The sequence below is a fragment of the Poecilia mexicana genome, unplaced genomic scaffold (assembly GCF_051168715.1).
Source record: "Poecilia mexicana isolate PSO_F unplaced genomic scaffold, ASM5116871v1 scaffold_20, whole genome shotgun sequence".
Taxonomy (NCBI): Eukaryota; Metazoa; Chordata; class Actinopteri; order Cyprinodontiformes; family Poeciliidae; genus Poecilia; species Poecilia mexicana.
The window spans coordinates 10,183,771-10,327,949 of record NW_028263389.1 but is presented as its reverse complement, the minus strand read 5'-3'; the positions used below and the strand labels follow the sequence as shown (position 1 = coordinate 10,327,949).

At 38.2% G+C, this 144,179-nt stretch overlaps 2 protein-coding genes, 1 long non-coding RNA gene and 1 other non-coding gene across 4 annotated transcripts; 2 read left to right on the top strand and 2 right to left on the bottom strand.

Moving 5' to 3' along the window:
- Positions 1–83,142: 83,142 nt before the first annotated feature.
- Positions 83,143–85,187, bottom strand: cbln2b (cerebellin 2b precursor). The gene is made up of 3 exons (XM_014989643.2): positions 84,765–85,187; positions 84,186–84,305; positions 83,143–84,066 (listed from the first exon to the last, which is right to left on the bottom strand). Exons 1-3 carry the CDS (start codon positions 85,050–85,052, stop codon positions 83,869–83,871), a joined length of 606 nt encoding a protein of 201 aa, XP_014845129.1. The 5' UTR covers positions 85,053–85,187; the 3' UTR covers positions 83,143–83,868.
- A 3,392-nt stretch (positions 85,188–88,579) lies between these two features.
- LOC148153377 (uncharacterized) lies at positions 88,580–89,969 on the bottom strand. Its single transcript, XR_015761712.1, has 2 exons — positions 89,518–89,969; positions 88,580–88,878 (listed from the first exon to the last, which is right to left on the bottom strand). It is a non-coding gene; the product is annotated as an uncharacterized LOC148153377 (long non-coding RNA).
- A 4,063-nt stretch (positions 89,970–94,032) lies between these two features.
- On the top strand, positions 94,033–101,149 carry fbxo15 (F-box protein 15). Its single transcript, XM_014989644.2, has 9 exons — positions 94,033–94,103; positions 94,258–94,362; positions 95,044–95,274; positions 97,060–97,263; positions 97,359–97,488; positions 97,638–97,720; positions 98,395–98,540; positions 99,118–99,242; positions 100,511–101,149. The coding sequence occupies exons 1-9, from the start codon at positions 94,033–94,035 to the stop codon at positions 100,772–100,774; spliced, it is 1,359 nt and encodes a 452-aa protein (XP_014845130.2). The 3' UTR covers positions 100,775–101,149.
- Positions 101,150–101,483: 334 nt separating this feature from the next.
- trnar-ccg (transfer RNA arginine (anticodon CCG)) lies at positions 101,484–101,556 on the top strand. Its single transcript has one exon. It is a non-coding gene; the product is annotated as a tRNA-Arg (tRNA).
- The last annotated feature ends 42,623 nt before the right edge of the window (positions 101,557–144,179 follow it).

Here is a 144,179-nt window from a genome sequence, read left to right as displayed (position 1 = left end):
ATGACTGTGTGAAATAGCGTTAATGCCGCTAAACTGAAAGCGAGCGTAAAAGATTAGACCTGCATTTTTGCATCCGTCTCAGGAGGCTCTCCGCAGTTGAGTCTGGAGACGGAGAAAGAGCCACGGCATGCCTGGTGGAAAGCTGGGAATTATGAAGTGGTAAGGCCAGGAAGCGAGGGCTCTATTTATGGGTGCATCCGGATTAAGCAGTAGGAAATGCAGCAGCAATACCTGGGGACAATACTAAATAGTGAGATCATTCCCAGGACAGGGACAGCGCAGAAAAAAGTCAGGGGAAGAGTTGGATGTGCCTAATGAGAGCAGCAGTGGATTCAGCACACAGGGAGCGCAAAGGCAGCAAAACAAGAGAATGAAACAAATGAAAAGTTAATGGTTCCCGCCGGCACTGTCACGTCTTGATACACTTTTAAAAATTGTGTTTATATTTTGGTAAGTATAAAACAACATCTTTGCTCACGCAATGTAGCATGTTCATAAGGTAAAGCAGTAGACAACACTGTTAAGACACTACAGTTTCTGCACAAGCAAAAATAACAAATTTTGTATTGGATACAGTAGCCCTATGATTTACAGCTATATTTAGCGTTCTAAAATTTTTGAAATAGAAACTAGCTGTCCACATCCTTTGAGGGCTCCGTCAAGCTTCTTGTGGCAGATTAATTGCTATTTTATATTCTTCAGACAGGTTAAATGATATTTTTTTTTTGTTTAGTAATGAAGGATTTGTGCTCATAATTGTCCAAGTTTAGATCTAACAATAGGGCAGTTGGATCTGTGATGTTCAAGTCTAGGTGTTTTGGAACTTTTTTTATTATTATTATTTCCCGTCATATGCTGTTCATCTATTTTTGTTGTCATAATTTGAGGGAAACACAGTACAATATCAACTAGAGCTCACCACAAGAAACAACTATACTGCTTTTTCTCTCTATTCAGACAGCAGAGCATAAGTTAGGCATCGAAACCTATGTTCGTATGCCTACCTCAGTTAGAAATCAAAGTAAGACTGGAAAAAGGTAAGACAAGGCCAGTGCAACTCTGCCTAAAGTTCTATCAAATAGCCTTTATTTATGTAGCACCTTTCATATGATTGGATGCTGATTTTTGAGTTCTGTTGAAGCTAAAATATGCCCATTCAAAAAAAAAAAAAAAGGGGAAAGAAGCCAGTGCAATTAATCAAACATCCCAAAAATTCAAACGTCACATAATGTACCAACAATTAAGGCAATATACGTAAAGGAAAACTTTTCAGGGACCCCCAAAACCATTGGAATTTACAGAGGACAGGTTTTCAAATGAACTTATTGTATACATAGTTCTAATAGTTATCTTCAGAAGCGTAAGTAAGTATTTCATCCCCATTTATTCAGTGTTATGCATGCTACAAATTGTTTGTAAGTAGATTAAAGAGTAAAAGCCCTTTGTCCGGTGGTTGTTGTTCAGTAAAATGCTACAAATTCTCAGCGGTTCTGCTTGTATAACAGCATGGAATGGCATGAAATGGGTCCCAGAATAATGCTTGTGATTTCATACTACCCTTGGCCTGTCATGAATGGTAACCGTGGAAACCGAACGGAGAACCGTGGACGGGCATTGCTGAGCAATTCTGCTCCTTGGGCGTCAAGTAATGTGACAGGTGCTGCTCCCCTGCTGCTGGGACTGTCTGATCTCTTTTATCTGAAGAAAGATTTTTATTTTATTTTATTTTTTTATTGAAATCCTCACCACATGAGAAATGCAATTTTGCTTCATTGTGTTGTATTGATGTACAGTCGTGAAGCCGAATCTTAATCAGTGGTTTTCAAAGTGTGGGAGAGTTGTCCTGCTGTGCCCCCGACGGTCACCTAATTACATAATCACTATTTTTTTATGTAAACTTTTGTCTGTTGCTATACCTGATGCTCCATTCATACATGTTTCACTGATGTTGAGAGATTTAAATAAGTACATAAAAACTTCCAGAGCTTTGCAGACAACAGTGCAGCATTTTCAGATCCCATAAAAATCCACATTTTAAATAATCATCATCATATTTCCCTCTATTTTTTTTTTTTTTACTTTGCTTGGCCTAGACTCTTTCTCCTCAGTCAGTTATTCAGTATTAGAGTCTTTATAGAACCACTAAACCACTCAAAGCTTTTATAAAATAGAGCCAGATTCACCCAGCTACATTGTCAAACCCGAACAGATTCATATACCAACACACAATGGTAGACAATGAGGGGATAAGTTCCTTGCCCAAGGGCACATCCATATTGTATTTCTTTAAAATAAAAGCTTTTATTTTCTGTCTCTTTTTTGGCTGTGCATTTCAGTGTCGCCCACTGATGCGCGACACCAAATCTAGGCGACGCAGGGTTGGCTGTTGGCCGTAGGGTCAACCAGCAAACGCCAGTCAGCAGATCAGATGGCAAAATTTACATCATAACAGGTTTGCAGGCAGTATTAATAACCATGTGTCTCAAGCACAGTTGTGCATTGTGACCGTTTCTGGAAGGTGAAAGTAATGCACGCATGCATGCATGGTGGGAAGGCTCTGGTTTAACACCACAAAACAGAGGAAGCGATAAGAGCTGACTGAGAGAGAAAGGCTCGGGTGACAGGATGGCAACGGCAGGGAAAGGTAATTGCGAGACAAAAAAGAGGTAGCCCTTCCCCATTTGGAGACCCGCTCCTGTCTCTCTAGTGTTTCTTTTGCCTTTTGATGTGGCCTTCAACCCAGTGTGTCATCCCCGAAGGCCCTGCAGCGTGCAGGGAGGAGGTGAGCTTGTTCTTCCCCACCCCGCCTCAGCTTCTCCTGAGAGCACATGACAGAGAGTAGAGAGCAAAGCAGCAAGGCTTTCCCACTCCAATTCCCCAGGCTTTCAGGGCCCACCGGAGATGCTCGCGACTTCTCCAAAATGTGTACAAGAAGCAGGGAGACAGACACAATATTTACTAATCTTCACAGCTGAATTGTTAAGGTGGGTGGGGGGGGGTGGGAGTCAAGTGGGGTATCAGCCTTGACAGCAAATTAGTGCCCTGTCGTGACACATGCAGCGGTGTAGCTCGACAGGTCCCCTGTTTTTCCATTTTTATTATCATCCACGCTTGAATTATTCAGTGGCATCCATTAGCATAACAGCAGCCATTTTATATTTAGCTCCCCTTATGTTGACTGCGTCAACATTTCACTCTAAATATTCCGCTAACATCCTTGACACATGGGGGGAGGAAAGGGGGCACTGGCTCAGAACAAGATGCAATTAGTGACCAAAAAGAAGAGGAAGAGTTGATTTTCTTTTCTTGGACTTTTGATCTCGAAATCATCAGCTTTGCACCTTTTCACCCCCGAAAGGGGAAAAACAGTCCATAATCGTGATAATCATGGTCAATCGGATGGATTCGAATGGCATTTGCCAAAATGAAACTGCCACACATTTATGGATGTGCTGCAGCTCTCACCCCGGCCCATTTGTCACTATTAGCCACAATATGAAAGATCCCTCATCACATCTTGGAGGTCTAATTTGTTACCTTGCAGTGGGAGTGGGCCGGAGCAGAATACAATGATGAAAACGCTCTGTGCCATTCTTCCTTACTGAGTTTCAAATTAAAACCTTTGCGCAACGGTTAAGGTCGGTCTGAATACGTCTGCACTGACGTTCTGAAAGTAGCTCTGATTGAAAAGAATTTAATTTCTCTCTCCCTCTCTCTGACATGTTGAGGCGGAGGTCCTGCAGGGTCAGAAGACTCTCAGTTGTAAGCGTGCATATCTGAATGCAACTGTCTGTATATGCTCACAATATCCCTCTGACCACCATGTGATTCCATATATATGCTGCTTGCCTTGCACTCCTCTGCCACACCAGCTGTAAACTCTGACCCCCCTCCATTCATCTTTGATCCACTGTCAAAGAGTTTACTTGCTGCTGTCGCTCAGCTTCACGCTGCAGACCCTCCCTTCTTACTCCAGATTTGGGTCCGGAGCCTTTCAGTGTGAGTTTCTGACAGTATGTTTGAGGCAGAGCCCTGCTTCAACACCTAGAAGGAAGAAATTGATTGGTACATCTGTCAGTTTATTCCTTTGTTGCTGTACATTAGTAATAGTGATAGTAAGTGAGCAATCTAGGCTTAACAATAAGAAGAAACAGCTTAAACTTCATCATTAAATGAAAATAAAAGTCACTAAAATCTACTATGTTTTGTAACAAACCTGCACAAATGTAAATCTGAAAAATGTGCCTTTGCTATGCTGATCTTTCCTTACAGTTAAAGCTTGAAATAAACCAGATAATATTAGTTAAGATTGGAAAGAATCTGTGACTTTGATTTGACCATTATTAGTCATAAATATGCTCTGATCTCAACCAATTGCACCTCTAGCCATTTGTTTGGGGTTAGGATCACTGACGGTCAATTTTCACCTCAGACTCACAGCCTCTAGCAGGTGCTCTTCCAGTGTTGACCTGTATTTAACTCCATCCATCTTCCCCATCAACTCTGTGCAGCTTCCCTGTTGATGTTGAAGAAAAACAAGGAGGATTCTTCTATTTATCTTCAATGGTGTGTTCAGGTTGATGCACAGCGTACAGGGAGAACATGCAGGAAGATCCCAGACCAGAATATAACATCTAACCTTATTGCTGCAAGGGAATTTTGCAAGTAGTTGTTCCTCTATTCAGCCCTATTTTGAATGCAATTAGTACTGGGTTTTGTTCAGGGTCATCGAAGTAAAGGCTGACAAAAATGCAAAGGCAACCCACTTTCTACAAGTTTGCAATGATGTATAATTGTTTTGATATATCACACAAAATACTAATTGAATGTATTGATATCTTAGTTTGTAATGTAACAAAATAGGAACAAGCTCAAGGGGTATGAAAACCTTTGAAATGTGCAAAACAGGAGCAAAATGAAGCTAATAGAATAAATATTAAATTAGACGTTTTGGAGACGTTCCAGAAGCCCTTTTTGGCATACAGACATGATCACCAGCTTTCTTAATCCATCATCAAAAGCCTTCCAATTTCATTGGGGAAACAACCCACCACAATGTAAATGTTCTTAAAAATGATTGTGTTTTAAACGGCTGTGTTATCATCAAAGTGCAGAGGCTGTGAGGGTTCGCTGACGCTTTGCATGATTTAAGAAAAAAGGGTGGCAGAGTTGTTCTGGTCCATTATGGACACTGCTTGATGTGGCCGAATGTTTTTTTTTTTTTTTTCTAGTAGAGCAGCATAAGCACTGATTTGTGGTATATCAAACTTCAAGACATGGCTTATATGAGATCTACCATTTGGATGCAAGCACCTAAACATTTTTCTCTCATGAAACTATTAAAAAAGAAAATCAACTCCTTTTGAGCGGGAATCTAACATTAGCCTCGGCACATTTAGACAGAGCTTACACCCACAAATCTCATGTTCATCTCAAAAAAAAAAAAAAAAAAAATTAAAAAAAAAGCATGTTAGTAAGCACTTTCTCCCCAGAACAAAGCTATCTTTTTCCTTGTGTTTTTCTACATGTTCAGGATCTGATTTACTGCGAACTCGGTGCACGGGTCGGATATGCTTCTTCCCCGCTTTTCTTTTCTACCTGCATTAGCATAAAAAAAGAAGCCTATTTTTTTTTTCCCCTTTTCCTGCACTCACACATAGAAAGTTTCTCCCAAAAAGAAAGGGGGAAAAAAAAAAAAAAAAAAAAAAGCTGCCCTAAAGTTTTTGCAGCACCTGTGTATCACACCATTACAGGATCATTTTCTTTCTGTCTGACACTGCCTTGTTTGGATGCGGCACACATATTTGTGCACTGTAAAACACAAAGAGCACGCGGCTTAAATGCCTGCAGTCACGTCTCGAGCGGAGCCCGATGATACGGAGATTGAGGAGATGCGTGTCACTGTTCCTCACACTGTGACACATGTCTTGTTGGGCCGCCGATCCTACTCCCTGTCTCGCCCTCTCGCTGTATTTCACTGTGCGGGGAGAAAGAACATGCTCTCTTTTCTATGCGCTCCACAGCCTTCCTTGTTCTCTCCCCTCGCTGTAACTCTGCAGTATTTCAGCATAGCAATAACAGGGGACTGTGGGGGATCCTCTCCTTCTCACCACGCCGCCAGCCAGGTGTGACTGCATGTCAGGGAACAGTTTCACTATGACCACAATTACACTCTTCTTCCGACTTTACCGCGCCCGGCCCTCTTATTAACATGGGACCCGGAGAAACCGCAGCGCTTGCGTGCGTGTAATTGTTGCACAGTAGTTAGTATCACAGCTCCTGTTAAGTCCTTTCTGTAAAGATAACAGAAATAGTGTCTGGGTGTGAAGGTGAGGACAGGTTTAATGGACGGGAAACCCCCCCCCCCAAAAAAAACCAGGTTTTAATTAGCATACCAGTGTCATTTACGCTTGTGGCACATTTACAGCCTGCACCTGGTTTATGAAATAAAGTATGTGATTTGATGATTCGCCATCCCATATCTTGTATATTAAGTTTGCTCTGTTAAGTTCAGCTTTCAATTACCTGCTGGCATCCAAAATAAGACAATGTTGAAAATGTTTTTTTAAGGGATTATCTGCAGGCAGAGACTGAACCTCTTCCCAGTGGGTGTCATGTGGCTGACAGCAAGCAGAATGCAAGAAAATCTGTGCACCAAAGTGATTTTACTCCTCTTATATGGACGTGCACAATGTAGCAACAGGAAATAAAATTTAAAAAATAAAACATCTAGTTCATACAAAGTGTTACTCTTCGTCTTACATCGGAATGTTGCAACGTATGTATCGGTTTTTGTTTTACTGTGAACAAAAATGATTGAAGGTAAATGGCAGCTTCTATATTTAGGGCAAGTCAGCCCTGACACCTCCAAGGAAGAGGCGGATTGGTAACCTAAGACGACCGAGGGGTAGATTCCAAGAACACACACACACACACACGCGCGCGCAGGCACAAGTCTAAAAATCTTAAAGCCTTCAACAATCTTGTACAATAGGGGGTCCTGACGTGCCAACCCAAAAATAAAATTACATTTCTTGTGAAAGTAAAAAGGAAAAAAGTAACTGACAGAAAGTAACAACAAAAAAATACATTTCCCTGAGTTTTCACTACCACTAAGATTTAAAATAAAACACAGCTGAGGCTGGTTTGTTCGGCTTAAAGTAAGAAATTTATGTAGAAACCAAAATGGTAAGCATAACCAAAAAGGATATGGGCTGCCTCGATGCAGAGTACTTGTCTTATTAGATTCAATTTATGGAATTAGATGTGCTATTTTGGGAAAGATGGACATTTGTTTTCGAGGACTACATGTTAGAAATGTATTTGTAACCATTTCGAACCCGACAGATTGACTTTCTTGACTTTTGCATCTGCTCTTGAACTTTAGCTGGCAGCGATATGTTGGTTTTAAGTGATTCAAATTCTCTGAAACTCTAATTGAAACTGTAAACTCATCAGATGTTTTCCATCCAGCTTTAAAAACTGAAGTTATCAAACCACTGATAAAAAGAACAATCTGAATAAGTCGCTGTTGGGAAATTACAGGCCAATCACCAGACTCCAATTCATCAGCAAAGTGATTGAAAAGCTGCGGTTCAGCAGTTACACAGCTTCTTAACAATGAATAACCGCTTTCATGTCTTTCAGTTTTCGTGCTCACCACTGTACTGAGGTTATCTGTGTCAAAGTGTTTAATGACATCCACATAAATACCTTAATTATTTATCCAAATTGAATGAGGGAAGAGCAGACACAATGATAAGACGTCAAACAATATTGTAAAATCAAACCATAGGAAAAAAAAAAAAAAGAAACAAAGGACACTACAGATCTGACGACAGCATTGTGATAACACTCATGGGAAAACACAATTGTTTCACTTAAGAATAACTTCCTTCAGCTGAACAGAAACAATGCCGAAGTAATTATTTTTGGATCTCAAGAGTCAAGAGTCATTGCAAATCTTCAGCTATTACAGCTAGAATCTATTGATCAGAATCTGGGTGAACTCAGCTGGACCTTCAGAGTCACATAAAGACAATTACAAAGTTAGTCCCCTATCAGCTGGAGAACATTTTGAATTATTTACAGAACATTTCCACCAAATAGAGATGCTCTAATCTGGAACAAACTTCCAGAAAACAGCAATCTGCTGAAACACTGATTTCCCTACAAAGTAATTTGTTTAGAATTTTATAGCAATAATAACTGGAACATTGACTAATTTTAGTCTGGATTACAACGTTTCACTACTTCGCTTTATTTTGACACTGTAATGTAATGGTTTGAATTGCTCTTCTAAGGGTTAAGTGAACTGCCTTCTTGCCAAAATACTCCAGGCAAATAAACCGGACTTGGGCAATATTTTTGATTATTTAATTGAAGCAGGAATTAGGCCTGGACATGGGTAGTGAAATTGCTTTTCAAGGACTGTCAACCTTGTGACTAAGCTGAGCGTCACTCTGATATTGATTACATGCCCTTTCACATGACTTCTGTCAGCCTTGCAGGGATGATTGTCACATTTATTTCCCTTCCCAGCTAACCTGTGTTTTTGATTATTTCATTATTATCATTTGAGCCTTCTTTTTCTGTACTTGGATCACAACAATACTTGCCTATTATTTATTGTTGCACCACATGACAGTCATTTAAAGTTAAGAGTTTGCACTTTTTCCTGAGTGACAGTTTGTCTACTGTGTAGGAGATCTACATTCACCTTTTCTTTTTGCCTTCATAGGGCATAGTTTAGCCAGAAAACATCATCAAAGAGTGGGGTTTTAACTGACTACTTTTATAAATAATATTTCATTATCACTGGACTAAATGTTTTGCAATTTCAAACATGTGAGATGTCCATCAAAAGAAAACCTATCAGTACCTTTAATTTCTCTGCACAGAGCATTCAGCAAATGACCTCCACAAAGTTTAGATAACTTATTCAAAGTCCTGCCTGGAATTCGTTTGTGGCCTGGAAACGGTTTCATTGCGTTAAAGCTGAACTGTGATTGACCTATAGATGTTGAACGCCTGCCTCTTTAACCTCGGTTAATTTCTGCCAGACTGGACCTGCTGTCATTCTCAAGCTGCGAGGGTCACGGCCCAGCCGAGCGCTGCAGGTCACGGCAACTCAATAGGTTGAAAGTGTTGGAAATTTAGCATCCGCAAACGGTTTGCTTCCACTCTTTCAGAGGTGGCCTTGTTTTTACGAATCCCTTTCGGAAACGTTTGACTGCAAGTGTTGTAGAGAAACATGAAGTATGTTTGTCACAAAAATTGCTTTCATTGTTCCTGTGACAAGCAAATTAAACTGATAAAACATACATGAATTTCCATAATGGAACTGTACACAAAAGTAGCAAAGTAGTAAAGGGTGCAAAACTGAAACCATATTCAATGTGAATCTTCACACCTGGTGATTTTTGTGCACAGCATTAGGGCTGCATCATCTACCACTGAGTCTCGGTTATTGATGAACTCCACCTCTTTTTGAATCGGTGTGGTGCAACTGAAATATTTAAATCAACGGAGTAGTCGGGAGTGTTTGTGCACAACATTTTGGTAATCTCTCTGAGGAGGATGTAGAAGGGTGAAGATTCAATAACGGATTTTCTGAGTAGTTCTAAAAATAAATATCAAGCGGCCTGTCCTTGCGTAGCGGTTTATCTGGTCCAGAGGACTGTAAAGCTCTTTGCATTAAGTTAAACTGTTCACACACTGATGGTGGTAAGCTGTATTGTTGTTACGACCATCAGACATGGTGGATGAAGTGTCTCAGATAGACAGATAACTAACTAAACTCAAATATTTGGTTTCAATGTGTATGGGAAGAATTTCTAGCCTGATTGTTAAAATACTAAATTAAGATCACTATGAAAAACTAAACATGTTCATTCTCTTCAGGTGAGCCTCGCACATCTTCAGTTATATTTGCTGAAGCTGCCTTGCATATTACCAGAGCCCAACATCTTACTGATGCCCATCGATAATTTTCTTCTTTCATTATTTATTGCACATTGTTTGACTGCGCATAATAATTACAGAAAAGGAGATTCGCTAAAGCCTTTATAAAAGAAGTAAATGAGCTGGCATTTTGTAGAAGAGGGAAAAATCCGAAACCTCAAAGCAGGTATCAGTAATCAGAATGATAAACACATAACAAGTACGTTGATAAATTAACTAACAAAGGTTTTGTAAGCTGACAACAGTGACTGCATGACATTTTGAATTTGATCAAGGTACAACTTCAAAGTTGCACACACTGCTTTCAAAGTGGCTCCAGTTAAATCAGAGAAAGATCAGATTTGTCACTCTTCGAAATTACAAAAAAAAAAAAAAAGTCGCAAGTGGGGCCTGAAAAGTTGCCAAATTGCAGTGATTTCAAAAGTAAAATAACCTGCCTCGTACTTCTGGTAGGAAACCACTTGGTTTAGATTTTCTTTTAAAAGACGTCAGCTTGCCATCTCCTTTTGAACTGGAATGCAGCACCTGTATGTTCACAATTCAAACACTGAGCTCCGGCTCTCCCACAAACAGAATGGATACTAGTGATCAAGATCCTCTTGAGCTTTACCCATCAAGACAAAGATACCTTGTCAACTATACCTTTTGCGGAGGCTAAAGATGAGAGTGATGGCATCGCCATCACTCTCATCATTCTCAAGTTAAAGACGCTTTATTGTTTCTTGTTTTTCCCCCTTATCTGCAATTTATTTCGACAGGAGAGTTTGCTGCAAAATATCAGTAAGGGGAGGTTAAAATGCAAATGAGACGAGAAGGGAGGGTCTCCTGCGGAGGAGTTAGAGGGTGAGGGTGTGGTGGAGGAGTAGGGTGTCTGACATCACCCCCACGGTCATAACAGCAAGGTCTCCATAAGGGAGCAGCTGCCGTGCCCTCAGCTTCCTCCCAACAAAATACGGCTGGAATATTAATCAGGCGGCTTATTCTGCTCATCACAGCTTCTCGCGACACTCAGAAGGTCCAATGAGGCCCGTTTTGTTTACCTGCTCGCAATCATGACCGTCTCTCCTAACGCATGGCTTGGACTGCCTGCTTTTCTCTTTGGAATAAGAATCATTTGGCGGATTAGAAAACGAGCAGCAAATAGATTAGCTTGTTATCTGGGGGAGTATTTAGTACTTTTTTTCTTTTTTTTTTTCACAGCATGCTCCTCTCTGCAGAATTTCTTTAAAAAGAACAGACTGAAACGCTCCTCCCTGCTTGACTTTGATGCCGTCTGTTTTAGCTTCTACCTTTGGCGTCGTCGCGCGTTGTCATCTCATTGTCTGGCACAACACCGGTTTGATTGGTGCGACGCACTCAGACAAGAGTTGGGGCTAATTTGAAGTAAACTCCGCACAAGTGGCTGAGTCGTTGTTTTGCGACCCTGTTTGTGTTGGATGAGCACACCGTGTCTCTCTCGGGAGCAGCCTACAGGCATCCCACAGATCTGACACGCAGCTCTGCATGCTCACAGAGAAAAAGGAGAGGAAGGAAAGAAAAAAAAAAATAAAGTTCCCAGAGAATCTTGGCTGAATATATTACAGAAAAATAAAAACTTTCTTTATGAAGTTTTTATTTTAGTTTTTTTTTTTTTTTTAATCTTCAAAAGGAGGCGTCCAGGTATGCAGCTGTTGAAACACAAAATTATAAACACAGTGGAAAGAGGGGAAATTAAATGTTTTTCCACAATGTTGTTTTGAGCTAAATCTTTAACAAACTATTCATCATTTGTCAAAAAATGTAATTCCCCGTTGCCACATTAAAAAAAAAATAAAAATACATATATTCAGAACCTTTGTGGATATAGGCATAAAGGCCTGCGGGGATTTTCGGGCTACCTCCCCCCCATGTCCCATTGAACCACCTCAACACTCAGCGGGACTTCTCAGATGACAGAAGGAGCCGAAATGTCAGAAGAGGGATAGAGGGAGAGGTGTTGGCAAAAATATTGGGGAGTGTGTATTTTTATATGCGTGCTTTGCGCGCGTGTGTGTGTGTGCACGTGCGTACGTGTGTGTGAGAACCCCGGGGAACCTGATGTGGGGTAGTATGTGTGTATTTGGGGTTTTGGGGGGGAGCGAGGAGGTCAGAATCAGTGAGTGCCTTTTTAATCTGATATGAGCTCATCCATGTAGAGGAGCTGGAGAGCCGTGCAGAGAAGCAATAGTGATCTGCACAAATTATACACCGGTGAGAGGAGGAGACAGACGGAGGTGAATACATGGACGTGTGTTTGGAATTCAGATGATTTACAACAGGAGACGGAGAACAGACAAAAAAAAAAAAAGCATCATGGCATGACACGAAATGTGTTATACTTCTGTTGTTTCAAGTTTTTGTGTGGATTTTTTTTAAAAGCAAGGTGCTTTGTTTTTACTTTGCACCCAAAACAGATAAAAACTAGAATAAACAAAAGTGAAATGGAAAGTTTCCCAGTACCTGTTTGCCTCCTGTTTACATTTTTTCAGCCTAACATAGTTCTGACTTCCTAACACGGGATTCCTTTGTTTTTCATGTCAAAATTTTACATGAAAATTTCACGTCTTGAAAATCCTGGATTTTCAAGACATCATGACATAATATAACTGCTTTTTTTTTTTTTTTTTTTACTATTTATATGTTCTTTAAATCTTGTAGCAATTAAGACACCATGGTTGTGTTAAAATCCAGCAGGATGATGGTTTATTATTTTTATGTATGTGTCAAATTAAGTTCTATGTTATGTAATATTTAGATTAACATTCTTCATTCTACATCACCACTTCATAGATTTATATATGACAATAATAGCAGTAGTAGTAGTAGAAGTACTAATAATGCAAATAATAATAAAATTATGCGTGTCGATTTGAGCATTAAATATCTAGTATCTGCTAGTATGTATTATAAAAATCAATATTTATTTACTTTTAGTTTATTTTTAATAGATTTTCAATCAACTCATTGACATTTGCTTGCTACAAGTAGAGAACAATACTCTTAATAACTTCACACCTCAGCTCAAACAAATCAAAACAAGCTCTTTAACAAAAACTCAAATTCACCGTAGCGCTACGAGTTGATCTATCTGCAAAAGGTGGGGAAAGAATTGCTTGGTAAGTAAAAGAAAACAGCAGAGGCTTTATCTGTACATCACTGAACATACACTATCTCCTCAAACTCCCCCCTTGTGCCAAACAGCAAGGGTCACCCCTGCTTTCTTCTCTCCTTCCGCTCCACCACATCCTCTTGTCATGCACTGTAATTAAAACCACAGGTGGGGACCCGTAACACTGCCTGGCTGCTCCCAGCGTGCAACAGGCACTGTCTGGTTCAGAGGAGGGGTTTATTTCTTTATTTTTTTTTCCTCTGGAAACAGCCGGGAGTTAAAACATCAAAGGCTGGGATCTTTGATTGGACCACAGCGGGGTTTGAGAAGAGGGAATAATATCCAGTGTCTTGTGTATCTCTCTGCAACGCAAAGCGTGAAATGGGAATGAGAGCCTTGGGGTTGTAAGCCACTGGGTCAGTTTCCCCCGCAATCCCCAAAAGGGACTTATTTTTGCCATAACCTATGACTCTTCTCTGTGTTGCATTCTCCAAACAAATGTCTTCCTACGAACCTTCATGAAGAAATTCTCTGTAGACTCCAGCTGTGCTGATTACTCTTGCTTCGGTGCGTGCTCCGCTAAAACGAACATGCTCACAACACCCTGAAACATGGCTGAAGTCATGAGAAATCGCACTCTGTCTAGGTCAAAGCACATCAGAGAGCTTTAAAGGTGATACACTCGCATGTGTACTGACAGTGTTGGTCACATTTATTAGCACCTCTAATAAAGGTGTGTAAAAACCCTTCAAATAAATTAGTGACGCCTTTGACTTTGAACACATTTATTCAGCGCAAAAACATTAGATGCTAAGATGTTTTTTTTGTTTGGTGGGTTTCTGTTTGGTTCTAGTAAGTGACAAAATTTTTTTTTTTGGTTATAGAAACTCAAAACATTATTGTTGCACTATTCGTTAAAAAAACTTATTTTGAAAAGAAAAGCTTGGGAAAGTAAATCTTGAAAAGACAATTCAGTGGTTGGCTAAATATTCATCTGTGTCAAGTTTCTATAATTAAAGTCAAGAAACTTGTGTGCAAAATGCAATTTAGTCACAAAGAAACACCCAAAACAACTAACAGAGATAAGTTGACAAAACTACATCAGACTTTTAGTGAAAGTAATGTTATAATTATGTCACGAAAGTCATTAAGTTTGCAACTATTTTGTCATTATTTGTGCATGTTCTCATTTTAAATCACGGTAATGGTATTCAAAAAGTCTTGGAGAATTGCTATATTTAATTGGCATATATTATATATTTTTCCAGACATGTATTGGTCATTTTATAGCACAATTAAGTCACTATGTTACCTTCATTTGTTATAAAAATACAAATATATCTTTAAAAAATTTTACTTTGCAAACTGACGCCTTGATATTGGCCTCTATCTCTTTAAGAGACTCCTGCTCTTTCCAACACTACACCATCTCAATATTTCTCCATAATGCCGTTTCATCATCACAACATGATATAAAGCTAAAATAACTTATAATGCTGAAAAAAAATGCTGATTTAGTTAGTTAACCCTTCAGCCCCCGTGAAGTTATTGGGATGTTTAAACTTTAACAAAATAACCAGTTTGTAAAGTCATTGATAACAATTAAACCACCAGTACAGAGCTTAGAGTTCTCCTATAACATCTGAAAAGATTTCCTTGTGTTTCAACAGGTTATTGATGCAATGGGCTCCAGGCAGGTCTGCAGAATTTTTAGAAGAGAAATCAGGCTGAAAACTGATGTGACAATGTGCCATGCTGCATTTTTCATGACAGGAATATAAAAAAAATAAATAAAAAATTTACCAATTAGATGCTTAGAAACTCGGATAAACTGCTTCAGCTACTTACTCAGTGTGTGAAGGATATCAACCGTTGTAATTTAGGGTGAAATATAAAAGATGTTTTATTTTTTTCCAGTAAACCCCATCTTTACCAGTAAATGTTAAAGGCACTTTTTGTATTTGAAAATTGCACTCTTTTTTTGTTCCGTCCATTTTTTTAAAATACAAACCTGAAAGTTAAACTGATCGAAATGAATTGACGAGGAATCAGTTTTATCACCCTCATCTCTGTCTAGACCGTTTATATAAAAAAACCCGTCCGTTTCTGTTCAAACTCAAGAGGACAAACAAGTCTGAAATTATTTTTTTGCCGTCTGAAAAGTCTCTACAAAGGACCGACAGCTCATCTGATTTCTGCACAAACAGCTCCAGAGGTGTGCTCTGGTTGTTGGCAGACTGCAAGTATCTACTTCTTCTCACTCTAGTATTTACTGTTCCAACACTGCTTGCTCATGCAATAGCTCCCCTGGTAGAGTAATTGACTTTAAGTTTAGTCTCCAAGGAACAATAAAGACCCCCAAACAGCATGACTAAATTTAAGCTAGCATGAAAATCTCCACCCACTGCTTCTGGGTAGCTGATTTACCTCCTCTTTCTTCTATCAGTGAAGCCGTTTGTATTTCCATGTCAGTTTTATCGACACGGAGGGCGAGACTAACATCACTGCCATCTTTATTGATCTGAAATGTGTATGTGCATGCGTTTGTCTGTCCTGATCAGTTAAAGACAGCAAGCTTAATTGCACGTGGTATGGAGGTGAAGGGAAACAAGGAAGCGTTATATTCACGCTGACTTAAAAGTGTCAGGATGGAAATTGCTTGTGTTAAGTCCAAGGACAGTAAATGCAACGGATGAAGGAAGAAGCAGCATAAAAAACACTTTCATCTAATTGCAATTCATATAAAGACTATTTCTGTCAGTCAACCACTCAATAACATAGTCTTCTAAATACTGCGTATAAAAGTTGACACTGCACTTTATGGATGCAGTTAAACCGTCGACCCCATTTGATGTTAATTTGTTTTCTGTGTCAGTCTATGACATTCTATAGGCTTTGGCTCATTCTTGTGAATACCAAAACATTCCCAGAGCAGAAGGAAAATACTATCACCAGCATGTTATGTTTCTGCCTGCCGTCATTTCCAAATAGGAATAAAAACGATAAAGGGAGGTTGTGGGTTGTAGGGACCGTTACCTCATACAATTAAAATAACCCCACAGATTAGTTAAAAAAAGATCAAAATAACGTCTTCACAGTGTTAAAGCATCACAATATTTCTCATCAAAATAAAGTGCTTTCTCCAAAGCAACTTTGTGTGGCGAAGTATGATTTAGCAATTAATATGAGCGCCACATGTAAAGATGAGTGCTTTTATTTTGGTAGTAGCCTATATGCAACGGGTACCAGGGTTCTGGACCGTTAGCAGCAGATGATGAAGCTGAAAAACAGTATGTAAATGAGCACATGGGAGACGCAGTCTGTGTTACTCCAATTTCTCTCGGCTTATTTATTAAACAAACCAGCTCATTTTACTGTCAATACATCCCAATTTATAGTTGAGTAATTTACTGTATTTATACTCTATGTAGACATATTCCATCATAAACATTAGCTTTCTTAAACCAGAAATAATCCCATCAACATCATATTTTGTCACAATTCCATCAGGTAACATGTACCTTCAATTGACTGCACTTTATATGCATATTTAATCACACACAGTGACATTTTATGGGCATGTATGTTAAGCTATGGCATAAGTATCTTTGAATACAATCTACTTTAAGTGAATGCATTAAATCACAGTTTAACCTTCCAAAACTGTGTTTAGAACACAAACCATGGAGCCTGAAACAGTACAATACTCTCATGCCATGGAATATATATACATATCCCCACTTCCTTTACAAGCGATTACTGTTAGTAATTCAGTGGTTGCACCCATAGACATAGGTCTGCCCGTTGCTGCGATACGTAACGGCGTCCGCCATATTGAATGTGGAATATGTGCCAGTAAGCTAATACAAGTAAAAGGACCTAACTTCACAAAGTGCCGTTCTACAAAGTTTTTTAAATTAATACCTGTCATTGACACATTTTCTCACACGTACATTAATATATTTGACAATCTAAGAAATGACTAAAGACAGAGTTTCTAACTTTTGATGTGATTATTTAATTGTTTTGGGGCATTTCTGAATAAAGAGCACAATGTTTTTATTTGATAGAAATGATTCTGATCATTTTTATTTTAATTTTCTTGTATTTATTTTTTATACATTATTGAGAAATGACTTCTGATTTATAAATCAGTCATTGCCAAACATTAAACTACATATTTTTTTTACTTTTTTCCAGAGAAAAAATATTTATTACACTACGTCAACTCTGCTATTGACAGCAAAGAGTGAAAGTAATTCTAACAGAGTAAATTATTCTTATTACATAAGCTGTATTAATACACTAATACTTCAGATTGAGATATTTAAAAATACACAAAAAGTAAAATAATAAAATATTTATTTATTATACTGGGAACACTGGCCACAGGCAGGGCTTCAGTCTGTTGGTTAGCTACAGTGTGCTAACCAACTAGCATCATGGCCTGTTGGCTACTACCTCTAGCCGCTGCTGGCTCCGAAACACAACAAAACTCGTCTTATATCTCTTAACACATTAACACATTTCCTTACACATTCCCCGAACAGTACCAAATAATAAAAGTACTTCGTTAACATGAACTTGAGGGTTATTCTCACCTGAAAACAGCATGTAAATGAGCACACGGGAGACGCAGTTTGTGTTACTCCAATTTCTCTCAGCTTACGAGAAACGGCAGAGCAACAGGCACCTCAGAGTCCCCATGCGCCACCTACCGGTGAAACACCGTTACTGCACCCATCGTCATTAACCCCTGATATCAAAAAAATATATCTTCTTATCATAACCCCATAGGCATTTAAAGAAATGCATGCTCTTTTATTTTCACTTTTGTGGGCACACACCAGTGGGCATCACATATATCTACGTTTAAGGCTATTGTTTTGCAAGAAACAAAGGAAGTAGTTCTCTTTTTTCTAGACGGAATCAACCGGTGAATAGTGAAATCTGTTGAATCCAGTATCACGTACTACGAATCCTTGTGACTTATTTTGTTTTCTTAATAGTTCCTAGGATTCTCCACACATGACCAACAGAATGCAGATTTCTTTAGGAAAATTACCTTTTTCACATGAATGGCAAATAATTTCTGAGAATAAGCAGGCTCAGACCATAAAGAAGAGTACTTTTAAAACTATTCAGAAATCAGGAGCTTTTCTAATCACTGGGCACTTATATAAAGTACACGTACGGAAAGTGAGGCCACTATTGCCTTTGTGATTCAGATCTCTTTGTGGTGTGAGACCCATTCTCTCCCTTATTCCAGAAGGTAGAGTAAAAGTGACGCATTCAGCAGCACACCATCCATTAAGACCAGGAGCAGCAGGGGTATTTTTTAACAAAATGCAGCGTTTATTGACGGATTGGGATTCATGTCTCGCAGTTCAGATATGATAACCCACTCTACTTGGCCTTCAATTCACATCTCTTTTTGCCTCACAATTCATCCCACTCCACACTCTCTCCTCACTTGTTCTCCCTCCACACTTTCATCTTCACTCCATCTTTACACAGTGTGTCATATCTCTTACCCCCAGCCCACTGCCTTCACCACCTTGATCTCTTGCTATTCTTCTCCTCCTCTGTCTTCGCCATTTTTTCACCTCTTCCTCCGCAGCAAGAAGCTGTTGAAACCGCCAGCTCTAGAATCCTGATCAGCCACTTTGTGGCCTAAGAAGGCTCGCCAGACTGCCTTCCCGATTAATCAATACCTCCATTGGGTGCGGTTAACTCCTGTAACCTCGGCATTACATGACGGGAAATGTTCCTTCCCGGAGCAGAATTGCAAGCGTCTGACTTATCCTGGTCACAGACCAAATCTGACTTATTGGAAAACATCTTAGCCAACGAGCAGATATGTTTTTTTCACGATTGGAAACATGGAGGTGGCCCATCTTGCCTATTTCGCATTTGTGCAGGGTGTAATAGTGAACAAGTGGGCAACGGGAGGAGTAAAAGCGAGTAAATGCTGATCCAAAAGCAAGCCTACCTGTGGGCTATTTTTGCGTCCGTTGCAGCCCCGCGAACGCCATATTTATACGTAAAGAAAGAGAGGTACATTTAGATGCTGTGATAGCGGTAAATGGAATTCATTTTCAAGTATCTAGGTCATTTGTAGAGCCCAAAGCAACATTATCTTCTCTGCCTGCCTTTCCCGTGCGTTGCTTCAGTCTGTGGAACATCAAGGAGATGAAAACATTCTACATCCTGTATGTGAAACAGCTTACACGAGAAAAGTGTGCTACATGCATGCCAGCATGGCCCTTGGAGTTTCCTTTCACTGAGAGTGGATAGAATATGCTATTATCGTACCTCTTCATGCACCAGTGTATGTTTATTGGAAAGATGCACACTATGAAGTCAGGGAGTTGACAGCAAAGAAGTTGAAGAACTTTTTTTTTTTTTTTTTTTAAAGAAATAGCCCATCAATTGTGCTGAAATATATTTTACAAAAAAGAAAGTGGCAAAAGATGCAAATGACTGTTGTTTTTATATCTGTTCTTTAAGGCCTTAATATGGCAGGTTAAACTGAACTTGTTTTTTTTTTTTTTTTTTTTTTTCGAAAGTGTGGTTATCACAGTTAATGATTTAACAAGATCGGGGACTGTTGTTTTTCATAGGGCCCGGCTCATTTGGATTGTCGTTTTTGACATGATGAAAATATTTTAAATCTGAATTTGATATCTTCTCAGGTTGCCTTAACTATTCTATGCAATGCAATTAAAATGCACTTTATTATTTTAATGCTTTTTGCAAGTTTCATCATTAAACAATACTATATGTATGGAGCCTCACATGGGACACTTTTTAACTATCTAAATAATTAATTAATTAAAGGCAGTTTTTTGACATCTTTATTACTTACCTGACACTTACCTTAGAGTGCAATCCAGAAAGTGGAAGTTTGCTACGGCCTTTAGGTCTGCAAATGCATAACTGCCTTCGTCTGTGGCGTGCACATCTCATTTTGATTCGGGTTTCTTAAATAAATGGCTGGGATTAAAACTTACAGGATTGTTGTTGCAAGTGCATACAAAAGGCAAGTAAATTACGGTGCTTTATCATAATGATGTACTGTGTATCTCAAACTGATGTATAGAGCCGGTGAATCTGAGGGTGGAATTCTCCTTTAATGTCGGCGGCATAAAAACATTGTTGCTCTCATCCATTTAACTGCATCTGGGATGTGTTCCACTGCTCATATATCACTGTTTTCCGTGTGTATAGATCCTCAGATCCTCTGCCTGGATGAATTCCTATCAGATTAAAGGTGTCATTGAAACACCTCCCATTCCCCCCCCCACACACACACACACCCCAACTCACACACATCTGAAACATTCCTTCCACCAGCATCAGCACCAACACTCTGCGCCTCTTTCCTTGCATCTACATTTATACTCCCACTCTTAAGCAGCGCACCTCTTTACAGACAAGTATCTGCTGTATGACGGTTGAAGATATCTAATTTTCTCAGTAATGCAGCATAAAAAAAAAGTTGTTTTTGTTTTTAAAAGTAGCATGAAATATTCACTTTCACTTACTGAAAAAAAAACACAGCATCTAGTTGAAGAATCATCTTTGTGGTGAGTACTAAGAAGCTGCTGCTAACATGACCAGGTTAACTGTTAATCTTCTGTGAAGACCATTATATTATTAATCAAGTGCATTTTTTACAATAATCATGCACAAATGAAGCCTAGGCGTAAATTCAACCTGGGAGACTCTCTTCAGCCTTCTGGCATCATCGATTAGCACGCCTCAGCCAACCAGGACCAGATCATCGCTCTGCTCCAGCCAATCACCTTGCAAGAGCTCCTTCAAAAGGCCAATCAACCTCGGATTCACCAGCTGCAGCCGTGTTTCGACCCACCTCCTCCTCCCCGTCTCCACCCTCATCCTGCCAGACATCTTCCAGGCTCCCTGCAGGCTCCTTCCTCTCAAGGCTCCTTCCTCTCTAAGCTGTGCTCCACCACCAGTATCTGGGCCCGGAGGAAGACTAACCTGAGCTTCGCCCTGAGCAGATCATCCAAGCTCACGGCGATTCTCAGCTTGCACATCTTCTGCCGGTGTCCGAGCGCCAAATTCTCGGTCCAATAAACCGTCTAACTGCTGTTATCTCTCTCCGTGTGAGACTCTACAGATTGAAGTGGGGCGTCACCTGAGAGCTGCCGTCTAGTTTACATACTTGCTCGTGTTCACGACTGGTTATAAAACGTAAAGATTGATGGAAGTCATGTCTTGGACCATGATTCTAAGTTTTGAGTCTTTGGAGAAGAAGTCTAAGTCAAGCCCGAAGGTATTTATGTGACTTAAGTTGGACTCAAGTCAGAGGTTCAAACTCACATCACCATCTCTGCACCTGAGTCCAGGTCATTAATATCAGTTTCTGCTCATAAAGAATGAATGATTTACCACAAGGTAAATTGGTTACACACATCAGCTGCAAATCAGCAGTAATCACATTTTGCAATATTGATCAAAAATGCCTAATCAATACTGAGCTTACAGCTTTAGATTGAATTTGTTGTTCTGTATCCAAATGATATGCCCTGTAATTATGTTAAGCAACACAAGACCTCATGCTGAAGCCCTGTTTATATCATGCTCTCTCTAGTGACTCCGCTCCTACAGGAATCCTTCTCTGCAAGTCAATGTTATTTTTATTATGGCACTCAGGGAATAAATCATGAAAATCAGAGGAAAAAGTTACTTCACTGGCTTTTTTTCATTTTTTTTTCATATCCCGTGCCTACTTGACAATGGCTCGTATGCAGGAAAGTGAGACTTTTTCGGCAGACTTCCAACTCCGACAGACATGGTTCCTGGAAATGAAAACAGATTGTGGCAGTTGACAGGTGGAATAAAAAGGATTGTACTTTCCTTGATGTTGAAAGGACTTAAAAGAACTGAGATCAAAGTTAGAGGTGACTTTTAATATTAATCCAGGAAAACTATTGCAGAGACCATCAGTAGTTATTTTTCTCCATTTACTGTAGTTCTTCATTCTATTACAAGCCTCTGAAATATGTTATTTTAACCCATGCTGGAAAAGATTGGGGTTTTGTCTGAACCAGTAAGGTAGAAGGAGAACAGTTTCACTTTGGCTGTAACGTCATAGAAACGTATAGTGTTGAAAATCTTTAATAATTGTTTCTTTGTTAACAGACCTACCAATTATTCCACCACAAAATATTCACTGAACTAAGATGAAACCAAAATGGAAGTTGGTTAAAATCTACTGCACTCCAAAAGTCTTTAAACTGGGGGAAAAAAACAAACAAACAAACAAACAAACAAAAAGAACAAACTGGTAAAATTAGGGGTGGACATGTCAAGGAGTGTGATGGACAAAAGAATTATTGGCCAATGCTGTAGTTCACTTCAGATGGTGTTTAGTGTGCTCATCTACAGGTGAAAAAAGTTAGAGAAGAAGTGCAGGACATGTAGGCTGGTAAAAAACAAACTACAACAAGAAACAGCAGTGCCTTCATTGCAGCTCAAAAGTCCATCACTTTTGATATGACCTGTTGGGAGTCAACCTCAGACCATCTTTTATTGTTACAGGCTCCGCCCACAAGATGACAAAAACATAAAAAAGACTTCTAACTCAAGTAACCTCATATCAAAGAATACAAAATAAACAAAATTGCATAATGCTAAAAACAAAGTACTTGTGACAAAAAATTAAGTATTCAATTTAATAGAAAACACTCAATTAATACAACGTCCCGCTGATGTCACTATGTCGTCACGTAACTCACTCTCGGTGCGCTTTAGCTCAAACTATAGACTTTATAAACATTTGGAAAAATAAATTGCTAGATCATGATATGGTACCACAGGATATCAAAACACCAAAAGGGGTTCTTTTTTTTTCTAGATTTCTCAGAGCTGGAAAGAGCAGTAAAACCTAGTACCTGAATAATCCACCCATCCCAAATAATCACAATCTAGCTATACCTTAAGTTGTGCCAAAGAGGAGTTCTGTATGAAACATGCTTAATTAAGGGGCAGTTATTTAATAAAATGGTCTTTTTTAAGCTTTATATCATCTTATAAGTTTAATATTGCATCAAAATCATACCTGGAGTGTTGCTATAATTCTTACATTCTTGAGCAATCCTGGAATCTCTTGTGGCAGTCATAACAACATAAGATGTTTTATCATGAAAGCTAAGAAAATCCAACTAAAATCTATTTCTATTTTAAAATTTTAGAACAACATGAGTCACGTATTACATAATAAGAAAAAAAACTATTCTGTTGAATAATATGAGCTATTTCCATAAATATGGACAATTAAGAAAGTCCAAAAGGTGACATCATTTGAAGCTAATTAATTTTAAAAAGCATCTAGAAGATACTTTTTGCAGATGTTGCATATGAACTCCTAAAAAGATCTGACATAGCCAGGTTGTTTAATTACGTGTCTAATTTCTTTATAAATCTTTGGTTTGTGGATTATGTGGTTTGCTACAAAAATCTGATCTGAATTCCAATGTAATAGGCCCATTAGAAATATATTTGCTGAGAAAAATATCAGTGGGTTTAAAATGTATTTTCACAGCTCTATATGCAAAGATGCCACCCAGAAATTGTGCTGGCATTCGAAGGCTTGAAGGTACTTGAGTGGAGAAACTTTTTTACATGAACTGAGACTTCACAAGATTTACATTTTCCCCTCATTTGTTACTTAATTTGTCCAAACCTTGAACATGAATTATGCTGTCGACTAACGTTTATTGATTTTCTCCCTTTCCTTTGAAATTATAAAATTGCATCACTCAAGCATAATGAAGCAAATCCACTTTAAATGTGGATTCACAATGCATATTTCAGAGCAGCGGATGCAAAAAGACAAGGCGAAGGTGTGAGCGTTTGAGAAAAATCAATACTTTTTCCTGTTCTAAAGAGGCAGTGCATCAGCCTCCTCACCACTTAAAAAAAATCTAAGAAATCCTTTAGGACAAACACTTGTTGCAAAATTTATAATTACAGTGTTTAAATAAGGTGCAGTTACTTATTGATTATCTACCTATTATACACACAAAAAAAATAAAACAGTAAAATCAGTTTTTTTTGTTGTATAGTGTGCCGATGGTGTAAAATTTTTGTGAACCAAAATACAGAGAAATCTTCCTGAGAGTGCAATTCTCCCGTTTTCACTTCTTTATTCCGCCTCCCACCTTAAGTTGAAGGTAATATTCCCTTGCTCCCAGCTGGATTGTCATCAACTGTCATCAATTTCAGTGAACCTTAAACCAGATACAAGATAAGGGATTTTTCTTCCCTGCTTAAGTGTGTATGGGGCAGTCAGACTGAGAATGAGTCAGGACTGGAGAAGGGAAGCACAGAGAAATGTGTCTGAGGCCTACCAGGAGATCTCTGATAGGCAGTGCAGCATGTCTTAAATCTCTAAGACACACTGCCCTCATCTCCCCTAGTGTTGCCACATGCAGCCAGACCCAGTCAACAACATATTCAGGCACTGGAGTTGAAAAGCAGCTGGTCAGTTGAAACACATTAAAAGATGCTACATGTTGGCTCTAGTTTCATTTATTATTTGTTCATTTATTTAACTATATATATATATATATATAAAAAAACACTTCTAGAAAAGTTAAAATGGGACACGTTCTAAAAAGATAGTGTGAGGTTGAAGACGTGACTTTTTAAATATGTTATTTAGACAAAAAAATAATAATTACAAAACTGTTACGTGATAACATTTATTTTGATTCTAGCAGAAACCCAACAGATATGTTTACTATTGATAAAATAGTGCAACCAAATGTTAAAGCTGTGCTGACAACGTTATCCGTTATATATAAATGTCACAATGGATCAGATCTGGCCAATCTGGACAGAAAACAGGACAAAACACTGGAAACATCAACAGAAGAGCTTTGCAATGCCGTTCATTAAGTTTGGAGAACAGCTCCAGAATACTACGTGAAAAATCACCTAAAAGTGTTCAGGAGGGTGTTGAGGATTGAAGGTGATATCTCTGTGCAACCTCTGTGTGTGTATACATGATGCTTCTGTTTATGTTTGAACTTTTTTTTTAATAAATGACCTATTTCTGTCTCCCTGTCAAGAAACAAGGAGTTGCTTTTGGACTGTGTAAAGCTGCACAATAGCCTCCCAGGCAAAATGCATGAGGTGGCACTCTGTCCTGAAGGCAATGACAGGCTTCTTGGATGTATTCATCAGTGTCTATGCCTCCACCTTAGAAATTCCCTGCACCTTGCAGCCCCTCTCTGCACTCAGCCTGCTCTTTGAGAGCTGCACAGCTGTGGGTGTGGATAGTGACAGGTCAGCTAATTAGAGCAGCACTGTGGCTGTCTTAGGCTGCTGCAAAAATCTGCTGGGCACATGACTCTGTATGCACTCACCCAGGCCTTGTGCCCAAATGTAAGCACCCATGCATGTAAACAAACATGTTCAAACGAGCGTATTCTGTTTCCATAGAATCACCTTTTTCATCTTCAGTCATGTCTCTGAATGTGAAAAGGTGAAACATTAGAGGTTTTTCATGTTACTTTATGCATTTTTGTGCAATCCATCTAATTTCTTTAGACTTAGTTTAACTGAAACTAAGGACAATATCTGGTGTAAATCGCTTTGATGCCAAATTGATGGATAAATTGATTTTATTTTTTTTAAAATAGCAATTAAAATATTGAGCTGTTTCTTGTTGTTGTTTTGCATTTTACATTTTTTTTCCATTCCTTCTTTTATTGACATTAGTGATTGAATAGTTCATGAACATAAAGTTGCTACGTGTAAAAAATGTATACATATTTCCAAATATTTCTTTCTCATAGTTTGGAAAAACAAAATCTAAAAACACAAACTGATCACAAATTGGCTAAAATTGTTGAGTGTTTCAAAAAAAAGATGGATCAATGATTTAGCATTATAATTTATATGAAAAAAAAAACAAACTAACAAAAAAAAAAACAACTGAATTTGAACTTCACAGTCAACAAACTTCTCTTCTGATCCAGACAAAATGTAAGTAAACAGCACGCCTGCAACAAGAAATTCTCAATAGCTGAGGGTCCGGACCCTCTATGCGAAGCAAAGTGTAGAAGAAGGAGCTAAATTCACACAGAGTCTTTCCTGTCTGTGTTTGTGCCCACAGTCACAGACAGGGAAGTGGAAACAAAGATGCAACTTTAGGCAATTCAGTGGATTCCCTGCAGGGTACGCTAATTGGTTAAAACATGGATTATTAATAGGTCAGGATTAATAGTTGAAATCAGAAGTTTCCATATATAAAAAAAAAACAAAAAAAAACTTTTTTTATTTATTCTGACATTAAGTCAGACAAAACTTTTCCTTTTAATTAAGATTCCCCAAAAGCTTTATATTTTCTAAATGAAATTAGGATGGGAATTTTATTTTATTTTATTTTTTCCAAAATTGTTTCCAAACTTTTCTTTAGTCCCTTTTAAAGTTTATCACTTACATAAAAAAATAACATTTAGGTTAATCTTTTGCAAGGTTTTACAGGATTTTGCTGTAATTCTGGTCTACAACTGTTAGTTATGTAGACCACTTTGACAGTTTGAATACATAAAAAACCCCCACATTTTTAAAGGTTACATAGTACACCTTTAAAGCCTTGAAACTGGGCCTCGGTCTCTTTAAGAAGCTCCTGCTCTTTCTGACACACCACCTTCAGCACATTTCTCCAGTGTTCTTAGGACCATTGTTTACTACGCTTCTGTTTAAAATTAAAAAATGTTTAATAATCATATAACCGACCTTGACAGAAGCAACCCTCTGACTAACAAAGTTGTATGTACCCAGCGCAACCAGTTTCTGAGCATGACCTTCAGGCATGAAGCATTACCCACCATCACAACCACCATGACCACTTTCATTTCTCTGAGCTCCTCTGACCTCTCCGAGCTATCACGCTTCGTCATAACCTGACACCTCCCCCTGTCACACAGACTGACCCTTCGCCCCAAGCAGTGACCAGACTGGAGAAACAGATGGAAGCGAGCACCCTCTGACACGTACAGACGCAGCATTTTAAGTAGTTACACACTTCATCTTGATATAAATAGACATCTAAATAAATAAATACATGTTATGCACCGACAGAATCATTGTCCTTTAGAGTCTCTCTGTGAAATAGATCATTAAGATCATTGTCAGATTTTTTTTTTTTGGAGTGATAAGCATTTAGCATAATATAGGTGATCCCAACTGAAATGCCAGAGCACTGTTTCTGACAGCACACTATCTACGTTGCTGAAGTGCAGTGTTTCTGGAATTGCTGCAAAGAGAGGTCTTTAAGGTGAGCTTCTTTTCTCTCTGCTAAATTGCTTATTTTTCCTCCTCCTTCCCTCTTGAACTGGGCCATTTGAACCCTGCCTGGCCCTCCGGCTCGAGCAGAGTCATCTACTTTCATTGCATTTAATTGTCCAAGGTTCAAAACAAGCAGCGATGCACATTGAATTTTTGACCTCAGTGAGTGACAATCAATTTTTAATCACACATAAATCAATAGTTGAAAGTTATCTGTAAATAAAATTAAAGAAAAAGACATTAAAAATTAAAATTAAATATTAGACACGATGGTTTGTCAATAATTGAATCTGGCCAGCAAAGCACAGAAATTTAATCTCCAGTCTACAGGTGGGATTCGACATAAAATGGGCTTTAAAAGCAGACATTGTTGGATATATTCGATGGCCACATTATGTGAATATTTGCATATTTATTTGTGTAATATAATTTGGCATAAAGCAAGCCACAAGACCCATTTCAAACCTTGGCTCTCATTTGTAATTGTCCAGAGAACTTTAAGAGGCGTGTGTTTTGCAGTGATTTGTAATGATGATGATGATTAGTGATACAACAAGAAATCACAAGAAATTGGCTGATTTTGTTCATTTTCTTAGTTTATGTACTCTGTGTGTGTGTTAGCAACTAACAGGGTGGTTTTCGACCTCTGCCTGTCCCACGCCATGTTGGTTAAAGGTTGGTTGTTAATTCATGGTAATCTAAACCCTATACTAAAATTTTAACATTTTTTATAACATATGGTTAACCCTTTTAATCCCGTTTCCCCGTCTGTCTTACTTTTAAAACCGCGTGCGCGTTGCTCATAAACAACATAATCAATTTGTTTTGCATGCAAATATGTAAATGGCTGAGTAACATCTAAGTGGCGGTGAACACACACACACACACACGCACACACACAGCAATAAATGAGTGGCATATGGCTCCAATCGTCTCTTTGTTGGCAATTCCTATACACAAGGCAATATATACAGGTGGAACTGCAGAGACAGCAGAAACTTTAACTGGAGCCTTCTGCTGCCTTCCTGTAATGACTAAAGGAAGTTTGGGATTTCGGTGCTTTGTTCTGAAATCTGTTTCTTGACACAAACAACAAAAGCGGTTGCTCTAAAAACAGTAATAATCCATGTTCATCGTGCTGTGTCATGCACCTTGGCCTTGAATTTTACATTGCTGGGACCTTTTCATTATTTTTTAATGTACTTCAAGTGTATTATATATTGCTGCATGCCATTGCATCTCAGCGTTAACCCGAGTTTGCAGCCCAGGATGTAAAAACTGTGCGATAATTCTCAAAGATATGCAAAGCTCCACCTTTAATAATTCATGTCTGAGTTTACAAATGGCACTGTTGCGCAGCGACGAATCAGTCGAGTCGCTGAGATGCTATTTTGGGGAGATGAAAGTTTAATTCCTGTCCTAGATTACTCCAACCACACATCTAAGCAGGGCCCATTATTTTGCCTTCGCCAATGTTTCCCCCCCTGCTGTAATGGGAAATGAAAGGACACGCAAGCTGCGGCGGTGGGACACGGCCGCTTATGTACTCACAGAGGATCTTCCCTGATAGGTGACAGCTGGGGCTGCTATTCGCATCACTGTTTCAGGGAGCACCCTGTTAGGCCACAAGCTGCTGTGGACACAAAAGGGCTAGTACTGTAAAATGAATGCACAAAGCATGTGTATGTTAAACATGGTATGTAGTACAAGCTGACGTCATGCCCACATTACTGCCAACAAAAGCCTAGTCCATTTGTCCATCACCTGCTTCGTTCTATCGTCACTTATAATTAAGATAACAGGATCGTCTTAATTATTTGCTTAAACCAAAAGGCTCAGACAGATGGAGGAGTCCATCTTTTCTGATTGAAAACATTCCCTCAACTTTGGAAGTGCTGACTCAACATTAAAGAGGCTTGGCAACCACAATCATAGTGGCAAACAAACAACTTTGGCCTTTCAAGAATATATAGTGGATTTGGTCTGACTGAAAAAAAAAAAAAGATGGTAAATCCTCTTTAATCATGAACTAAACAGTATAGGCACATTCGAGTGAACATTGCTACAAAAGAGATATCTAATTCTATAAAATCAAGGTTGTCAGTCAGTTGTTTTTGCTGCAGACTAACTCATCGTTAATTGATGGAAACTCCAAAAATATGTCTTTGTCCCTCTGCTTGGGCTCCTGAAAATCAGTATTTTACCTTAGCAAATGAGGAAGTGTTGTCAAAGACAATGGAAAAGCTGACTGTCACCACCTTAAACCTCTACGTCTTTTGGTTCCTCTCTCCTTGTGCAAGTGTGATTTAGTGTAATCAGAGTTTCATTTGAAATGAAAAGTTCTTTGGTCAAAACATTCAGACAAGCGAACATACCGTCTGTGTTTCAGTACTGCAGAGTCTAACTATTTTTGCCTTATTTTAAACATATCTGTCCAGCAGTGCTCTGTCTCTGTGAAGGTCTACCATACAGAATAGATCAATCAAATTAAGTCTGTTGAGATGGAAGTACAGAGAAGAACAATACTTGTTTGAAAAATGTATCCAAACTTGTAATGTCTGTTTACATTAGCTGAGGAGATGGATAATGTTCTGCAGCTGAGGAGGCTCGGGCATGACTGTCGTAAAAATCAGTGTGAGCAATTCGTTTTGCAGTGACTTCACTCTATAATAACTGTAACTTTGTAGCTGACACTGAACTTCATAAATATACGTAATTAACTAAACGAAGCTGCCAGACTTCTGCCTTCATTGACATTCATGTCAAAGGAGAAAGAAGGTAAATCTGCTGTATAATTTTTACATCCCTAACCAATTACTTCCAGAGTTTTTAGACAAAATCTGCTTTTGTAACTGGCTTTAAATTGATGTCGTACTTGCCAATTATTCCTGTTGCAGATTTCGAATCCTACAAACAAACATTGAAATGTAGAAGAGATGAAACTGTTTGGGGCATTACAGTGAATGAAAATATTAAACCAATTAGAAAGCTCAGCTAAAGCTTCAGAGTATTCAAAGGGGGCCACCTGCCCGTGACAACTTCTGGAGACAATTTTAATCCAAACAGCCTGTTTGGTTTTGACTGGTTACTTTAGCCAATACCAAAGAGGTTCTCCTGACAATTCTTGCTACGATTGAAATATACCTAGATTTACAGGGTTAAAATAAAGCCTTTGAACACATCTAAAGAATTACACATAGGCATATCCTCTACAACTATGCACAATAACGTATCCCTCGAGCAACAGTTTCATCTGGTATTATGTGTGAAATCTTATGCTAAAAACAGACTAATCCCTCGGTATATTACATCTGCTAAATTAATAACACATAGCATATTTTTAGCCAGGTTTCTCAGACCATTTTATCAAACTTGTTGCCAACTGAGAGCAACTAAATCATAAAAAAAATATACAATGACACATTCCTTTTTAAGCAAATTTGTGCAGACAAGTTAACTGAAATATATTAGTGTATTTAACATTATATTTATGTGCCATAAACTTTACAGGTATATTCATGCAAAGACTATTTTTTTTTAAAAACTCTGAGTGTGTTTCAACACCCTCTTAAACCAAAAGGAAAATGTTCACACCACAGCTGCTGAGTAACTGCAGTGAAACCTTATGTACAATAAAGTGCTAACAGTTTGTGATGTGTGGCTGAGCAAACAAAGTCATCACACCCCTTATTGTTTTCTAAGATGATTCCTCCTGTTCGTCTTGTCTTTCCTCACTGCTCATTATTTGTGTTGCCTTTAGTCTTAATAAGCGAGTTATTGTGAAAAATTACGGCTTAGTATTAGACACGCTGACGTTATAGTAACACTGTGTTACAACTATATTCGCTGTGTTTTATAGCATTTCACAGTTCTGGAGGCTGGGCATTATTTCTTTTCTCAGCATTTAGAATGCACACCGGTTTTAGATGAGTTTGTTTAGAACTGCAGCGAGGGTGTAATGAAGTGGTTAGCCTCTACCCAAAACACCAGGAGATTCGACTCCTCGCGGTAAACAAAATAGCAAGAAGGTCCAAGTGCAGCACTTCACTTATTTCCCTCTCGCAGACTTCTCTCTTCAGGCCACATCTGTGCAAAACCTTTTTTTCGCAAAACACTGAAGTTGCTTAGTAACTTGAATAAAACCTGAATAGAAACTGCATTCTTAGATAGGAAGTAAATAAAACAATAGGTCAGTTTTACTGACCTGCTGGAAGTTGAAAACTCCCAACTAGAAGTTGAACACGAGCGAACACAAAAGCAAAAAAATCAAGTATCACATGATGATGGAAACCTCCAGTACTTTCTCCAGCATCTTTGGCTCAGAATGGAGGCTGCATTGGAGTGCATTGAAAACCTTTTGGGTTCTGGGCCAGAAAAACCCTACTGACCCGTAATGTATGGCATCAAAAAGAATATGCTTCAGTTATTGAGAATGTGCCACATAAAAAAGCATAAGCTGGGGAGTCATTTATTTATTATGTGGGGTCCTTGGATAATGCGATAAGGGCTATGGTGACAGTTTTTTAAAAAATTATGTAAGAAAAAAACTTACATAAGTTTTAATTTTTTTTTTACATAAACTGCAGCTTTAAAGTAAAAACTTTCTTCAAACACAGATCATTGCCAAATTCTGTTAATCGAAGTTTAAAGGAGAGTCATCATTTATGCAAATAACAAACTCATGCATAATCAGATAAAAATTACTGAAAGTAGCTATGTTGCTTAATCTTACAAAAGATCAAACATTATGCTGATAATTCAGAAGAACTTTATGACAAAAATGTTGTCAAAGCTACAAAATCAATGACGGCTGGAAGCAATAGCAAAATATCAATGGATTTGTCATGCCCTCCTAAACCCCGTAGGAAGACCTAGTGTCCATCTCCAGCAGCCATCAGATGAAAGGCCAGGTACATCTTGGACAGGCTACCAGTCCATCATAATGTTGCACTTGATTCTCTGGGCAGTACACATGCATGCACACACACACACACACACACGCACACACACCCCCACACACACACACACACACACACATAGAATCTCCACATATCATCATGTGGTGCATTTATGAAAAGTTTTTTTTTATTTTCTTTTGAGCTAAAACAATGTAGCAATACAGGCTGGTAACCATGCTTGTATTTCTTTTCAGAATTTATAATTAGATCTTTGTTTCTTTTCGAGTTTTTCTTCAAACTTAAGTTGAAGCCAAATATGTTGACTAAAAGATAATTCAGTATTATCTTGCTTATTGTGCACAGTAGAACCCCCATTCAGGTCGAGCTGGCACGTTTTATCAGAAAGCTACCATCGTTTCATAATGATTAAAGGCCTCGCTCACATGGACTTTAACAACAGATGCTGTACAGAGGGGAAAGTGTTTTTTTGTTCACCTTCTTCATCTCACATGCTCCCAGACAGCCTGGTGAGTCAAACTGGCATTGAGTTCACCAGAACATCCCACGAGCCTTCACGCCACAGCTGTCTTCCTTGTTGATTAGTAATTTCTTCCTGCTGAAAACCGGATGTGTCAAAACATAAAGAGCTCTCCAGATGTTTTCAAGTGTCATAACAGAACAATGCAGGTGGTAGACTGACAGTGAGGTAGATTCTGCCCTGCGTCCCAGCTAGGAAGGATCTTTGGCCCGAGTTCTCATACCTCCAAAAAAAAAAAAAAAATTATAAATTCTATATTAATGTGATTTGTCTGTTCAAATATCCACACAATTTCTCCTACATTAATGTCAGGTTAATATTGAGTCTATCCAGCTATATAATTATTGTAGCTGATGTGCAAAATGCCAAGATCTGCTACAAACTGACACAACACATGTGCATTAATTCCAGTTGCTAGTTATGTCAGCCCCTGCATTGACTCTCATCAAGTTCATAAAAAAACTCAGCTGGGAATGTCTCAATCCCATTCTTTGGATTGGTCCTGTTGAAGCTGTTGTCTTGTTTTTAAGGGTCCCTGGCTAAACTTTCTTGGTCTAGAGTCTGTCAGTTGTGCAACCAGCCAGCAATACGAGGAAAAAAAAAAAACAGATGGCTTGTAAAACTGTGCTATACCCCATCTGCATTATGTTGCTGATCTAGCAAATAAGTGTTTGCTTTAATAATTTGTTTTTCTCTAACCACAGTGATTGTTTTTTTACTTCCCGTCTGTGGCATGTGATCTGCTCTTCATTCTGTGTCCAGACGCCAGTCCGTGCGGGGCATGCTGCCCAGAAAGCAACTGAAACATTAGGCATCAAATTTTATTATGTTCAAAGCAAAGCATTTAGTTTGTAAAAAAGTAGAAAAACCTTTTTTTTAAGTGGAACCACATAGAAACATGTTGTGAGCTTAATAATTAACAATTCACATACAAAAAGAGAAAATGTGTTAGCGTTAGCCGAGTACTTTAGCAAGACAGAGAGAGAGAGAGGAGAAACATTGTCCCTCCAGGGTGTCCTGGGTCTTCCTTTGGGTCTCTTCCTGGAGGGACACCTCACCAGAGAGGCATCCAGAAGTCATCCTAACCAGATGCCCAAGCCACCTTAACAAGCATCTCTTGAACATCATCTGCAAAAAACAGAGACGAAACCCTAAGGCCACCAAAATGGTTCCCCTCAATGCCTTGGCTGCACTAGAAGCCAGACTATATGTTCTGGCTTCTGTCTAATGCCTATTCTTAATTAACACAGATCATACCAAGGACAAAATAAATCCTAGTTTTAACATGTATAATCCCAATCTTCCCTTTCAAGATGTATATTTATCCTTTCATAGTACTTTGCTATGCTATAGAGTCATTCACTCTTCTAAGCAACTAATGAAGGGATGCCTGCCATGGATTGACCCAGAATCTTGTGGAAACATTGCTGGGTTCGCAAATGCCTTAGTTGAGCTGAAGAAGGAATCTGAGATGTGTTTCCTGACAGCCAAACTATGAGGTTCTCTGAAATCCTCACTGGAATCGTTGCTTCGGAAGTGTAAACAGTGCAAATATCTCCTTCACTTTTAAGCGACCACTCAAGTTTTAACTGCTTAAACCCGGCTACAGTGGCTCTTCTAAAGACATGACTCTCCTCTCACCTCACTCTTTAATATCATGTGCTAGGTCTCAGTCAATATTTGCTGTTTGTAGTGTGAGCATTGCTCACTTACTTTAAAGCAAATCAATACAGTCAAGTACCAAATCAACACATTCAGTGCTGTGCCATGCCGTGTGTGGCTGCTGCTGGTTTAAGAAGTTTCACCACTGGGAATTTCTTTGCCAAATCTTCCCAGCTGTCCAGGAGCTCAGACTATCTACCTGCCTCCTCACACTCATCTGTCTGCAAAGCATCAACCCTAGGCCACCGTCAGTCACTACCAATTTAATCCTATTAAACTAGAAATCGTGTCCGTCTGTCAGAGCTGTTAATGAAATAAGCCAACTCACTAACTGATTAAAATTTGTAGTTTTGGGCATGGTTAAAAAAAAAATTATTCAACCTTTTCTCTTTATTACACATAATAAAGTGCTCCTTGATCTACTAAATACAATCTTCCTTCTTTTAAAAGGCGAGATAGCTACTGACGGATGACAAATTACTTATAATGTACCTGACACAATGATCAAAAACAAGCAATCGCGCTAGGTGCAGGTGTTAAACCGTAACTGGACCACTCGTACACAGAACTCCCCTTCATCTCAGGGGGGATCAATAATCCTTTGGAGGGAAGTTAAGAAATTATCCTGAAGGCTCACAGCCGATGAGGTGAGGAGCAGCATCAGCCTCGACTCTAATGAAAAGATTTTTACACAAGACCTCAAGTTTGGCACATTTTAGCATAACAAGTCCTTGAAAATATATATATACGCTCTTGGTATACAGCTCTTTGTGCAGTCATGTTAAAATTTAATCCTTTTTAGATAAAACTCAAACTCTGTTCTGGGAATTAATATTCTTATGTGTCGTTTGAGAAGCAGAAGGGACATGACAGGGGGAAGAAAAATACATTGTTTAGGAGCAGGTCAGAAATAATTCGTAAGCTGTAGAATTTTTTATGATTTGTTTTTTATGAATTTCCAAAGGGAAACATCAAATTTAGGGTCTGGCAATAAAATGAAAACTCTCGGGACTCCGTTAAATGGCAGACAATCAATATTCCTGTTAGGATTTTATTGTCGGCCATATGTCTTGATGTTGTGTTGGGTCGAGTTTGTTTTTTTTTTGTTTTTTTAAACTGTGTTTGCTTGTATCTTTTGCCAAACATATTGGCCGGTGTCACTGATAAAAAGTCTGAAAGTGGGAAAAGTTTCAGTGTTAATTAAAAGGAATAGTTTGAATGTTTATTATCAGTTTAAGCTCCCTTACATAAAGGATTTCTGAGTTCAGTTAATGGAAATGAAACTGATTTATTCCATGTTCATAGTTCAACAACTAAAACCTAAATTAATTAGATCTCAATCATTTATCGATCTTTTCAGGAAATTGAACATTTTTACTCATGTTAACTGTAGTTTGATATGGTTGAATTTTACAAAAAGGTTGTTCTCACTCACATATCTTAGTCAAAAACAGAAAAAAAAAGTAAAACTTTAACAGAAAATATGCCAGTTCACTTTTTTCCCAGCAACTCTTAAAGCTCAGTGAAGTCAAATTCCTTATTAATTAAAATCTAAACTATGTGGTTTCAGGCAACAAAATATTCATTAACATAATTTGCAGAGGAATTTGGAGCTAGTATTTTGGCTATTCATTCTTCTACAATGGTCAGTCAGAAAAGTTAAAGTACATTCCTCAGTCTTTACAAACTCTCGTTTACCGCCTGCTTCACAGTTTGGCATATAGCAGCAACAAAAATTTGTGTGTAGTTGTGGTTGTTACAAGCCTATATTGCTTCATTTAAAGCTGCTAGTAACTTTTAGCTCTCTGTCCTGTCGAGGTAACTTTCTGTCAGAAACAACCAATCAGAGCCAGGAGGAACGACATAGCACTGTCAATCATGCTTGTGTACATGTTGCTCACACCCTCCCCTTGCTCTCTGATGCACTACAGCTCCTCCCCTACAGCGGAGCCGGCCATGAATGTGGAGGCCAAGACGGATGATGGTGAATAAGTTGTTTTCCTGTAATGTTAGGTTGTTTCGCCACCGTGAGCACAGCCACAGCAAAACGGCAATATTGAGCTTGTATGGGACGAAGGGTGTGAGCCGAAAGTACACAAGGATGGCTGACAGTGGTGAGACCGTCTTGTTGGCTCTGATTGTTTTTTTTCCTGACCGAGCAGTGCGAGGAGACAGGGGAGCTTGATTTTTTCACAGATTATTAATCATGCAGACACACATTTATTGCACATTACGCGTTGAACCTACCAATATTAATCATTTGCATATAACTGTCTTGAATTTCTGGCTTTCATTAGTCTAAACCGTTCTTTACATTTGTACAAGCTAACTGTGGTATGACATCTTTCTAGTACAAGTAAAAAAAAAAAAATTCACTTCAAACAACCAGAGCTATCGCTTTCAGCTCAAGCATGAGGTTTTGAACTTAAAGTACATTCTCTATTCGGTGTGATGAAATGTTTTACTTTGTCCTTTGATTAAAAACAAATTGGTCCACCTTGTACTCCAAAGCTTCAATCTCATATTGTTTGTGCCAGAGTACCTTTGGTCCTCATCAAAAAACCCAGGCACGCTTTTTATATGAAGTCCGATGATGGATGACAAGGGAATTGTTAATGAAGTTGGGTGTTTTGCTGTGCTTTTTTTTTTTTTTTTTGTAATAGTAGAAATGGTTCTGTAATAAAATCCTGTGAGGACCAAAGGGTTGAATGAAGTAATTTCATTGATTCAGGTGGAAGAAATGGATATAGTCACTCTTTGTGTGGATTCTAATAGAATAAAATGGACACGGCTGAAATTAGAAAAACTGAGACTAATGGCATAAAAAGAAACCACCTATGATGCCACTTCTTTATTTCTGTCATTTTAAGCTGTTCATTTAATACCTTATCTCAAGTGAATATCCTGGAAAGAGATTGTTTTTGTAATTTGGCTTAATTCGAAAAGCATTTTTCATATTTTTATCAAAGCCTCAGATTTCATTAAAATTGTCACTGTGACAGCCTATCCGCCTGCTTGTTTTCCCCTAAAAATGATAATGCTGTGAATCTGTTTTGCAAACGAAAAGACTGAAATGGACTCAAGTAATCTTGCCTTCAATCGAAGCTGAAATGCTGACTATGATGCATGACTTGACAGTTTTCTCATTCCTTAAATCTATTGTTTTAAATCGACTGTGCTTTCAGACGATTCAATTATGCGATCCGTATGGCGGGGCTGTGCCTCCACGGCAAAATATTTGACAATATGAGAGCCTCGTGTGACCCATTTATTTTGATTTGGGAAAAACAATTGTATCTCATCCCTAATGTCTGTCATGGGGAAGGTTCATAAATCAATCCCGCAGCCGTGCAGAAATTTGTTAAAGGTGCTGTAAACGCAAGACAATCAGAGGAGGAGAATTAACATTGATTATGCTGTGTATTCATCACAGCTGTGTTTTAAAAAGTAAAAAAAAAAAAAAGAAAAAAGAAAAAAGACAGGCTGCTACTCATGTGCCACAACCTTTTGATATCGTCACCGTAGAAAAAGGGAAGAGTTGAGTTTCCCTTTGCAGACGTAACGCTCTCTAATCTGAATAAATTCCTCGGCAGATCTTTTGAAGTTATTTTCTTCTCTACAGCGGCGCTGTTGCTCCCCGTATGCGTTTTATGCAAAACGGAAGATAATAAGGTCATGAGCTTTAACACTGCTAATAGATCAAACCTTTAGATGTTACCAGTTCACCGCCTAGTACTCCTTTGCTCTGTTGTCTTTTCTCCCCATGAAAGAGAATTATATATATATATATATATATATATATATATATATATGTATATATATATTAAAAAACAAAAAAAACAAAGATCTCAGCAACTGTCGGAGCATAAGAGAGAGTAAGTGGAGGGTGGGTGTGGAGAGATAGTGTTTATTGCTTGTGGGAGGTGAATGATGGCGCAGCATAAAAACCCTACCAAAACCGAGCAGATGGAGCCTATGTGACAGTAAAACCCCAAACGTCCGCTGAAGGTTTTTACCAGTGACTTATGAAAGCTATCTGTCATAACAAAGGCAAGAGTTAGCAGGATGATATGCTAATATCACCCTGCTGAAGCAGCTTCGCTCCGGTGACAAATTATGCTCAAAAAGTAAATTGTTTCTCATAAGACCCCTGTGTGTGAGCAAGGACACCAGTGAGAGTGGAAATTATTGGGCCTGGAAGTGACACGAGACAAGTGGTTAGCCCAGTTCTTGGTGAAAGGCAAGTGATCAATTCTTGCTTTTAAGAAAGTCAGACTTTCTCATGGTGACGGTGTTTTAGTGATTATGAACGATGGCATGACTGTTAATTTTGTCGTACTCTTAGCAACGATTGATCTTACTTAATACAGCAAGAGTATCTTGTTGAGAGGTGGAATGATATTCAGCTTTAACTTGGAGCATACAGTCTCTACTGGCATTGTATTTTCATTCATGTTCGTTGATCGTTAGCGATGTAGTCAGGTAACGGGGTATTAAAGTCCCACAGTTTTTATTTTATAGGACTATGTCATGTTGCTGTTGCTTTTAATGTGATTATCCAAAGTCCAGAATCTAAAATGGCTGTGATTGAGTCAAACCTGAGCTGGATAATTCTCGACTGGAAAGAGATTGTTTACCTTGCATCAAGTTTATTAAATTTTATTGTACTTGGGGGGGGAGAAAAACTGAGCTTCTTAATTCTTTTATGACCTGAGCAAAAAAACATAAACCACATTTTATGGTTAGTCAAACCTGAACTGAATCATTTTACACTGATTGCAGTTTCCTTAAAAGTCACTTTAAAATATGATTTGAAGAACATAAAAGGATTTATGAAATTCTTCTCTCTATTTGTGACTTAAAAATATGTTTCCAAAAATATTTCTATGGTGTAGCCAAACTTATTTTAAACATTAATTTCATTGGACAATTGAGATAGGTGGCATTCCTTTATCTTCCTGTGGTTTTGTCATAAAAAAATATTTTCAAGCAAAACAATAGTCTTTCTTCGAAAAATAAAAATGTCAGTGGTTTCCTTTTGAACTAACTCACCAGCAAATGCTCAGGTAACTGTTGAGGAAGAGGAAGAGCTGCACTAGTAAATGCTACAGCTGCAGAAACCATGGAATAGGATGATGGAAAAGTATTGCAGTTTTGAAATACATTATATTTTGCTTCCTAGCTAGTCTGTGTGTGGGTAACATAATAAAAGAAAACATTTGTTTATGTGTTTTAGCCCTAACTGTGATTTTATTAGCAGCAACTGAACGCAGTGTGCATCTGTCATCACGGGGAGCTTACACCACGGAGAAGTGGCTCCAATGATATATGATATAAAGACCCATGCATGCACACTCCTGCAATAAGATTCAACAGTTCAGGTGTGTGTGTGTGAACAAGCTTTTCCTAATCTCATCTCATAAAATCCCCATGTTTGTTCAAATTTGAGGTATGTATGGTTTTCACTAGCCGCACAAGGGGTGATGCGTTGTCAAGAACTTAAAAGCAAGAAGACAATGAAAATGTTTCCACACCAGAAATTCAATTTTGTTTTTGGGTCCATGTGGTCTAAATGGATAAAATGGGTTTCTTAGCAGGTCTCCTGCAAAATCTCTAAATGAAAGTACAAGGGGCACATTTAACAAAAAAAATCCTTTAACATCTGCAGGTAAAACAAGATTGTGCGCTTACTTGCCATTTCAATGCATTTCAGCCCAGGAACACTTTTTAAACTACCCATGTTGTATGACCTAAAGGTCATTTCAGCATCAAAATTGCAGAACTGGAACCTTTTTCCATTATAAAACGGCGGCAAAAATTAACAAAACCTGATGACTTCTTTGACCCAACTGAGATATACTGTGTCATTTGTTGCTCAAAAATAAACTTCTTCTGTCAAGGTTTCAGGTGGCTTTCATCAATTTTTTTTTTTTTTTTTTAACTTTTCTTGTTGTCTTCACTGTCAAATCAACTGCATTTATTTATTCTGCTTACAGAAGAGGAGAACTGGGCTTAGGCAAAGTTTATGGGTAAAAAGTAAAGGGTAATAAAGTCGTCAACAAAGGTAATAACTGGGAGTCAAGGGGGGGCACCGTGCCTGTTGCCAAACCCTGTGAAGGTAGTAAAGGGCAAATCTGCAGGAGATTTTACAACAGAGTTAGTGTCAATGTTTACATGCCAAGTGTCGATAGTGTCACAGATTGTCATCCCGGTGTTCTCTGCAAGGCTTCGGCTTGGTAAACAGACTTCAAAGGAGTTGGATCCGCTGTAAAACTGAGACAGATCTACACGAGCGCTTAAGCTCAAGACCACCCACACATACCTGGGTAAGCATGTATGGAACAAATACACAAATACAGTACGATACCTGCTGCAAACGTAGAGCAGTGCATTGTGTTAAGATATTCAAATAGATGCTTTTAACTTAAAAATATACATAATCATTTTTATGTAAAATGATTTTTAAAAAACACGACTGCAAATGTCACAGCATTGACTGCCTGCGTTGCGGGCCGAATGATTTCATGAGGGCTCTGTGTGTGCAAAGTAAATATGCGGGCCTGTGTGCACAGAGTATCGTACTTGTTTGTGAGGTTTACCCAAAGAGATTGAAGGGATTTTGTACCATGCTGTGTGCAAAGATCTAATTAGAATGAACTTTTCAAATAATCCATTATTAGCAAGTGTGTATAATAACAAAGATATTACCCAGATTTTTTTTGTTTGTTTTTGTTTTCCTGTTGCCTCCCAGTACTTTAGCATCTTTAGATTCTATTTTGATATTGTTTATACTGAGAAGCTGCATTTCTAAGTAGGTAATGCAGCAAATGGGACAACATTGCATGCTATTGCAACAGTTTTTTTTTTTTAATTATTAACCAGCTCAAATGAGTCCCAATTCTGTGTTGTCTTTGTATATTATGGGTCAATTGAAATTACAGTTGCATGCAATGTTTTAGGATTAATAAAGTCAGCAGCTACTGGTATATAAGTGCAGGACAAAGACAAGAAATTTAGGGTATCTATAAAGACTTAATGTTTTAGGTGGTTTAAAGCTTTGCTAATCAAAAGGGAGAAAAAAAAAAAAAACTAATTTCTTATGCAGCCAGTGTTGATGCGCCTAGAGATATGCGTTTTGCTGAGCCACTGTGGAGTGTTTGATTTTAAACCAACTTTTAGCTGATCATTATATTTTATTAAATGCGTCTCAGTTCATTATATAAAAGCTCTCTCTCTCTCCGATGCAGGGGAGGAGAAGAAAAAAATAAATAAAAGCAAAAAATAAATAAATAAATAAATAAATAAAAGCTGTGCATCTAAAGCCTCCACTCAGAACTGACTGGAGGAGAGTAAGCCTTTAATAGAAATCAGAGTTTACACATTTATAAACCAAACAAATAAATGCTACCACAAGAGCTGCTGTAGCTGTCAGACTAAATGTTTTATTGCGGTGATATTACGCAGACAGAGACTTAGTCTTTCTGCTGAGATATTACACCGTTTTGTGCTTCTGCGTAGGTAGCTCTTTAGCTTGAAGCTTCTCTTTAGTGATGGATAAAGATGAGATGCTGAATTTATTTTATTTTCTGTTTGAGATATAGTCCTTTTTTTTGTCAATTTTAGGAAAACATATCTAACACATTTGCTTGCTACCTGTTTGTAAAACCGACCAGAAGTATAGATGTCCTCCGGGGACTGGGGGGCTCGCATCCTAAACGGGACACTCATCTGCACATCTGTAGTATTCAATCATAACAGCACAGCAGCAAATCACATCACAGGCAAAGCACGTTGGATCATATTGTCTGATCCAATAGCGTGCTCCTCCGTTGCTATCAATTACAACTTTGGCACCCAACTAATTTGTTTGAGGGCTGGATTGGTAATTTGATTCTGCACTAGCTCACTTGATTTCCCTTACCCATTAATTTCATTTGCACTTGCCCATCAGCAGCACCAGCACATGTTGAGTCACCCACATCCCAGAGCTCATCTTAGCTCTGTCTTATTAATACCGCAAGTTGCAGCGAGTGCCAGCCTGACACACTCGCGGAGCGCAGGCTGCCACTCTCATTCCAAGAGCACTGCGTCTCTCCTTCAGTGGCTCGGAACCTCTTAACCTGTCCACTCTTCACCTCACCGCCCTGCACAAAGAGCTGTTTAAAATGAATTGAAAATGTTTGTGGCGCCTCGCTTATGTCACAAAGTCCTGAGACTTACACTGCCTCTTACACAGGAATTTGTACCCTTTTGACTTTTTTCAATATATCTTTGTCTTGTTAGAGCAATAAACTTTAATGCATATTATATGAGTTTTATGTCACAGAGCAGCAAACACATAGTTGTGTATAATTGTGAAGAGTAAGGAAAATGACCAAAAAATCAGGAGCATTTCAATTCAGTCTCACAGAAACGATACCGAAAACCACCTTAAGCTGCAATTACTGAGTCTGTTTGTTTCTACTAGCTTTCCACATGCAGAGAGGAATGTTTTCCCTTTTCTATTTGCACAATCTTCTCAAGTCTTTTGCAGACTCTAAAAATGGTTTTCCATGATTGCTCCAAGTTTAGCTCCATCCGTTTCCCCATCAAAACTCTGAAGTGTTGATATTTTCAGAGTGTTGAAGCAAAAGCATCTCCACAGCATGATGTTGCCACCACCATATGTTACGGTTGGTATTGTGCGTTCGAGGTTATGCTAAATATTGGAAATAAATGTAAATCTCTCGTGCGCACGAGTGTATTCTTCCAGTTCTATTCTTCTACTAAGAATAAACATGCAAAGTTCACAGCTAATAATTGTCCTGTCAACATACTCTCCCAACTCAGCTGTTTATTCTTGCAACTTTTCTGATGTTCACTTTAAGCAAAAATAAATTACATATTGAACCGAATGTTAGTTTTCTGAAATGATACATGCTTTGGTTAGAAAGGGTTGACCGACATGTCCGCTAGCTTTAGTCATGTTAGGTCATTCTTAGGAGCATTTTCTGGCATTTTAGGGAAACTCTGAGGTTTTACTCTCTCAATATAATCACTACAAAAAGAGATAAGTAGATATTGTCATTACTGTAATGAGTTTCGCTGAAAAACAGAGATGTGTCAAAGGGGAAATCAGGTTTGTATGCTAATTTGTGTTTTGACAAAACACATAATGCAATTAACCTGCCATGACAAGGTGGCATTGCAGTGCAGCTCTCTTTTTTCCCCTCCCTATATATAATCAAAGCATAAATAAATGAATTAAATGAATAAGTGAACAAGACCATACTGTGACAACTTATTCATGAAGATTGAAACACAAAAATGAGAAAGTCTTTAAAAAAAAGAGTAATAGAACGTAGTGATATTCCCTAACGAGGAAAAAGCATCTACAATAACAAACTCACACACGTCCCATTTGTATTGATGAGCACACTGAAAAGTATTATATGCAAGAGACTAGTGCTATTGAAATTTTAACAAGGATAAATGGGGGAGACATACTGGAACCCTCTGGGGAATCTTCCCTTTTACTCATCGCTCGTATTACACGAGTGTCTTTGCTCCCAACACTTAAATGAACTGGGCTGCAATTTGAATGCTTCTTAATATTTCATATGTCATAAATTGTCTTCCAGTGAGCATAATTTCTTTTCCATATGAGCGCTTAGCAGTAAAGAGTGAATAATAAAGGAAACCCAAACAATTATTTGGCTTTAGTCATGCATCACTGACCTTAATTGTGTCCCTGGCCTCTGTAATGTCTGACAGGTTCTGTTTTAGTTAGAACATCTGTCACATTAGGCCTTTGGGTATCTGACTTAATTGCTGCCATTCGATCCTGAGGCTTCAGTTTATTTCATCTGATTACGTTAAACCCTAGTGTTTCGGCATATGCTGTGCATTTTTGAGACCCCTGGTGAGGACATGTATAAGTAGCAGTGAAACTAAATTCATCTTCTGCTGGTGAAGGAAAACGTTACATTGAAAAAAACTGCAGAATTTTACCCTCCTCACTGTGGTGGCAAGCTAAACATGGGTCCTCATCATTTTCTTTGAAACGTGAGCCATGAATCCAAGTTTTATTGCTCTCTCTGCACTGTATAAACTTTCAAATTTTTAACTTGAAAAGGAAAGTTCAAAAACTGCCTTAAAAATATGAGAAAAGTCAACTCTCATATGAGCTAAAGGGGCAGTGCGATGTAATTTCCAGGCACATTTTATAGCACAATCAAGTAACTATGTGACCTTCAATGATCAAATTGGAGTTGTTGGAAATTTCTACTTCAACATATAATGCAGTGAAAAAGTATTTCAGATTTCTTCTGTATGTTTTTGTGTTCTTATCACAGTTAATGTGTCATATCATCAAACAAACTTCAATATCAGACAAAGGTAACAAAAAGCCTAAAAAAACTGTTTTAGTCGATAACTTTGACGCAGCTATCCAATATCTCAAAATATAATTACTTCCTTTGTTAAATCACAAATTAATTGTTTTTATCTACATTGGTCTGATCAAGCTGAATCAGAGGACCCGAGTAATAAAGTCACTGACATCCATCTGTCTAGAAAAGGTTACAAACAATTGCTAAAGAATGCAGAAAGCCATTGTTAGTCACTGAAATTATCCAGAAAGGGAGAAAAAAAAACATGTTTTTAAGAGTGGCTAAGAAAAATTAGCCTTTTTGTCAAAGAACAAAACATGAAAACAAAGAATAAGTAATATATTTCTAGCAAAGTATTACTCTACTGTCTGATATAACTTTATTATGGAGTGCAAATAATTAATGATTTTATAAAATATGGAAGGCGCTACATAAAATATGTTAACCTTTGTCCAGCTACATCAGTAACTCACGCGCACAATTCCATAAAACATAGACAGCAATAACATATGCAACATTTCCCTGTCTTCATTAAACAAAAAGAAAAAAAAATATTAGATAACTGTAACACATAAACAAGATCAAGAAACATTTCAATTATTTATTTATTTTTTTTAATTTTGCATTTAACCATCACTTCTCTCGAAATTCTGTTCAATTTAAAATCGAACGGTTTTTCTTGGTGACTTGAAATTTCCAGGACTTTCCCACCCCTCATGAATATCCCTGTGATCTTTCACAAGTAAGACTGAACTAAGTGGCATTTGTGTGCATAATAAGATGCAGTAATTAATGCCATCGATTCACATCTGTAAGAAAGCTGACTGAAGGGAATGTGATTACCTATATCACATTTCAAAACTTGGAGTTAGTTTCAGGCCCTGTAACTCAGTTATCGTGTGACTGTGCAGAGAGCGAGAGGGCTGCTCTTTCTACGTGATTGATGAGCGCACACTGGGCAGGCTATTAAAAAAGCTGCGGCGTATTCCACAGACAATGGCAATAAACATATTCAGGATGCAGAATTCAAAATGACTTATTTAGGGGAAGAAAATGCAATTTTTGCACCAACCATAACCATAAACCTCAGATTAATGGGTAATACTGTGAGCACATTGAAATGCGCTCCTGAGCAAACACAAACAACTACACACAGGCTGCTCTTTTGTGCATGCTATCCTGCGTGTAAATGTTTTTGTCAATGGCTCAGCCATCAGTACCTGCTAGAAGGTAATTAAAAATACTCATGTTCATCAAGCACGTTTTTTTTTTCCTAATATCTGGACAGTGAACAGATAAGCTAAAAGATGTTAAAAAATGAAACTGCTCGCAACATTTGCCCACAAATTAGCATGTCATATAGCTAAGTTGATGCCGTACTTAGCTTCTTACCGGTAGCGTTAGTGGCCGGTTGCCCACCACTGGAGCTGATTTAAGGGGATCTTTATGTTTTTTTTGTTGTTGTTTTTTTATGATGTGCCTATGCCTAATGTGCAATAAGCTATTTAAAGATGGTATAATTTTATCTAAAATCAGGCATAGGCCACTACATGGGATCTAGCAACTGTGTTTACTTGTTCATGCAGTGAGCATCAAAACAGCTTGGTAGCTCATTGAGATTTATGGCCATTCACTTACTCAGACCTTTCTTAATGTTGCACCATGACATTATAATTTGTATTGATTTTGATCAGTCCTCTGCAAACTTTGAACATTTTGTTTTTCAGCTACTGCTGACAACTTAATTTTAATCAAACGTTAGCTGGCCTCTTGTTTGACTAACTCTTAGACAGTGGAGTTCATGACTGACTTAATGACATTGACGTGACCAGAATCTCTGGTTGGAATCCAACTCCAAATATGTTTGACAGTTGCTATGGTGCATTTGTGTTGATTTAGATGTTTACGTAACACAAGACAAACCTACGTCATGCTGCTATACTATTTTCAGAGAAAATACCTTTTTTTCTGGCAGCCATTCCAGACAAGACATACTTTTTCCAAGCTAATGCTAAATTATTAAATTAAACATTACAATGCAAGGAAATTTTGCAACAAAATTTTCTTTGTATCTTATGAAAGGCTTGATCTTATAGACTAATTGCAACATGATGTCATCAGTGGCAGCTCCACTTGTTGGTTTCAGTCTGATTGGCAAAAGACTTGTAGACTCTAAAGTAATATGTGAAACTTGTCAAAAATAAATAAATAAATAAATAAATAAATAAATAAATAAATAAGAAGAACTTTTGAAATTTCAAAATTGAAAAAAGTTGTTTTGCAGATGAATACCCGTAGAGGTTTATTAAGGAACTAAACATTCATTTTATTTTTGCTTAAGAGAAGATTAAAACCAGTTGAGGACAGTTACTTTAGGGAGAGATCTAATTGGCTAGCAAAACTGTGAATCATTGAGGTTGCAGTTTTGTGGAAACTCAACACAGTAATCACACCCATCATTTTACATTCCCAAGGGCCAGCCTGGAACTTGTGGATTAAATAAGATTTCTGTCAGTTCTGCTTTAAATGAGCTATTTTTGATGCTTTACGATATCCCAAACAATAATTACTGGGTCCAGTAGCTATAACTATAAAAAATGTTTTATATTTTTAGTTGTGTGAGTTTGTAGCTTCACAAATTGATGGTTTGAAGCTGCACTTTGCTCAGTTTCTAATAAAATACACTGACAATGAAAATTAGGAATTCCAACTTACCTTAGTTTGACAACTTCTGCAGGCTATAACGGGCCCACCACTGTGAGCAAGGCTCATCCTTAACCATTAGGTTCGTTGCATTTCCAAAGAAGACATTTCAGATACTGTCATTCAACTGTTGCACAATCAACTATCGGGAGATGAAGACGGCTTTCTGGTCTTTGATTTTATTGGGGTGAAAAGGTGACTGTGACTATTAACCTGTGATTTTGCAAGACTGACCATAACTCCCCAGATGTTTCTTTAACCACAATGAGAAACATATTAAAAGTCTTAAATCTCGGGGTGCAGCAGTGGTGCAGCATGGGAGGCCTCGGTCCTATGCAGCTGTTACAGGTACGAGTCCCTGACCCATTGAGCTTTGGCTCATATGATTCCCCAATCAACTTGCCTGTCGATTCACTATCAAATAAAGGCCACAAGAGCCAAAAACCATCCAATAAAAAGAAAAAAAAAAGTCTGAAATCTCAGCACTGTTCAGCAGACCAACAAATAGTAGCCTCTTGTAGAAAAAGAAATACTTTTGGATATGTAGAGGTGATTAGCACCTCTACATATGTAAAATTAAAGAGCTATTGCAGAGACTGAAATTTACACAGGTGCATGGATAATTTTTAAATTTGCTTCTCATACAGATATCCATACGGAAGACGGAGCGCATGCATCTGTAAACTGATGAAGATGAGAGTTTAAAGCCAAAGTGCTTTTCTCTTCTTAGTAGGTTTGCTATCACGGAGCTAACCATCTAGCTTGACAGACCTATTTGTGTTTTTCCTTCTTGTCTTGTCCCGACGCCGGACTGTTTCGCCAAACGCAGAAACGCGCTTACTGCTCGGCTCCTCATATGTGATGAGAGGCGAGCGCAGTTGCGCTGCGATTGGGCACAGGTGTTCCATTATTTAAAGTATCTCCTTGGGCTTTCGAGCGCTGACAGTGAACGAGATAAGACTTCTCTGCGCACGCCCAACCCTCCCCTTTTCCTGCAACACCCCTCCTAACAGCAAAAATATTACCCGAGCTTCCCTGGGGAAAAGCTTAGGGGAAACGTGATCTGGAAGGGAGAGGCAAATCCACCACAACAACAGCTGTTTCCAAATCACAACAACCTGGGGAAGGGTTGTGGGTTATATTTTATGGGTGCAAAGGGACCACGGATGTTCATTTATTTATCTCCACCGTCAGCACTGAGGTGTTCGTGCATGTGTGCTTGTGACAAAACACCTCATGGCTCACTTTCTACCTTTACAGGAAGAACGCTAAGGTGAGCAGTCCCACTGAGAAGGCTGCAGCCATTATTGCACCCATGTAATGAATATGTAAAAGTAATCAATTTTGTGCGTCAAAATATTATAATGAATGTATGGAACGTGGAAACGCGCACTGAGCTGGTTTGGTGCCATTTGCTTTCCTCTTCAGTCACTTTCGTAGATGCCACTTCATCCATGGGTACAATTATGTTGAGAGCAATTTCATATTTCAAGCATGCAAATATTGAGTCCGTGCGGCCACAAACAGTTTATATGCAGGAAAATATTCAGGCTGCAACACAGAAATCCTTTCAAAGTGCCACGCCAGCTCAGTATTTTAAATCTAAATTAGCTCTCATGTGCATTCAAACACATTCATGGTCACACACATGGTTACAAAGGCTGAAATTAGTCAAATGATTCTCACTGGGGCGAACGTCGAACACACATGCATCTGGCGGGGTAAATGGCGGGGGCATGTTACTGGAGCAGAATACAAACACGGTCATTAGCAGGTGGAGCGGGTTAATCAATGGCTATGACCTTGGATGTATTGGTGTCTACCTTCTCCTTTTTGCTACAAGCTGTTATTAATTTTGTGTATCTCCCGATTCTCATGCACAACAAGCTCCTCTGCAACAATTTTTTTCACATTGTTGGTCAAACTACGAGCTGCGGATCCTGATCAGCAGGGACAGAGATGTGATCCAGCCTGGATGAAGTATATATATAAAGAAACACAAGCCACTCACTAGCATTAGCATAAAACTAAACTGGTTAAGGATTTTGCATGAAGAAACATTAATTAGTGCATCAATTTTTGAGGATTGGGTTAATTGTGTTTAGTTTATGATCTGCTCCATTTGTTTTGTGTGAATTTAAAAAGACGTAGACATTAAATTACAACTAACAGCATTGGATTTTGACAGTGTTCTGTCATTGCAAAGCATGAAATGACCCCAAAACAAGAAAACGTGGTTTCCGGTTTGTAATGGTGCAATAAAAAGATACAATATAAAATCACTTAACATTTGTATCCTTGTGGTGAACAATTGATTTAAAAGTCCCATGAAATACAATCATCTATGAAAATGATATGATGACAACATTTTCCAATCTTTAATCTTTTTTCCTTTTTAACCACAATTCTACCTTTTTGTCAGTGCTATATGGATAAATGAATATATATTACAAAAATAGTACTGACAGAACTCGCACTGCATCTTAAAAAAAATATGTAATATTGGAAATAAAACACACGGATCAAAATATGTAATCATTCAGTCAATCATCTTCACACAAAAGTCACCTGAAGGCAAATTACAAGACAAACATATCAGAATAATGATGTATAATTAATATATTGAGGGACTTAAATTATTGTAACTCATAATTAAATCCAACGTACAATGCAATACTGTCAATTTCTGATGTATTTTTAATATCTGCTGATTGTTCTTTGTTTCTGTCCGTGGACAATGCCTCTGCTTCTGCTTATTTTCCTCCAGATGATGTGATCCGTTCTCACACTTCATTAGTACCTGGAAGAGCAACAAAAGCAAACAAGGAGAAAGGAGAAAAGGCTCCGAGATGAGACACAGCACATAAAGAAGCCAGCAGAACGGAGCAACAAGATCACAAACAGTACATCGGTATCATAAAAAAAAGAACAAAGCTGTGTCTGACACAGTAACAAAGCAACCTGATTTTATTCTTTGTGGGTAAATAAAATAGTCTAATTACTTTTGTAAGAAAGCCACACACATAGCACAAAAAAGAGCTTGCTCAAAATCCAAAACAGCAGCTGGCAAAATAGACATGTGTTGGTAATGTTACCCCTTTGTCATTCATCTTCACAGTTTTTGATAGATTAGGATCAAAAGTGTTACTCTTTTCTACTGGCCATGCACCAATTTGTGCCTTTCAGGAGGATGTTTCGTACCAACTCTGACAACCAAAAAATTTGAATTGCTTCAAATATTCATTTCAATATACTGACTTAAATGTGATTCCAATAAAAATCTTGTTTTCATCAGGGTTTATAATCTGTCAAATTAACTACATTCTGGTGTCTTTCAGTTGTTTTTTTTTTTTTTTTTACTGAGTGATTATCTATCTGTATGGACATGGGGTGTAACTGTGATTGTCCTGGTAACATTTATATTTTACACTATGAAAAACATTCTTCCTTTATTTTCTTTAGGGCAAGGGGACTTACATTCCTCAGTGTATTTTTAAAAGATGTTGCCTTTTACAAGCACAGCTGCCTCTCTTGACACAAACTTACTTTGTTCTAAAATTTGGTTATGGAAATGTGCCTAATACACAGTTTATGTTGGGCATCTTTTCAGAAGTTCAGATCTAGTTGACCGCAGAATGGAGAAAGCTTCTGGACCTCAGCAAATGTGTCGCCATACTGTGGTTCATTCCAGGCCTCTTTGGTGGTCAGAAATACATAAGCATGAAATGCATCTGCTCTGAAATGATGCTATTTATTGCACTTCTTTATGTAATTTTGGAAATTCTGTAAAGATTCCCTGGGGTAGCCACATAAGGTAGTTTCGCTAGAGTAGTTTCTAACATTTGGAAGCTGCCATTTGTTTCTTTTACTGTTATATTTGAAGATGTTTTCTGGATGAAAGATCTGAGAACTGTTGCGCACAGCAACTTTTCACCAAGGGGATTCTTCCCCATCCTTTCCTTTTATGTGGCCTTCTCTCAGTTATTAGCTGGTTATTCTCAGATGTTTTTCCCTTTTTTTTTTTTCATAATTTTTCTCTACCATCTGTCTGTCCTGTACTCTGTAATCAGTTTGCTCATTCATAGCCCCCCATGCCTTAGCTTCACCCCTGGCATTCTCCATTCAGTCTCCAAACTCAGAGAATGATATGCAAGTCTGAGTCAATCTACCCCAAGTTCTTGGATGTTTGTCAAACAATACTAGAACAACAGCGTGATTTGTTCAGAGCTCAAATCTCAATACCCTCTTGGCATTGTTAAGGGAACTCAGCAAAGGCTGAGAGTGACATGGAGAAAATATCCCATCAATCTACAGGATATTAGCTGCAAGGCACCAGTTCATTCTGCCAATGATGTAAGTCTCTGTGCCAGGATGAGCAAGTGCCACAATAAATAACCTCACATCATCCGAAGGTTTTTATCGGATGATAACTGTGTGTGGGTTGAGCGATTTCAAGCTTAAGATTTTGTCGTTGTGGCGGCAGCGACGCGCTGATTGAGTGTGAGGGGAAGAGGGATTCCAAAATAAAATAAAAAAAAACACAAAACTGTGATTTGGACTGTGATCGTTTATGGTTTGAAATGAATTCAAAGGATTATTGTCAAATCTTGAAACAAGTGGGGACTCTGGTCCTTAATTTAATCCATATCTCACAGAAAAAATACTAAACACACCACCATTTTTGGATTTGATCAACAACAGTTACTTTATTAAAGAGGTTATTCACTGTCATTGTTTTGGTTACTTAAATAGGAAATTCTCATGCATTGGAGAGAGCTGGAACCAAAAGCAAGGTTTGAATCGCTGTGGTCCGCTGCCCCTTCTCCAAAACAGACATCTTTCAACTCAGTCGAAATTTGCAGCCAAATGTCTTCCGAACAAGCTTGATTGTCAGAAAAGACCAGAACTGTATTGGACGAATTAAGATGGAGCTTTTAAAACCAAAAAGCAGAGTACAAACTGCACAACATTTGGTACATCGGACCACAAATTCTAACATATTCAACCGACTCCTGTTTTTTTTCCAAAATCAGCACCAGAGCATATTTTTTTCATTACTGCACCATATGTTGGTTGCAGATTCTCATTAATCCAGGACGTGATCATCTTAAAAGTTTGAAGGCAACTGGACTTCTCTTGTCTTTGGCCTACTTCTTCAAGATAACAAGAGCGGTCCAGTTGTCCTTTATTTTAAAACTCTCAACATTACTGAAAAAAATAGTGGCTCAAAATTATTAGACCTAAAATTTGTATGGATGTGAATGAATGTATGTAAAATTGTGTTTTTTTGTTTTTTTTGTTTTGTTTTTTATGTTTCGACCACGACTTTATGTTGGAATGCTCTTCTCTCATTACAGGAAGGATATTTTTACTTTTTTTTTTTTTTTTACTTCCCCACCAACACTTCACCTCTGGGCTTGTTTTGCTGACAAGCAGTTTTGTTTCATCCGAGCTGAGCTGGCCATGGATAAGAAGAGTACGTGGGTGCCGTGTATCATCCTGTACCTGTGCAAACCATAAACTTGCAGGGCAGCTGGGTGACGCCGTCAGGTTGCAGACCTGATGGCACTCTCAGTTTTCTGACATTAGCCAAAGGTACTGTGTCAGGGAAAAAAAAAAAAGTTTAATTTGATTAAGTCAGGCTAAAATAAATATCTATAATAAGTGCAAACAAAAGCATTTCTCACCAGTTATAGCATCTAGTTCCTGGAAACAGACCTAAGCGAGAGAAACATATAAAAGCGAGAGCGCACATCCATCTTCCTGCCCCCGGCATAAATTTGCCGACGCACAGCAACATTTAATAGGACTTATGCTAACCTATCCACTTACTGGCTACAAATCTTCCGTTGTCATGCCTCATTTAGCTTAAATTTATCACTAATTTTATATTCTCTCCAGATTGATGTAGATACAGCGCTGCAAACAGATGTTACGCTTAATAACTTGATCATTTACAAGCAATTACAGATTTGTTTACTTGCCCTGCAACTTAAATGAGACAGAAACAAGCAGTTGCTTGTGTTAAAAGGGAGATAGGATATTAATTCATGATGGGAAAACTAAAGAATAAATTATTCTGAGTTAGATTATTAAAGTTACAAAGCTTGATTTTAGATAAGAATCTGTAATTGCTTATTTACATATGCAAGGGCAGTTGCTAAAACTTTTCAAAGAAGTAGTAGCAGTTTGTAGTAATGGTCTGTACTTTTTCATAAGGTGGTGTAGGTTGGACGCACACACAGACACACATCCAGGAGCTTTAAAATAACCCATTTTCTCCAAACATTTTTTGGCTGCCTGGTGAATGCAAATATTTTTCTTTATCTTTTTTTTTTTTTTTTTTTTTTCAGTTGAATAGTCTGTTACCTTCACCAGCTTGATAAAGTGTATCTGTCTGCTGTGCTGAGTGGGTAGTAGTTTTTCTTGCCTTTTTATTAACATTTGAGAAAGAAAATAATACCTTCCATTACCTTTAGGTTAAAAAAAATCCACAAGTTTAGTAGTTTTTCTTAATTTTAGAAAATATGGGCAGTGTTATTATTGAATTAGTGATCAGCATTTCAACAATGTTCATACCTTTCCATCACTACTACACAGCTTTGTCACAGCTTATTTCATCAAATAAAGTTCCTGCTGTTGGATACAAGTAAAAATATATGAAAGAAAATTAATCTGGTACAATGACCTACAGTTGCTGTACTGGAGAACTACGAAGTTTGCTGCCGCAGAGAGAGTCTGACAAACACCCGGGGCCGGTCCATTGCTCGTTAAAAAGTAAGAATTTATTCTTTCTAATTACTTGTATGTTGCATTGAGTTGTGTAATGCACTTCAGCACTTGTTTTATAGCACAATCAAGAGAAATGCCATTCAAACCAAGCTTATCGAAGAGAACAGTTCCTTTGACTCCTCCTTTTACTCCTCGTCTGATTGACAATGTAAACATGTAGTTTGGAGATGAAGCTTAAAGTAAAGCACCAGGTCCATTTATGTGAAGCCCAGTTTTGTTAAAAAAAAAAAAAAAAAAAAAACATGCAGTCAATGTTTGTGTCTAAAATCAAGTCATGAATTAAAACACTTCTTGTTTGAAAGGGATCAGAATGTTAACTTCTGAGTTCTTTTTCAGGTTTTATTATTCTGTGTTCCTCAGACTCTGGTTACATTTGTCTTGTTTCTGTTTTACTTTTATTCTGTCCTTTGGTGATTCTAGATTATTATTATGTTTATTTCTTGTGTCTAGCTATTCTTTGTTACTGCAGTTTAATTACGTGTCTTAGGTCTTGTTATTCTTTAGTGTTCGATTTACATCTTAGTTCCTTGTGTCCTCTCCCTCGCCCCCTGTGCCACTTCCTCTCTCTCTCCCTCTATCTTTCTCTCTCTTCTCACACCTGCAACCCGTTTCTAATCAGCCATCTGTTTCTTGTTCAGTAATCAACCTCCCCAGTATAAATACAACTCATTCTCAGTCCCTGGTCTTTATTGAACCAGCTAGCAGGTGGAAGGATAATTTTATGTAGCGTTAGAATGCATCAGTACAAAAATGTTGGAAGATAAAAGATGACATTCAGTATGGCGTTTGCTTCAATCACAGCTTTTGGACTTGTTCTCATGAATTGAAAATGTTACCTTCATTTTACATTGTACATTTTCCAGCAGGGCTTTGGAGATTTTAAACAGATCTGAATTGTCTTTTTTTTTATTCTTGGAAGAAAATGTTTTTGTTCTGGTTTGGAGCAAAGGATATGGATGTTGAAAGTTAGGAAAACTAGGGAAACTTTACGGTTTGTTAGTTTCAATATATTTTAAAGCGGGTGCAAGTTTGAGAAAACTGAATGGTGAACATGAATAAATGGGTAAAATGAATGCACATTCATGCAACAAGTATATTTTTTATTCTTTTTACATTTTCTCCCTAATTGATTTGCTTGTTTTTCAGTTGAGTTGTACAGAAAAAAGATCTCAGAATTTGTAAGGTTTTATGTTTTAATCATTTTTAACATCACAGAAACCTTGCATTTTAACGAGGTATTCAGTGGGTTTTTGCTTGGAGCCTTTGTATGTTAGGACTGAAATGCAAGGTAATGAAAATGGCATTTTGACGACCCTGTCCATTCTCCTGTCAAGCGGTGCTGATGAAAACAAGGACCTCACACTTTACATGCAGATGAAATATGCTGGACATGCACACGAGTGTGTAACATTTTTTTTTTCAATGTGCCATTTTTAGGTTTATTATGTTAAGCTAATGGAAAAACACCTGACGGGAAGAGGGAGGAATCCACGGTTAAATCTTGTTGGATCAAAGATCAAAGGAAAAACATTAAGTGCTTCTGTGATGACTGCCAATATTTCTATCTCTACAAAGGCAACATGTCTTGTTTGTGTTTAAATGTCGCACAAATATGCACCAGAAATGACTTTGACGTAGTTGACATGCTTTTTAAAAACGGATTAATTACACAGCTATTTTCAAAGAATTTGTCAACAAAAATATAAATTATAGGTTTGAGTCACCTGAAAATTAGAAATCATCACAGCTTACAATAAAATCAAATCAACGCCTCCGGGATCAGAGAGACAGATTTGGGAGGAGGGGTTTTTTGTCGGCTAGCAGTGTCCTGTGATTAAAGTGAAACAATAACGCCATGCACGTTCACGTATTAATTAAAAGCACCGTCTAGACATGAACAGAGATCATGCGCACGCCAAATATCCAATTTGTTTTCTGCCTTTTGCTGCTTCATCTACAGCAACACCATGTTTACTGACCTGGCAACATGTCATATTGTGTCAAGTCCTCAGTCTTAAGGAGACTTGCTTGAACAGAAAGGTCAGAAAAGCATGTTCATAAAGGGATGTGGACAGCTTCTAGCCCGTGGCATCGCTTTAATCAAAGCCAAATGCAGTTGCAGTCAGAAAACACTTCTGATTTACTCAAGCAACAGTGAGCACTGGCTCTGAGTAAGACCTGTAAGCTTTGAATCGGTGGGGGCATTGACTAAGAAATCCCAGCATTCCCTCTGAGGTATGAGGTGCACGCGTGTGAATATGCATTTATGTATGCTTCTGTGTCAATGCGTGTTCCTGTTCAAGCTGTTCCAAGCTGTGGTGGGTCTGCGCTCTGGGCTGTTTTCTCCTCTGACTTTGTCGGAAACATGTTGCATGAAGCAATACACCTGCAAGTCATGGTGTTAAGTCACTGATGTTGTGCACTTCACGGCCCCTGTGGTTAACCAGAGTCGTTCCCCATCTTGCAGAGAGCAACTCGATAACCAATAAACTGAATTCCTTGAAATAATTACTCGGATCTCAATTTTCAAAAATTTCCTTCCATTTCCCAACTTTGCATGTTTTTTTTTTTTGTTTTTTTTTTTGTACCGGCCTTTCACATAGAATCCCAGTAAAATATATGGTAACGTAACCTACAAAGGAAAGGCTAATGCATACCTAATGGAATGTAACAGAGTGGTTGTGCAAGACATTGTACTTAATTGCATGGACCTTCTTTATTTTCAAATTCTAATCGCTTCTATGGCAACAGCAATCTATTAAAATGCTATTTTTGATGAATAGCGGTGCATGTTGAGCAGCAAGTGGCCCATTTGTGAGAGCTCCTCCATTGCTGATGAGAATCAGCCCACACAGCACCAAATTGCTGATGAGCTTATTTTTAGTCAACGGGCTGCCCCAGTGACTGGGTTCCACATGGGACCGACGGAAAATGTGGAGCAGATTTCCCAGTTAATACTTGTACATCAGGCCTCTGCCGCTCTGTAATTAACCAATTAACAGACAACACGCCCCACCAACACCATACCTGATTCAGTTTGCAATCACAGCAATGCTCGTCTGCAAAGTTTTAATTGCGCCCGAGGCAATAACTTAGTGTTTGTAATCACATTCTCCCCCTTCTTATATTGCACCACGGTGCGTTTGGGAGGGAAAAGTTACTGGCGCAAGCTAATTCCTGCGAACCTCCATGTTGGAGGTGAGCATAGTGCACACACAATGCACATTACCGACAGTGCTTAGGGTTTTGCTGAGCAACAGAATAAGTGTTAATATGCTTTCATAATTATTTACAAGTTGTGCACTGAAAGCCTCAGATGAGGGGTGAGTGGCAAGCAGGGGAGGTCTTTATCCAGCATGTCCCCCTTGTGGCAAGGTTTTGTTGAGGCTACAGAATGCAGACAAAGAGAAGGGGGTGGGGGGGGGCCCTTGCATCCATAATATATTCTGATATATAAGCATTATACTTGAGCACGATGAAAAAGAAACAAGTTTTAACTCGGGAACCTGCATGCTGAGGTTGCCCAGTGAAGGCAAGCCTTGTGCCAGAGCCAGTCATCGTTCAGGAGGCAGAGAGGGTGAAAAGACTAGATGAATCACTAAGCTGTCATGTGTCTATTTCCCATTCCGACCGTGGCTAAGCAAATTATAGGTGACTTAATGTTCCACTTTTTTTCTACGTTCTGGTGCACTGCCAGGCCATACATGGAGCTGAAAGGCAGAAATATGATTTGTCAGATGGAGGCTGCCACTAATTGTTCCATTCAAATCTCTCCATTTTTCTTCAGGAGACCACGGCCGCCCACTGCTTTTTAAAAATACATGGTTGACACTATTCACAACAATGGACTTAAAGCAATTACAAGAGTCATGCATTCTAATATGATAGGCAGAGGAGAGACTGGGATTAGCTTTGCACTCTTGATATTTTACACACATACACACATACGCACACACGCGCTTGCACGCATACACACACACTGCAAAACACAAACAATCTAGGGCAGCTATTCCAAATCCAATTGTTGTGAACATGAAGCCAGCTAGTTTCAGGCGGTGGGGTGAGTTTGGCCCACACATACCAATTAGGCCTGTTTCCAAAGCAATACTGCACAATGCTGCCCAGAGGACTGCAGCAGAACAAGACTTTGATTTCCCTCAATGTGATTGTAATTTCATATTCGTCTGAAACGCAACGTGGCTATCGAGCCTCGCTCCTCGAGATGAGTCGTTCTCAACGAGACACTTGCCCCTGCCGTTTACGCGCAATTTCTGGAAACAAATAAAGTTTCAGGAAGTATTAAAAAAAATGCTTGCTTTTCCTTGTGCAAACACATTAGCCTTTGATCCGGCTCCAGACAAGAAGGATGCCTGCTTTTTGGGTGTTTTTTTGTAATCGGACCCACAGTGTCCTTCTGTTGCCACGTCAACTGCTTGCTTTTGATCCGTCGTGATTTTTTTTTTTTTTTTTTTTTTTTTTGCTCACAACCGGCTGCCCCTCATGACTGAGCGTAATGGTTGCAACTGGGATAGAAAATCAAGGCCGTAACTGTGAATGCAGCCTGTGGTCCTCGCGCCGACTAAACACCGTCGGGTCCCAGTGCAGCACATCAGACAGATTGAGGAATAGAGAGGGAGGAGGCGTGTAATGAGAGCCAGGAGAATTACTCTATTTAAACGGAGAGCAAGATTGTTTACATTCTTTCTTTGCAACTTATTATGATGGGTAGTAGACTGCTAATGAGAGGAGCTTCTTTTTTTTCTGGTGCCATGTTGTTACATCCTTCAGGTTTACACCATATGTTGGATAAAAAAATTAAAAAGAATCTCTTCATGGTGCATCTTTTAAGGTTTCTTTTGGTTTTGTCATGAAACGTGGTTGTATTTTTAGTGTAAAGGAGTGGCAGAAAAAGCAAAGTAGCCTGTTTACGACGAGCCTATGATTGTATCTCGGTGTAAGACACTGGAGGAGATCCGACTGTCAAAGTAAATCTTCACCTTCTCCTTTGAAGCATTGCGAAGGCTTGAGCGGTAGCCACCGGGGACAGAAACCAAAGCACCCCAAAGAGAGCAGAGGTGTAACTGCGTGGAGGTGGCCATATTAGCAGAGATATTGTTCGGGATTTTGTGCCCCCTTCAACCCGGGCCAGGAGTTTGTCAGCAGAAGTGCAGATATGGCTCTATCAATAATCCATGGCATTGTGTATTTCCCAACTGATGCCATTATACGGCTGGGGGATGACAGCGCTCACCAACTCCATCATCTTATCCACAGGGACCAGGATCTCATAAAATGCCCTCAACATAGACTTCTCATATAACGGGTAATAACTCCAGCCAGTTAATACAGGGGAATTATCAGCAAGAGGAGCAGTGAACCAGCAAAAACCAGCCACTGCCACTGAGTTGCGGTTGTAGAGTGAAGATCGAGAGTTGGGGGGGGGCGTTAGGAAAGGAGAAGAAACAAAAGAGAGAGAGAGAGAGGCCAATGTGAGATGAGAGAGGGAAAACTGGCGAATGATAACAGATGGAAGAGGAGTGAGATGGGCTGTCCTGTTAAACACATGAGTTGAAGAGAAATGTCTTTGGGATAAAGAGGAGTATTGGTGGAATGCAATATAAACTGTCAGAATGTAGGTCAATATTTTTCATAGCTGAACATTCACATACAGTCTTCTATTCTACTAAATGGAAGGTATCTTTGCTAAATACCCTGTAATGAAATGCTTAAACCAGTAATCCTTCTAATCCTATTATAAACTGCTTGTATATGTATTTTTTTTCTCATTAGTGCTTCATTTAGAGATTAACACTGTATGTTCACTATACCAAGGCAAAGTCCAAAGCATTGGACATCGGAGTTCACTCTGTCTAACAAATGTCTATAGAAGTCCATGTTTTTGCTTTGGGTTAAAACCCAAAACTCCCCCCTCCCTATTATGTCCAAGCTTGACAAAGTACTTCAATAATAAGATCAATCTTGTTTGTTTCTAGTGGATATTGCAATAATACAAACAGTAATACGAGTAATAACTGGCTGAAGTGCACAAACCTGCTAAAGGCATCCCGATTCTTCATGAAGGATAGAAACACCCAGACTAAAAGAGACAAAGAAAACCCCAACAGAAACAAATTGGATGCAATATGTCATTGTTTTATATCTACAAATGTACACCCTGAAGCTGTGTCTTATTATTTTGAATTTTTCATCTTTTGCTCATCTTTTTTTATTGTTTTTTTTTCTTTTCTACCATATTGTATAAATGCTGATGATACTTTGCAGCTTTTGGTCGATGCCCTTGCTTCAGCTTACATTCTGTTTTGCAACTGCTATTTTTTTAGTCTTACCATTCTTGATTGATAATTTTCAGAATATTACCAAAGATAGAGTAGCTGCTTCCCTACACACTATGACCCATGGGCTTAGTAAGCATTAAAGTACAAGAATATTCTTAGTTTGGCTGTAAATAGCTAATAATCAGTGCCAAAGGCAATTATTAACAAAGTTAATAATTTGAGTCAAAATTAGCAAGTCAGGGCACCAGCTGATTATTATGAAATAATAGCCAAAAATAACTGACTCTGTTGGTTATTGTTTGATAAATACTTGCCTTGTGAGATGTGGTACTGTAGTTTTGCATCTCTGCAGTTATTCAGGTTAAGTGAATTTGATACTCAGCTGAGGTTTAGAAAAATTGAGGGAAAGTATTATGCATACATAACTTCCATCTTATTAGTAAATGATTATGTGTGCAACATGGCTCTTATCTGTTAAATCTGCAAATGACAATTTCTGGGCAACACAAAGAAGAAACACCTTTGTTCTGGATCACTGCCAGATTGATCTCAAGCATTGAATAATAAGCCTCTGACACCAGGGCCTTTACTTTACCTTTTTATTCTTAAATATTGGTAGGGATCAGCCACAAGTGCTATAACCAGTGAAGGGGGGACATGAGGGAGAAAATAAATATATAATGGTCCCTCCCACCAAGCAAAGATAGTCAGCATTTGCATTTCAGCGGACAATAAAGAGGGCCATCTGTTCCTGTCATTTGTGCTTTATTGTGTTCCTCAGTGGGCCACTCACTTTGGAACATCACATCAAGGCCGCCCCTCCTAATATTTTTATAACGTTTTACTTAGCTTGAACCCCTCCAAATCACACACGCACACACACACACACATCTATCTCAAGACATGCGTGAACGAAAGTTAGTTTTTGTGTGCACAACTGCGGCAACATCCAATCACACGGGCAAACATGTAGCATTAATAGCAGGAAGATAAGTCATGTCAGGCATTTGAATGTTTGGCAAAAAGAATCTCGACAGAAAAAAAACAGATTGTTAAGCATGGCTTTAAATAAATCCTCTGCCCTTGCCACTCAAGTTGGCCTCAGTTATGGTATGAGAAACACTGCCAAATGTCTCCTTTCATTCATCCTGGAGGACAAGAAAGAGAAAGAGAGAGCAACAGAGAGACTAACTGAGGAAGCATTCTGCAAATTGCTGGCTTCAGAAATGTTTGTCTTGTGGGACATAACTGCAGAACTTCAGTTTTCTTCTGTTCTTCTCTGTGCACATCGACGGTAAGCACTATGTAGACTCCATCTTAATCCAGGTGTGCACTGCAATGCATAATATTGGCAAAAAAATGCAGGTAAAACATAGAATTAAAGATAGAAGTCTTGATGTTATTATTCAAGATACATTATCTTACTTTAAAAAAAAACATAGATAACTAATAAACCTTTTTATTGTATTGCATGCATTTCCTTAGAGAGTAGCTGATCAGCAGTAACCTCACATTCTCAGGGCTTTTGCTTCACATGTAAAAAAAAAAAAAATATTATTCACATATATGTAAAGTGCTTCCTATCACAAACCTCTGTTTTTGCTGATTCTTTCATTGTTTTAGTGTTTTGATTCAAAAACTCTTGAACTGAGAGTCGATCTCGTATCCGTTCCTTCTAATGTAATTTCATCAAATCTGTTCTCATCTCATTTCAAAGTTTGCTTTGTATCATCACATCTCTTATTGTCTAATCTGACCTAAATGTATTTAAGCAATTCAAATATTATGCAAACCCATGTCATTATTTCAACATATGTATTTAATCTCACATCATTTGATCTAATACAGCGTTGCCTCTTCTCATCCATCCATCGCATCTCATTTAATTACTTTAAACACTTTTTTCTCATCTCATCTAATTTAATCTTTTCCAAATCACATGCACCACTGGGACATTAACAGCTATTTATTTTCTAATGATCTAATTGCATTTTATTTAAATTTGTCATCTCATCTCTTCTAGTCTTCTTTATTTCAGCCTTTCTGAGGTCACAAAATCTGACTTTTATGCATTTCATTTGATCTTATTTAATCTCATTTTATCTAATCTTTTGTTTGAGTTTTATTTTTTATATTTTTGATACATTTTACACTTTAATTTCAATATATTTTAGCCCATTCCGTGTATTTTCATCTCATTTTTAATTTAATTTAATCTAATCTAATCTCACCTATTAACTTTTCAATAATATTCTAATTTATTAAATATTACTGTACATGATGGGCTGAATAATACACACACTGTGATGTCTGATACTGTTAAAAAAAAGAAAAGAAAACCAAGCAGTGTTTTCTCACTGGTAAACTGACTGAATGCAAGATTTGCAGGTGCATTTCCATCACAGTCAGCAAGGTTAAACTCCAGAGAAATTAAACAAATTGCTCCTCTTATGCAGAGTAAAAACAAATGGAGAACTTTAGTGCACATGTGGAACCCTCTTGGGTTCTAATTATGTAAAACTATAGACATCAGAAGGCAGTGAATTCTTTAATGAGCACTTGAGAGAACAAAGGGAATTTAAGTGCATGTTAATAAGAGAGGCGAGACAACAGGAGAAGGCACAATGCCACAGAAAGAATTGTTGCACGTTAAACGAGGGCATTTGCTGTTTTACCACCAATCGGCAGCTTCTGACGGCTACACGGGGCGTTACAGGACATTTTAGAGACATCTACTTTCACTGTGATCTGAACGCATTTTAGCTGTTTCCCTATCCACGATTAATAGATTTGCAAATGATGCGCAAAACGCACAGAAAACCCCGAGATGAATCTATTGTCGGGGGTTTTAATATCGGTGCGAGAGAGGCCGAGGCAACATGCAATCAGTGAACAAACCTGCTCCCGACTAGTGTGACACAGTTGTGTAAAATTACAGGTTAAACTCTCCTGTCAGATCTCAGGGTTTACTGCTGGGCTAACACAGTACCAGGGGAGCACTGTCTACTCTTCTAAAGTACTGTGTGTGTAAAGCTGTATTACACTGTGGAGGTCGGCATCCTGACTCTGTTTATGTCTAATGTTTACAAGGAGACACTGCCAACATCGCTCGGTCCTTTTCAGGAGCAGAAAAAATAAAAAAACAAGACGAGCTGTGTTCTTTTAACTCCTGCTAATAACCTGTCTGACAGAATGAATCTGAATATTCTAATCAGCTAAGCATAAGGAAAATTGTTCAAGTGAATTCCTTCTTCTGCTGCAGTGAACTTTTTAATCATGGGGCCAGCAAGGGGCCGGTGCCCCTGTAGCACTGGTCCTGGCCCTGTTATGGCCCCGGCACTGAAGAAATATCAATTTCTAATGACAATATGTGCTGCTCCATTGCTATTATGTCTCCTGGAATTATTTTTTTTTATTTTTTTTCTCAAAATTGAATTGCCAAAATGCATGACAGAAGGAATTTGAAGTGCGGGTTAGAGGACTGGGCAAACTGTTTGCATTCATATATAGCTATGTTTTTATTGTAGGTTTTTTTTGTTGATGTTCTATTGTTATGTGTGACATCTGGAAGAAACTGAGTTGCCAACAAAAATAGGAGTGATTTAAGACATTACCGAATGAAAGGTTTGACAAGCAAAGTTCTCTGTCATTGTAAATGCCCCGTTCTCACCACAGGGTGACATTTTTGTGTGCCAGTTTGCACCTGCCTTTCAAACGTACCAAATGCAGACACAAAAACATCTGCAATCTGGTCCAGGTTTAATAAATCTGATTGCAGGTGGTAAGTCATTATGTATGCCTGTCCTCCTCCCAATATTTTGCACTTTCTGATGATCAGAAACACGCTAAATGGATTGCGCCTGCCATGCTGCGCGTTTTGCTGATGCAATCCTAGTTTCGCCTGGCGGAGATTTGTGCATGCTATCAAGTTTGCATCTTTTTCAACAATCGTTTTAGTAAAACCTTTTTATTTTAACGCCATTATTTCCATCACTGCTCCTGAGCAATGCCTCCTACCTCCAGGGAGTTTGTCAACGACAAAAACAAACAAAAAAACTTGTTCATAGGTAAATTGAGGTTTACTTCCATATATTCCAAAAAAATTAAAAAAAGTTATAAAGAATGTCAAATAATGACCAATTTCTCTCCATTAACTCTTACCTCCTTTTTATCTCCTTTAAAGTCATAATTAAATCTGAGACAGGAAAAAAAAAAAGCTTTATGAGTGTTTCATCTGACTCTATTCAAATTCCCCAGCACCATCTTTGATATCTATGACCCACAGTAAGGGAAGCCCCAAGGCAGTGACGGACTGTCATCCCTCCCCTGGGGGCAGAAGCTGCACTTTTCAGCTCCCTAATGATGTGTCTTTTGAATGAAGGAACCCAAGCCACAGCCTATCACTTAGCAGGCTTAACCGCCAAGGCAGAGGTGGGTTAGACCGAGGGGACAGACAAAGACAGAAAACACAGGGAGACGGTAGCGGGAAGGTGTAGGTTTGACTTCCGGCAGATAAATGCCGTTACTTTCATAATTACGAGCAGATATCTGAGATTTTAAAAAATTCTGGACACGTGTAATATAAAGCAGTTTAGGTAAAAATAGTTTAAACAGCCGAGAAACAAATAGTGAATGAAAGCAGAGCAAAAAACGTATGTATCACTTTTACAATTCTCTGTATGAGAGTGTCTCTGAAGCATCTTGCAATTGGAGACATTCGGCTATGACATACATATTGCATAAATGACAGGCAGTAATACAGCTGTTGTTGTCCCGCTGTCACTCTCTAAATTTGAACATTCTCAGTCTGGAGGGCTCTGCATAATCACTGTTTATCCATTACTTTCCCCTCCATTCTGCTGAATGGCAACACGTCGTCAAATTGCTCTCAATCATCCAGTAATTGACGCATTTTATGGTGGCAATACCAAAAGCAGCCTTGGTAAAAAAAAAAAAAAAATCCTGCCTACGTCACCACAATCTGCAATCCTTGTGTGTTATCTTCTTTTTCTCTCTTCAACTTTACCTCAAGGCCGATTTAGACTGTCCTGGAAGCAAAACTGGTCCACTTTTAGCGCTCTCATAGTCTCTTCCTTTGACAGGACAACTGTTAGCTACAACATAACAGAAAAGTAAAGAGTAGCATCACAGACATGGGTGCGCAGAGGAAGTAAAATCTGTGATAAAAAGAAAAGTTGCCGGAGGCTCTTATGAGTAGCCACAAGGACTCTCTTTCTTCCTCTGCAATGTTTTTGTAATTATTAAATCACACTCCAGCAGGAACACCTCGGACACCCTACGAAGGGGGACACAAATGTGTACAGAAGAAGATAAGAACAGAGTTTGAAAAATCCCACTCTGTGCTCAACACAGAGTTGTGCAAAGCCGTAATGCCCTTTTGATTTTCCACTTTTTTTTTTTTTTTTCATGTTGCATCTAACCTCAATGATTTTTATAAAGTGATAGGTCAAAGCAAAGTAGTGCTTAATTTTGGTGCATCTAATACATTCTTTTTACTGAGATACTCAGAAATAAAATCCAGTACAACCAGTTGTCTTCAAACCATTTGGTGGAAGAGATTGCCTTAAACGTTGGCATAACAAAATATTAAGTTGCAGGTACCATCATTTTTGTCCAGACCTGTTTTATTAGTAATTTCTTTGACAGTTGTTGCCAGGTTGGTTGCCATTTGTATTATTCTTCTCTTCAATTTGCCACGACCAGGGAAGGAATGAACCATCCAGTGGACATTAAACTTCTGAATAATATGTGCAATTTTTGCCACAAGAGCATCAAATTGCTCTGAGATTATCTAATAACGTTTAACATGCTTGTCTATAATTTTCTTTCTGATGTCATGGCACAACTTTCTATGGTCGATGTTCAGTGTGGTTCACACCATGTCTCTAAATTGTGACTACTTGTCTGGGACAACTGTGTGGGACAGTTGTAAACCTACCAAAATATGGACATCCACCTAAACTAACAGGGTGAGTAAAGACAGATTTACCCTGGAAACTTCATCTGGCTGCTCTCCATTCTGCCATGCACTTTGCCGCCATTCGCCACCATCCTGCATTTATGCTACATGCGACTCTGCGAAGCCCAAAGGTGCTCCAAGGAGCATACATGGGAAATACAAGAAGGCACGATAAAGATAGAAATGAGAGCTGACAGTGGAGGCAGATGCAATTCAGGGACAGCAGTTATGGCAGGCAAATTTAGGCTTTACCATGCTTACATTATAATTACAGACATTGATTTCAGCTAGTCAGAGGACATTTACGTGGAAGCTTACATGATGAACCCACCAGTCCCAATGACTGCATACTGACCTGCAAAATCCCCTCCAAAAAACAAAGGGAAACTGATTTTTGCATCCCAAAAGTCAGGTCAACCCACTGGGAAAATTCCCACTACTCCCAATTGCAAGTTTGCCCTTGGGTAAAAACTTGAATGCTGCTTCACCATGTTTGGATCTGATTCTGGGGATGGAGATCAGACTTCAGTGAGGACGTGAGCATCGGTGTTCTGGATCAGCTACAGTCTGGGTGACTTTATAGGTGGGCTGATGACAGCTGTTTAATTTTCCTGACTATGATGTTAACAATTAGCACAGGGACTGTAGATCAAACCATATTCATGTCATATAGTCCAGACATGAGTCCAGCTGGAAATCTGTAGCCGGTCTTATAAGCTGCTGTTTAAAGTTGCTCAGAGTTCAGATTCTAGATGAGCTGATGAGTCAAAATCCCAAAACGCTTAAAGATATAAATGCAATGAGGGGTGGTGAAGCAAAAATGTTGTAAACCTTATATCATCTTGCGTCCACCTCACATTTAAGTGTTACTGTGTGTTGGTCTCTTACCTAACATGGCAATAAAACATGTTGAAGTTTGTTGTTGTAAACTGACAAAGTGTAGAAAATACAAATCTACATGCATTTGCTGCAACTGGATTCTTGTGCTGTCTGTCACAAAGATTAAACATCGTTGCTAGTCTCTTGTGAACTGAAAAGTTTCAGATTTTAGAAAAACATGAGGTTTCAGAGCTGAACAGACAGATCTCTTGATTCTGGATATGTTTTGAGGTGCATTTGTAGTTCTCTTCTGCTTCTCAGTAAGGAGCAAGACAGAGTACTTCTGCTGTTGTATGAAAGAGTGTGCGGCACAAGCCTCAGTTGAGATTTTCCACTGTCTTTGCACACTTGTCCTGTGAGTCCATGGAGTTGAGTGATGTTTGACAACCATGCAGATGCTTAGGAATGGCAGCTGGTTATGCACATTTGCATCATGACAGGTGGCAAAGGAAAACACATACCTTAAAACATCTGAAATGGTAGGAGAGGTCAAAACTCTAACTAAGCTGGCATGAATAGGGGAATGTTTAAGCACCTAAAAAGTAAGAAAGAAAGAATAATAGAAATGTGGGGCTGCAAGTGTTTTGGGATGTAGTATACACAAAGGGAGTAGTAAGAAAAATGCACCACCTTTGCATTTAAAAACACTCCTGAAACCTTCAAAATAAAAGCAAGGAGCAGGAAGGCAGAGCACAAACGAATATTCACACTGCCTCTGGAAAAAGGGAAGGAAAGTGAAAAAAAAGTGTTTCTTCTGTTGCCTCGCTTCTTGCCTGGTTAGAATCTCTGCACATTGATCACGATTTAATGTCTGAAGATGCATTGGCAGTTGTTGACAGAGACAGAGATTGTGATGATAGACTCGGTTATTCCACAGAGATAGACATGGGAGGGGCGATGAGGGGGAGTCGACTCACCGCTCTTGTTTTCTTTCCGACTCTCTTAACCGTGTTTACTCTTTCAACACTGACATCCAACAGTATGCAGAGCTGATGAAACTTTCCTTCCTGCTAAGAATTGGCTGCTATTTCTGCAACATGGCCTTTATTTAGCACTAAATTTGGTCTCATTTTCACCCAAACTAATGTCAGGTGAAATGTTGTCCTGGCCAATCAATGAATGCAGTCTGCTGTTAATCAAATTGCTTGCATGCAATACTCGGCTTGGTGCAGTTCATTCTACCTCTCAAGTGATTTTCCAAAAATGAGGAAGAACCACACAGGACCTGATAATGGAGACGAATCTGACTTGCTCCGGTCAAGAAGCAGCTGAAAGCTGCAATATGTAACTTTTTTTTTTTTTTTTTAAATGTTTTTCATATATTTGCTTAAACTGTCACTATGTTGTGACAGTATAGTGTGAGAAAGATAATCTGTGAAAAAAACTGTGCTTCTCTGACTTTTCCCAGTGTTCCCAGTGCTTTCTTTGGGGGGGGGGGGGACAAAATCTACAATTAGTCTGGGGGAGGGTCTGAGCACTGTCAATCATGATTGTGTACACGCTGCTCACACCCTCCCCCACTTACTCTCTGCTATGCTACAGCTTCTTCCCTACAACATAACCTCCCATGACCACTCAGTTGATTCTCTGCCATTAGCACATTGAGCAGCATGTACATGAGCTCCACTAAAGCACTTGTATAATGATTAAGATGAAACAGATGGAAAAAAATAATAAATCTAATCAAGAACTTTTCCTTATATAGTGGGATGAAAATCCAACATCTAAGTTTCCCTTTTAATTATATCAGACTTCCATTGTCAATGTCAATGTGTCAATGTGATGTAAAAAAAAAATTCCTATATTCCTATTTTCCTATATTCCACAAATCTCCTTTGTGGTGATAGAGATTGTGAGATGACATTGTCAAGAAGCTCTGATCATATCCAAGTTTCATGTGGATTTTCTGAGCCTGAGCGTAAGGGGATTTCAGGAAAAAGAAAAAAAAACAGAGAGAGAGAACAACTGATTTCCATCAAACCAGATTGTCAAACCAGATGGGGACTATTTGAGAACTGGGGCAGAGTGGATGGAGGGTGGAGGGACCAGAGTGGATGGAGGGTGGAGGGACCAGAGTGGATGGAGGGTGGAGGGACTCTGATTGCGCAAATTTCAACACAAACCACACAGTAGCACAAGAACAAAATGGGGTTCTAAGCACTGTGCTGCTGTGACGTCATGTAGTTCTAAAACAAAAAAAATTCAAATGAGGGTTTTTATTCAATACACTGAACATTAAAGTATGTTAAAAGTTGAAATTGTGCTTGTAGTTTATGAATACAATACTTGTGTTCCTGGAGCAGAATACTCGGGGTCAGCCTTGATACCTGTTTTTAATTTTCTGCAGAGGTAGCGTGCGCTAAACTCTCCCCAACCTTTCACCTTTGACTGTGAAGTCTCTTCATCGCAAGCTAAGAGCAGGAACTCCAGGCGAATGCATGTGTCTGAGTGTGCATGCAGTTAATTCCTCCTGAACTATTGGAGCTTCTGGAATGATGCTACAAGTGCTGACCATTATCATGGTGCCTCTGGCAACTCCTGAGCAAAAGCTCATCAGCATGCCACCATTGATCCGGGGCACGGCTATTCTCTGAAGTAGGTGGGCTCGATTGCATACCTTAAACATGTTATCTGAGCCAACACACGCTTTCTGTCAGCCGTAAACCACATGGGCAACATAAACCAACTCTGGTTCAAGACAAAGGAAGATTGCCTTTCATAATGCAGAATAATTTTGAAACAGCAAGGCTGTTTTTTTTGTTTTTTTTAATTGGTTTTACTCAGAGGTGTTCTGATTTTACCAAATATCAGAAATAAGTTGATACATTAAAGGTAATGGAAGAAAGGAAACTAGTTTTGGGCATTTGTTTTACATTTGAGTCAGTGGATGTTTTACAGGACGTGCCCTCGGGGTGTGAACAATTGATGTTAATGGTAAACTCTTTGGAATTTCATGTGGTTCCAACACCCGCCAAATAAGATATTCACAGAGGGCAACGACGACAACTTTTAAACGCACGCACGCACACACGCACACCCACACACACAATTTATACGATGCCATGTGTTTGACAAGGCTGCACATGTCGCACTTATTAGCATTGCTGCCTTGCAGCAAGGTCATGAATCTGGATCCTGGCCTGAGGTATTTTCTGCATGGAGTTACGTTTGTACATTTTTTTTTTTTCTTTTAGACAAAGTCTTGCTTTTCCTTTAAAATTAGAACAAAAAGAGACACAACTCCACTGTGGAGAAGTTGGTAGCACTGTTTCCTTCTAGCAAAAAAGTCCTGAGTTCGAATCCCAGTTGGGGGGAAATACCGACCTGCATGTTCTCCCCGAGCATGCAAGGGTTCTGGTTCGATACTCCGGCTTCCTCCCACAGTGCAAAAGTATGACTGTTAGCTTTATTTAGCAGATATTATTAACTAAATTAAATAATAATTTAATCACTAATTTATTATTTTATTTCAATATTCCACAGAGAATATATTTAGTATTCAAATTAGTTGACTTAGATTACACCTGACTGAACACTGGATGGAAGCAAAATCCTTCCAATGTGATCTTTGATTCGTGTTAAACATTACGGACCTCATTGCATGCAGGCTAGAAGTAGTTTGAAGCAAATTCCAGAAGCCTAATGTTGGGCTGCCATTCTCCTCGAACAGACTGATTGGACTGCATTTCCCAGCATTCAAGGCGATCACAGCTGCACAAAAGAAAAAAAACAGACAAAAAAAAAGAGCTCTAGCTTGCTTTAACATTCAAGATGCAGACCCAAACAAGGTAGAACAAACTCACTCGTGTCTTCCAACCTGCTGGACAAGAAAATCGACTGAATGTGATTTTTGCATGAGCCAGATTGAAAGCAGGAACTGACGAGAGGAGCAGTACGTCCATCTAGAAAACATCACCAGTTGACAGATTACCTTTAGATCCAACCAATACCTAATTTCCCCCAAATTATCGAGATCAAAAGATCTTAGTCATTAGATTTGACAAGTTAACAGTTTTATAATACCCAAACATGAAATAAAATGTTGCCTCATCCATTTTTGTAACCTAACTTTAAAGAGAGATTTTGTTTTAAAACAGTTTTTTTGGGCTGCAGACTGTTACTATCAAACCGAGGCTCATCGCTAGCATATTCTGTAAAAGAGCCTTTCAGTTCAGAATGTGGAGAATGAGCATAGTTATTGATAGCTGGATGGATTTCCATATTCTCTACATTAGATTGATCAGAGACCCACCTCTGCGATCCAGCTGACTGACTTCTGCCTCGTTTTTCACTGCTAAACTCGCCTGTAGCATTCCTCGAGGTCCCCTGCCATGCCCGAGGCAGTGGAGAACATCTAGCGATCACGAGCTGAATTGAAGCCCTGAACCAAGTTTCTTCATGTTTATCTCAGGGCGAGTTTTACACGCTCGAGCTTTTATTCCCCTTTTCCCAATGAGACATTGATCTAACCTCCGCTGACATGCAATTTGTCAATACTTGGAATTTTTAAAGGTACATGGAGGTAAAAAAAGTAATTGCGTGAAGTCTGAATAAATTGAACAATGTGACACTTACCCTCTTAAAATGTGTACATACTCCATAAAACCTTTATGGAGAAAACAACTCCATGCTATTTCCTTTCTTGTCACTTATAATTCCTCTGAGTGTTGTGCAATATTCTTTCCTGTGAAGCTGAAATTATGTTTTGGGGTCTTAAAACTGCTCTTAAAAAAAATCCCTACTGAAAAACGGAACTTTTATATCCACTGGAATTTTTGTTTCCTTATAATATATATATATATATATATATATATATATATATATATATATATATATATATATATATATATATATATATATATATATATATATATATATTACAGTTTGCTTGTTTTTTTTACTCCAAATCTCCAAATCTAAATGACTGCATTTAGGTGTGACTGTTAACATGTCCAAATCAATATTCTCAGTCAGGTACAAGCTCCTGTTGTCTTGTAACAAAACAGCTGCATCATGCCGAATTCCAGGACAACGGCTTATTAAGGGGGAAAAATAATGATGGTTGAGGTTGTCCACACATTCAAGGATTATCTGTCTTTCTCTTTGGAACTGTTTCTGTGCACAACGTTGCCAGTCTTTCCATGACCGTGCAATTATGGGAGAATTTGCAGCCTGCTTGTTTTCTCACAATAGCAGAACACAAAACAGTGTTCAAAGAGGCTCCTGGCATCAGAGAGTTCTCCTCGTTGGACAGCCTTAAAGGATGTACTGCCATCGTTTTCAGTGCAAGAAATTCAAATAGCTGGTCTTACTGTTCCACTAATGGGAGGCCATTCAGTATTTTGTACAGCAATACAAAACTGCTAATTGCTTCTCACCTGTATAAATAAAGTCAAATATTTTGTGGTGTGTTGAAATATTTATGTCGTCTCCGTCTGCATGCCTTTGCTTTGAATCAAATAATACATGAGAACGTTTCAATGCAAAACATATACTTCACTGATGTATGACTAAAGAAAGAAAGAGCAATTACTGTAATTGCGAGAAGAGTAATAGTCAAATTGTTGCCCTGGATCAAACCGATATTTATTTTAATTTACGAGAGTGAGTTAGTGTCATGTTTAAATGAAAGCATTATAACCAACTATATCAATATTAAGTAAATCAGAAATATGAATAAGTTAAACACAAACTCAACGACTTTGTCAAAGTGACTCAAAGACATTACTGGATTAATCATATTGCAATGAGAATTGACAATAAGATATTCTTATTTGGTAGCTTTGTCTTGCACTCATAAATATTTTGTTTGTGTTAGCAGTTTGAGTTTCTCTATTTTCTCCATTTTTAAGTAGCTAAAACTTTGCTATTGTGAATGGCTAACAGGCTAACAATAGCTAATTGTAACCAACTGTGACTAAGTGCAATCACTGCTGTTGAACAGTGGTAGCGTTTGCCATGATGGTGAACAACATGATAAAAGAAAAAAGAAAAAAAGTCTAATTTTGTTATGGAATCTACTTCCGATAAATGTTTCCAAAGATCTATTTAACTATACAACACAATGTTCTTTTTGTCATGTTTATCCATTACAGGGGTTTAATCATCTCTGGACCTCATATCATAAGCTCAAGCTGTGAATTTTGTGGGGGGGGTATTAACACGTGGCAAGCCATCCAAATTAATTTTCCTTTTCTTCAAAATGAATATTGTAATATTGCCTTTCTGAGGCAGTTTTTTTTTTTTTTTTTTTTTTGTGGTTGGACTGTTCAGTAGAGTTCCAGGTAAAAAGACGATGTCAGGACAGAAGAAGCGGATGAGATCAAAAAGTCTTTTGTTCCTCTGGATTCTGGAGGATTACAAAGTGTGGTAGATCCAGTGACATGTATAGAAGTAAAAGTCTGATTGAGATTAGGAAAGTTTTTGACATCGCTTTTTATATTTCTTTTATAGTTTTTTTTTTTCTTTTAATTAATCGTGTTTCCCTTATTTTATTCTTTACACTTTTTTCTAAATCTATATGCACTGGGATACTTCTGGTCACATCTGCTTAAATAGAAACTGACATAATATTATCCACAAATACTGGCATCGATGGTGAAAATGTATACAAAAGTATTATAGTATGAGATTTTGATGGAGACTTAGTCACCCTAAGACATCATATTTTGATTCAGTTCTCTAATATTGATATCTAAAGGTATTTACTAGACTGTGTGTGGTTATATAAACTATTGACCTTGTCCAGCTTATTTGTTGCTATTCCAGTTGTTTAAATGTTTTAAAAATCACTCTGTCTGTAGATTTTCTCATTTTTGAAGATCGTTTACCTCACCTGAGGGCCCGTCCTCCTGTCTTATGCATTTTCAAAAGATGCTAAGAGAAACTGGCCTCTGTGTCATGGAATAATATAGATTAATCCCTCATAGAAACAGAAAACCATCCCTGACTGTCTAATCAAGGAAGTAGTCCCAATATGTGTGGGAAATTATCAATATTATTAATTGCATGATATTTTTCAACATTGACTTTATTTCCGCCGTTGAACAAATGACCTCAAGATGATTTTATTTTAAATACTTTTGCATATTTTCACTAGAAGCGTCAATTAATGTGAATAGCACCGCACATTCAACTTCAACTAGGCTAAGCTCCTGATATAAGTGATGTAAGGCCTTCCGAATTATTTATGAAATCCACATAACCAGAATTGCACCTGTAAAAATAGTTTTACTGCTGCTCTAGTCTTGTCATGTCTGTCACACCAAACGCCGGTGCCACGAGGTGTGTGCGCGCGAAGTGTTTCCGCGCGCACACGTCCCTGATCCTGGGGATCCGAAACCCGTGGTGTGCGTGTGTTTCTTCCGTCGCTGCAGCTTGCTGTGCCAGGGGACTCTTTTTTTTTTTTTTTTCAGATTCTAATGAATGCAGTTAAACTGGTTAGGTGCTGGGTCCAGGATGCTGTCTCTCAGGCTTGCTGTGCTGGAATCTAATGTGTAGACAGATGATGTATTGGAACCATCACATCAAGGAGTAGCTCATATGAGCCGGGTATGCCCGGCTCGACGTCGCCTACTGTCTGTCTGTGCAGGATTGTGGCAGTGGGAGGAGGACGGGAAGTCGGAAAAGGGTGGGCTTGGACTAGAATGTCTTTTTCTTTGGGGAATTGTGTGTTTCAGCGGTATGGATATTGCAGGCGGTGACAGAAGGAATAAACAGTCTTTCTCTGTCTTTTCTTCGGGGATGGGGCTGCTCACAGAGGCGGCGCTGTGACTGATGTTTGTCAGTGTTCTGTGTCTATTTATTTGTTTGGCAAACAAATGCATTATTAACAAGCCACTGCCACATGTTATCCTCTCAGTGCATTCTCTTCACTGGCGTCAGTGTCTTTCCATTCAAGTGCAAATTAGCTGGGTCACAACTGCAATACTGAAGCTGAAGGTGAAATTTCTGACTTGACAGGTCGGGCAACCTTTGCACAGAATTATTCTGCATAGAAAATATGTTAGGTTTTTCAAAGTTTTGTCATATAACCACTTTTTTTTTATTTATACTCAACAGAGCAACGATAGGGCATGATCATGAAGGGGAAAGAAAACTGACACTGGGTTTTCAAGATTTTGAATTTGAAAAGTGCAGCATGCATGCGTTTGATTTCAGACTCCATGAGTCAATACTTTGTAGAAACACTATTTGCTGGCATGATAGATGCAAGCCTTTTGGATGTCCACTCCACTTTTGCATAACCCGAAGTTATTTTTCAGGTTTCTCCAGAATGAGGTGTCAAAAAAGAAGAAATGTTCAGATATTACCACAGTCTTAATTAGAGTAAGATCCATTCTAAATCATGAATACATTTTGACCTAAGCCCTGCCATGAGAGCTCTGGCTGTGTGTTTCTAGAGTTGTTGTACAGATTTAAAGTGACACTCAGCTCCAGACTAGAAGTGTTTGCTGGAACTAAGATTTTTTTTTTTTTCCCCCATATTGCATTGTACGTAACTCATCAATCTCCCAATCAGCTCTAATCTGCTTCTCCGTCTCTGCAGAAGGAAGCCATTCCACCGTATGATGCTGCCTTCATGGCGGGTATAGTGCATTCAGACACAGAGTGTTAATTTCAGTCACATACTGTTATGCAACCATAACAAGAGGTTTACTCTTGGGGTCTGATCATAGAATCTTGCTATCATCCGACATGTTTTCCCAGGATGACTTGTTTCAAGGTGGTTCGATTGGGGACCAAAATTCAATTGGGGACCAAAATTGTAACATTTATTACGTTTTCAGTTGATGCTGTTCACTTTCACTCTGCACTGTGTCAAATGAACCAAATCCGTTGTGATGGCACTGCGCTAAACCTCTGAAGAAGGCACGGAAAGCAACTTCCTCCTTCAAAAAATGTAAACCAAAATGGAGTGTCATCAGATTTTAGTGCTTGTAGGATTTCTCTTTTGTCCTTGGCAAAAGACCATGAGCTGTTTCTCCTGTTAGAGCACATTTGGTTTTTTTTACCCAGAATGTCCAATGCTATAGTCCTCTTTGTGCTTTTGGAGCGGACTCCAGTCCGCTTGTCATTCTGGTATGCATTCGAACTGCACCAGAGTTCACATCAGCCAAATCAAGACCTAGGGTTTTTAGGCTGACCAGAGTTTGCTTTGTGGTCCGCATCAGAGTTTTATTGTGCATTCACACTTCCCCAAATAAACCAGAATTTATGAACCAGAGTTACATTAGAGCAAACAAAGCAAGGCTGATGTGAATGCACCCTTTACCTAAGACTCAGAGGCAGTCATTTTTAGGCTAAAATAGAAGCTCTCTGAGAAGACTCTGAGAATCTTTTTTCAGTGAAGGCCCAGATATTATCAGTGGTTCTAAAGACACAGCGTAAACGAACTGAGAGGTGACATAAATGCTGTTGATGGTGCTCCCACTCTCCAACGTGAACTGTGCTTTCGGAGCTTCCTCCAGAGTAACAGTGGGCCTGTTGGCTCGTTCATTGTTGTTTGCTCTTTTTGCAGGTTAGATGGTTGGCCATGTAGAAGTACAGCTCAAAAAAAATTTAATGTCTTGAAAAAGTTCAATATACTTTCTCACTACTTTCAGAAATTAATGCAAACATACTATTTAGACTCATAGAACATGGGGGGAAAAAAAACCCAAGCCTTTATTTCTTATAATTTTCAAGATTATGGCTTGCAGTTTTAATATTGAGAATGTAATAAATAAACATAAAATTGAGTGGAAAGAAAGAGTGTGATTGGAAATGATGCATCAGCAACAGGGATAGCAGCAGCCTTGAGCAGACTGTCAAGTAAAATCCAGTTCAAGGAAATGGGGGTGGATGGTGGGGCTTTGAAAGAAGTGGACTGAGGCTGGGGTCAGAGGATCAAGAGCCACTAAGACATATCAAATGTAATGTTCCTCATGTCAATCCACTCACACATGAGCTAAGGGGAAACAGAACCGGACTGCAGCTCAATGGTCCAAAGTCCCCTTTTTCAGATGAAAACGAAGTTTGAACTTAATTTGGAAATCAAGATACGAGCATAGTGAGTGGAGAAGCACAGAATCTAAATTGCTTAAGGTCCAGTGTGAAGCTTGTCAGTGAGGATTTTGTGTGCAATGTCATCTGCTTGTGTTGGTCCACAGTGTGTTCTGCCCACACTACACATGATAATTAAATATTTAAAAATGTAGCTGCTACATGACAAAAACATGAAAAAAGTTGTTCTACTTTTCCAAGGCTCTGTACGTAGGGTACCGTCATTAAAAAGTGAAGATTTAAGTTCTCATACGGTGTACATAAGTTCTGCATTAAAGAGGAAATTTTTTCCAATTTATTTCTTTTTTATTCAAATTCAAGTTGTTTGTCAATGCCATGCTGACAATATACAGCCATTACTGCTGACTATGTGAGAATAGTGAAGCTTATTTGTAATGCAATCTGTTGAAAAAAGGTCCTGAAGATGATACCGAGAGGTCTGGGCCATTGAAACTGTAGATAAACCACTACACTTAGTTTGCATTTCCCTTTTAACTTGCAGGCACATTAGATATCAGACTGACTGAGTGGGCCCCTAAGTGCGACTTCAGACCCAGAAGGAACTGCCTGTAGGTTTGCCTGAGAACAGCTTGAATAAAAATAATGCTGTGAAAGGCTCATTCGCACTCACAATCACACTTAAAGCAATTTCACCCATAACAGGGAGAAGGACTGTGAGAAAAATTATTATACGGCGAAAGAAACATTTTTCTACTTTTTTTTTTTTTTTGCCTGACACGCATATCAATGTGTTTAGCTCATTTTCAACCAAAAGGAGAGATTAAGTACAATGGTTGTCCATCCACTGGTTCCTAAAAGAAGAGAGTTGAAGAATAAGAAATAGAATACAATAGGAATTCAGAAAATTCAGTAGGAAACACACCGTTAAATTTGGCTTTAAAGCTGAAAAATATACTTTTTTGTTGGTTCTAATGGCCTTTATTTGAAGGTATTCTGACAGGAGATAGGGTAATGAGGCAGGGGGAGGACATGTGGCAAATGTCACCAGGCTGGGAATCGAGCCTGTGACCACCACCACGAGGACCAGGGCCTCAATCTGTGGGTTGTGCTTTGCCCCTGTGCCACCACAGCACCCCTGAAAAATATACATTTTATAGGAGGTCCTGTTTTTCACCTTATTTGAAACTTATTGTTTATGTGTGTGCATCTCTGTTTTTTGTAGATGCATCTGAAATAGTTTTTATTATTGTTACTAATATCAAAACGCTCATATATTTCAGTGTTTCAGTTAAAACGGGGAAACTCGAGGATTAACTGCACAGAGTCATGTCTATTAGACATTTTTTTCAGTTCATTTTGATGAGTATACCTTACTGCTAAATAAAAAAAATCTAATTCAATTTGGCAGAAAACTGCAATAATGAGAAAGGCTAAACAAAAAGATATACATTTTTAGTACAGAATTGCAAGCCTAATAACAGGGAGTATGTCTGTGTAGAGCATAATAAATACTCTCAATACTTTCTGGTCCTCCTCTTGCATTAATTACCTCATCAGTGCATCATGGCATGGAGGCAATCAGTTTAATAAGTTCTGCTTCACAATCCTCTCAAGACTGTGGTTATCCCTGTTGCTTGTGCCACTTTTTCCTTCCACACAACTTTACATTTATACGGTTGGATACAGCTCTCTAAACACCCATCTTCCTCATCAATGATCATTTGCAGTTTACCCTCCTCGTGGAGTTTCTGCGGAGCAATTGTAGACTTATTAGTCTTCCATATAGTGATGATCATAACAAATTCTGTTTGTACTGCTGCTAAGTCAAGATTTTTTTATTAGCTGTAAGCCATGATTGTTGAAAGTAACTGAAATAAACAGTTGAAATATATTTTGTTCAAAGTTGTTTCAAAGGGCCTTCTTCTCGTAGGGTGCACTGAAAGAGAAATCTGACCTTGTGAAAGAATGAGGAAATATTAGATCAGAAGGAAAAACTCTGCATCCTCCAACTACAGTCTCAGCCTTGACTCTCTGGACAAGCTGTGCTCTATGGTGAAAGTAGGTCTTTGTGTATGTAAGAAACTATTTACTGTTTAGATCTGATTTACATCACAACGTAATGGTGCATACATCATTTTTATGGGCACATGAAAATATTAATGACATAAAGCCACATATGTAAACATTATGCCTTCTAACAGAGTTATGGATTTTGTCAGAAGGTTTTTGCTACAAGCAAAGCTAAGGTTTGGATGTCATATAAGGCAAGTTTCCTTTTCCTATATATATTTCGTTAAAGATACTCTGATGCAAAGCAAACGAGGATTATGTTTTGCACAAATTACTCATTGATTTGTTATTAGCATGTTCTACCAAAATAATTACTGTCCTTGCTTGGACTGCAGATGAGGCAGAAAAGCATGCAAACCGCTGTGTTGCTCTTCAGAGGAAAGCTTTTGAATCAACCTCAGTTTGACTTTTTGGATGGGTTTTAATGTTTCTTCTCCACCGGAGGACAAAAGACAGCTTCAAATTTGCTAAATGCTGAAAGAGCAGGAATTAAACCATGCAGTTGGAGATGAACTATCCAAATGTGTGTACATGGATCCATATTTCCTGACATAAAATCAGCTAAATCAACAGCACTAAGGAAATAACAGACTCAAACCTATCAGGTCATTTAAGCTCTAACGCACTGAGCCCTGCCAGCCACTCCCCCCTGTGAGGCCACAGCCGATCTATGATATCACTGCATCCACTTTTACTCCAAAGTCATAGAAATCAAAGGGCAGAGTCCCTCAAATAATGTGTGCCAAGAGAACATATTTTAAGAGACCATTAAACGTGATACGAGTTTGGGGCTTTTTTTAATGGCAGCTATGCTAGGTAATTGTCTGTATGTGTTCTGCAAACTAGAGTAAAATGCCATCTGCGCTTCTCTGAAAGCAGTCTCAAGACTGTAGTACAGTAATAAGGTGGCTGCTTTTATTGTTAAGCAAGGAGTATTCTTGTTAGAATGGTTGTTTTGCAATTCTTTAGGCATTAGTTACACTTTGTTTTGAGGTGCTCATATAGCTTTCTCATAGATGTGGAAGAACAAACCCTGTGAACATTAAATTTATGTCTTTTTTTTTAAAGAATCTTCTGTTGTGCTCAAAAGTTTATTTAATTAGGCTCACCCAATTGCAGTTGCGAGTTTAACCAAGGAGGATCGTTTGAACAGGGAGTTTTCATTCCAGCATGGAAACAATTAGGCTCTTTTTCGGCCAATTTAATACTCTCCCCACAACACAGTGATTTCCTGGCAGTTTGTGCTGCTTTGCGGAGGCCCATTGCTGGCATCAGCAGCATTTAAGCAGGTCTCTCTCTTTGTTCTCAGCTGTTGTGCTCTGTTATACACAGGGATGAAGGTAAAGCATGAAAAAAAAACAACAAAAAAAAAATTATATTCACGCTGCAGAGGCACGCAAGCGAGTGAGCTCAACTTTCCAGCTGTCTGTATGTGAGATATTCTCAGATGGCCCAGCTGCCCAACAGCTGCTGGTGTTCATTCAAATCCCCGGTTGAACAAGCAGTTCCCCCCCTCCACCCCCGCTTTTTTTTTTTTTTTTTTTGTGTGTGTGTTTTGACACAGATCACTAGTGTTCTGCATTTACATGCATCAACAAGCGGGGACAGATCAGGAAGTGCTAGAAATTATGATTCTTCATTCCTTTTTTTGAAGCTTTTCTATTGTAAATATATCTGTAATTGTAGCTATAGAAAAATGTCAACTCTGCATATGGGTTAAAACAAAACCTTGCAGTTTTTGTAAGTTTTCTATGTATTGTTTTCTCTCCATACAGCGTCTCTCTTTTAAAGACAAGTAAAAACAGTACTAATCGTATACATGAACCTTAAGCACTTTTTTGAAATTCTAAAATCTTCTTAAAATGTGATTCGTCTTGCAGAATTAATTTCCCAATCACCTGAATCAGATGCTCATGCTTTCTCATGAGAACATGGGACATTGCATTCAAACACACAGAAATAGAACTTACACTTGGAGCTTATATCATCAACCATTTCCAAATAAGCTAAGTAGAAGCACACTGGCTTCAAACAACATCTAACTGACAAATATATATATTTTTCTTCTTATGTTGCCTACAGAGGTAACAATTCAGAGGGCATTTAAAACAATGCACCAACTTTCTTGTGATTGCCACAGGTTTAACACGACAAATCAAAATTACTTTAATGGACAGGACCTCTAAAATCTTGTCTATTTAGCACCAAAGACAGAATTTTCATGCATTATCAACTTGCTTGAACAGTTGACTCCAAGTACTGGCAAGCTATGAAATTGCAGGGAGCGACAGGAGAAACTGAATTTACATGAGACCTGTTGACACCTGCACTAGTTGTGCAAAGCCTTTGTAGTTTTCAATTTATAGTGATTGAATCATAATTAATTGGTTCACGAACTGGTTCTGGTGTTTTTTTTTTTGTTTTTTTTTATTATTCTTGAGATGAGAAAGCATTTCTTCTACAAGTTAACTGATCCAAACAAACCAAGAAGTAATTGTTCCTTTCACACATTGTTTTTGATGTTTTTGAGCACCACATTTGATCTGGACTCTGGTGTAGAGTGCAAAACAACCTGATGCACCCCAAAACCAAAGTGTATAGTTTGGTTGGGTGTGCGGTTAATTTATACATTTATATACAAGTGTATATATATTCAAGGGTACACATTTTTCAGATGTAGGCTACTTTTCGGTGAAATTACTTGTCTGGACTCTCTCAACTAGGTGTGGCATTTGACCAAAGTTTAATAACGAATAGAGGGGAGAGCAGACGGCGAGATGATAGTCTCTTAGCTGTGGGTGACAGAGTTTGGGTGAAGTGTGTTGGTGGTTGAGCAGAAATATCAACGTCAGTTTATTCTGCGAGACGACTGCATCCATGTCTCATGATAAAAAGCAACTTTCTTCAGAAAGGGTGGAACTTTAGGCTGTCAAGCCCCCAATTTAAGGGGATTTTCTGCAGTGAGGCACGATAACTTAATGTTGTGCATTAGACATTAGATGCTCTTGCTAATATACCGCAGTCACAATTTTATAAATAAATGCATGTATATTTGCAGCAATGAAATGCAAGTTTCTAGTCATCAATAAACACAAGGTAACATAAATACTGTATTATTATTATTATTATTATTATTATTATTATTATTGCTATTGTTGTTTTCTCCAGGATTCGTTCATTGCTACTTCAATCAACAGCTGCTGTTGCTTTCCTTATTTCAGCACCACGGACAGCGACATGCCTGTTTCCCTTCCAGGCCTTCCCCTTTAATATGCGTTCCTCCACCTCGAGTCGCTTCTTTAAATAATAACGATGAATGCGCTCAGCCTATACAATACAATATCATTTATTAAGCGGGACATGGATATAGGGATTCTTCTATTATTATTTTTTTTCCACAATGTACATTAAGTGAGCAAAGTCACTGAACATTAAAATCAGTCAAAGCTACGCAGATCCCGAAATGTAGAACACATAGTACTGTGAATATGTACTTCATAAATTAGATATCTTCTTTTCTTGTTTAAATTATTGTTATTGTTGTTAAATAAAAAGGTTTTAAGTCACCTCTTGAGGCTGAAATATGTCGCCTTTTTTTTCTTTTCTTTCTCCCTCTTTCTCTCTTATAATAAGCTCATCGGCTGCCTACATTTTGGGTTATTTTTCGATATGTTCGGCATCCAAACGTAACACCATAGACACCACAACAAAAAACGTAAAAAGGGGAAACTTCCATTCGTGCAAAAAAAAAAAAAAAAAAAAAGGAAAAAAGAAAAAGGGAAAAAATAAGCCCCTTGGCGTGAAAGGGCTTCTCTCTTCCAGGTTGTCCATGATTCCGTAGATACTTCACCATTAATTCTTTAAGGCTATACAAACATAAATAAAGCATAACACAGTCAGTTTTTGTTCTCCTCATCCTCATCTTTCCTTTGTCCATGTTGCCCAAAAGTTTGTTTTCCAGGCAAGGAGGGGGGTGGGGGGGAAATCCACACACTCGACAAGCACATGCCAGCCACTGGCCCGATCGAGACGTTTAGTCATCCAGATTGCGTAAAAGTTGATGGGTTTGAATATATGAAACTCCCAGGAAACGTTGATATTTGACTATAGTGTTGGATTTTCGTCGTGTTGGATATTCGTCGGCTTCCTTGGCTGACAGTTTGAAAAATAAATAGCATGTTTTTGAATATATTTTGTTGTTGTTGTTGTTCCTGTTCCTTAACTTAAGCAGAGTACCGATCCTCGACGGTGGGATTATAGAGGAAAGACTAGAAAGCCTGAGAAGGTGGAGTATTTCCATCCGCCCATGAGGGTACCCCGCTCCAGCTTTAGGTAGACCCGGTCGTCACGTTCCACCATCAGCAGTACACCGTTGCTAGCCGCCTCTCTTGTAACGTCCTGGTCTCCCGCGAAAGCTGATATAACGGGATAGTCGTTTTGCATTAGGTTGACCTGCAGAGGGGGAACAAAAAACACACACACACACACACACACACACACACACACTCAGTGAGCTAAAAATTCCATGTTTCATATGTTGAATGCAGAGCTGCTACTTCATGCTTGCTCACCTGTATGGTTTGTCTGTTGTAGACCTTCACAACGTGGAAGCTGAAACTATAGATCCCCCTTCTTGGAGCCTGGAAAACACTCGCTTTTAGGTCGAAATGATTGCCGATGTTGACTAAAACCTGCGATCCGAGAGGGCGCACAGTGAGACGAAGCAGTTCGGTCAACACAACAGGTCTTTTGTAGACACATTTCGGTATTTGATATGCATGGAGGCGCGTGCCAAATGCTTAGGACTGTGCTTGGGAGGATTCCCGTTTTTGTGCAATAACAGGCCCCTGTCCAAAGACCCCAGTCGTGTGGATTTATTGGAACCACCGCTCAGCGCTGCACATCTGACATGTGATAAATTATTTAGCATGAATTGTTGCTCCTTTTTGGTAACACGTCGTTGGATGTGCCAATTACGCACAACACTGGACGAATCTTTTTTTTTTTTTTTTTTTTTTGTAAAGACATCCCAAATGTTAGGATTGCAAAGTAAGGAAACACCAAAGAAACTCATTCCGAATACTACCTTTACACTTCGTATTTCCACACTAATCAGATATATTACTGTTAAACTGAGGAAACACGTTTACCTGGTCAAAATAGATGGTCATTGACGTGTTGCTCATCTCCGACGGCTCATGATTGGTTCCGCGCACGGCGGAAAAAGCCACTTTCGCCCCTGCGGAGCGGACGGATATGCCAAGAGAGGAGGTCACCGCTCCGTCCGAGGAAGGGTTCGAGTCGCACACCACAAGACACTTTCCCTCCAGCACTATGGGCTCCGTGTCGTTCTGGCCGGAGCACAGGACCACGCCGCATCCCAAGAAGAGAGCCAGTGCCAGGACGGCACAGGTTCCCGGGCAGCGCGCTGGCACCATGGTTGGATCACTGGATCCAGGGTACAATGAGACAACCCCGGCAGCCCCTTGGAGGTTTATTGATCACCTGGTCCAGACTCGGTCCCCCCCCCACCCTTTTCCTCTCCCTTCCTTTCTCTCGTTCTCTGACTGCGATGCTCCCTCGCTCCTTGACACAGACGCACTTAGGCTCCCCTCCCTCCTGTGCGTCTTAGTAGATTTTGGGAGAGGATTTAAACGGTCGATTTTGCAAATCCTAATGATGTGGGAGGGGGTGAGGGGGGAGGGGGGGAGTTGGAAATGTCACGTTATAAAACAAAACAACTGAAAGTTTAAAGAATCTCTACTTGATTTATTGAGTAATTTCTTTGCGCGTAAAAAACGCTCTCGCGCGTAAAGTGAGCAGCAACTGCTGCTACTTTACAGCACTCGGTAAGAATGAATAATCATCTCACGATCGTCTTTTCGATAATGTCAGCTATGTTAACAGTTTTGGGGCACTTTGTAAGTCATAAAAAAAAAGGACCCAAAATATGGTAATCTTGTATAAAACACATCAGAAGAAGCCCGGTTTAAGCATCCTCTAAAATAAAAATAAAAATCTCAATATTGCCTTACCTGTGCTCTCCATCCCGCTCTTGTGTTCACTGTCTTTCGCAGACAGAAGTGAGCGCTCAGACTGTTGGAGGAGAGAAAAAAAATGAAAGCACGATTCTCTGGGTACCCCTTTCGAGGGACAACTCACGCCCATTCTTCGTGTGTGAGCCGCTGGAAGCAAGACTCCTCTACAAGTGCCCCGCAAATAGGAGCACAGGCATGGGCTAATAGGTTTGTTTACATATTAATCAGCTCAACGCGTGAACTCGGGAGTCCCCTGAGGACCCCAAGGATTGCTTTCTTTTACTATCTATTATTAACGTGCGGTTTTTTTTTTTTCTTACATGTGTCTGTATAATAATTAAGTTAAAATTAAGGAGTTTGCGGTGGATCGCCCTGGCGGTGCATGTCACATTCGGCATGCATCTTTGTGTTTTTAATCCAGGACTTCGATACTTTTAGTGGTCCAATTCAGATACTTGTGCGCCATCCTGTGGCTAAGTTTATTTGTGCAGAAAATGGTTCAGTTCAAGAAACAAATCATTAAAAACAAAGTTTCCTAAAACAAAACAAACACCTGTGTAAAACCTGTAACTTTTATAAAACACAGGTGTGCACTGAAAGTTTAGAAAACGACTTTGTATTCACACTGGTCAAGAATGATTTAATTGGTCAGCTGAAAGAAAGGGCCATCTCTGAAAATGTTCGCAGAGGCTGAGCTTCATCTGTCTGGTGAAACTTTAACCTTTTCCTTTCAATCCCTGAGACGTCACCGTCATTTCAATAGCCATGTAAGGGCTTCATATCAGTGCTTCTTACAGTTCAATCGTACAACACTGGCCTTCGCAAGTGGCAAACCTTTACTTCAGACCTTTAATGAGCTGTCATTTTTCTATTTAAGGATATGCAAACTAGGTTGAAGCATGAGCATTTATTCAGGGAACTGTTTTCTTTAAGTTCTGTGAAATGGAATAAACCAAGGCATGATTTTTTTTTCTTTTTTTTTTCTTTTACTAATGAACAAATAAGTCATGTTACACATGTTAATTCACATGTGATTTTCAATTGTGAAACTTGTGAGATTTTACGGTAAGGGTTTTATCTACATAAATATCTCTATGAGTGTAAACTTGCTAACACACCACAAAACCCTAAACTAGCCCCTCTTTGAGACAGGGTGGTGGGAGTATCTTGCTCTGATACTGTTCTGGACAGGTTTTCCTTTAGTCATGACAAAGAAACAGGTCAAAGTTGATGGGAGGATGGATAGAGTTAAAGACAAGGCAATAATTGAAAAAAAAACTGCAAAATACTTGTGACAATGGTGATTATCCACCTTCTAGCTGGACAACAATCCCAAACAAACAGCCAGAGCTTCAATGAAATGATTTAGATGAAAGCATCGTTATGTGTTAGAATGGCCCAGTTCAAATCCTGACCTAAATCCAATTGAGAAGTTGTGACAGGTGCTGTGCTGTTTATAGCTGTCCTCCGTTCAATCAAACTGAGGTTGAGCTACTTTGCAAAGACAATTGAGCAAAAAGTGTAAGATTCTAGATTTTCAAAGTTGGTAGAGTTATATTCCAAAACACTTGCAGCTCTAACTGAAGCGAAGGGGATTTATACAAAGTACTCATGCTTTTTATATATGCATTATACCCAGATAGCACAGAATGATTGAAACAACATTGAATCAATGTCAGCCAGAAACATTGAATCAACGTTGAACGCTGACATTGAAACAACATTGAAAGTGGTCGGTGACTTGTATGTTGAATCAACGTTAGGGTTTCAACCATAACTGACATTATATCAATGTTGATTCAACCATCATCTGTATGTCAACTTGTATGCATATTTGTGTTGATAGTACATTGAATCAGTTATGAATCAATGTTGACTCTACATTATATCAATGTTGAGTCAACCATCATCTGAACGTGGATCTGCATCCGGATTTCGGTTGATTCTACATTGAATCAATGTTGATTCAACACTCATTTGACTGTGGATCTGCATGCAGATTTGTGTTGATTCTACATTGAATCAATGTTGATTCAACACTCATTTGACTGTGGATCTGCATGCAGATTTGTGTTGATTCTACATTGAATCAATGTTGATTCAACACTCATTTGACTGTGGATCTGCATGCAGATTTGTGTTGATTCTACATTGAATCAATGTTGATTCAACACTCATTTGACTGTGGATCTGCATGCAGATTTGTGTTGATTCTACATTGAATCAATGTTGATTCAACACTCATTTGACTGTGGATCTGCATGCAGATTTGTGTTGATTCTACATTGAATCAATGTTGATTCAACCATCATCTGAACGTGGATCTACATGCAGATTTGTGTTGATTCTACCTTGAATCAATGTTGATTCAACACTCATTTGACTGTGGATCTGCATGCAGATTTGTGTTGATTCTACATTGAATAAGTTAGGAATCAACGTTCATTCAACCATCAGCTGAACGTGGATCTGCATGCAGATTTGTGTTAATTCTACATTGAATCAATGTTGATTCAACACTCATTTGACTGTGGATGTACATGCAGATTTGGGTTGATTCTACCTTGAATCAATGTTGATTCAACACTCATTTGACTGTGGATCTGCATGCAGATTTGTGTTGATTCTACATTGAATAAGTTAGGAATCAACGTTCATTCAACCATCAGCTGAACGTGGATCTGCATGCAGATTTGTGTTAATTCTACATTGAATCAATGTTGATTCAACACTCATTTGACTGTGGATGTACATGCAGATTTGGGTTGTTTTTATATTGAATGAAAGCTAAGGATTTATGTACATTTTACATCTGATAGGTCTACATCATAACATGCCACTAAAAGTTTCTTCACTGGTGTTAAACACTGTATTATTGGCAGATGATGCGTAAACTGTGTACAAAAGTTTATAAATGACAACATGGGTTTGATTTAACATTTTATTTAAGAAAAGAGGGACAGATCTTTAAACATATTTGATTCCTTTTTGACTGTCAAAACAACAGTATGTTGTCCACAGAAGAACAGAGTCCATGAAGTTAAGCTTTGTACTGTATGAAGTAGGGAAACAGTACAAGTTGTGGTAACCCCAGTTTGACTCTGGTTGGCGTCACTTTGATTCCTTGTGATGTCTTCCTCTCATTCTGGCGCATAATGAAGCCACTTCTTGACAATTTTGCTGCAGTCCTCAAGAGTCAGCTTTCGGTCAAACTGCAGAGCAACAGCTGAAAAAAATAAAAGTGAGGAAGGTGCCAGTTAGAAAGATGATAAACATTTGAAAAGTTCTGAAACACAATGAAAGATTAAACACTGTACTGGTTACAGGTCTGAGAACAAATACAAACCATATAGTTCCCCATGTGCACTCACTGTTAAATTAATATCTTAATCTTTCATTAATATTTATCTTAATGTTTACATATACAACTGCATTTACCCATCAAGCTGCAGTATAGTGTAGGATTTATGATATTGATATTAAATCAATATTTAAAATAAAGGGCTGTTTATCAGAAAACCTAACAATAAAACTCAGGGAGGATCAGGTTTATGTAACACACCAGAGACAAATAAATCGAACAAAAGGTGATTTATAGTGTAGTTGGAAAAATTATAATTTATACAGAATAAACTTCCATCAAATAGCTGGTTCAATCTTCCATCAACTACAAATATTTCCAAATAAGTTGATTAAATTCCTTAAAAAGTGTCTATATGCTAATAAAGATCCCACACAAGTAACAATAGTCCAGTTCAATTTAACCAGTTACCAATCCAAGGATCAACAGACTGAATCAGTCATTAGCAGGTTTAGTTCAGTGTTTCACCTGCCTTACATGTTAAGTGTTTCCCTTCTGCCTCACCTGGATTGAATCTGTGGATGATTAACAACCTTCTGCACTTCTTGATGGCTGCAGACGGTCATGTAATCATCCAACTCAGCTGTTCTGGTACAGAGGCTCATTTAAGCACGACCCTAAGCATATCATAATAAAAAGTTAAAAACAAGTGATTACTATCACAACAATTTAAAGCCCACCTGGACCAGCCAGCCTTACACTTTCTTGTCCACCACATGCTCTCCCAGACCAAACAATAGGCCCCGCCCTATTTTAAAAACTCAAATCCCACAAAATCTCGCAGGATTTCATACTTAGGCCTGGAGTGGTGGGTAGGATGAAAATAATACAAAAGGAGACATGACCTCAATTATTAAAAATATCCGTTTTGCCCCAAAATAACCAGGATTACTATGGGCACAAAACAATGCCCTTATTTTTCAATAAACACATTTAAGATCAAAGTAATATTGAAAAACTTACCATAAAAGTGCTCAGCGGAGAATTCAATTCAGAAGCCGGTAGCAAACAAGCCAGCAGCAAAGTGGCTTTTTGGTTGGGACAAACCACAAGTGTAAAATTGGGGAGGTGGACTGTACAACTCCTAGTACAGACTTGTAGATGTTTTTGTGTCAACACATTATGCACAGTAGTAATAATATTAACAGACAAGTAAGAAAATGTACAGAAAGGAATCACAACCCACTGTTCTCAACATGTAGTGCTTAATTTGAAACATGATTAACCCCCACCTAGTAATAAAATGTTCTGACCCAGAGCTCAAGGAGGGGGAGGGAAGAAGGGATGAGAGGGGGTAAAGAGGAGAAGGTTGGGAGGAGCGGCTGGGTGGGGGAGGCTTGGGAGGGAGTAGGGGGAGATGAGGAGGTGATGAGGGCTGCAACAAACTGCCCAGATTGCACACAACGGTAAATAAACGTTGAATTATAGTCAGAATGGTTGATTTTTGGTTGAGGTCAACAACTGATGGTTGATCAACCATCAAACAACCATCCACCTCCAGCCAAGTAACCAATGTTGAAACTGTCATTGAGTCAATGTTGTTTTGTGGTTGAAATCTAATGAATGAAATGCTAATGTCTGATCAACGACTGACCAATGTTGAATCAATGTCAGCTCTTTTGCCACACCCCTTCCCCTCCACTCCTCCTCATCAGAGCTCTGGGTCAGAGCATTTTATTAGTGAGTGGGGGGTATTACATTCTAAATTAACCTCTGTAAAGGACAGTGGGTGAAGATTCATTTCTGTACATTTTCTTTCTTTTTCATAAAAAAGTCCTACTGACCATTTGTGTGTGATATATTGACACAAAAACATCTACAACTTACTACAAGGAGTGGAGCGGTCCACCCCCGCCATTTACATGAGTGGGGGTGGCAGGTGGAGGGAAGGGGGTTGGGCGTTTGAATGGCAGGCTGTGGTGAGGGGTGCAAAAAACACCTGAACACTTTGATTACTAGTTTTTCCCCAAACCTTATCCTCAAGGCAAACTGACCTGCATGCTTTCAGTTCAGCAAAACCTTGTTAATCAAATGTTAATTAAAATCATGTGTGCTGAATTAGGGAAATGGCTAAAACTTGCAGGGCAGTGTGCCTGGTGCCAGTGCTGAAAAACACTGGATTCGATGTGGCATTTCAATCAATGAATGTTAATTGGCTAGAATTGAATGGTTGTTTGATGGTTGATCCAGCTTCTGTCGTTGACCTGAACCATACATGCAGCCTTTGTGATCATAATTCAACATTAAATTAACATCGTGTGCTATCTGGGTAGTTCTTCCCCAAACCTTGACGTCAATCAAACTGACCTGCGTTTTTTCAGTTCAGCAAAACCCCGTTAATCAGACTTCAATTAATATCATGTGTGTTGAATTAGGGAAATGCCTAAAACTTGTAGGGCCTGGAGGACCAGTGCTGAAACACACTGGATTCGACGTTGGCATTTCATTTATTTGATGTCAACCACAAAACAACATTGATTCAATGACACAGTTTCAACATTAGTTAATTGGCTAGAATTGAATGGTTGTTTTATAGTTGATCCACCATCAGTTGTCGACCTCAACCAAACATGCAACCTTTGTGATGATAATTCAACATTGAATTAACATATTTTCCAACAAGCCAACAGCAAAGCAGCTGTGTGTTTGGGACATCCCACTCATGTAAACGGTGGGGGTGGACCCCTCCACTCCTTGTAGTAAGTTGTAGATGTTTTTGTGTCAATATATCACACACACACAGTCAGTGAGAATTGTTATGAACAAGTAAGAAAATGTACAGAAAGGAATCACCACCGACTATCCTCTACAGTGCTTAATTTAAATGTGATAACCCCCGCTCAGTAATAAAATGCTCTGACCCAGAGCGCTGATGAGGAGGAGAGGAGGGGAAGGGGTGCGGCAATACATCTGACATTGATTCAATATTGATCAGATGTTGATCCGACATCAGCATTTCAGTCATTAGATTTCAACCACAAAACAACATTGATTCAATGACACAGTTTCAACATTGGTTACTTGGCTAGAGGTGGATGGTTGTTTGATGGTTGATCCACCGTCATTTGTCGTCTTCAACCAAAACTCAACCATTAATCAGACTTCGGCATTTCAGTGATCAGATTTCAACCACAAAACAACGTTGATTCAATGTCACAGTTTCAACGGTTTGATTGGATGGTTGTTTGATGGTTGATCCACCGTCATTTGTCGACTTCAACCAAAAATCAACGATTCTAACTATTTTTCAACGTTGATTTAACATCATGTGCTATCTGGGTATATTCTCCCATTTCACCATGTGCTACTTTGTCTTGGCCCATTCCATAAAGTCACAGGAAAAAGGCATCGGTTTATTAATTGTAACATGATAAAGTATTGACATCCTAAAAGGGTATATTTTTGCATACAGATGTATGTTTTACTTGAGGGTCAAACATGAGGTTAAAAATAATAATTGTGACATATGAACATTCTGGGAATGCATTGACATAAATATGAATCTGTGACCTGTGAAACCAGATGTTCCCACACATCTGATGCACCCTGCTAAAAGCTAAAAAATAAAAAAATAAACCAAATTTTAATCATGTTTAATATCTTTCCTCTTCCCTCTGTACTGTTTGTCAAACATTGCTCTGTCAGAGCTTACTGGCAAATCATGCAGAAGGGTGACATCAGGTATCCACGAGCCACAACTGTCCCCGGGCCCTCCGAAGGACAGACGACTACAGAAAACATCAAATGTCAAGTACAGGGGACATGCACGGAAAAGGGATGTGGCCTACTTAATGTTACCATACCAGGGGCTGCTGTTGCCCGGAAGGGACTTCGCTTCCATCAGGCAAGCTGATCGGCAAGACTGACAACATAGTTATGGTTATATTTACTGACAGCAAGCAAAGCCTACTGGCCTCCTTGAATGGGGAGGACAGTTATGTGATGGGTCTTAAAATGAGCCATCTGCTTTAGTTATTTTATTATTTTATTTTTTTGCAATATGCTTTGCCTTGTATGTGTTCTTCTCTACGTCTGATTACATCAGCACAGCTCCGCTTCAGATTTGATCAAATGTGGAGCAATCTATGCTTTTCTTTATTTTGTTTTATGCTCTATACACCTCTATTTGCTAACTCTTATAAAAGTTATCTTTACATATAAGGCAAGTAAAGCATACTAAAACTCCAAGCTGGCCCACTTTATGTTTACACAACCACTTACAGTATCTGCCAGACCATCTGTCTCATTGCATCTGTGCAGATATTAATGATACTGTATGATTTTACTTGAAATGTGGTCTCAATGTTGAAGTAATGTTTAAATTCGAATAGAGAAATCTTATTTTCTGCAGTGTGAGATGCCACCTCTATCCTAAACTTAAGTGAAGAGACAAATGGATGTACCTGTTTTGGTTTTGAAATCTTACTCAAGTTTCAGGTTAAAACCCACCCATTGGTTCGATTCCCTTGGTGGTCAAAGGGCTTCTGTCAACCTGCCCCAGGGCAACTGTGGCTACAGTCCAGTAACTTGCTATTGACAGCATGTGAATATGTGCGTAAATGGTGATTAGACTGCCTTAAATAAAAGCAGAAATATATATGTTTTGTTTAGCCTTTTCCTTAAACGTGTTGTCATCAATATATCTTGTACATTTTCAACATGCATTTTGTTTTTACATTTTCTTGTCTCTTCTTTATACTGTACAATGCGTTTCTGCATTATTATGCAAATGAGGAGGGGCAGTGTCTTAAGGCAACTTCTGCCTATTGGTTGGTTGGCAAATCACTATACGATACTATCCTTTGCACCGGAAGTTTAGGTTCTCCTCTTCCCCTTTAAGAATCACGCTCTGTCATCACCATGGCAACGAGACGCGGGGAGTAAAACCTCTACGTATTGTTTTTTTTTACAGACAGATATAAATTCGGTGGAAAAAAAAACGAGTTTTTGCTTTAGTAACAAACTTGTGTTGTAACGTGACTCGGCAGCTCTGTCTGTTCTAAAAAGTGGGGAAAACAAATGGCATCTTCAAAAGCGGTACCTTCCAGACTGCGAGCTGTGGCGACGTCCACTCAGAAGAACTTCGACAAGTAATGTCAGAACTCCCTTTCTCCTTTGTATTATGTATTTTAGGGTTAATGCCTGGCGCGCTCTAGAAAGAGAGAAAGTGTAAAAAGGTGAAAGCAAGACAATTAGCATTGAAAATGTTTTGGAATCATGCATGTCTCGTTTTCTATTTTGCAGACTACCACTTGAGATACTGGATAAAATTCTGTCTTACCTGGATGCCTATGCACTTTTCAGCATGAGTCACACTAATAAGCGGTTCTATCAGCTTGCCAGTAATAAGTAAGTTTCATCCAGTGATAATTAATACATTAGGTGTAATTAAATATCCTATGTTTTTTTTTTTTTTTTTTTTTTTTTTTCCCCAACTCAAAAAATAATATTTTTGGATTCATGTAAAATTTTGAACTCCTCAGACAAAAAAAAAAAGAGTTTGGCTTATAATGCTGCATTAAGTGTATTAAGTGTTGCATTTTTGTTCATTGCTGTTTATATCACTGAATTATCGTGCAGTGGTATTTTCTGACAACACTTTTGTAAGTATAAAACAAGAGGGCATTTATACTCCCAGACCAAGACGTACATGTTGTTAAACTGTGACAGCAAGGCTGTATTTCCTTGTCAAATATAATTCACATTATTTTATGTAAAGCACATCAAAGAGAATGGTACTTGGCACGGTACATGGTGTAATACATCTGAATGTTGTTTTAAAAAAAAATCCAAAACCGGTTCTAAACTAAAATGCAGATTTCAAGGAGTTGCAGTTACTCAAAGCTTAATGAGGGATTGAAAACCTAGTAATATAAAAGATTCCGTTTAAGATTAACAAAATGTAATATGTGAATGCATGCATTAATGACCATTGTTCACACTAGAGATCATGTCTGTTTACTTTAAGTATCAGTCTTTTCAGGTGTTTTTACCAACAATCTTCTGTTACTCTCAATTCTCTCCATGCAGTGTTCTGTGGAAGAAGCTGTACATTGCTGACATTTGCAACAATGAAAAGCAAAAAGCTAGGATCGTGAATGTCCAGCTTTTATCCAAGAAGACTAGGGACCATGCTGCGGGTTACTGGAAAGAGCTGCATGTCAAGACAGTAGCACATTGTGAGATGAAAAAATGGAAACGTCTTCTTGGACCCATCAACAGCCACACTGGTTTGCCGAGTCAAACAGAGCAAGTCCTCAGGTATTGTTAAAAACAGATAAACAACCACATTCTGGCGCCATCCACATGGAAGTAAGACTATGTGTATCGTGAAACATTTTTGTCATTTAGGCTGTCCCCCAAAGTGGATGATTTAAAAAAATGCCAGTTTCATGTTTCAGTGTGTACATGCGAGTCGACTCGTCTTAAATGAAATAATGACGCGGTAGCTCCATTTTTCTGTGTAACCTCCTCCACTCTCACAAATCACACATATTGCACCGTTTGGTGGCATTCGGTGTTTTTTTTTTTTGGTTATTCTTTGACAGAGTTAGAGCACCATCGATTAACTCGGCATACCTACTGCAGTGTTTTCTGTGGTGCTGCATCCCGTTTGGACGTACATTTTTTTTTTTCCATCGTTTACGAAAATGTACTGGATTCGTCTCTGTGTGCACAGCACCTCAAAGGACATTATAAGCTACAAACCTGATATGTTATCTGTCTTTCGACTGAAATCGAAAGTCACTTGAGTTGCATGATTAGTGATTTTTTTTTAAAGATCATTGAACTAATTGAGAACTCATAAAGTTCTCATTAAATAAAACCAACCAAATGAGCAATTTATTTTGGGATCACATGGATATACTTTGTATTTTACTTTATCTATATTGGCCCCTTTTAAGGTTTCTAATTCTTTTCCTCAACTTTAAGCTGAGCTGGATGGATTTTTTCCCCCCCACCATTATAAAAAAGGAGTAAAACTTTTTAAATTCAGCCTTTGCTGCTGAGATGGTTCAAGGGCAGACAGAAGAGACAATCTGCCTCCAATCCAAAACAGAGCGCGGTTTGCTTTTCATATTGTGCGCACTTAATGACATTTTCTTATTAAAGGTGAGAGAGGAGGTCTGCGTCTGAATGCGGTTTCTGCACAAAGGGGATACTGGCTCACAGGTGGAGGGGAGGGGGTGGAGCTCCTCCAGTTCCTCTACTGTGGGTTCTGGTGTGTTTTTATAACCTCTGATTAGAGGCTGTGCACCACTCAATTTTGAGTTCTGAAGCAGTTGTTGTGCTATAGAGGGGGGGAGTAGAAATAATTGTGTTCCTTGCAGAGTCTGTCGGAATTGTTGAAATAAATTACTTAGCCCCCTCAAACCCTCAGGTGCCAACACACACATGCAGACACACGCCTTGCCATCTCTTCCCCTCCTCCCCCTTCTTCATCCCACCAGCTGAGACAATTCCCTACAGGGGGTTTTGTCTGTTAGAGACACTGAGGAGCATGCGATTTACCTTGGTAATAATCATTTCACAAGACATCGCACACACAGACGACGCGGAGTGAAATCCCCTGGGTCATTCGGGGCCCTCCCGGGCTGCTCCAGTTTTTAAGCTTTGTTCCCTCACCTAATTGATATTGGTTCGTGCCTCAGCGAGAAGCTGGCTACATCACAGTGGGGGCAGTCGTGAATCACAGTTTAGACAGAATTGGATCAGGAGATTTATCACAACAGCTGCCGTTTCATTTCATTCGTTGCACATCATTTCATTAGTCAGAACAGCTTAAAAGGAGTCATGCAATTCTCTTGCACTGACATAAGAAACATTACAGCCGTTGGGGTTTACAATTTTGGTGATTAAAGAAAAAAAAAAAGCAGCAGTCAGCTTTTGGCAAATCCTGCCCCTTTTTGTTTGCTCAATATTTAGATTAAGCTGCCTTTTCTTGTCAAACCTAGCTTTGAGAAATAGTAGCTGAACTCTCACATGCTAGCGTGTCACTCCTCGGCTCCTATTGCTTTATTTCAACACTGTGCTATCCTCCTCTAGGAACTTGCGTGTCACCTGGGAGCTGACCGTCACTGATATGTCTGGACGTGAGAGTACATTGGAGCTGAGCTGGTCCCGCTTCTCTGAGACTTCACTGACACTGTGCTGGTGTGGTGGAGACCGCTTGCCCAACTACGAGGAGATTTTCAGCCTTCAACTACACGGCGTCAGGAGGATTGCCTTCAGCTGCCCCAGCCTAAAGAAGTTAAGACAGCTACAGCATCCAGTTCAACCCTTTTCTCCCTCTTGTCCTCTCATCTCTTTGTGAAACCAGCTGTGCTCTATGCTTGTTCTGTCAGACCCAGCAAGAGATCCCTGGTGGCAAACCTAGACATGCAGCCTCTAACTAAATGCGCGCAGGTCATTGGACGGGACCAATTTGTGCTGCTGAAGTTATTACAGCCTGGAATCATCATTGGTCTTTGGAGGGTAATACCTTCGCAGGCAGCTGTTTTCTTTCTTCATTATTATCCACTAATTATTGTAGCTAAAGCAGTGTGAGAGGTAATCATTCAGGTCAACGTGACTGATTTAGCAGGGAGAATTGCGAGATATGCATGAGATGACTCTTTCTGCAGGACGGGGGCTCTGTGGCGTTCATTATCTTCACTCTGCACTTCTACAAACTGGTGGAGAGAAGCACTCGTGGATCTCACGATTGGCAAGCTGCAACGCAGTCACACTTTTCCACTGCAATAGTTGCAATACCTTTTGAATATTGTATGTTACAACCAACACCTTCAATGTATATGAAAGAGCAAAAGTACAGCAAAATTGCAATTTGGAAAGAAAAAACACAAAGTTTTACAGTTTTATATATATATATATATATATATATATATATATATATATATATATATATATATATATATATATATATATATATAATTTTTATTATTATTTTTTTTTTACAATGACAATTAACTGAAAAGGGAAGCATTTATAGCATTGATCAGAAGAGAATTCAAGAGGCTCATAGAAACTATTCAGCGTCGCTGCAAAAATTCATAACTCAAGAGGCAGAACTTATCAAAACTGCGTCTATGTAGTAACTAATTGTGCAAATCAGCAAATCTGTCCTGAATGTCAGATTAGCAAAAACTAATCTGACATTTTGAACACAAAACAACATAACAATACACTTTTCAGGGTCTAAATTCTATTTAACAAACAGTGGATTTGGCTCCCTCTACTGGAGATTTGAAAGTGTTCAGTATATTTGCAGTATGCACAGAGATTAGTCCTACAAACAAATACCTTGCTGAAATGTCTTTGTAATGCAATGGCAATTTTCTCCTTTTCTTGTGTCATCTTTAACATGTTTCTCTGCTTCAGTTCCTATGTAGAGCCAATCGTCCAACCCCCTTTTGATGACATAGACCCCGAATACGGTCTCCATGGTTACAAACTACATATTGTTCTCCACAACACTGTATGCAAACTCATGTCAGAAAGCTTTTCCCAGCTTTTTTGTCAGAGAGGTACCTAATTTCTCATCATAACCTCAAAGCCATACTATACTGCACTGGTTTAGATGTGTGCTAAAAATCAGGTGGCAATAAATAAATTCAAGCACTGCTTTTTGTTTTGGTCTCTTTGACTGTCAATTTGCACATATAATGAGATTTAGTTTCTCTTAATGAAGCCCATTGTCACGCCACGACTGCTATTTTTGAAAGTTGAACACTTAGCTTGAATATTTTTTTTCAAATAAAGATGCCATATTTTTATTTAATAAAAAACTGAGCTATTTTGTATTCTTTATGCAACATTTTTTAGAAATTTCTTACTTAATCCATTGCATTTCGCGAACATAAAGCCATTTTCCTTAATCAAGAAACATATTTTAAGGATTTAAATAAGTGTTATAAGATTTTTATGCTTAATTTTCTCAAGTTTTAAACTCATTTGATGCAAAACTACTTTAAATATAATTTTACATATAGCTTCTTAAGAATTAAGCTAATATGCATAAATACTTGGAAATACAGATGATTTCCATGGTGTTATTTATATTATAAAGTAAAGATCCATTTGTTATGTGTTGTCTGTGACCAGCTCACATCTCTGACGGATGGATCCAGCTGACTGCCATCAGCAGAGCCGACTCCTCACAGCACATCCAGCTTTCTGGGAAACCAGTCCTGCCCTGGCAATGTGAAGCCTTGCAAGGCACAGTGGAGGTACCACATGTGAACTGCTTCTGTCTAATGTTTTACACCGAAAGTGCATTGTCAGAGTACATTGGGTTAAAAAAATAAAAAATACATTTTGCAACAGAACCGCTGAAAAAAAAAAAAAAAAAAGCAGCGGCAGAGGAAGCTTGTAGATGAGGAATATTTTATAAAAATTATGAACACTATTGCAGTAAATGTACATCAAATATTATCTGATGAATATTGAGTTAGTGGTTAAACTGAATTTCGATTAATTACCATGTGACAGACTATTTATTATAAATTTAAATAAAAATCTTATCTTGAATCAAATACGTCCTGCTTACAATTTTGATATACATTAACATAATAGTTCAATTTTAGAAAAAAAAAAAAAAAAAACAAGCAAAAAAAAACACATCTTAAAAGTTAGATGAATAACATTAACTAGCAGAATATTTTGTTGATTTTAAAAACCAACCTACTTCAGATGTATCAAACTTGTTTTTTTTTTTTCCAGACATAAACTTTAACAATAAGCGTTCTGGTTGTGTTTGCTTCTGCAACGGACATCTTGTAGAAGTGCCAAACAGAAACAAAATGCTGAAGGAGACAACGCAGCTGGTTGTTTAATCCTGAAGCACAAAGCATCAGACTCAGTGACGGTACCTACTCCCACTTGTCAATCTGTCCAACAACCCTAACCCCGCTGTCTGTTGTCATGGAAATAATGCCGCCTTGTTGTGACAGCCTTTCTTTCAAGACGTTGTACAGTTTTCTCAACTATGTATCCATAAATTCAATATCTGCAAATAGTGGTTTGTAGTATGCAGATTGGGTTAGTTTGTCTGACATCCTTCTTCATGAACTGAAACTATCTAATCTCTAGGAATGTCTTGCATTTTGCCAAAAGCTCTACTTGCTTCTTCTGGCTGGAGTTAGCTGAGAAGATGCTTTCACTATGATAGATACACTACACTGCAGGTGGAGATGTTGTAGGACCAACTAGTAGATTTTGTTCATCATAAAAGCAGCAGCTCTGCAAGGCGGATTGTTCATGACTTTAACGTTTACATTCTCACTTTTCAATCTAACCTTACGCACCAAAATGGTACAGAAGGTTTTTTTTATTTTTTATTTTTTTTTTTTTTTTTCGTGGTTAATTGCTGGGAAAATAAATGCCTGCACACGGTGACAAAAATTTCTGTATGTGTCAACTGCAAAATGATGTGATGAAATCAACTGTGATAATCCACCAACTGCTGACTCATGTGTGCCTTGCAACACTTTGCCAGAATTGCTGCATTATGTCTCTAACGCTGCTGGACGAATTCGGAAACCAATTCAGTCGTGTCACTACTCCCATTTCCATGGAGCCGGAGGAGGCAGCTGTCTCATATGACTACGATGGCGAACACTATCTCATCCAGCATGAGGACTCAAACATTCAGGCGAAGATGCAGCTTGTAAAGATGACTGCAAAGAAGTATTTTGTCGTCAGCTTAGTTGTCTACGTGAGTGTTTTGTTTGTCAACAAACATTTCAGCAGAGATTACTGATCAGTGTGTATCTCTGTTGTATTTTACATCTGCAGTGGTTTTACAAATTGTCCATTCAGTGGAAAACTGTCAGGTGAAGTGTTGAGTCTGACGCAGTGCCTTGTGACTGCACTGAATAAATGGTGTGCTTGAAACCCTGACATGTTGGTCCTTCTAATTTTCACAGTTATAAGTGGATAAAGGAATTAAAAGGAAAAAAAAAAAAAACATGAATTTTGAGACTTCATTCTCTATCGTATTGCCAAAAAGCTCCAAGCAGCCTGAACTCTGTAGAAATATCAACCGTACATTTACAGTGAACCTTTGTTATTGTGCTTAAAAACACAAAGAGCTCTTGAGATTTGTGTTTGGAAAGATGTGGCTGTTTAACATAATGAAAATTAAGGCGCTCTGGATGTTGTTCAAAATATCTCTACACAAAGATATTTTGCAGCACAGGTTGGTTTTAAAGAGAATAATTGTTATGCTTTTTTTTCTATTTTACACTAATTTGGTTTGGCAAAATGCTATGCTATTATGTATGTTTACAGACTTGTATGTCTGTAAACTTATAAAGTACTACCTTATTGCTCAGTTGCAAAATTTAGTATCTCAAAAACATGTTAGGTTTTGATTGCATCATATTTTCTCATTTATCATTTAGAAGAAAACTGATGCATCCATTTCCAGGAGATCAATCTTTTGGTTCCGTCTGGCCACTGCATTCTGTGGCCCAGTGGCCTAATGGATAAGGCATCAGCCTCCGGAGCTGGGGATTGTGGGTTCAAGTCCCACCTGGGTCGGTTAATGCAAGTCACTGAGAAACTGTATCATTTAAAGATTTTGGATAATGGTTAGTATTGAAGTTAATAATCAGATGCAAGAATGTTTTTGGGAATTTTTTTGGTTTCCGACACGATTGCATGATTTTACATTCCACAGGTCAAACTGACCCAGAGACATTACTGATGTTCCTCAGAAATTAGCATAACATGAGGATTGAAAAGCAATTCCAATTGCAAAGGAAATGCATGTAAGCCTCTCACTTTAAAGTAAAATATACACATGTATCTAACACTGTGGCACTTTTGACCCTTCATAATGCATAATTAGCAAATTTTTTATTTTGATAGTTTTGTGATTTTTTTTTATTATTTATTTAAATTTAGGGTCAGATCACATTTATTTTATTTTTGCTCCATTAAAAAAAAAAACGCTAAAAATCAGCACATGCTCAATTGCATTGCCAAAAGCAACCTATTTTAATTTCCGCTTTCAGATGGAAATTAAATTGATGTCCGCATACTTTGGGAAACTGTGGCCCCAGCATTAGATTTATTGCCAAGGCAGTTGTTTGATATTGTCGCTGAGCCGATGATAAACCAATACAAGGACAAAATCTCTTGCTTTTGTTGTTGATAGGGCCATCATCACCTTGAAAGACACTTAGTTTTGTACATTATTTGCATTAGGTTACTAAACAACTGAAGAAATTATCTTTAGTTTTTTTCCTAGGTTTCAAAGCTAGAATCAGACACAATCGGCATGGGAAACCACCAGCGCTTACTTTACTTTGTATTTTCCACAGCTTTTCATTCGCATTCGAAGCTGGACTTAATTTGATATCGGAGAATAACCATAAACAGCATCCTCATGCCACAAGGCCATATTGAAAAAGTGTGGGGCATGTAATAAACTGGCAAATATTACTCAATTGCCATTGCCTGGTCTTTAATATCTACCATTTATGGCTCTTCCAGTTGCCACACATTTCAATCTCAATGGCCTTTATACTGCTGTTTGCTGCCATCATCATCCGCTGCAAACTGGCACTTCTTCATTCCTTTTTATAAGACAAAAGCAGGACCCAAGGGTAATGTGTGTTGGTAATGGTCTGGCAAAATATGAGACAGTTATTCATGTCGTTTGAGACACATAACGGCTCAGAAGGCTTTACAGGTGCTGCTGGGGCGAAGATCTGTGAATCCCAGAGTTTGCTTTTGCAGAAAGTAAAAACTTATCCAAGCACATTTATTCTCCTTTATAAAACGTGTGACGTGAGTGCACAAGCAGTAACGTAATGTAGGTTTATTTAAATGAAGCTTAAACAAGGCGGTTCTCCAGCAGAGGGCTCTCTTTGGTAAACAATGAACTTTCTGCACTCACCGCCGCTTTTATTCTCCTTACTCCGTCGGCTCAACAAAAGCTCCAAACAAACATGTCTTCTTGCTCTCATGGGCACAACACGACAGTGATCTCATTTTAACATACTTCTGATTTTTTTTCATAATTACCCTACGAGCCTTGTAAAACAGCGCGCCAAATACAAAGGCGACATTATCCACAAGAAAAAGCTAAATGTAGTGGCACGACTCTTCATTAAACTTATCTTCTTTAGCTTCCTCCCCAGCTAATCTTGGAAGAAAATTGCTTCCATTTTTAGCTTTTAATTCTCTCCCTTGTGAGTGACCAGCTGGACCCACAAATAATTCAGCCTTGCAGGCCATTGACACGGCTCTCATTTAGTCCTCTGTCAACTAAAAGAAATCCAACAGCAGGGAGATCAGCTGAGATCATCATTTTAATTTTAAATCACATATTCTTTATTCAAAAAGGTCTTGCAGGTATAGCCACAGTCTTCTCCCACACACACGAGTGTCTTTGTCCTTACAAATCCTTACAATTAATATTCCGTGTTTATTATGTTGTTGGGCTGCGATGGCATGTCGGTGAAGTTAATTATGCATATAATAATCACTGCAACATCTGCGACAACAGCTCAAAATGTCTTCGCCAGAATCGTCTCATGAGGAGATCCATAATCAGGCAAAAAAAAAGTGATTTGTAGATACTACAAATTAACAGATGGCTCAACCCATTACAGTGCTGGACGTGAACTATTTCATAATTATATTGTAGTTACTGTCATTTTCTTTCACCTTGTTCTGACCCCCTTTATGTTCCTGCTGGGATGGGGGACTGGGGAACTGAGAAGGCTTCTAGAGATTAGAGTGACAAATTGAAATAGTAAGATGGAGATTTGCGAAAGCCTTATTTATTATTCTCGTTACGTTATAACACAACTTATTTCACAGAGATAGCAGCCAAGGGAGGCATTCATTTGCTGGCAAGTCTACAGACAGATCCTACATTTTTGGTCAATTATGGCCCCTGGCTTGATGGTATAAGAGAAGAAAGGAGCAACCATAATTCTTGACATGGATGCATTTTACCTTCAGGAAGAGCTCAGGACAAAGTAGCTCACAAAACATCCCTGAATGAATAATAAAACTGGAAGCTACACAAAAAGTCTTCTCCTTCAAACAGAGTCAAAATTAAAGATGTGACACAGAGTAAATCTACTCAACAATGCATGACTAAGGTATACATACAAATAATAATAAAAAAAACATGCACTACAAAGGTTACACAGGCCCATGGATGATGGCTGTCCATTGGCCTAAAAGGCTCGGTGATGCAGCTTCTCGGTGTTTTTACAGGTCGCTGCTGATTGAATAGCTGGAGGGCAGCTGTGGAGACAGCAATCCATTAAAAATGGAGCAGTGAAACCTAAGGCTTAGTGCAGAACACATACAATAAGTGTCAATAAATATAGACCTGAGGCAAATGTGAGACTGACGCATGAAAACGTTCAGAAGATGTCACAAACCACAACACTGTCAAAACTTATGTCCAAACCACCCAAGATCCGATGGTTGGTTTTTATTTTATTTTCATTTTTGATCTGATTGAGTGATTCCCACCTTTTTACATCGTAATCTATACAACCATTAAATTACAGGGAGAGAGCTGAGATTAGTTTAAACCTCAAGAGGCAGTGAGGTGGATTCAAAAAAATACATCAAATAAAACTCCTATATTCCCTGCTAATTGCTGAGTATTTCCAGTCATTTTAATTAAACTTTCTGGAGTGAAAGTAAACAGGATTAATAACGTCTTGCTTGAAGAAGAACAGCTCAGCATAGAGCGCATAGAACATCTTCTATCTTGAATAAGCTACTGGAGCACCAAGCGCAGATAAACGAGACGATAAAGCTTTGGCAAATTCGAACGCACGTCAACGAAACATAACCCATTTAACACAAAGTTTTATGCGGTTGAGGAGCAAGTGAACACAAAACAGCAACAGACAAAATGAAAAGGCATCCTGAGGGAGAGAGAGAAAGAGAGAGAGAGAGCAAAACTGTTCAATTAGTATTCAGAATCTGCGATGACACAATAAAATTGCAACTTTCAGATGAGAGTTGGCCTAGATGCACATAGCTGGTAGAAACATGCGTCACCAAAGGCTGCTGAACGATTACGCAGCAGTGCACATTGTTTAAGTTATATTCTACTGCTAGCTATGAATTTTTATAAGTAATGTAATTATTAAAAGGCAAAGGTTTACTGTTTAAATATGAGGTATATGTGTTTATTTTCTCATTACAGCAATAACTATATGTACAACCACTTGCCTATAGTTTTGCTTGGCAGTCATTCAGAAATGTGGTTTCTCTTCTTTCCATTATCTGGAAATTAAGAAAACTATATGGACGGGATCAGAGTATCTAGGACAAATAACTCAACACTGGTGTCATCCTCCCTTGCCTCACACGTTGCAGTGGGGCTGTAAAAGGGGAAAAGAGATGGCATGTGTCAGCACATTATGTAGTACATTGTTGAAGCACTTCCTGTAATTTAATGGTTGGCTGGTTTTTATTCTCGCCATAACATCCTGTGTCTCCCAGGTCTCAGAGCGAGCATTTGTTGGACAGGTAAAGGGTAACTATTTTCTTTTGTCAAGTTGCTGCCGAGCGTTGGTTAAAAAGGTCACATATTCGTCGGTGTGCAAAAGAACGAACGGAAACAACCTGGACTAAATGTGTTTTCTCGAAGGAGTTGACTGCATTAGGTTGTACCTTACAATCAATGGCATTTTTATAGCTGTGCAAACAAGGTGATGCTACAAAAAAAAAAGTTCAAGTACGATACCTTCTCTGCTTTCAGGTTAACCAGAAAAAAATTCTCTGTACTTTGATTAAAAAAAAAAAAAAAATCTTCACAAAGTTTCACAATGGTTAAAAAGATTATATCTGAAGTCAAAGCAGAGAAACTTCAATGTGGAATAAGACAAATAGAAAGATGGAGGGTTGTCGATTGACACTTGAAATTTCACAGGAGAGATCTTCCCTTCATTTTCTCTTGCCTTTCAGGGCTTCCCTGAAAGGCCTTGAGGTTAAGAGTACCTGCTGAGGATGCAGGTTAAGCTTCATCTGATTAGGTGCAGCCGTAGACAGTACATCTCTAGAAGGGTGCGATTACTGAAATGGACAAAAAAAAAAATAAATAAATAAATAAAAGGAAGAAACTCAGCTAAACCGCAAACCAGTCAAATGCAGATCAAAACATATGATTTTCTACAAATGCAAACTACTTCACTGTAACAACCACAGGAAGCTGAAAGCACAAAAACAATCCTTCAAAAACACCAAGTGTAAGAAAAATATTTCTGTGTCTTGACAGCTATGTAAAACAGTGACATTATTCAGTGCTTCAAATGCTAATTAGTGGCATTAATTTGTACTTTTAACCATTTCACTTCACTGTCTAGAAGAATCATAATGTATGATTCTGTAAATGCATGTATCTGTAAATGTACATTTTACATTTTACCTGCCTTGCACCATTTGTAAGGGCTTATTCTGGTAAACGTAATTCATGTACTATATTTTTTAGCATAAATCACAATCTATTTTTTTTGCCAATCTTTCCATGCCTGGCTTGATTTTTATTCCAGGCATAGTATATCCATGACAACACCATGACACTGAGCAAAATAAACACGTTTTCCACCAGCCTAAATCAAATGTTAAATGTGGTGTCTTCTGTGGGCTTCACATAAAACGGTCTGGGCTCTGCGAGTTCTTGGAACAATTGGCATCAGTGCAAAGGTCTGTGCCTGAGGCAAATGCTATTGATCTGAACCGCTATTAAGAAGGAAGCCAGAGGAAAGAACGAGAGGCAGAGAAAGAGGTACAGACTGGAAAAAAAGAAAGCCTCATTTGTTTTCTGCATGTTCAGTAAATATGGTAATCAAACAGGTATGTCTAGTATTGTAACAGAACTCTAACAGAATCATGCTTTCTAAAATCTACAAGACATTTTGACAGTGAATGCATTTTTCCCAGAAGAAAATATAAGGGTTTTTTTTTTTTTTTTTTTACCTCAACAACAGCATTTCAGAAATGGAGCCTCACACAGATGGTGGGGATAGTGTGATGGTTTGGGGTTACTTTGGTTTTTCAAGACCTGGTAGATTTGTTTTAATTGATAGAACTGGGTCAAGCTATGTAGATAGACAAGTCCCTTTCTAAATATTCCCCCAAAAAATCCATGACAATCCTCCAGAGTGGCTAATTAAAATAATTATGCAAAGAAGAATGTGTCAAATTTCCTCCACAGCAATTGCCAGTTAAGGTGAAATACATACATGACTCGTCAAAAGTAGATATTTTGCATCGTATTATTCATTTAATAGATGGAATTTAAATATGAAAACATTTATGCTCTGTAACCTTTGTCTGAGATAAACGTGCGTTTCATCATCTGAAACTTAATGTAAGTGAAAGAAGAAGCCAAGACAGAAGAAAACTGTGAGGATTAAAGTCTTTCTAAAGACATCGCATGTCCTGTTGGAAATCAGTTAAGATCCACATAATAAATATGTATTTATTCACGATTATTTTTTTCTCTTCTCGGCAGCTCATTTGTTAAATATGTTTATCTGGACGTCCCCTGGAGAACAATAAGAGTCATCTTTTGCACGGGCAGAAAACAAGCCAATGTGGTACTGGATGATTACGTTTTAATCAGATCTCTGCTGCAGGGCCACCGGTGCTTGGCACCTATTAAAGCAGAAGGCAGTCACTGTGGCCAGGATGACATTTCAATGCTCATGCAGTGGTTGCAGCAACAAAAAGGATGTGTCATAAAGCAGTCTGCTTCAATACTTGTCAAAAGCATCTAAATCGAACAGTGTACCATTTTGAGAAGGCACCTGAAAACTGTCCGTTTATAATTTAATGGATGGAATTTTTCTATTACAATGAAAATAAACCATTTCAATACAAATAATAAGTCATTAGTCATCAAACAAGTAGTAAACACACTCTAGTGTATGTGCTTTGAAGAAAATCTATATTTTTTACATCTACTACTAGGGTAGAGCTGCTGCAAAGATAAGTCAACAGAAATGCTCCAGAAGCAACACCAGTAAAACATAAAGGTAAAATAAAACCTTTGAGAGCAGAATGTCTTTCCAATACAGCGACAAGCTAAAGCCTAACAAGCTCTTCCAACCCGTTTGAAAATCCATCTGCTCCTGGATATCCTGCAGGCTTTTTTTGCCTCCTGCTTGGAAATTTTTTACATGTCCTCACTGGTTGCCACCAGACTGGAGTGTTCCTGTAGATTAATTAAAAAAAAGAAAGAAAAAAAAAGTGGCTTTGCTCATTAATATAGAGAAGAGAGGGCACAAAGTTCACAAAAGCATAAATGAAGGGCACAATTTATTTTTTCAGGTGCAAAACAAATGTTGCTAGCTATAAGCATTAGTGTTGCACACAAGCACGTTCAAAAGAAAATGTTCATGATTGAACTTAATGAGACAGTTTTTACGTTTGGTGTCATTAAATGAGGCTCAGTAGTGAACAGAAATGCAAACTGATTTCTTTCAGGAAAATCTTGCTGTTTTATGCCAAAGTGAAATATTTTCCTGCAAAAGCAAGAGCTTGGTTTCTGTAAATTTGTGTGTGTGCGTGTGTGTGTGCAGTCGATCCTTTTTTTGTAAAAGTAATGAAAGTTTTCGAGGTACAGAAGGCACCAGTGCGACGGTGTGCAGCAGTAACTTATGTGGCAACGTGATTAATTCAAGTCTCTATTAAACTGGAATGAATTCTGAAAGGTCAAGTATTTTGCACCTCACTTCATTACTCTGCTATCTTAATCAAATGGATTTCTTTTATTATCTCGGCCACTCCGTGATTGAATGTGTCCGATCTACCCAGTGCTGATGGATGTTGTTTCCCTGAGCAACAATCCCGGAGGCTTTTCGTGAAATAATGACCAACACTCATGACTAATGAACGCAGGTTGCAGAAGACCAGCTGGAACACCTCGGTGATGTGGTTGCGATGAGATCTTAATTTGCAGGTACGATTATGTCTTATGCTATTAATTCCATACTGTTTTCATATGATTACTCTTTTTTCTTTTAGCAGGATGGATTTTCTCACTCATTTAAGTGTCAACATAGCAATAAAGAGTGGAAAGTGTCATGCTATCATAGAGTTATTTTCCATGTTTTTTTAATACATGACATGGTGAGAATATCCATGCATTTCTCTAAACTTCACATTTTAATACGATATTTTGCATTTAATTATAAATTGTCAGAAAGGAAATCACTGGATCGGCATGTTGATCATTTTAAATGTTTTTGTCACATGCATTGTGATTCATATTGCCTGCTGTGTGTACACAGTCATGTACTAGGCTGCAGTAACCCAAAGAAAGTTTACAGTGACCACAAGAAGGCACTAAAACACCTTGTGATTTTTCACATCTGGCACAGGGAAGAGCAATGTCAACAAGGCTCTTGATTTCATGACGTTTCAGGATAATTGGCTAAAAATCTTGGACTTTTCCACAATAAAGTAACTATGTTACCCATGAAAATGCCATATGTAGCAGAAACTTTGCATCGCAGTGGTATGTAGTGCCTTGAATTTGATGTCTGTCTCTTTAAGAATTTTCCAACTCTTCCTCTTCAGCATGTCATCACAACAGTACTTCTTGGATGATGCCACTGACAACCGTTCTTATTAGTGCTGGACGTATATTTGTCAGAAGTATAAAAATTTACACAGAATTTTCTCGTGTGAGTTTATTTGTCGCTCACAGACAAAACTACTGCTACACCGTTGCAATTCTTCTGTGCTGGTACACAGGTTCTCTAATGATTTTGCTCCTCCCAGTCCACTACCTTTGGATCAAAGCTAATTCACTCAACTTTATTAACATATTCAAACAGACACATTTTCTATATATTTTTTCCCTTAACAGACTCAAGTCAGAGAATGTGGTTTTGCACACTGAATACAACTGTGCAAAACTGCACAAAATCACTGGTGTAAAGCACAAACGGTGCTTTACAAGCCACACCTTCATTTTTTGCACCAGAATGAGATAGAGTGAACTAGAACATGATTATCAGACAAAGTAGGATGGAGAGAAAAAATTAGGGAGGTGATTTGTGGCTTGACTCGTCATCAGGTGAAGATATCATGATATCTAGCATATTTTCTACATTTCTTCTTTAGATTATAAAGAAAAATGAAAAAAAAAAAAAAAAAAAAAACGATAGGATTTCTCTTTCTACTGGAATTCAAAATTGTACCGTTTTGCTGTCCAAGTGTGGGAGGGAAACCAAGAGTATACCCAGTGTCCTGAACTCATAATACAATAGGTTTTTAAGACAAGAAAAACAGGTGTGCTCTCTATAAACAAATGAAAATATATGTATATAAAAAACATGTTCTCTATTAATATGCAGAGAAACTTGTCTTTTCCACTTGCATAAGGTCCAGTTGTGTCCATTTGCTCCAATCAGTCAACTCTATGATGCTACTCCATGTTGGCTTACTTCCAAACCATCACGTCATCACTTTTTGCAGTACTATCAACCTTGGGAGCCACGACACACACTGCATCTCATCAGAGAATATTACCCAACACTCAGAGGACAACATTAATCAATGTCCTCCTGCTTTTTGCCGGCGGTGCATTTCTTTCTTTGGATGCCCAGAGTCCATTTCAGTTGTTCTAGCCGCACCGCCGGCTGCCTTGTTTGAAATGCGATCCTTCAGCAGCACACGAGATGCATCTCTTTCAAGGAGATTGCATCTGTATTCTTTGCTGAAGAAAAACAAACACAAATGTGTGTGTTTTCCTTTAACGGGTTTTATACTGAGCAATGCCGCCTGTCCAGTAACGTGTGATAGGACGTGATCAATGAAATGGCTCAATATTAGAAGGGAATAAAAGGCCGCGCTTATCTTCAGTCCAATGTTCACAGATTTTTATGTGGAATTTAATTCCAAATTATTCACATAAAACATGCATATTCATACTTTTTTTTTTTTTTGTAAAGCATAGCTGTGACGAAGGAGCCATCACAAGCTGGGACTTAGTAATGCAGTCCGCGTCAACATGTGAGCACGCCCGCACACGCTAACTTAATTTTTGTTTTAGCCTAAACTGGCGCGGTTCATCGTGGGTGCACACGCGGTGTTCCTGCTTCAGCTGTCAAATCCATCCTAACCTGCTTTCAGTTTCAAACATTTTCCCGGTTCTATTTTCAAGCAGGGCTGTGTTTTTAAATACAGTTGGAGAATGGTGAATTGACAGTGACTAATAACGGCTATCTAACACTTAAATGCTGCTGTTATTAACCTTACCTTTTATTATATCCTTAAGATAATGAGAATCCGTGAATTTTTCAGTCAGGTTTCCCGGAGGCAAAATCACACCGGAAGTAGACACACCTCTTCGAGTTATGGCGGCCATTGTCCGACGTCACTGTGAAAAGGGTCTATTGTGGCGCGCTGGAAGTGAGTCACATGACGTAGTGATGTCATCAGAACGTAGTGAGTGTATTGTATTTCTGATCACAAGTTTATTTATTTATATTTTTTCTTTTTTTCCCCTAAATATTATTATTAGTTACATTACATTATTAGTTTTATATATATATTTTATTTTTATTTTTTTTGCTTTTGCTTGTTTGGTGTTCCTGTGGGCGGAGCATTTGGCTTCAAAAGACACTGGGAGGCAGTCTGTGGTTAGACTCCTGACAAGTCACATTGAAGGGGATGGATTCTTACACTGAAGGTAGTGCTGTTTGTCTGTTATAATCTGCTTTGGATGTTCTTTGTACATATTTTGCACCTCTCCTCTTTGTTCACGTGAAGAAAAGCTTAATAAATTTCACTGAAGTGATCTCATTTACAAAGGTTAAGATGTTGAAATATTTTTTGCTTGACACTTGACACAGAAAGTTCTTATGCATAAAAAAAAAAAAAGAGTGGTCACTTCACTGTCGAATTACTTTGGCGCCATTTTATCACTTATGTCATTATATAGATGAAGTACACAAAAGTACACCTTCAGGAGCTGCATGTTATTTAGAACATTTTAAGAACAAGAGTAGTCCAACGCCCCCTTGAACATTCATCGTGATCACACTTTCTCAAGGAATGACGTATGAGCTGCAGCCAACGCACAGGGAAAATCACATTAGCTGCTTTAAAGGCTTTTGATTGGAGAAGCTCAAACACTTAAGCCTCTGCAAGAGTGATGGCAGCCATGTATATGCACTTCAAGGCATCTGATTTATTATCTGAATTTTAGCTCGTGAGTGCCATCACTGCCAATTAGGGGCTTTTGTAGGAGGAAATCTTAAATGGATATGTGTGGGGAAAAAAATAAAAGAGGACGGAAAGTGTTTGAACCGTGATAAACAGTGGGAGCTTAACTGTGACTAAGGTATTCAAGGCAGCCTTCCAGCATATGCAGATGAGCTCCATGGGGATTTTGTTGAAAGCACATGAGAGAAAAAGATGGAAGATTGCAACACATGCATACAAAATGCTTGAGGATGAGAAGCCCATGCTGTTACATGCAGATACCAACCAAAGCGCGTCAGCCTGATCGCCTCTCTTCGTCAGCGCAAATATTCCTCCTGATCGAAATGACATAATCGATAAATGACAATAGGACCTCTTTCTTGCTGTGATGCTGTGGCAAAATGTGCCCCTTTAGCCGTCGCCATTTCTCCCTCCGTGTCCTTTACTACTTTGCCCTTTCTTCTCGCTGATTAGGCCGCCAAAGGTCGCCCTGGATCTTGATGTTCGCACACAGGTAGAGCGAAGCCAATTTCAGATGTGTCAGTGGAACTGATGCTTCCAGCTTCCATGTGACAGCTTGAGTGGAACAGTCTAAGCCCTCATCTCTAAATCACCTCTGCTTACTGAGTGGAAACCATTTGTCACATGCGCTTGAAATGTGCCATCAAGCTCTGTCAGCAAGCATCCATTATGGTTATTACATCATGATTCATTTTGGTAGCTGTTGTAAACGCAGGGTGAATCCCATGTTTCACGTTTAGTTTTAGATATTTACTAATCCCTTTGCTCGATGTGCTGGATTTGTGCCATTTGTGGCTATCTTAATAGTTCTTGGATACAAAGGTTTTTTAACATTTATACCTACAGCCGCTTACCCATAACATTTATAAGTGATGGTGCACGGTGCATCTAAATAGATAAGATGGCCAATAGTTCATTTTAGTAGTGTAGTAACATGGACCTAATGACAAATATTTAGATTTTTGCGTTCCACAATTTAACGCTGCATTTGTATTAATTACTGCATCAGTGCAGTTTAGCGTGGGATCAATCAGTCATGTCCCAAAAACACAAATATCTGAACCACAGAATTCCACAGCTGAATACAATACCAGCTTTGTTTTAATATTCACACTCTTTTGTTATTGGTTTTGACCAATAAAATGCAAGTGTGAAAGGAACACATGGCTCCTTATCACTACTACTCCTTATTAGCAGTCAAACCTCATGCTTTAACAACTGCTTGAAAACAAACTTCTGACATTAAAGATCAGAGTTAGGGACACAAGCACAAAAAAAAACACTCTAAAGAGTGTAGTATTGTATGCAGAACACCCTGAAATGCCTATTTTTAATGTCGAGTTGGAGCTTTTCTTTGAGAGAGAGCTGCTGCAGAGCTTGTTGGGTGCCACTGGGGATCTGTGATCACACAGTCGCACTACAGAAAGTCTTCTGCTCCCCACCCCAAAGAGCACATTCAGCGCGTTCCAGCATAATTACCTCAAAGTGATTACAGAAATCACTGCAGCACTGTCACTGCTGAGAGCACTTTACCAAAGCCTCGGATAACAACAATACACATATTTGTCCGGCTTGCTGGATGCAGATTTTTTTAAATTTTTTTATAAACATTCAGCGTGTAGTTAATGCACTACAAATTTCACACGACTTGACACCTGGTTGCCCTGGGAGCTCACCGTGCATCATTCGGTTATTGCAAGCATCTGGGGAGTTTTTGCAGCATTTTATGAAGCCCTGGAGATGAGTGTCAGGATTCAAGAGCTGCATGAAACCAACCGTATTTTCTTGGGGGGAGCTGGTTCTGGAGATGATGACTGAGAGCAGAGATGCTGCTAAGTTCCCTATCCTGAGATCTGTTTGTGTTACCTCCAGGAAAGCTCTCACACATCCACTGTGGTATAAAACAAGGGTGTGTTGCAGCACACACACAATAATGATCGATTATTTCTGAATTACTTAACTGACTTTAGCGTTATCAATCGTAAATCTCTTTCAACTGTTTGTATGAGCAACTGCTTCATTACACTGTTAATTTACTCTTTGTTTTTAATTAATGTGCCAACATTTCAAACTGATTTACTTAGTCTTTCTCAGGTGCCGTGTGCCAAATCACCCAAGAACAACACACAGCACAGACATGTCTTATGAAAACATACAATTTGAATTTTATTTTCTATTTGCGACACCTGGTTCTGTTTTGATGTTGATCTTATAGAGTCATTGGTCAAACTTTAACAGTGGAAACTGCGAGACCTAAACGTTTCTTCCATATTTAGCCAATTCATAAACTTTAAATAAACTTCTTTTTATTTTAAGCAAAACTGACTTGGAAAATATGCTAATGCTCTCACAAATCACAAGCGAGTCACTGCCGTTAAGCAATTAATGGCTGTATTAAACTGCAGCCATCTACCACTCTTGGCAGACATTTCATACATTGCCAACTTAATTGCGCTGAAACATCACCTGGAGAAAGTTGGTGGCTTAGTGGCTCCAGTCTGTCAGGCTGTAGACAGTCTACCTCCCGATGTGCCTGTGGCATACCAGTGTGTGCAGGCGTGGAGCTAGTTGTTAAGTGACCTAAGGTTATCTTTACCATTATTTTTGGTAAATTGAAGGCTATAAGATGCTTCTGAACAAGCAAACAGTTAGTTTTTATAAGTCTAATTTTAAGAACATAAGATTTTGGGGGGGAGGAAGCGCTGGGGGAGCCAGGCTTTTCAGCAGGGAAGAAGTTGCCACCAACCCCCTGCTTTAATGTGGTTTTAACAGATTTCCACTGAGAAGTTTATGTGGGAGTAAAATCCACAAATATTTGCATCTGACTTAACAGAATCTGTGGCCAACAGACAAATTATTTGTTGTGCAAATGCGTTCCAAATAAACGCTGACATAGAGAGCGTAGGAAATAAAAGCAATACAGAAAAAGCAATCTACCTTTTTTGTTTGCTTTCTAGTATATGCCCGCACTCATTGGCAGCAAATATGAGTCTGTTGGACACCACAGCCCAAATGTTAGTACTAGTCCACATTTCCGTTTACTCAGCCAGCCACCGACTGACGCTGACGGAGGCAAACTCAACAAAAAACAACAGATGATTTACTGATCAGGTTCTTTATGGAAACAAAAATTCACATTGAATACATTATCATGTTGGCAATAAATGTATACATTAATTATTGATATTTACAAAAAAAATTTAAAAAAAAACTCCCAAAAGTAACTATCTTTTAGTCTAATCCAATAGTTGAAAAAACAGAAGCCTGCAGAAAACAGAAACCTCAAAACGCTGAAATCTGGACGGTGTAGACTTCTTTTGCAAAGCGGATAGAGATGCGCCAACAGTAGCCACTGCGTCTATGCCCAGCTGAGCATCTATATTAATATTTAAATGATCACATGCTAGTCACATAGTAAAATGATTAGCATGGCAAGAAGTCATGACAAATCGAAATAATGATGATTGTGTAAAATGAAATCAATCATCTTGATGCCGCGTGGCAATTAATTCAATAGTTCCATCATTATGACACACTTTTCTTAATCTAATTTAGAATGCATGATGGGTTCATTTCTATCAATTGCCTATCAGTTAGGTTTTTTTATATCTTATGTCCAGTTTATAGTCTATTTTTTAAGACGGTATCATTTTTATGATGCGATTTGACTTTTTTTTTTTTTTTTTAATTTATGACATGGCGGTAATTCACAATTAAGTTGTTGTCTTCTACTTCCAGGAAAGAGGTAGAACAAGAACCAATTACTGTCCTTAGAATACATGTTTACACCAACCAACGAGGTCAAAACATCAACCGCACCTCCTCACAAAGGTAGGACTGTCTGTTGACTCCTCACTCACAGTTGCAGTTGACTGAATTGCTTGGAGATGCGCAGTTCCACCAGATGAAAAGCAGCCGCCTTTCTGGTGGAGCTGAGTGGAGGAGACACAACGGAGGGCTGCTCTGTGAGCTGTGGTTTGGAGACCTCAGCTTCGAGGAGGAGCTTTGTGGAAAAGGCAGCTCTCGGTGAGACCAGGCGTTCTGCACAGCTTGAATGGTTGCCACGGGAGATTAAAAGGTTTTTGCAAGCATGCCCGGAAGAATCAAAGTAACGCGCCAGGTATGTTTTTGATGAGGAAATAATATTATAATATAATGTAAAGCTCAAAATTGTCAATTTTGAATAATACTGCCTCTTTTGTTTTTCAACAGGTTTTTACATCTTTGATTTGACAAGTAAATTTGTTGAAATATAAAACCTAGATATGCATTTCCGTTTTACTTTGTGTTCAGTTTTTTTTATTTTTTTTTTATTTTATTGTATTTTTTATTTTAGTCACTTCAGCTAAATCGAGCTCATTGTTGCACTTGCCAACTTACTGGGGCTGTGTGGCATTTAGAGACATGTTAGCTTGTTCCTTGACAGCTTTATTTAGTCAGAAATAACACAGTGCTACTGGCAAATTAACCTAAAGATTGCTCCACTCTCTAGGTTTTTAAATGATGAATCACCTGATTAATGTTCAGCATAATCTAGTGAAATACTGAAATGTGTTACTTAGTGTACAGCTCAGCAAAGTGCTGGAAAACAAATGGCCCACTTCTTCTTATTTACTTTTATCTTTTTTTTAGTTATTTTCTTCATATATAAAAACCTAACTGAACATCAGTAACACACTGTCAATAACATTAACTATATATATATATATATATATATATATATATATATATATATATATATATATATATATATATATATATATATAATTACATTTAACTCTTGAGACGCAAAAACTTACGTCGATTGTTTTCCATGGTGAGACAGCATTTTAGACAATGAATTTTAGCCTTAATGTGAAAGCTAAATTTCATTCATCTTCAGACTATTTGTGCAATTAAATAAAAAAAAAAAATCATTCATATTTTCAAGAACGGTGCCATGCTACTTGATCCTGAAACATTTAGTGGCTTTCACTAAGACCGTGTGAGTGACAGGAGCAGGGAATCAGAGAGGATTAACTCAGTCTTTAATGTTGCCGCTCTGCATGCAAAACAGCGGTGCTTGTCATTTAAGATTGGATCCACAACAAAGCCACAGCGGAGGTCATGAAAAAGAGATCAGTGGATTGTCGACATAAGGAAATAACATTTGAGAATTGCTTTCTTACCGTGCTGTATCATTTTAGCAACGCGGTTAATTTCACATGAGGCAAAGATAAAGGAAACCAAAATTTAAAAAAGTCAGTGTTATAGATCAACATACACTTAAACAAACTGTGTTTACAGAGAAAAGCCACATTATATATATATATATATATATATATATATATATATATATATATATATATATATATATATATATATATATATATATATATATATATATATATATATATATATATATATATATATATATATATATATACTGCTCAAAAAATTAAAGGGAACATTTCACTTTAATTTTGTGTGTGGCTCCAAATCCAGGCCTGCATTGGTTAATAAATTTGATTTCCATTGATGATTTTAGTGTGATTTTGTTGTCAGCACATTCAACTTTGTACAGAACAAAGTATTCAATGAGAATATTTCATTCATTCAGATCTAGGATGTGTTATTTGAGTGTTCCCTTTATTTTTTTTGAGCAGTGTATATATAGCTGTAGACTAATTTTCAGTCAGTCTACAAAAATAAATGTGTTTGAATGCTTTCTTGTCCTGTTTATTCATAGCACCTTGTTCTTATGCTTCTTTTGATCGTTTTTTTTTTTCTTTATGTATTTTTGTGATGTGGGCGTTAATCTCTGACTTGATACAAAATGGCATTACACACAAGGGATCAAACCTAATCTTAAACCTAAGAAAATGTGGTTTTTCCTTAATCCTCTGTCTTAAAGATCAACAAAATCTTTGTTTTTGTTTTTTTTTTCTCATTGGGTGAGCAGATCTTAAGACAGCTGCAGAAATCTCACAGATACACTGTGCGGTTTATGATTTGTGTAGTTGATTTTGTAACGCTGTTCATTTTCCGCTTCTGGATGTTGCCACCGCCCAGCTCTGTGATCATTTATCAGTTTGTCTACAAACCTCACTGCCAAGCAAAAATCTTCCCAGAGTCATACATTTAATAATCTTGTCAGATCAAAAGGCAAAATCCATGCAGCCTTCACTTGTTCACAAGTTGCCTGCTTGTTGATGTGCAAATAAATCAATGTAGGAAATAATGTCAAAGTGATATACAGCATGTGCTACATCATATATCTCAACTTTATTAAGCATTGGAAAAGGACACATGCTATTGTGAAATTTCTATCAGTCTGACACTTTTCTGAAGATAATTCTGACATTTCCTAAAGTTATTTGTTACTAAAAATACTTACACAGTATAAAGCTATTATTAGTTATGAGTTTGTACTGTATATGTATGTATACTTAAGCTCATTAAAAAAAAATATCAGTGGTGTATATATAAAAAAACAAATCAGCATTTTTGATCATTTAAACATAAAGATGAATGAGAGGCTTAGATTTAAATACACACAGATGCCTGTTTGATTGATATGTATGTTTATAGCAATACATCAACTCTGCCTCAATATCAGTTAGCATCACTATATAAACTGGCATTTGAAATTTAAGGTTAACAAGATTTAGAAGTATAGAAAAAGAATTTGGCTTCTTTTAGAGTATAGGTTATTATTTCAGATGTTCATTGAGGTTTTTAGTTTACATTCAATCAGCAAGAAAATCTCCTTTATATCTGCAGGATTCTACAGAAATGCACTGTAGCAAAGCTTTTTTTTAAGGATTTTTCATTTTCAGTTGATAGTGAAATGTCATATTTGTTTTAGTAAATGTGATAGTGATGCAGCACATGATTGTATAAAGTTTCAAGCGGCAATGTCAGCAGTATGGTTGTTTTTTGTTTCTTTTTTTTTTCAAGGTGAACACTAAAATCTTGGTAAATATAGTTATTAAATATTTCTATTATGGTCACCAGCCATAATAGCAACAACAATATCTGGTGTCAATATATGCCTAATTTTTCATATTGATACATCCTGTTTCTCTGTTAAATTAACAAGTTATTTAACAGAAAAACATTTAAAAATCATTTAAGTTATTCCTGTGCTTATAGGACATGGTCCTAAGCCTTGACATTTGCTAAATTGGGTAATTCTTTAAAATACCTGAATGTAGTTTTTTGGACAAAACCTGCGTCATCTCCAATGACCTTTAACGACCAATGTGTTTCTGCAGCTTCAGCTCACCAGAAGAGGTTCAATAGTCCCTCTGAGAGGTTAGATCTTGATAGGTAAGATCAATGAGTCGTTTTTCCACACAACATTCATCTTGTCGTTTGCCTAATTAGCAACAGAAAAATCACTGAGCCATTGTTCGACTCTCTGAAGTCCCATTCAGCAATAACACTGTGATCTAATGTAAATCTGATGTATTTTGTTCTCTGCTGTAGAGAACCTTTACCTGGTTGAGCTGTCCTGTTTCTGTTCTCTTTCATGTGCTGAATCTTCCAAGTTTTCCTTTTCTTGTAAAACAATTTATTGTCCGGGACCTTTCTCACTGTTGCCTGGAACAGCCAATACTTGGATTTTGTATTTGGTATATTGAAAAAAAGTGACTCCACAACTGAGCCACTCATATCCTGTCAGCTGTCCAAGAAAAAGTGTAGCGTGCATCATTGTATTGTTGGGAATCAAAATTTGAATCAATGTTTGTCTTATGTAATTATTGATAATTAGGATAATTGTTTTTTTTTTTTTTTTTAATCATCATTAGTTTGAACTAAGTTTCTTTAGTCGAATCAGGCAAAAAATGTCCGGAATAACAAGTCAATGCCTTCTCTGCCTCTATTACAAAACTAGGAGAAGCTAATGTCTAGTCTATGACACAATCAAAAATGTTTCTATTTGTTGTGAACAGCTTCAAGTGCGACATAATCCAACTTCCACATATGTACAAAGGGCAAAAACAAACTAATTATTGTACAACCATAGGGCCATGTCCTGTGGCAAATCAGAGCTGTGAGTCAGTTTCTGCAAATGTGGCAACTAAGGCAAGCACTTGTTATGCAGGCATCTGCTTTGTGGCTTATCTCTACTCCTCAACTGTGCAGAGCAATCACTGCTTGGCTGGCCCTGGCCCTGCAAAAAAAAAAAAAATCTTTTCTGTTCTCCCTCTTCTCATTTTCTCTGCCTACTTTCTCAGCATGTGTTTTTTTTTTTTTTTTTTTTGCCAGCTGCCTGTGGCTTTATTGCATCCGATTGTACATTTGGAAACACATATTAAAATCATTTTAATTTGAATCATTTGCAATCAAATGGATGATTTAATCTTAATGTGGGAGATGGCTCAGTCCCATTCCAAACTGCGCTAGCCTCAAGGCAGTGTCAGTGATAACAGAATGAAGATAGGAGGGAGGGAGGAGAAACTTCATAATCTGTTTTACAATAAAGCTAAAACGCCAAGGTAATCTTAAATCAGATAGCATTGCAAAACATGTTTAATCTGGGGGCAATTATTTCCTCTCTATTTCGTCTGTGTATGCGTCTTTGTGTATTATGACATCCTGGCAATGCAAAAGCGATTTGCTTTTGGTCTCGAAGGGTAGGTAAATTTACGGATAGGATTTTTTTTTTTTTCAACTTCTTTGTGGAAATGTTGTGGTTCTAATACTGTTGTCTTTAAAGTAAACTTAAGCCATATATTGGGATTAGAGTTATAGAAAAATTGCTTCCAGTTGCTACATTTATGCAGAAATAAATTAAGCCATTTGAATAAACAGCAAAGTCACAATTGGGGGCATTTTGATTGTAAAAAAAAATAAATAAATAAACCGTACCATTACTTTGTGAAATAACCCTTGTAAGAATACAGTCAGGAACATTTGCCATCTAGTGTATTTTCAAATCCAGTTCTGTATGATTAAATTGCCCTCTCATTTCTTTCTTTATTTTATCTTTCAAGCATTTTTATAACAGATTAAATACAACAAAGAGTCAATTTTAGCTGAAAATGTAGCCTTAGACACAAATGTGGTGCTAAGTGGCAACATTATGCTGATCATAGCTGTACAGTAGTTCAGTGCATCCACTTTTTTTCATTGGGTGCACTGAATAAAGAAAACAGGTGATCCAAATTAGTTAATTTGTTACAAGAAATCAGATGAAGTTCACCCAAGTGAATATATTAACCTTAAGTTGTCGTGTTCAACAAACACAACTAAGTTCAGTTTGACAAACTTAATTCAAGTACATGCAACAAATTAACTCAGCGGTTCTTAAGTTGGAGCTTCATTCTCATTTTTTAGTGTCTGTCATATCACAGTTTCACAACAATGGCACGGGCAAAAATTCCCATTACTTCATTTCCTTTCACATGCATTTTGGGTAATTGGTCAATTGATTTCTGAGTCAGAAAGAGAACACATAGGTGTTTGTCTTTGCCATTTTTTTTAGTCATAGTCCTCTGATCAGTCCAGATTATACCCCACCTCTCATCTGATGGCAGCTGCAAAGGGCTCAAGCCCTCTTGTAACGCTTAACAGGATAAAGCAGAAATTGGAACTGAATGAATAAGTGGTTCCCCTAGCAACAAAAGCAATCTTTTCAAAGCCAGTTCATTAGTGCAACAGTAACATAGCAATTTGTACACAGTCTGTATGAGGAAAAAGCTTTCATCACTAGAACTATTTCCATGTCTGATCCAATGAGTTTTTATATCATCTGATATAAGTGGGCAGTGCATTGATGCACTTTCATCTGGAGGAACTCGTAGATCTAGTTGTCATGTGAATTAGGGCTGTCAATTTTAAGAGTGTGTTTTCAAAGCTCGGGTGTTTGATTTATTTAAACCAAACTCTGGTTTGAATGAATGTTTTAGAAATTATTTTATCTCATGTGGCAGCCATTTGAAGGTGCCTAAATGCTTGGTCTCACTGAGCGCCGCCTTTTCCACACAGCTCCTCCTCGGAGCTGCAGTCTCAAACCTTTCCCTCCACCACCTCCACCCAGCTACTTCAGACCAGCACCAGCAGCAATTAGCAAACACCTGTAGAAACTGTGCATCTGCTGAGCTCATTACATGAGCTACTTCTCAGTGCAAACACTCCTAAAAACATTTTTAAAGGCTTAATGGGGAAACATTGTTGAGATTAATGTGCTGAAGGTGGAGTGTCGGAAAGAGACTGTCCAGATAGGAAAAGAAAAAGTCCTTGGGGCTGGTTTATGAACTAAACTGGTTTAATAGATCTATGGATTTTCATCTTTTGTTGTGGAAGTAGATCATTGCCCTCATTTAAAACAATCTAAATGAGATGTCGACATGGATTCAGAGGCTGATGGTGAAGATGCAGAGGTATGACTTTATGCTGACCTATTCTCCAGGAAAACATATGATTCTTGCTGATGCACTTTCCAGAACACACACACAGACAATGGTGTGAGTTCAACTACAGAGGATGTTCAGTATCATGTTAGCATTGTGTCTGCTTTGTTGCCTGTGTCAGATGAAAAGTTGAGACAGATTGTGGAGGCAACAGCTAAGGACACGGAGTTACAGCTTGTCATACAGAGCATGGATGGAGGATTGCCATCATGTTCAGTTTTTCAAACTACATTTGATTTTGCCAATGTAAACCTTTTCTATCATTTTTGTTTACACAACGGTATTGAGTTAAATATATGTCTCTGTGAGAAAGAGAAAACGTCACGTTTACAAAGGACAGATGGTCCCACTTCACATCTTGTCAATAAGCAGAAACTAAACCTGATAAGTGTAGCTAGTATGAGATATATTTTTTTCTGAAAAATACATGTGGTTCGAACTAATGCGATTCCTAAATGTGATTAAAGCCCTCTCCAGCTCTTACACTGGCCTTCCTTATTGGATGACAGTCACTCTATGTGCCATTTTCCTTGCTCCAGCTGTTTTCTGGTTCTGAGTTCATTATGTGTATTTAATGAATAGCTTCATGAACACCAAGGACTATATAAGGTCTCCGGATTATAATTACTTTTACAAATCAATCACGAGCAACAGAATTGGGCTTTTTTGACTAAATAAATTTAGGGGAACTTATAGCTATTTTTCAGCTAATAATCATTTGATCCTATGGGGCACTCACAGATTGTGTTTAGAACAATGAACTTTCACCCCAAGATCGTCAGGCAATTATTAATATAAAAAAAGGGAGAAAAAGGTCATAGCGCCATAGTACAAAGTAACTTATTCTGTCTTGACACAGTGACACACTAACACATGTACCCTTCCTTTCAATACTCAATACCTCTCTAGATACATTAACAGATATTGCAATAAATGACAATGTGTGTCAGGATTCTAAAAACCATCAAAATAGAAAAAGTAAAGATCTTGTGATATATAACATCCCGTTTGACAATGGTTGCATAACATACTAGCAAAGCCCTGCAGCATGTGTGATTGAAAATTGCTGCACTGTGGCTGCATGGTTGTCATCTTCACTGTGGCCTGCCAATTCATCAGGCATCAGATTGGGATGATGACTAATGTCTCTGTCTGTCTTTGACAAACACTGGCTACGTTATATGCTTTTCAGCAGCCGCCAGACACAACTCTGCTTTGCAAGTCTGGCTTATTGGTGAGGTGACAGTCCAAATCTTGAAACCTAGCAACGAATTATGATTGAGGAAACAAGAACATTGCTTCAAGTGCCCATCCCATGTGACATTCTAAAAGTACCTTTAGGACAAAGTTGTTAAAGTTTTGTTCCTTGATGCGTGCATTGTCTTGAACACACATAAAATACGTTCTGTATTTCTTTGTACCAAAGAATAAACGAGTGCAGTCATCCTTTCCATTAATTAAGGAGACCTATGCTCACTTCCAGTGGTTTCTGATTGACTTTTTTTTTTCTGTCCTTCTAAGATAGGGTCGGTTATTAGACAAATGACTTTTCGCTCCATTGGCCTTTGCCACTAGATAACCATGACTGAAGGATAATCCACTACTGTTAGTTAAGGAAGGGGGAGTTTTGGAAAATATAGAGCCTGTCACACTGTTGACACCCTGCTTTATACATGTCTGGTTTTGAATCATTTATCCAGTGCAAGAATTTATCACATTTAATAAAGGCATCACAATTACGATGTACTATTTTAAAAATATTTTAGTGTTTCAAATAGACTTTAAACCAACTTTCTCTACGCAGACGTTCTGTCTGTGATCCGTTCTGACGAACAGTGGAGCTTGTCTGATGGGCCTGTGAGAAGTATGGCAGCTGCTCTCTGTATGAAGTGGACAGTAGCTGGGTAGGTACATTCATTCAGTGCATATCACTGGGGGTTCAGTGCTGTGGAGGAGAACTGCTTCATTTACTTAGAGGGACAAGATAGTTCAAACTCACCTGGGGAAACAGTGGATCAGGTGGTTGGATTTCGTCTTGTAACTGATTAGTTGCAGGTTTGAAATCCCGCTTTGTTTGTCTCAGTTGTTGTCTTTGGGCAAGACACTTCACCCGACTTGCCTGCTGTTGATGGTCAGACGGCCTGATGTGTCAGCAACACGCAATGCAAAATCAGACATTATGAGAAGTATGCAAAGGTTGATGAAGCAGAGCTGGTTAATGTCCTGCAGGTGTCAACTAATCCCATTTGTTTATTTCTGCACTATACAAGTTAGTGTTTTTATTGTTTTTTTTTTCTAAAAGGTAAAATATAAAAGACAATGAACATCTTTCAACAAGTCAATGTAAGGAAATGGAGTGGGTGGAAAAAGACACTGGAGAAACCACATCTCAAAGATTAAACTTTTACATCTAAAACCAGTGCTGATTAGAAATGTGGAATCTTTAATATTACGCATTTCTAAAATTACCTTGGCTTCCTGATACATGTTTGCCAAAGGAAAAATAACAGAAACAACTCTAAGAAATTTAGTCTCTGCAAGGCGAAAACAAAGTGCGGCTTGGGGAGGTTACTGCCTTTCAGGAATTGGATGAAAACTGATGGAGCAAACTGTAACATTTGTGACTCTAATGCACTAGAAATTGTGTTTGTATTATAGAGGCAGTTGTTCTACTACAGGGGGTCAAAACAAATCCGCTTTTCCTTTTGACTTGCTTTTTCCATTGAACACAACCATCAGTCAGTAACTATCTTCGTCATTTAAATGGCATGTTAGCTCTCTGCTGCAGCTCAAGAGGCTGATGTGAGGCACTGATTGCTAGTCAGTCCTCATCACCATATCTTTGAGAGACTTGACATTTCTTTTGATTTGAGCTTTTTACTTCTTTCTGATTCCTATTTTCTGCTGTTAACCAGCAGATCAATAAATTGTTCTCGCATAAAGTATTCAGAAAGGCTTGCCTTCTGCAGCATATGACTGACTAAGCACATTAGTTATTACAGCCAATGAAAAATTATTTTAAAAACTGTGTATGAAAGTATTCACATTCCTAAATCGAAAATCCATTAAAAATATAATTTTGCAAAAATAAATATTTATAATTAATGCATAATTCATAATGTACAACTAATTATAAAAAATTCCCTTTAGTCAGATTTTATACAGTAACTGTATGCAGATGTTTAAAAAAATAAAATAAAATAAATATCCCCGGCGTAAATGTTGCAACTTTTGAAATCCTCATATACACACATATGCACCACTGTTATTGAATTTATGTGAATTCTACTCCAGTGTTTCACTGAATAACCTGATATTGATTTCATATTGTCATCTAAACTGCGCTGATAACTGCAGGCACAGTTGGAGTAAGTAAAATGGATTTCAGTCCAGCTTATTTTCTGATTATTTCTCACACGTTTGACTACTTGAAGAAAAATACCCACTGACTCCTGAAAACAGTCTAAACTTTATACCTTTGTTTTAGAATTATGGTCCCACTTTCGTCCGTTGTGTGACTGAATAAAAAGCCTCTCCAAACCGAGCTCCTGCTGAATCTCAACCTCAAGCCATCACCAGTCCTGGCAAAAGTAAGTCGCTCTCTTTCCCAATAACATCGACTATAATTCACACCAGTCACCCCAACACAAAGAGTATACAAAATGGAGGTGAATGATAGGCAACGAACATGCGACATACATGAAAAATGACTTTTCCTTCATGTTTATGCAAATGCCATTACATATGAAAGCAAATGTCAGTCACAAACATTCTAAGAATAACAAAAAAACATAAGGATCATTGTAGGATTTACATAAGACACCAAAACCAATGCAGTTTTATGTATTTTGGGAGTTTCTGATTTTGCCATTAAAGTTTGAGTTAAAACTATAGCAGACACACCAGCAGCATTTAAGTAATAAGTCTAATCTTTTGAAAAATCATTGTTCTGACTAAGCATTTCCATATACATTTTGTCACGCTCGCTCTTGCAGTCTGTCTTGAATGTTATTGGAAACTTGCCTTATGCACAGCCACAGCACACAAGAAGTGATGGTTTCAGGTCTATCCCCCTTTTAAATATGTCAATGGGATGTTAATTATTCAGCAAGCATTTACCTGCTGCAGCCATAGACTCTTATATCGTTCCCTGCTCATCACTGATTCATTGATTTTGCAGCAGATGGTTTTGCTATTTAGAAAAGAGCCCTCAGAGGGAAGAAATATGTTTATGTCATTTAGAGCTTTCTCAGCGTTTCCCTTTTTTCTTCAGATTTGCTCAGGCTCAAACTCAGTTTTCCAGAACAACATCAGTGCTTTTGCCCATAAGCTTATACATTTCATCTGCCAGTTGAGAAAAAGGGCAACCAATTACTTACAAACAAGACAAACAACCCCACACTAAGCAGTCTTCTTCTTCTTCTTTGTTTTGCCTTCACACCGAGTTCATAGAAAGGTTACATTTAAATATTGCGTATTTAAATTTAGAAAAATAGAAATAAATATAAAGTATATTGGAAATTCTGTCAAAGGACAAATGTGACAACCTGTAAACTTCCATCAATGATTAATGAGTTCCAAGACCAGCACTTTTATTGTGCTAAGCTAACCTAGTTCTTATGCTGACTTATAGCAATAAATTGTGTGACATTATGACAAACTAATGGATGGTTTGTTACTATAAGCATGTCAAAGCAATAGTTTTTATATTGTTGTTTTTTTTAATGACCTTGTTATTGCCCGCAGAGGAAAGAAAATTCTGAAAAAAACCATGTGAGGGAAGTTGTTCAACTCAGAATGTACAGGCTGCCTTTCTCGACGTAAACAGGAAGCTCATCTCGCCTCCCTATTTTCTCTCACTGTGGAAAAGAAGCGCAGCTCAACTGCATTTGAGCAAAAGTGCCACACTCCAGCAGCAGAACAGAGACAGGCTAGTCTTTACGGCTGTTGGTGAATGAGAAAAATGGATGAGAGAAAGGTCTGCCAAACTAAAAAGCTCCTTTAGTGAAAAGGACAAGTGGGACTGCAGTGCAAATGAAAAAAAGACAAACCCAAGAGCAAATGTTAACTTGAACTTGCTGGGGCAGGGAAAAGGGTTAGAGAACAGTCAATCAAGATACAGAATCCTGGTATAAAAACAGAATGAAAATGGTAAGAGAGCTTCCATACCCGTAGAGGTCCCAGCATCTTGATCGGGACCCATAATGTCAAGGGAGACTGTATGTTGTTCCCAGTGTGGTCATTTCCTAAAAAAAATTCTTAGAATTTCTGGTATTTAAAGATTTCTCGTTAACTTGGTAAGATGAAAAGTATTCACAACACGACAGCTTCTAATGTGACAAAATATTAGAGTTCAGCAGGAATGTCTTAAACATGGAAAATGAAGGACAGACAGGAGAGATTCTGTGTAAAAAATGGATAGAGCTGTACCAACAGCAGGCATTGCTTCTCTGTGCTGTTTGGTTTTCGTGTCCTTTATGCTACCATTGTATGTTGGTTGTTTTGTCATATCGAACCACTTTACACAAGCAGGCAATCACAGTATCTTCTTTTCATATTGGACTTTCTTTTATGAACCTCATGATGGTTAAAAGTATGATGCTATAAGTAAGTGACAGACCACAATCTCAGTGCAATGTGTCTTTGCTAATATTGGCAATTATGCACAAGGGAAGTTGGTCTTCCATATATCTCTATAAACGTCTTCCCCATTAGGTCCAGTGGTAAAAAAAATTTAAAAAATAAAATAAAATTTGGAAATCTTCAACATATTCTACCGTGGAAACAGCACGTACTTTTTATTTGTTTTTGTGCATAAACATAACTAAAAACATGGTGGCTCTTCCACTCTTAAAAAGAGCCAGAGACAAAAATCTGAATATACCCCGGGCAAAACTTCACTCACTGATATTGGCTTTCATTTAGTCATGCCTGGTGAAGCTGTCAAACTTCTTTCTTCCCATCCTTATAATTTCATCATAATTATACATTCCACATCACACATTAAAGGTTAGTGGGGTGAGGGGGGAACTGTATTACTGAATTTGTAAGACGGGTGCTTCAGAGTGACATGTGCAACCTTCTGCACATTATCTGTGGCTTATCAGCTCCAAGTGACAGCAGAGCGTTGTTATTCAAGATGAATGGATGCTGTTTAATATGCATGGGCTCACTAATTACAGCCTTCTTACTCCAACAACGTGGCCTTGAGAGCACCATGCAAATGGACCCAGCTCACCAATGCATGCATGCGCACACATTCGCTCTTCTAGATGTCATCTAAACGCACGACGGCAAAGTTTGCTCCAGTGTGAATAAATCTGAGTGGCAGCAAAATTCTGAGATTTTTGCATTGCTTGTATGTTTGCCATAATAGATTACTAAACCATATTCTTTGTCATGGTAAGCTAAAACGATTGAACAGAATTGACTTGTCCAGAGAACGTCAGCAATTTACTGAATCAAATTCAGTTTTCCAGCTTAAAGTGCATTTCAAAATATTAAAATCTCTGAAACCTTTTTATGCATTGTCACATTAAAGTTACAAGCATCAGTTTATCACGACTTAAACTTTTTTTTTTTTCCAAAAGAAAAATCTGAAAAGTATGGTTTGCATTTACATTTAGTCCATTTTATTCTGCTACCACAAAAACAATCCAGTGCAACTCATTATTAATTAGGTCACTTCTGAATGCAGTTGCTTACATAGGGTTTTAAATAACGGCCATCGTAGTAGAGTTGGCTGAATAAAAATGCCTGCCACACTTTTTAGATTTTAAAACATATTCTTTCCCATCCACTCGACTTTTTGCATGTTGCTACATCATACATAATCCTTAGTTTTATGTCACTCTGTGTCACTGAGTAATCTGACGTCTCCCCTCCCGCCTCCCGAAACAACCATTCATTATGCTGCTGTCCTCAGCTCACCAGGACAACACAGCCGTAGCTTACTTATATGTGCATTTTACTTACTCTACACACCCATTACTCTGCGCTGTGAGGCCAGCCTCTTCAAGATGACATCCTTCATATCTAAGCCTGTATTAACATCTTCAACCTTTCTACAGTACTTTTGTATCTGTCAATCTTTATCACCTGTATTCTGAACAGGAAGAGAGAAACACACCAGTAGTTCCAATATATACGAGTATGCCATTGCACGGAATTTAAACACTTGCAAGCAACAAATCCTGTGTGAGCTAAACTTAGAATTGGCACTGTGCCTGAGCAGCATTGTTCCATATGCATGTTGCTAAACCTTATTTGAGTAGAGAAAAAAAGAGATAGTAAAATAAATAAATGTCCTTTCAAGAGCTACCCATTGTTACAAGAGCTGTTATTTTATCGACGAAACCCATATTAATGATATTCACAAAACAATAACGCAATTACCAGGTTCAACCTGAATCATCTGTAAAAAAGTTTTGACAAACTGTGCAGTGTTTTTGTATCATGTGTTTTTTGAGACTGAAATATACTGTGGGATTTCCCCAGTGAAGTGAGGCTAAAATGGAAAAGCTCTGCATCCAAATTGTTCCTAAGCCCTCTGCAGGACTTCTGCTGCTGCTGAAATTCCACAGCTCTGCAGCAACCAGAGGGGGAGATTACAGCATTGTGTACGCTTTCTACTATCTGCGCCCTGCTCTATGGGTGGTTTTCACACCCACAAAATGGATCAATTATCTAGTCACAGAAACCCATCCACATTGCTCTCACCCAATTAACTCAACCAGACACATGACAAGAGTACTGGATGATTTGGGAACAGTTTCCTCCGCCACAAAATCGATCTCGATGCATGCCCTTTCCTCACTCGCCAAAAAATAAAAGTTGCTTTCTTTTTGGTTTTACCCTCACTCCGGTTCCGTCACAGCAGAGTGAGCCTACGGCTGCTCCAAATATCTGAGATAACTTCAACATTACAATGCAGAAAGTTGAAACAGTTTCAGCTTAATCAGTAAAGTTGGAATACTAAAAATTGCTCGTATTGCATCCACTGTTAATTTGGTTAATATCTGGATGGATTAGAGAGTTTACATTTCTCTAAACTGCATGATCTCACTAAAAGTTGGCAAGAAAGGGCAAAAAAAGATATGTTTATTGTAAAGTTTGTATTGTGGGTACCCGAAATATAACGTAGTTCAAATAAACGGCAAAATAAAGCCCTTGCAGTTTGTCTTTTGGTGATTATACAGTCACTACAGTCATGTGACTACCTACTTGTTAAATATTGATGAGCAGCAGAGAGAGAATCACCAGTGACAAAAAGTTATCTCTGCCTACTTTTGTAGGCAGAGATAAACAGCATCCATTGTGGATCCTACAGTAGAATTGTGCATGCCTGTGTGCCTGTCACTGTAAACAGGGTGTAAAGGAAAACTAGTGAAGGGCAAAGCTGTCTCAGCAGTAAAAGAAACCTTCACCGCCTCACAACTTACAAAGCTCACCTTATCTGGGACGTGTGTATAATTCTGCAGGAGCCGGAATAACAGCATCAGCTTTGTTACGTTCAATAAACCCGAGCGTGAATTTTATACTGATGCAGTGACACCACCGCAGCAACTTTGGGACTGTAGCAAACTTCACAGAAGAACTCACATTTCCATTAGCATATGTTCAGCCAGACATTTTATTACCTCCCTCAATTTTTTTATTGCTCCAGCAGATGTTCTTGTGGCTATCATCAAAGAGATTTATGCAGGCTGATTACAGCCAAAGAGTCCCCAGAAGTGAATAAACATATTCCGGCCGGAAATGGAACCAGCCTCCATCTGTAAGGGGTGTTCTTTTTTTTTCCACCTTTAATTGCACTTCAGTAAAGGTAGAGTGTGGATAAATTTTGGCTTTTAAGAACCAGAGAAAATACCAGCTTTAAAAGTTTATTTTATGTTAAAATCACTTGAAAAACACCAGCTGCTACGAGGGATAAGTTGTTTCAAATTAGGACAATCTGTCCAGTTGCTAAGGTTTATGTCTCTTAATAAAAAATGCAGTCTTTAAACTATGCCTTCCTTAAAGATAAAATACTTGTTCTATTCTTCTTCTGATGTTTGAATAAGATGAGAGTCTGCATACAATAGTGGCAGTTGAGGTGGGGATAAACGTATAGTGCTTCCCTAATTTTCCAGCATGCGTTACGTAGGCGCGTTGCACTGTGATTGCGCCTCATCACTCCATGTAGAACATGGTTCTGTGTTCTGAGCAAGTGCTGTTGCTCTTGTTCCCAAGGAGAGGTTGTCACAGAGCCAACCTGTTTTCCGTTAAAAGGAGAGCTGGCATGGCAGGACGGGTGAGATGTGTTGTGTTAGACCTGCCACGGGCAGATTAAACCAATCCCAGAAAAAGAGATTGCTGGCAAACCAACAGGAACAAAGGTTGCATTTTTTAAAAGTTCCATAAAAAGTATGGAAACTAAGAAAGACATATTTAGCTGAAAGTTTGAGAAAAGGAGAGTGCAGGGAGGGAAAGAAAGCTTAAAGGGACATTTCAGGATTTCTGAAATAATGTTAAAATGTTATAAAAGTTTACCAGATGACTTTCTCAAACCGAGGTTTGAGAAGACAAAGCAGATGCACAAAAAGAAATAGAAGAGCTGATGTAGGAGTATATTCTATGTTTAGGAAAAGTCAAAAGTTAAGAGCAGGTAGAGAGTTAATAGCTCTGCCTGCTATTAATTAGCTCCACCTGCAGAACACGCCCCCACTTTAGATGCCCTTCATCTAATACACATGCATTATTCAAAGCAGGGGTGCAAGAAAAGCAATACCCTTGATGCATATGCATGACAGAACTATACAATGTGCTTCATTTCTTCATACTTGGGTCACCATAAAACAAATGCAACAGGGATGAAACCACTAAGCTATAAATACATTGAGGAATTATGGAGAATGGCGTTGGTTTTAGGTGATGACAATCAGGTGATAGGTGACAGTTGTGAGCAAACTGATGGGCTAAGAGAAGGATTGTGACATACATAGGAGTGGAAAACAAGAAAACTATAGAACAAGGAAAAAGGAACAACACAATCCTTAGAGAGCCGAATCCAAGCAAAAGGAATAAAACTCACACAAACAAATTAACTGATGTGGCAAGAAAACAACAAAGAAACGATCAAAGCAGAAACCCAAATAACACTCAGAGTTCAAATGCACTATGGATCACAACAGTGGCAGGATTTTGAAAAATAAAAATAAAAAAAGACACTCCAGTGTTAGGCAATGCTTCCTGGAGATTTGTTTGGATGGTTGTAGCTTCTAGCTACAGACTTTGGTTGCTGTGTTTAGTTTTACAAGAAGCTGAGGACCTGCAGCAGCAATTAGCAAGCAATGTTGGTAGCGAGATCGAGTCGCCCAGTCTGTCCCAGCGGTCCTCCACTGGTGTCCCCACTGCAGGGAACGTGGTTCCTGACACCGGGTTCCACCACCTTCAGACCCGCAGCAGTGGTGCGCTTGTTCCAGATGACATCTGGAACTGTGTGTTCTGTGTGTTTGGTGATTTTATCATACAAACTACTTCTCAATCCAACTCTCCTAAGAACGGAAAAATGGCATAATGTTTTTGGGATGATGTGCTGAAGGAGCTGTGCAGGAAAGAGTAGGATATTCTTAAAGAGACAGAAACCCAATTTTAAGGCATTCAGTTACAAAGTCTAATTTCTTTTATGTCATGTTTGAAATATGCAGAATCTTAATAACAATTGAAGGTAACATTGTTCCTTGATTGTGCTACAAAATTACACTACGTGCCTCGAAAATACGCACAAGGTGCTTTCACTTAGCCATGGTTGGTTCTCTTAGTTGGGGTACATTTGCTAAAAAATATCAAGTTTGGATAATGTGTGTAAATTATTCTGCTTTTGTGCTGATTCCCCCACATTCTGCTGCGTTCTGATCTTCCTGCTATTTGTGCTGGAGCCAGTGGCTGCGAACAGACAAGGCCGGGAGTAAGCAGCTGGCAATTCTCTGGGCTTGTTCCCTCCGTCTGCCTTCACCATTGAACTGGACACGTTAGCAGTAACAGGTTGTCTATGACTGAATGCGTAATTAGAAACTTTTTGACATCAGACCTCCAAACAACCATACAATCCCACCTGTGGCCCGGTCCGTCTACCAGCCTTCAGCACTCGGCACGTTCGTTTTTAATTTAATTCCTAATTGACATCGGCAGACAGCTCATATGCCACAAAGGCTACAGTTTTCTCCTGGGCTCCGAGTTGTCAGAATGAAGGATGGAGGAAAAGGAGTTGAACTTAATCAAAATTAACATATAACCTTTCCCATTAAATTGGAGCAAAATCCTAAATCAAATGTAATTTGTAAAGCCTTCCACACTGCTCTGTTCTCATGAGTAAAACCTGCCGCTGGATCACTTGTGCACCAGCATTAAACGAATGGTAAGAACTGTGAAGTAGTAGAATATTTAGAGGAGAATTTGTGCATTTTTATTTTACTCAAAGAACCTGAAAGATACAATATGTTTAAATTGCATCAACCCAGATATCATGCTCTAATTTTAAAACTAATATTAGATAGTTTTAAAATTAAAATATATTTGTTGTGTGATATAAAGACAAGGTTACTGGTTGTTTTTCTTTTTGGGGGATGGTAAAACAGTAAACACAGCCTTTTTTCTTTTTTTTTTCTTTTTTTTTTTAGGAATGACAGTGCTTTATTTGCAAATAATGAATCCATTTTGTGAGCACAAATGTCCCACTGGCACAGCATTATCCTCCTTCAGAATAATGGGTTCCAGCTGATTTCATCATGAGCTTTTATTGAATGCTGAAAAGATTGATTAAAACACAAGAATTACTTGCCTTGTAGCACAGTTGGACGTATTGATTTCTGCGGCGGTAAAAGGGAATTCCTGTTGTGTGAGGACTCCTCTACAGTGCAAGTTAGTATTACATTACAACCAGGTTATTAAAGAAACCCCTTAGGGAAAAAGAGAGTTTTGATATGATGTCAGCTTGGCAAAATAAACTGTCATTTGTTGGTAGAAATGTTGTGTGCAGTGGAATTTTCTTTTTTACAGCGATAATAGCCGTTAAAACCTTATACAGCAGAGATGTGAGTTTGAGGGTACACTGGACTTCTATGAATATTTGCACAAGCATGAATTTTGACTGCTATTCATCAGAATAATATGTAAATATTATCTAGTAGATATATTTACTTTGGTAAATAACTGACTTTGGGTAAATAATATAAATACTGTCCACATTAGAGAGTATTTGGATTTCCAATCAACATTGCTAAGCCAAGCATAGATGGGGTTTTTTTTTATTCTTGTAATTTCTTGATTACAAGTTTATAGTTTAATATAAACTGAGTCTTACAAAGCATTATTCATGTAGAAAAACAAACGTAAAACTATTTTGTGAACAAGGAAGTAACAGGAATGTCTTATGTGCAAAGCGGCATGAGCTTTAACGTTGCATTTATCTCTGGGTAAAACGCGCTGCAAATATGCAAAATATGCAAGAAACGACTTGCTTACTTTCGTCGTAAACTCTCTTCGATATCTGCACTGCTTACAGTATTTACACAAGCACTTCAACTGATGGCTGATTAACAGGCTTTTGCTGAACTGCAATCATCCTAATCAGGTGTGTCGAAGCAGTGAAATATTTAAAACATGCAGAGCAGTGTGCCTTGAGGTCTAGGGTTGTGAAACACTTTTTTTTTTTTGTTAATCATACGAGTTTTTTGCTTTTAAATGTGTCAGGTTTGTTCTTATTTTATGGAGTTTTTTTTTTTTTTTTAATATACATATATATATATATATATATATATATATATATATATATATATATATATATATATATATATATATATATATATATATATATATATATATATATATTGTTTTACATTTATATTATAATATACCCTGTTATTCTTCCTAGCCAGCTGCTGGTGAGTCTACAACAGGTAATCATACAGAAGCTTGGTCTGTGTAGGTGTGAGCCTAAGTGCCTTCTGTTCCCTATGGGCTCCTGTTGGCTAAGGCTTTGTTAATTTCACAAACCACCTCGGCCATCTTTTCCACTGCTGTCATTAATCACCTCTCTTTTCTCCTTACCTTTCCTCCTTTCTCCTCTACTCTGCTGCGCTCCCCCACACCTCTTTCCCCACATTTTCTCTATTTCCCTGCTCCACTCTGCATCTACTCTACTGCTGCCGTGTTCTCGGGCGTTTTTGTGTAAGTGCTGCAGTGATGAGATAAGACCAGAAGGGCCTAATGGCAAGAATGCAACCCAATTGAATTTTGAATCAACTGCATAAAATTAACACGTGAATGTGCTGTTGCACTGCTGAGTTGCAGTTATAAACCATATAGTGACGGGTTTTGTTGTTTTTACTTTTCTGATACAACTTCTAATTGGGTTGTAGTGAAAAATAATCTCTGTTAAAGATTCAATAATGAGACTCCATACAATTGTGTCTTTGTTTTAGTGAAAACACACACAGGCATGCTTTTCCTCAGGTGGATTTTACATGTTAGGCTGATGTAAGATAAAATGAGTATCTTAAGTCTGAACGATAAGTTCACAATTCCAGAAAGTACAGGAAACTGGAATCTGAATAGCGACTGTAGATTTTTAAATATTTACAAAAATAGAAAAAAAAAAAACAAGAGACTAAGCATCTCATGTGCCATCCTGACATCAAATATGGGCAATATGGCAAGAGTCACATTCGCAGATGAATTATTCAGCTGCCATATTGGAAAAATTGGTCTGGACTCTGACTCCCTCATAGACCCATATGCCATCATATCCCCTTGTAAGAAATCTGTAGATTTGCTTGTTTTATAGACCAATATTCATCCAGAATTGACAGTTTGATAATACAGAACCTGGGGTATGTAACTTTTGAGCCAGATAATCTGTGAAAAGCTCGAGCTCCTCCACATCCTCCATGAGCTTCTGCTGCTGTCTGAAGATGTGAAGACATATTTTAACATGTGAAAAATAATGTTTTTAAATAGGAGTTACATACTACAGCTTTAACGGCCAAGTATATGAGCGTGAACAAGATGTTTCACATTCTCACAGTGTGCAAACATAACACATAAACTTAAGAGGAGATTAATAAAACTTATCAGGGCGCCTCAATCTGTTCCAGGTGGCATTTGACAGCTTTCTTGAAATGATGTTGCCTACTTCATGGAGTTCCAACAGGTTCTGTTTTAAGTGTGTTCTTGTTTGCAGGTGTGATCAGGCTTGGATTTGCCAAGTGCTTTTCCAGAAGTTAAAAATTGTGTGTTTTTGATTCTTTTTCCCTAGAAAAATAACAAATCTTATGCAAGATTAAAAGCCCCCAAATCAATAAGTCATGCCCAAAACTAGTAAACTTCTGATCTCAACTGTAAATCATAACATTTTCTCATAAATACAGCATAATGGTAAATGCAACAATAATATTGTTTTTTTTTTTATTGTCATGTGACTTTTTTTATTATAAACTGAATATTGATCACTAATTAATAGCTGATATCATTTAAGTAGGAAGAGAGGAGTCTGGCACACACAGATTACAAATGAGTTTTCTGTCATGCTAAGAGTATTTTTTTAAAGTTTCACAATGAAATTCTAGGACACATTTTAAATGATGAAAATGTCATAAGACTGATTGCTGACACTGTTATATATATATATATATATATATATATATATATATATATATATATATTTTTTTTTTTTTTTTTTTTTTTTTCACTTTCACCTGACATTTATCCTGTAAAGCAAGAAAGCAAGAGTTTCTGAACTCATCTTGACCTGCTACCTCAGAGGAAATCTACACTTTACTGTGACATTTTCAACAGTGGTATAAATCAGTGCTTTGTAACCGTGTGAAATGTACCATGCTCTCACAGTGAGGTGCCGCACAGGGATGTTTAAGTGTGAAAGGATCTGTGCAACTGTTGTTTATCTTCAGACACTGGGGTAAATATGAAAGGTCATATGCTCATGCTGTACAGAGCCCAGCAAGCATAGAAGCAAATATGAGCTCCTTGCATGCCAGATTTCCAGGATGTGCACAAACTCAGCATCAGACTCTGAGTGAAAATTCAAAGAAAAAGGAAAATAATCACCTACAGCTGGTAACAAGTTATATGAGAATATCTTATTAATTTAATCTCTGCTAAAACAGTTAAACTCATGCTTCAAACAACAGTTCTAGCGTCAGCATGTATGAAGTTTTATTTTTCAATATTTTAATAACTGCCGAACATTTTGCGCCTGATCATTTACCTTAGGGTAGAGAATGCTATCTCTGTCAAACTTGCGATGGCATTTCCTTTTCCAATTAAAACAAACTGAGGAGGTGCAGGAACCTCCCAATTTTTATACTGACTCCACTTACTGTTTGTAAAAAAAAACAAAAAAAAAACTGGTGCGGTTTTGATTAATTTGATGATAGCACTGTGCTGGAATGAGCAAGAAGCCACCAGAAACAATAAATCAGTGTTGCGTAACAAGAGCGGAGGATGATCCCTGCCATCAATCTGAAACCATGCTTTTCAAACTGAATCCAGCAATGTTCGTATGATTTTCTGGGACCACCTGACAGACGTAACCACTTAAAAAAAAAACAAACAAAAAAAAAACACCAAAGTTGACATTTTAAAAGGTTGTGAGGTTATAATAAAATATTTTCTACCAGAGAAGCAAAAATGGTTAAAGAAGATCAACAAAGACTCCACAAAACAAAACATCAAACTATTAGCCTTCAGACAGACAAACGATCAAATGTTTATACTGACAGTCTTCACTCACCTGGAAGATCTCCGCTCAGAAATCTTTGTCAAATATCACTTTTTCTCCATCTCCTACCTGCATCACAAATGGGACAATAGCGAAGGCACTTCCCTTATGTACATGCCTTATTGTTGTTGGTACTTACAAAGTGCCACTGCATGGTGTCCATGGCCCCCTGCCTAAACGGCTAATGAGGTCAAATGACAAATTAGACAGTTGGTTTAACCAAGGGGAATGGGACTTCCTACAGCGAACAGATTGCAGAGGGCATGTTAGCCCAAATAGAGTGAAAAGTCACTGCTTGCTTCATGCTGAAACTAACGGATAGGGTGCTGAAAAATGGGTGTACAATGGCACACTAAATTCCACCCAGAGCTATAGCTAGAGCAGAAATCAAGCGTGCCAATTTAGCAGATACTTAGGCTCATGGACGGTGCAGCTGCCCTTCTTTAGAGGAAGTAATTGCTGGATGGATAATACCTCCGTGATTGACAGTTGAGCTGCACCACAAAAAGAAAGCTAAATGAGAAGCAGCTTAGAGGGGGGAAAAAATGAGTAAGTGGGTTTGATCGCTTCAAAAGAAGATTTTCTCAAAAGAAACACTGGAAGTTAATCAGACAAACAAAGGAAGCAACAACCTGACATTGAGAACAGCTGGTAAAGTGTTAGTTTCCAGGAATGAGTAGTTTTCTTTCTGTTGTTGTTGGTTTTTAACCCTAGCTAATTTGCCCACTATGAAAAGCAATGCATAACAGACTAACATTCAGATCCCTCTGCATAAACTACCATACAATGTTTTATATACAGAGTATGTAAAATACAGAGCTTTAAAAAAACAGACTTTCTATTATGTTGCTTGGTTAATATAATGGATTAATTAATATAAACACACACACACACACACACACACACATTAATTAACCTTTTTCTTTTACAAATTAAAATACATTTTGAGTGAATACACTGAGCTGCTTGTTGATTAAATGCTTCGGCAAGGAAGCGGTCTGAAAATATACATTGTCAATTCTAATCTATTAATGAAGGTTTTACAACCCGAGTCCATCATAACCTCGCTTCACCTAAACTTGGAGGCTAGTCAAGGAAAATACTAATCAGAGAAGCATCAAAGACACAGCTCTGCAGATATCCATAATCAATAGAAAGACAAAACAGTTTTAGTTCTGAGCTCTACAAAGGTGGCCTTGATGTTGTTGTGGCTTGATGTATCAGATGTCCTCCTTACAGTTTACCACAAACCATATAGGACGGTGTTCCAAAGTAAAATATTGAATGTTTCAACATACATGCGTAGAGTAGCCGAGCCATTGCCTTTCCTGCGCAGTTAGGCCAGTCGACAAACAGGAGAAGTTGTGAATGATGATGTTGATTTTCTGCAGTGTTTTAGAATTGTAGTCTGCCTGGAGTTTTAGCAATGGCAGCAGACGTTAAGTCTGCGTCAGTCACACTTTGAAAATGTTGAATTATCAACCTCGTTCGGCTCAGACAGTTTATGTTAAATTATTACGTGTGTTATGTTATACGGGTGTTATATTTTGTTGATTAAAAGCCAGGACCAAACCGCAAACATAACAGGTCACGACAATGATATTTGACTTGGTGAAAACGAGAAAACACTGACAAGAACGGACAGCAGATGACAGAACGGGCAATTTAACAAAAAGAACCACTGAGGAGTGGAACAAACCAAAGAGCTTAAGTACTGAGGGGAGAGGTGAAAGTGAGAAAGAAACCAAACAGCTGAGAAGGGAGCGAGCCAGCAGGCTGAGAAAGGTAAAAGATAAAGAAAGCTGAGAAATTAAGGGAAAAAACTTAAGCTGACAAAATAAAGAGAAGGAACGATAATCTAAAGAGAGAACTCCAACTGCACAAATAAGAGTCAAAGCGTGAAAGTACAAACACAATGGAATAAACTAAAGTACAAAATATAAGTAAATAAACAATAAAGATAATGGAAAGCCAAATGAAACCAAAAGTTCAAACACCCGCAGATTATTACAAAAGGATGCTATAATAAGGATTTTTTTCTATAGATTTTAAAATCAAATTAGCTTATTGATCATTTCAGAAATCCAGCATAAGCATTACAAATAGGAAATTGCTTTTTACTGCGCGTCTGATTAGTGATTACATTTACATTATTGTCCTTCACAAAATAATTACACTAATGTGCTTGAAAAGGCACATCACATTTTCTTTCCTTCGATTTATGAAAAAAAATATCTCCCTTTGCTGGTATGATTAGGAGTGTTTATGCACATTTCCGTTTGTGCTATAATTCAAAACACTTTAATGGTTTTTTGAGAGCATTCAAGAAAAATAACAGAAGGAGAGAAAGTGAGAGATGGCAAGAGGAGAGAGAGAGAGAGAGAGAGAGAGAGAGAGCACCAAGGGATTTGAAATTGGATTCAGAATTTCAAACCAACAAAAGCGCCTCAGCAGAAATGATGCCACAGGTAGTTTATGTGACTATCGTCTGATGGAATTTTTCCCTGCAGGTGCTCCAGGTGCACAGCCAGGATAAATGCAGTCTATCAACACAGACCCAGACAACTAATGCAGCAAAAAGAGCAGCAGACACTTTGTTTCATGGCCGCAAAATCAAAACAAAACAAAACAAAACATTTATTGGTGCTGGGTTTTACTTAATTAAACACAAGGCACCTTGAATGACAAATACTTTTTCCTCTCTTCTTTCTTTCTTTTTCTTTTTTAGGTCAGCACATTGCTTGATGCGTCACTAATAGGGTTAATTCGAGTCCCATTGGCCAGGAGGCATTAGCCTAAGTGTTTATCCGCTTTAGGGGTGTCCCCTGTTACACTGACAAAGGAAAACTGGCAGCGTCACACTAAAGGTGCATACTTAATTTACTCATCAGACCTTGGTCCAGCCAAATAGACACAATGACAAAAGTGTTTGCTTTTCTGAAAACATAACACATCAGCCAACTTGTTGTTATTATGGGATCCAGGTGATCTTCATCAGTTCTGATGTCTAAGGGGGCTTGAGCAAATCCAACATATCCGGCGTGAAGGAGACAAATATTTTTGGATGGGGCACGGGATGTGTAACGGTTCCCTAGTTTGCTGGATACAAGTAAGACATGTAGTTTTGAGAGGTATATGCATCCCAGTTATATTCAGCCAAATGATGACTAACAATCTTGAGTACCCAGCAGATTTATCGGAATTCATTAAAGTAAAGAAAAGGGAAGTCGGTAGAAACTTTTGTTCTTGTTGTGTATGCATGTATACGTGTACGTGGTGTGTATGTATCTGAAGGAGGGCCTCAATCCCAAGTCTCTTTAAATCACTGTCAATAACAGATGAAAAGAGCTCTGAGATTCCCCATACGTATATTTAAGTCAGTGCGGCACCTGTAAAGTGTGCATTATTGCTGCCAAACTGAATCAGTTTAACAATACAATGTAAAAACCAAATCTCCTGGGTATGAATTTTGATATTAAGTTTATATTTTACAACAACAACAAAAATACAACAAGGGTTAAAAGGCCAAAGTGGTTGTGCTCCAACACAAAAACCTCCACTGATCAAAACTGGTGAGGTAAAACCAACCAGTATGTGCAAAGAGAGACTGAAGCCAATGCTGCGTCTGCAGCAGGAGTATCAGAAGATGGATATTGTCTCCTGAGTGCCAAGACTATTTTTGGGCTCCCAAGCCCCTGACTTGTCCCTGAGCACCCTCTGATCAGCTTTGTCATCAGGTGCAAGAGCCGCTGCACTCAGTGAAGGAGCGTATAGGTACATTCTGACATGATTGTCTTGGGAAAGTAATCTCAAAAGTGTGAGATAAAAAAAAATGTAAAAAGTAATGTTTCTCATCCAACATCATTAATCTTCTACTTTTTAATGTAGAGTTTAGAAATGTGGAAAGGATTCATGCAAACCAAGAGCCGAGTTGCAGCAAAGCTCAAGAACAGTTAAATGTTTTATGATAGGTCCCAGAGAGGCTGTATTGACAAATGAAACTGACATATTTGCACTGCTCTGATAAATTAAATATCTGCTTGAAGCTCTTGTTTGTTTATGGGAGCTGAACCTCAAAAAGCAATTTATTTCTATTGCTTTTCCCATGTTTGGCCATGCAGATAATAATAATAATAAAAAAAACTCTTATGAGGTTTCAACAAAATTTTCCTTTCAAAATTCAGTACTTTTTCAGACTTTTTACTTTTTAGTTTTACAGTAATAACTGATTGGTATCTCAATCAGTTTAGACCAACTCTCTGTCTCTCAAGATCTGTGTATAGATTTGCCAAATCTGGACTGGATTAGCCTACGTTTAATACAAATGCTTTAAGGACAGCAGTGCAAAATATTGTATTTGTTAAAAGATCGGGTAGTCAGTTGAGATTGCTTTTTTCCATTGTATTTTCTTCAGAAAACTAAAATGCCAAACATTAAATCTTGCATAACATACAACAGTTAAACGTGTCATGTGTCTTGTGGAGTCCAAAATGACATTCTCCACATTTTGTAGTGTTAAGTATGCAATTTCAGAGTTTGACTTTCAGAGCTATTTCAACAACAGATTTAGCAGATTCAACTCTTGGAAAGAGGCAACACCAGTTCTGATAAGGACCAAACAGACTTGTTATTGTTGAATTACCACTATGAAATCTTAGGCCTCATGAAATCTTGCAACCGGTTGGATAAATATTTGACTTCTGGTGTGGAAAATCTTAGATAAAGGATGTTATGTAGATATAAATCAATGTCATTGCAAAATGTATTGTCCCTATGTAGTGTCAATCAGATTAGTTTACATCTTATTACTTGTGGAAGTGGAGGAAGCTGGAATTTAACTCACAACTTAATAAATGCAACAAAAGCACTCTTCCATGAAAATTACTATGTCCAAGCACAATAATGAAAAGTTGAGTGGAAGAAAAAAGTGTGGTACGAATATACACAAGCAGCAGGAACAATTGTGAAGCCTGTCCAAGAACTTTGTGTATATCAAAAAGGTATGGAGTGTGGCAAGAGTCAGAGCTTTATGAGACAGTATATCCAAAACATGGCCACAAAAGTAGCATTCCTTGCCTCAACACACACCTAAAACAGGGGTAGTGTTTCAATACATATTAATGGGACAAATAAGTAAAAGGACTGGATCTGCTCAGTGTTTCAAAGAGGGTTGTTTTTTTTTTTGTTGTTTTTGTTTTAGATGAATCACACTTGAAGTTTTCCCAGTCAGTGATGATATGGGGAGCCATTGCATTCGCTGCCATTGCTCCACTGTGTATCATCAAATCCAAAGAGCAGTCATCCACCAGGAAATTTTGAAGCACTTCACGCTTTCCTCTGCTGACAAGCTACCTCTGCTGACTGTTGCTTTTATTTTTCAGTAGGACCTGGCACCTGTCACACAAACAAAGCCACTCTCTGCTTAACACTGTGCTTGCCTGACCAGCAGTGCAGACTTGCTGACGCACAATCACTGCATCCTGGTCATCTTCAACACCTCAACACAGCCAAGAGCCACTGCCTCTATGCCACACCGCAGTAGTCCAGGAGTTCATGCTTTTTTTTTTTTTTTCTTTTTTACACTAGTTCTTATAAAATATTAAAATGTTCGTAGACACTGCCTGTAAGCTATAATTATCAGCATTAACTGAAATAAAAGGTTTAAAATTAAACACTGTGACGTATGTTTAGGTATGAGACGTTTTTGTTTTTTTTTGTTAAATTTTATGATACTCTGATTTCCTGAAATGCATCTGCAT

What these genes read in the sequence shown, in the direction of transcription:
- cbln2b (XM_014989643.2), bottom strand. Translation starts at nt 85,052, where the DNA reads ATGGTGCCAGCGCGCTGCCCGGGAACCTGTGCCGTCCTGGCACTGGCT. An exon ending in TGACCATCTATTTTGACCAG is followed by an intron (nt 84,306 to 84,764) that starts GTAAACGTGTTT and finishes CTCGGATCGCAG; the next exon opens with GTTTTAGTCAACATCGGCAA. An exon ending in ACAACAGACAAACCATACAG is followed by an intron (nt 84,067 to 84,185) that starts GTGAGCAAGCAT and finishes CCCCCTCTGCAG; the next exon opens with GTCAACCTAATGCAAAACGA.
- fbxo15 (XM_014989644.2), top strand. Translation starts at nt 94,033, where the DNA reads ATGGCATCTTCAAAAGCGGTACCTTCCAGACTGCGAGCTGTGGCGACG. An exon ending in TATCAGCTTGCCAGTAATAA is followed by an intron (nt 94,363 to 95,043) that starts GTAAGTTTCATC and finishes CTCTCCATGCAG; the next exon opens with TGTTCTGTGGAAGAAGCTGT. An exon ending in AGCTGCCCCAGCCTAAAGAA is followed by an intron (nt 97,264 to 97,358) that starts GTTAAGACAGCT and finishes TTGTTCTGTCAG; the next exon opens with ACCCAGCAAGAGATCCCTGG.